The 131,504-nt window shown below is 46.9% G+C and overlaps 2 protein-coding genes across 5 annotated transcripts in view; both read right to left on the bottom strand.

The window, feature by feature from the left end:
* Positions 1-10,233: 10,233 nt before the first annotated feature.
* Positions 10,234-82,046, bottom strand: PDPR (pyruvate dehydrogenase phosphatase regulatory subunit). Of its 3 annotated transcripts, none has more exons than XM_068259955.1 (18): positions 81,996-82,046; positions 71,374-71,614; positions 68,921-69,054; positions 59,628-59,709; positions 59,385-59,548; positions 48,550-48,671; positions 40,567-40,684; positions 37,613-37,762; positions 33,538-33,730; positions 33,291-33,415; positions 30,915-31,070; positions 29,723-29,856; positions 21,284-21,432; positions 17,651-17,763; positions 17,458-17,552; positions 17,287-17,376; positions 13,481-13,663; positions 10,234-12,328 (listed from the first exon to the last, which is right to left on the bottom strand). In XM_068259955.1, the coding sequence occupies exons 2-18, from the start codon at positions 71,586-71,588 to the stop codon at positions 11,957-11,959; spliced, it is 2,595 nt and encodes an 864-aa protein (XP_068116056.1). In that variant the 5' UTR covers positions 71,589-71,614; positions 81,996-82,046; the 3' UTR covers positions 10,234-11,956. The 3 variants fall into 3 exon arrangements, with proteins under 3 accessions (XP_068116056.1, XP_068116057.1, XP_068116055.1); XM_068259956.1 differs by lacking the exon at positions 81,996-82,046 and adding an exon at positions 81,729-81,785; XM_068259954.1 differs by lacking the exon at positions 81,996-82,046 and adding an exon at positions 81,607-81,715.
* A 33,041-nt stretch (positions 82,047-115,087) lies between these two features.
* GLG1 (golgi glycoprotein 1) overlaps positions 115,088-131,504 on the bottom strand; it is a 154,513-nt gene continuing 138,096 nt past the window's right edge. For both annotated transcript variants that reach the window (XM_068260805.1, XM_068260806.1), the window contains 6 exons: positions 127,793-127,894; positions 127,103-127,210; positions 123,466-123,586; positions 120,573-120,679; positions 117,493-117,656; positions 115,088-115,531 (listed from right to left, as the gene is read on the bottom strand). In XM_068260805.1, the coding sequence (XP_068116906.1) occupies positions 115,507-115,531; positions 117,493-117,656; positions 120,573-120,679; positions 123,466-123,586; positions 127,103-127,210; positions 127,793-127,894 (627 nt within the window). In that variant the 3' untranslated portion in view covers positions 115,088-115,506. The remainder of the gene's footprint in view (positions 115,532-117,492; positions 117,657-120,572; positions 120,680-123,465; positions 123,587-127,102; positions 127,211-127,792; positions 127,895-131,504) is intronic.

The following is a 131,504-nucleotide window of genomic DNA, read 5'->3' as shown; positions in this document are numbered from 1 at the left end:
CAGTCTCAAGTCTTTTGCACTCTCCAAGAGGTTTTCTTCCAAGTTTGCCCTGTATTTGGCTCCATCCATCTTCCCATCAACTCTGACCAGCTTCCCTGTCCCTGCTGAAGAGATGCACCCCCGAGCATGATGCTGCCACCACCATATTTGACAGTGGGGATGGTGTGTTCAGAGTGATGTGCAGTGTTAGTTTTCCGCCACACATAGCGTTTTGCATTTTGCCCAAAAAGTTCAATTTTGGTCTCATCTGACCAGAGCACCTTCTTCCACATGGTTGCTGTGTCCCCCGCATTACTTCTTATGCTTTTCTGTTAACAATGGCTTTCTTCTTGCCACTCTTCCATAAAGGCCAACTTTGTACAGTGCATGACTAATAGTTGTCCTATGGACAGATTCCTCCACCTGAGCTGTAGATCTCTGCAGCTCGTCCAGAGTCACCATGGGCCTCTTGACTGCATTTCTGATCAGCGTTCTCCTTGTTCGGCCTGTGAGTTTAGGTGGACGGCCTTGTCTTGGTAGGTTTGCAGTTGTGCCATACTCCTTCCATTTCTGAATGATCGCTTGAACAGTGCTCTGTGGGATGTTCAAGGCTTTGGAAATCTTTTTGTAGCCTAAGCCTGCTTTAAATTTCTCAATAACTTGATCCCTGACCTGTCTGGTGTGTTCTTTGGACTTCATGGTGTTGTTGCTCCCAATATTCTCTTAGACAACCTCCGAGGCCTGCTCACAGAGCAGCTGTATTTATACTGACATTAGATTACACACAAGTGCACTCTTTTTAGTCATTAGCACTCATCAGGCAATGTCTATGGGCAACTGACTGCACTCAGACCAAAGGGGGCTAAATAATTACGCACACACCACTTTGCAGTTATTGATTTGTAAAAAATGTTTGGAATGATGTATGATTTTCGTTCCACTTCTCACGTGTACAACACTTTGTATTGGTCTTTTACGTGGCATTCCAATAAAATTGATTCATGTTTGTGGCAGTAATGTGACAAAATGTCGAAAACTTCAAGGGGGCCGAATACTTTTGCAAGCCACTGTATGGCTGTCTAAGCCTGATGCGGCGTAGGATTTACGCCACCTGCCATTTTCGCTCCCATTGCGATCGTGTGCAACTTGGAGAGGAGAATCAGCTTTCACATGACAGCTGACATCTCCCCTCAGTGATCACTATGATCGCCAGCGTATCGTAGTAATCACTATTACAGCAGCGGCGTTAGGAGGGGAAGAAGAGGATACACTCACCTTCCTGAAGTTCTCCCGTCGATCGTCAATTCCCTCCGATCTGGCCGGCATCCTTGCTCGCTATGACGTAAGTGTTGGGTCTCGGCTTGATGACATCATCAAATAGGGACCTGGAACTTAGTGGCAGTACGAGGGGGGATGCCGTCCAGAGTGGAGGGGGCTAGAGCTGCCCATTGCTAGAGACTGGGAGTTAAGTAAAGGCTGCTGGCAATACGTGGGACACCCCGAGACTAGCTAGCTATACTGGGGATCCGGCTGCCTGACCCCCCTAAACTTGCCCCAACCCCCCCCTGCATGTAAAATGGCATGGTCCTTAAGAGGGGTTCGGCAGCCGGTCCCCAAAGGGTTAAGAAAAGCCTTGGAAAACCTTGGAATACGTCCGTTACACAACTGAAAGCATCAGCCTGACAGCAATAGTTATACATTAACATGTTTATTATTGTCTATATACAGTAAAAACAATATAAAGTTTGCAGAGAGTAACATTTCACTATAGGTGGCAGTGCAGGAGCGGTGAGGCCCCGCCCACTCACGGCTGGAACCCCACCCTGCCCTACGCTGCATGGCGGAGAATGGAGTGTCCTGACATCGGGTATCGGGGAGACCCCGACATTTGTAGAGAGCGGCTAACATGCTTCCGGTGCCATCCTCATTCTAACTTTCTATAGAGATTAGTCTCCCAACTTATAAAATTCTGACAAGGAGACTTGTCAGGCTGAAATATAAAAATGGCAAAAATGGAGCAGTTAAAATAATGGAAAATAAATCAGGGAAGACAAAGTTATGCCAGTTTTCAGCCTAAGTAAGAGGTTTAGTGCTGACTAACTGGGCACTGCCCTTCAACTCTTTCCACTTACCACCAGCACCAGATATGTATGCCACCTAGTGTTACAGTATAAGAGTTAGGACCCCCTTGGAAATAGAAAATGCTGACATGGTGCTAGAGGGAGAGATGGCCACCTGATGGCAAAGATAAGGCTTGCGTATGGAAAAGGACAGTGCAGGAGAAGGGGAGAGAAAGTATGAGAAGTGTAGAGCAGTGCTTGGCACAATCGCTGCTCTCTGGAACTCTTTTTTCCAACTTTTGGCTTAAAGCAGACCTAAACTCTTGCACAGCAACATGGGATAAAAACAAAGCAATCATCATGTATGTTTACAGAGACCAGCTTAATTCTCCCTTATTTGCAAGTAATCAGCAAGTGTAAATCGGCTGTCAGCTGTGTGTGAACTACTGTGCCAAGGGTCTGTGCTAATTATGTAAACACAGGAGGTTAACCCTTTCTGTGCCCCCATGATACCAAGAAATAAACACTGCATGATCTATGTTGGAGTTGTATGTTATAAAGAAATGTTTTTCTTTGAAGGTTATTATGCTGTTACTTATCTTTTAAAGCAGAGAGGAATTTCTGAGTTTAGGTATGCTTTAAAGGTGAACCTGTCAGGTTTACTCCATGCTCGTAAATGGAATTTGCCTTTAAGGTGCAGATACCCCAAAGTGGCAGCAAATACCTGTGTTAGCCTCCAGACTCCTGCCCGTGTGCCTAAACAGCTCGGCAATCTCAGGCCCACACTCATTAGCCAAACATCTGGTAAGACAACGCTTCCTCTGGCAATAGTGGTATTCCCCTTGGCCTTAGGCTAATGTAAGATTGCGCTCAAGATCAGAGGCTTCCTGGACAGACAGAGGATATAGCAGATACCTGCCGCCACCTAGTGGTACATAAATCAGAACTACAGTTAAACAGAGCAAGTAAAAATGTCCACAGCGCTATATAAAGAATTAAGATCTTTATTAATATGAACTTAAAATGTTGCCTTGACCCTAGGCTAATAAAATAGCACCTTCCCCTTTAAACATTAATGACACGCAAATCTCCACTCACACAGTTCACACAATTTCACTGCAGTGAGCATTCATGCAAAAATGTAAAAATTGGGATCCCGGTAAAAGGTCAAAAAACAGGTTATTACCTCCAGTCCATGCACATTCTTCCTTAAAGTATGAATAACCTCACAATGTGAGTCTAGTCCGTGCAGTGAGAAGTTGATTGATTGCACATTTGCCAAAAATGCTTCCTTATTGATATTAGTGGTAGTTCAAGCTCATGCATGCAGTAGTTAGTATAAGTTGATATCGATATAGTATGTATACTACACCAGTCACTCCTTCCGCAAATGGATCCTCTCGTTGCTGCTTTCTCCCCCCTCCGATCCCACTGGCCTTGTGATGTATGGCGGGGAGATCAGCTGGTAGTGCTTGGATATAGATGGCAAATCCGTATGTACGCCGCTGCCGTCCTCTGCAGACGAACGGTCTTACAAGCGGTGATTTCGTTCCACGCTGGTCTGGGCAATCCCACAGTGACGTCACTGATTGCGTAGTTACGTTAGGACACTGACGTTTCGGGAGGTAATGCCTCCCTTCTTCAGAAGGCTCTCAGAGGACGGCAGCGGCGTACATACGGATTTGCCATCTATATCCAAGCACTACCAGCTGATCTCCCCGCAATACATCACAAGGCCAGTGGGATCGGAGGGGGGAGAAAGCAGCAACGAGAGGATCCATTTGCGGAAGGAGTGACTGGTGTAGTATACATACTATATCGATATCAACTTATACTAACTACTGCATGCATGAGCTTGAACTAGCACTAATATCAATAAGGAAGCATTTTTGGCAAATGTGCAATCAATCAACTTCTCACTGCACGGACTAGACTCACATTGTGAGGTTATTCATACTTTAAGGAAGAATGTGCATGGACTGGAGGTAATAACCTGTTTTTTGACCTTTTACCGGGATCCCAATTTTTACATTTTTGCATGAATGCTCACTGCAGTGAAATTGTGTGAACTGTGTGAGTGGAGATTTGCGTGTCATTAATGTTTAAAGGGGAAGGTGCTATTTTATTAGCCTAGGGTCAAGGCAACATTTTAAGTTCATATTAATAAAGATCTTAATTCTTTATATAGCGCTGTGGACATTTTACTTGTAGATTTTATATGAAGGTTTGGAGGATTGCCAAGTCCACTTAGCTGCTGACATTTCCATAGGCGCGGATATCTCTTTTTTATACAAAGTTAAACAGAGCAGCCCAGCCTATAGCCTAGTCATTGTTATCTCAGTTTTGAAAGATTATATTTATACAGAATCAGTTGGGATTGGGCCCTGTTTACTCTTACCACGGTGAGCCAGGTCGGGTACTCTACCCCGATGCATCTCGACGCAGTGGTCATTAACCTCCTTAGCAGTAACCCAGAGTCAGGCTCAGGCTGGAAATCCGCAGCTCAGAGCGGTAACCCCGAGCTGGATCCATAGGAGGTGAGTAATGTGCAGTTCTGCACCAGATCTAGCGGTATAATTTTTAAGGTCTAAAAGCTTGTGCAAAAATTGCACGTCTTTTAGACAAAATCTGGAAGCAATCATACCGCTAGGGAGGTTAAAGTCACTGAGACATGACACAATGTTTGCGGTGAACACGATGCTACGGAAGTACTCTGGGTACCACAGAAGTTAAACCGCGCGACTTTCGTGGTAATCATGGAAGGGCACTGGAAATTGCATGCTATTTTTTTTCTTTGGCCGCTCTGGGGCTATAACCTGCAGTGCGACTTTTCAGTTGCAGTGCAATTTGGAACAATGCACCTCAACAGTTTAAAAGACCCTCAATTTAATTTAACTTAAATATTGGTACATGCACTGATTGAGGTACCCATAGATATGACTGCTTGGTCAGCTGTAACAGCCGATACCAGCTCTGCTGCAAGGAAACCCTCCCAGACTAAGAACTTATTACACCGGGAGAGATGTTTTTGGCTGAGTATCATGAAATTGGCATGCAGCACGACAACACCGCCTGGTAGTGGGTTGAGAAAGAGTCACCACGGCATTGGCACAACTTCAACCAAAGCTTGCCAGCTGAAACTGGGAGAACGAGCTTTGTCTCGGCAGACGTTGCTCTGCAACACCTAAGAGCTGTTCAGCAGATGAGCCATCAGGTCTTGCAGGCCAGCTATGTGCAGAACCTAACTTTGGACATCTTCATGTAAGTCAGGCCTAAAGGGTGGTCCATGAATGTCCAGAACAACTCAGGACTTCAGCTAGGGGTCACTACTCCAGGCTATTAGGGCAGGTTCACACGGGCGGTAAACGTGAAGTTTTGCTATGTTTTCGCCAGCCGATGAAAGTGTTGTTTAAAAGGGATCTACTGCCATTCCATTCAAATGAATAGAAGCATTTTTAAATGATGGTGACAGTTCATTTAACCACTGCAGTAGATCACCGTGGTTTCGTCTTAGACGCTACATGTAGCGTGCAGCGCCGGCTGTGGTTCATAGTTCCGTGCACTGGTTAAACAACCCGCCGCCAGCTGTCCGGGACTTACTGCAAGTTATTATTAGTATTTAAATAGTAAGTTCACATATACTGTACTACCAACGCTGGCCTTTAAAAGGTTAGCCTCTGAGCATTGCTCCATTGCCAACGCTGCTATAGGCCGGGCTGGATTCTCTGCTCAACCTTCACTCTGCGTTCAAACGGGCAACTTCCATTTACAAACCTAAAAATCTAAACAGGATCACTTTGATAACGTTTCCTTTTGAACAGTATGGAGTGTCTTGGAAGTCGTTAATTATGAGCGAATAAAGTGTTTCCAACGTAAATATGGTGCAGTCAGAAGAGATGTTGCTCAGAGCAGTCCTGTAAATAAGATACAATATCTGGATAAATGTTTCCCGTACAGACAGGCCCCATAGTGTCAGCGAAGTGCTATTGTGGTGCCCTCTCCTGGTCCGGCATCCAGGAAGTAAAGTGCATCGTCTGCAGCCCCAGTTCCGGGCTCTGTATTGGGACATTTCCGGCCGTGTCGGGCCTCTTAGTAGAAAAACTTGTAATGAGATCATGGCGAGTACAGATGAGGAATAACAGCAGGGCCAACGCTGAACTATTCCCCAGGAGATCACCACTGAGCACCAAGAGAGAATTACTCCCGAAACACAGATTCCCCAGGTCTAGGTGGCCGGGATTTATTTCCTGTCAGATCTTTACAGCTCTTTAGGCCCCCAAATAGGAGAAGGTCACTCCCTCCTGGTATGGCTGTACTTCTGCTGCCATCTACAATAAGTGTTCCTATAGAGAATGCACTAGAGGGAGCTCTAGATAGTACTTTTAGCATGCAGCAATATCTATGACTTCTCACACAGATGAGAAAGCATTCCACTTTTGTTAAGAGGTATATTCAGTTTACTGCTGCTGCACTGCTCATTTTACAACTTAATTGTTATATAAAAAATGTCTTTCCATTCCTATCCGCAGTCTGCTAGGAGTTTCCAAAACTGGCAGAAAGCTCAAACTGTGTTCTTGCAATCATGGCAACAGTACGCTGTTTGGAATACTGTTACCATGGGACTATTCAGAAACTCCCACCCTACCACAGGAGTAATTACCGTGTGTAGAGCAGGACTATCTTTTAACACCTGATCTGATCCGCTGATTGGCAGCAAAACTTTGGAACTCAGAGCTCTCATGGTCTGTTAAGAAAACTGTAGGAGAGAATCTTGCACACAGCGATGGGCTTTCCAGTCCAGAAGAACTCGAATTTGGAATTCAAATGAATTCAGGTGTAACCACAGGCAGCGGGGAATTAACTTACCCAGAAGTCTTTGGGGACGTCTGCGTTCCATAGGCGCAATGAAAGCCGCTTTCCAAGCCTCACTACCGCGCTTCCTCTTTCAAGCCAGAAGGAGGAAGTGCGATAGTGAGTCATGGAACACCGCTTTCATGATATGTAATGGAACATAGATGTCCCCAAAGACTTCTGGGTAACTTAACTCCCCGATGCCTGAAGTATAATACTTTCTTTTAAAATTCCAAATTCGAGTCCTTCTGGACTGGAAAGCCCATGGCTGCTTGCACACACAGGGGGTCCTAGGCCAGGTCTCCCCTCAGAAGCGAGCAGAGTGTGGCGGCAGAAACCTCATACATTACCGGTCAGCAGTGTTAGCGACACGACGCTTCACTCCTCTCTTGAGCCGTGCAATGCTATAGTGACTCCCTGCGGCTCCCGTATCAGGTCATGTGACGTGCATCAGGTGCCACGAGGAGTTACTACGTACGGCGTAGCTGAAAGGAGGAGGCGCTTCCACTGCCACGCCCGCATCTAGGCCCGCCCAGCCTTCGGTCCCCTTCCCTCCATGAAGCCAGAGGTCACATGGGCAATTATTACATCCCTGAACTCAAGGAAGCCAAAATAAACTTTGCCATCAAGTCACACAATTAAAAGAAAGTGCAATTTTCCTATAAAGGAAACCTTTCATGACGGCTGTTTTCTCCTCACTGAAAACTTACGGGAAAGTCTCGCCTCAAAACAATCTCTGTCCCAGTTAAAGGCCCATCCAAAGGCAAAAACACAGAGCTAAGGTAGCAGTGACTAGTCCCATGCTGCCTTACAGTTCTAACCCTGCAAGTCTGGCCTGATCCTCACTGCACTGAGTTAGGAACATGGAATCCCTTCTATGTGAGGTGCCTGTTCTGAGGCCCTACCTCCCACAGAACATTAGGTGCACCATGCATCAAGTAACTATGGGAACAGAGACCAAAGCAGGTACTGTAGTAGTCCAAGGATACAGAGATGAAAGCTGATAGGTGAAGTTCAGGCCAGGCCTTTCCTGCCTAAAGTCTAACATATGCAGAGGCTCGGATGTGGATGGCAGTGCTGTCACTAGACTTATGAAGTGCAGTTATAAAAAATGTCCCTCTGAGCCCACCCATCCTTAAAGAGAACCCGAGGTGGCATTGCATTATGTTACTGGGGCACAGAGGCTGGTTGGGCACACTAACACCAGCCTCTGTTGCCCCATCGTGTGCCTCAAAGACCCCCCTGCTCGCCGCTATACTCCCCGCAGTGCTGGCGACACGCAGCGCGTCGCCAGCACAATGTTTACCCTAGCGCTGTCTGTCAGCGCCGCTCCCCCGCCTCCTCCGCATCGCCGCTACCCGCCCTCTTTCCTTCCCTCCAATCAGCGGGAGGGAAGGGACACGGGCGGGTAGCGGCGATGCGGAGGAGACGGCGGAGCGGCGCTGACAGACAGCGCTAGGGTAAACATTGTGCTGACGACACGCTACGTGTCGCCAGCACTGCGGGGGTATAGCGGCGAGCAGGGGGGTCTTTGAGGCACACGATGGGGCAACAGAGGCTGGTGTTAGTGTGCCCAACCAGCCTCTGTGCCCCACTAACATAATGCAATGCCACCTCGGGTTCTCTTTAAAGGGAACCTTAACTGGCGAGCAAAAAAAAATTCACTTACCTGGGGGCTTTCCCAAGCCTCCCGCAGCCGTCCGGTGCCCGCGCCGGTCCTTCGGTGCCCTCCGGTCTCCCTCCGCCGCTAAGTTTCGTTTTCGGACGACTGCCAGTCGTCCTCGGGCCACTTCCGCATTCCTCGTCGTAAACTGCAGTAAAGCGCGCCGCATGACGCGTTTGGCGTCATGCACATGACGCGTTCGGCGTCATGCGGACACGCTTTACTGCAGTTTACGACGAGGAGTGCGGAAGAGGCCCGAGGACGACTGGCAGTCGTCCGAAAACGAAACTTAGCGGCGGAGGGAGACCGGAGGGCACCGAAGGACCGGCGCGGGCACCGGACGGCTGCGGGAGGCTTGGGAAAGCCCCCAGGTAAGTGAATTTTTTTTTGCTCGCCAGTTAAGGTTCCCTTTAAGACTCCTCTGCAACCACTCTCCCTTGGTCCACACCTGAACACCAAGGGATCCAAACATCTGAGGCTTCCTTTGCATACTGCCACTGCTCCAGTCTGGCTGCTGGCTCTACTGTACAGTAGAAAGCAGACCTGCTCTCTATTGAAATGAACAGAGAGAATGTCTGCTTTCGACTCAACAGCTCCCTCTAGCAGTGGCAGATGCAAACAAATTAAAGTTTTAAGCTCTGTACGCACAATAGACTGCAGTTGTTCTAAAACGAGCGTTCCCCGATGGTTGGTAAAGACCAAACGAATCAGAGAACGCTTGAATTCAGTGACAGTGCAACGATGGTCAACCAATCGGACTTCAGTAGCAGAAGTGCTAAAAATTAGGCCCAAGATGTGAGTAACTAGCCAGCGCTGACTACTTTGAATGGAGCAGTAATTTTTTATGGTTCGATACCAATAACTTAAAGGTGATTATGGTCCAAACCGATCTGCCAGGACGGAGTGGTCTACAAGGACAATAAACGCAGTCTTTCACCGTCATTGCCACTTATTTTTAATGATTTTTAGATGACCCGTCGTTCCTTTTCATTTTGGGAAGAGGCAGAGGAATGTGTGTACAGAGTTTTAGCTTTTCGGATAACACAATACATGTATCAGTGTGGACAAGGGTGGAGTAGGTTCCCGGGGTCTAGGGTAGGTGGTAGGAGCGTACAGAAGGGCAAGTGAACATTATAAAGTGCAATTATCCTTTCTGTGTGGTGAGTTCTCTCAGTAGATCCCGATGGGGATAATGTATCTATTCCTCCCATGGCACAGCTGTGATGAGTTATAAGCTTGGCTTCACAGCCAGAGCTGGGTCAGGGTCCTCCAGCACCCAAGGCTGAGACACCAAAGTGCGCCCCTCCATCCCTCCCACCCCAGCCGTCACACACTGATTGCTATTACACTAAGAGGCCCCTCCTCCATCCCTCCCACCCCAGCCGTCACACACTGATTGCTATTACACTAAGAGGCCCCTCCTCCATCCCTCCCACCCCAGCCGTCACACACTGATTGCTATTACACTAAGAGGCCCCTCCTCCATCCCTCCCACCCCAGCCGTCACACACTGATTGGTATTACACTAAGAGGCCCCTCCCCATCCCTCCACCCCAGCCGTCACACACTGATTGCTATTACACTAAGAGGCCCCTCCCCATCCCTCCACCCCAGCCGTCACACACTGATTGCTATTACACTAAGAGGCCCCTCCCCATCCCTCCCACCCCAGCCGTCACACACTGATTGCTATCAGAGTAAGAGGCTCTCCAGGGCCCCCAACACCTTAATCTCTAGTCATCTGCCATGTATCCCCTTTTCTTATTTCTCTCTGCTTCAAACACAATAAGGGAATGATAGCTGAGTGAGTTGTACTCCCCCTCCTACACTGGAGCCTCTCTCACCTTTGCCTTGGCCCGCCCCTGTTCACAGCTGAGCCATTTGCACCAGCATAAGCTCTTCTTATAGGAATACTGTATTCTGTGTCCTCTATGGTCTGGCTTCTCAACTTTATACCAACATGCACTTCATTATCAAAGAACAAGGTTACCCAGTAACAAATGAGGAGAACGTTATCTCAATTCTCCTTGATGCACATACACTTGTTAGAAGTCCATAATTCTTTATGAACACTTCCTCATCCTCCCTTATACTTTTGATTATTTCTAATCTCAAAACTTATTATAGAATGAACAGGCTATAATAACTACATCCATAGTCAAGCTAAGTCCCCTCTGGGGAATGCATACCACTTATTGAGAACACAGGTTCTAGAGGAGACACATAGAATTCACACCGATGACAACTGTAGCTCAGCTGTAAAGCCAACGTTCTTAGCATGTCACAGACGGACCAAGGATGAGACCACTTGGAGTACCAAACAAGGATGAGACCACTTGGGGAACCAAACAAGGATGAGACCACTTGGGGAACCAAACAAGGATGAGACCACTTGGGGAACCAAACAAGGATGAGACCACTTGGGGAACCAAACAAGGATGAGACCACTTAGGGAACCAAACAAGGATGTGACCACTTGGGGAACCAAACAAGGATGAGACCACTTGGGGAACCAAACAAGGATGAGACCACTTGGGGAACCAAACAAGGATGAGACCACTTGGGGAACCAAACAAGGATGAGACCACTTGGGGAACCAAACAAGGATGAGACCACTTGGGGAACCAAACAAGGATGAGACCACTTGGGGAACCAAACAAGGATGAGACCACTTGGGGAACCAAACAAGGATGAGACCACTTGGGGAACCAAACAAGGATGTGACCACTTGAGGAACTAAAGAGCTGTGAGAACCTTTCAGGAGGGCTGAATTAGGATTCATTCAAAATCTATTTTGGCTGGAGTGATTTACTCCACAGGTTTCCCCTAGATAAAACTTTTGAAATCACCACTAAATGTGGATGGAAACCTCAGTGCAAAATATAGGAGGGATTCAGAGCAATTACCGAACGTCTCTGTAAATCTGCAGCAATAACTATTTCCTGACTTCAGCGATTGTTCCAATACACTTTGGCCAGGAGCGATATTAAACAGAATTCAAGCTGAAGAACTGTAGAACCCCTTTGCATTCTGTAGAAAAATAAAGTGAAAATATACGTCTAGGAGAGAGTTTTCTCCACGTGACATCTGCAGAGCTTCAGGGGAAATGATGAGTCTTTCTAGATGGTCCATAGGAGAGCGGCGGACATCTTGTGCTTTCCAGGATGGTAGATAGAGGTCACAATCTGGACATGAAGGTCTCTGATTCTGAACAAAACTTCAACCGATGTAATTTCAGTAAGGTGCGGGCTGGGCTCTGCTGGCCTCAGACCTTTCCTGGACTGATGAGGCTGCTCTGGATTCTACAAAGTGGAGGTTGCCAACAAAGATCTCCACAGCAATATGTAGTACTTCTGAATCTCTGTCCCCGTGTTGCCCATCTAGTGGTGAGACCAGTCCCGACTCAGTACCCCATTTCTAGATCCTCCTTCCTGCGTCTCTGAAAGAACAGGGAACTGAAGGGATAGAGCTTGGCTTTGGCCTGAAACCTTTGTCCAGCGATGTCTATTTCGTATTCTCCTCGGTTGATGAATTCAGGAGTGACGGGGTTCTGGCCGTTGATAAAACCCAAGCATACGTGTTTGCCCAGTGTATAGCTATAGGCACTGCTGGTGGTCTTGCCCACAAGCTCTCCGTTGCGGTAGATAGGCTCTCCCCACCAGGGCCACAAGTCCAGGTCTGTGTCGTGGTCCTCCAAGATAAACATGGTGAAGCGTTTGAAGATGCCTTCTTCTCGCTGCTGCAACAAGGCATCCCGGCCGATGAAATCATAGCCCTGCCAAGACATCAGAAAACGATTACAGAACCCAAACAAAACAAAGGACTCGCGTATGCGCAGTAGAACGGATCTATCGGGTTCGGCTATTTCTGCCTTAATCCGAACGGAGAGCCGCTAGTGCGCCCGTGCAGGATCGCATAAGATAAATATTTACCTCACCACAGTTTGGGGGGCTGCAGCAGGAGATTGCCGGGACACCGGAGGACAGGGGGAAGCCTCGTTAGGATGCCTCATTAGGATCCAGAGGCTTCCCCCTCACGAGGCAAGTATCACCCAGAAGGTTTTTTTTTCTAGTTACAGATCCTCTTTAAGTGCCATTCGGCTGCAGTTACATGCAGCTGAATTGTAGCGTTTGATAACACTGCAAGTGTCATGTTTGACATGCGGTGGCATCACTCAGTGGAAAAAAAAATTGTGGCAACCTCCATGCTCAGAAAAAACTCCATGGGAGGGGATTGCCTGTCTACTGCCCGTACCGAGCGCTAACTAGTGCCAGGTCGCCAGACGAGAGCAGTTCACAGGCGGTGAATTTACCGCCTTCAGCTACTCATGGAAAAGAGGCCTTAAAGACAACCTGTAACAAAGAAAACCTCCCCTGGGGGGTACTCAACCCAGGTGGGAGAAGCCTCCGGATCCTACTGAGGCTTCCCCCGCCCTCTTCGGTCCCACAGCGGCGGCGAAAATCCTCCCGGAGCGGCGGCGATTGCAATATTTACCTCTCCAGCGCAAGCGCAGTATCGGCTCTCCGCACGGAGATAGGCGAAAATTGCCGCTCTACTGCATGGGTCTCCTGTGCCTGCGCAGTAGAGCGGACTGGACGGAGATCGGCTATTTTCACCTATCTCCGTGCGGAGAGCCGCAACAGCGCCCCCGCTGGAGCCAAGAGAGGTATAGAAATCAGTGCTGATCAGGCTTGTCGAGGGAGGACTCCGGGAGAGCCAGCGCTGGACTGCCTGCAGCTACAGGAGTGGGGAAAGCCTCATTGGGACCCTAAGGCTTCCTGCTCCCAAGGTGAGTACCCCCCAGGGGAACTTTTTTTGTTACAGGTTATCTTTAAGTATAGTTACTGCTGGGGTATGGTGTGATATGATACATATCATGTGACCTGACTTTAGGAAAAAACAATGCATCATTCGGTTGGGCGCATACCTTGTCCAGCTTGACCCGGAACTCTCGCCCACATTCCAGTGGAGTAGTAAAGGCATCCAGATCCTGACCCCAGAAGGCAAAGAACTTCTCGATCCGCAGACTCCTCAGTGCGTAGTAGCCAGCATTCCGGATTCCATACTTCTGTCCTACGCTGATTATCTCATTATATACATGCAATGCGTACTGTACAGGAGAGACAATAGCTGAAGGATTAGTGATTACAGCCGCCTGTCTGGCGATAGGATTTAGCTGTGTTGCGTCTAGTTCTGCTGATGGTGCGACCACAAACACCAGGGCAATCCTACTGAATACTCTATAGATTTTTACCTGAAACAATCACATTAGGGGAGGAAAATCCACCCTGTTCAGTTACCCTTAAGGCCCATACACACCTCGGATTTTTGCGAACGACCCGTTGTTTGAACGTTTCGTCGTTCGCACGTCAAATCCGGCGTGTGTACAGACTATCGTTCGGGTAATAAGACTGGTTTTCTTATCACCCGAACGATAGTCTGTACACACGCTGGATTTGATGTGCGAACGACGGAACGTTCAAACGACGGGTCGTTCGCAAAAATCCGACGTGTGTATGGGTCTTTAGAAAACCTTCACCTGCTTATCAGCTTCTGCAGCTAATAGTAGCTGTAATTGTGTAAAGGTGGCCATACACTGGTTGATTTTTTTCCATCGATATCTGGGCAATTCCGATCATTTGATTGAAATTACTAGAAATCCTAGCAGCAAATGATTCCTGTTACATTTTCAGTTAAAATAAATCAAAATAGTCGGTCGTGCTGGATGGAAGGTTTTGCTCGATTGGCGGAGGGTCTATAGTGTGCGTCGCTAGCGGGATTAGATCTCACTACAACCGCCACAGTGGCAGAAGTTACTCCCACTTGTCCTCCAGGAGCGTCTTCTCTCCACCGCCGGGCTCTCCTTCCTGTCTCCTCTATCCCCGGGCCTGTGTCATGTCACAAACACTAGATGCCTCTAGTAGTCACGTAAGTGCCTGTAAGTATTGGTCCTCTAGAGCCTAGGTTCTCAACATGTAGTACACGTACCCCACATACCCTGATGGTTCCAGGGTGTACTCAGGCTTGATATACTTAAAGCGGACCAAAACCAAACATTTTTTTGATTCAAAATATTTAGTTGCACCACTCTGACACATACAAAGATAAATAAACACTCCTTCAAGCCTATGAGCATTTCAGTGCATGCTTTTCTCCCTTCTCTTTTCATAACTAGGGTTATACAGGTGGCAGCCATTAGCAACTCCTCCATTGCCGGACACCACCTACTCCACCAGTCTGCCGGATTCTGTCCCGGCAATATGAAAGGAAGGGAGGAGTTCCTCCAATAAATGTAAAATATTTTATATTTGTCATTATGCAGCTGAAAAAAGGCCGCTATTTATTATTATAATTTAGAAAATAGATTTTAATTCTGAAATCTTGTATTTTTAATTTGGGTCCAATTTAACCAAAAATAACAAATTCAAAGCTATTGAAACTACAACAAATTAGTGTTTTAGCTAATTAAAAGCAACAGTTAATGCTTGAAAATTGTTTAGAATATTTGTCAAGGTGTACTTGTGATAATGTTTACTATGCTAGGCAGACGCGTATCTACAAGGGTGCAGGCATGGCTAGTGCTATGGGCGCCAAGGCACCCATGGGCGCCATGCCTGCTAGTCCTGGTCCGCGGCAAAATTGCCTTCCTACATTCTCTATTTACTACAGCGGGCCGGGCAGCAGCTGTGTCACTGCAGCGGCCGCTATCCCTCAGACACACTCTCCGCCCTCCTCTCACCTCCTGCCTATCAGTGGGGTGGAGGGGCGGTGAAAGCACAGGAAGCGTCACACACAGGCAGAGTTATGGAGAGAATGTGTGGCTCACCCACTGCGCCCAGTAAGTAATCATCTCCCCGGCTAAGGGGCTCTTCTCCTCCTCCTCATGTCTCATAGCAGCTCTCTCCCCATGTGCTTCAGCCTCTGCAGTCTCGTGGTTCAGACTCAGAGCACACACAGAGGAAAGTTCGGAGCAGCTTTAGCAGGGGCTGGAGAGTAGCGACAGCCTTGCAATGCATATAGATGAATCGAGTAGAAGCAGAATCCCTGCCGTGCCCGGTCACCTCTCTTTGCAGCTGCTACCCTTCTCCCCATTACACTGCAGGAGAGAGCATTACACATCTCCATGATCGAGCTGTCCCTGGACGTCAGTGTTTTCCCAAACCTGCAGTGTGATGTGCAGGACAGGTTACAGGAGCTGTGAAAGGGTTACATTCCTTATATCTAAAGTTCATATAGTAATTGCTCCTACAACTTGCAATCCTCTCTTTTTTTTCTGCATAGTCTGTTTCTCACTCAGGAACATACACACTCACACTTCACACACGCTCTCTCTCCCTGTCTCTCTCTTTCCTCTGTCTGTTTCTCTTTCCTCTGTTTCTCTCTCTCTGTCTCCCTCTCTATTTCCCTCTTTCTCTTTCCTCTGTCTCTCTCTCTCGGTCTCCCTCTCTCTTTTTCCTCTGTCTGTCTCTCTCCCTCTTTCTCCCTCTCTCTGTCTCTCCCTCTGTCTCGCTCTCTCTCCCTGTCTCTCTCTCTCTCTCTCTCCCTGTCTCTCTCTCTCACTCTCTCTCTCTCTTTCCTCTGTCCCTCCGTCTGTCTCTGTCCCTCTGTCTGTCTCTGTCCCTCTGTCTGTCTCTGTCCCTCTGTCTGTCTCTGTCCCTCTGTCTGTCTCTGTCCCTCTGTCTGTCTCTCTCTCTCTCTGTCTCCCTCTCTCTCTGTCTCCCTCTCTCTCTTTCCTCTGTCTCTCTCCCTCTGTCTCTCTCTGTCTCCCTCTCTCTCTTTCCTCTGTCTGTCTGTCTCTCTCTTCCCCCCCCTCTCCCTCTCTCTTCTCCCTCTGTCTCTCTTTCCTCTGTCTATCTCTCTCTCTCTCCTCTGTCTGTCTGTCTCTCTCTCCTCTGTCTCCCTCTCTCTCTCTTTCCCTCTCTCTTTCCTCTCTCTCTCTCTCTTTCCTCTCTCTCTCCTTCCTCTCCTCTATCTCTCTCTCTCCCCTCTCTCTCTCTCTTTCCTCTCTCTCTCCCCCTCCTTCTCTCTCTCTCTCTCTTTTTCCCTTCATAGCTCACTCACACTATCCCTCACACACACTTTTTTTCTCTTTCCCATTTTTTCTCTCACACACTGTCCCTCAAAGACATTTGATCTCCTTCCCTGACACTCAGTTTCATTACTAAAATCCGCCCCTGGTAGCACTGCACACCCATAGCACCCAGCATAGAATCCTACCTAGTAGCTTTACAGGGGAAGAATGCTCTGATCAGAGGGGGGGGGGCGCAGTTTCAGTGTTTGCCATAGGCACCATATTACTCAGATACGCCTCTGATGCTAGGGGGTACTTGGTGAGTACGGGGGTTTTATAAGGGGTACAATAAAATGTTGAGAAACACTGATCTAGAGTCTAGTGTTTGTCATGTGACATAGACCCAGGGAGAAAAGAGACAGGAAGGAAAGCCCGACAGTGGAGAGAAGACACGCCCGGAGGACAGGTGATTTGCTAAACGCTCTGCACGGACCGTGGGGAAACTGGGAGACCCGGCAGGCAGTGCGCACAGATTTCATGCTAAAATCTATTGACAATCTGTGTATGCATGGAGGGATTCAATCAGATAGATCCCTTCCTGATCAGATAATGATTTGAGCGAGATCTATCTGATGGCCGCATTGACCAGTGTATGGCCACTTTTACAACGCTGGGTTGTAGTGATACTTCAGCTTCACCAGTGACAGGTCACCGCCACTCACCTCGATGGGAATGTAGAGCGTAAATCCCGGCTCCCCGGTGTGAGTCATACTCATGACGCGGATCCCGTTGGCGTAGCCCACGCTCATCTCCTGTATTGGATCAGACAGCAGGCAGTCAGGGCAAAGCCGCAGAGATTTCTATAGCAGAAGATTCATGCCTAACCTTCTCACCTTACAGAACATCGATGGGAAATGATCAGGCGTCATGGGAGCATAGGACAGCTCAGAGAGGACGTCCATGGCACGGGGACCAATCAGATTCAGAGCTGCAAAACAAGAGCCAATGAGAGAATCCCTGACCTCATTAACCCCCATGTCCCACCAGACTAGGCATAACAGAGATGACAGGTCCTCTCCTCCGTACCTGTGTACTTCCAGGTGACATCTTCTAGGACCAGATCGCTGTCACTGGGCATGTGCTGCTTCAGCCAGGACCAGCAATGTACCTGCTGATCTGTAGGCGAGATCATGAAGAAGCTGCAAGACAAGAAAACGCCTGGTCACATGACTGGAGTGAACTTCTTAGATAGCACTCCTCACTTGCTACTGTCGTGAAGGGTCTAGTCCAGTGGTTCTCAAACTAAGGCCCGCGGGCCGAATGCGGCCCCCTGATGCCTTTTTTACCGGCCCGACGAGGGTACAGGACGGCTGCCAGGGGCTGTAAGTAGCCCCAGGTAAGTGGATCTCTTTTTTTTTTTTTTTTTTTTAACAGCTTGGATGTTTCCTTTAATGAATTCAATGTGTAGTACGAATAATGAATAGAACATTTGTAGCAAAGAAAATGGTCTCATATTTTTATTTTCAGTTATACAGCTTTTATTTTTAGAACATTGCATCATTCTCTAAAATTTGCAATTTACACACTAAACTCAGTGTTGTAAATGATTTTACAGAGCAGAGCTAATGACCTTTTCAACTTTCCTCTGTTGTAAAACTTAAAGAGTAACTGTTAGCCCCAAAAATGAAATTTAAATCTCTATTGCAATGTTTTATTTACTTTGTAAGGGAGCCAAAAAGGCAATGCAGAAGTTAAAAAGCAATCTAATTTTTTTACTATGTAGCCTTTTCCCCAGGACGCAAAGCCGCATAACAGATACTGCTGTCTGCCCGACCCCCCTCCCCCACCCCAGGAGCCGATATATTCTCACCCCAAACAGCTGACACGGAGAGGGAGCGGAGTACATCTACACACTTCCAGCGCCGCCACCGCAGAGCAGCCGCCGCCGAGCATCTCTCTCCTGCTCGTGATTCTCTCACATGTGACTCGGCGGGGGCTGCTCTGCGGTGGCGGCGCTGGAAGTGTGTAGATGTACTCCGCTCCCTCTCCGTGTCAGCTGTTTGGGGTGAGAATATATCGGCACCTGGTCCTGGGGGGGGGGAGGGGGGTCGGGCAGACAGCAGTATCTGTTATGCGGCTTTGCGTCCTGGGGAAAAGGCTACATAGTAAAAAAATTAGATTGCTTTTTAACTTCTGCATTGCCTTTTTGGCTCCCTTACAAAGTAAATAAAACATTGCAATAGAGATTTAAATTTCATTTTTGGGGCTAACAGTTACTCTTTAAACAAACAAGAAACAGTGAGAGACAGTTGAGATAAAAGCTTCAGAAGACAGAGCTTTCTTCAATGCAGTGCTCAGTGAAGCTCTCTTGCATAGATAACAACTGAAGTTTCTTAACTCTTCTGTACTGGAAACAATATTAGACTCCTATCTTTGCTGCTAATGTTCTATTTCTTAGCGGTACTACACATACAGATTATATCATAAGTTCATTTTCACTTCAGATTCCCTTTAAACTCAAAAGCAACAAGATCAAAGGAAGGTTCTGCACACAGGCATATTAACGAACTGTGCAAGTTTATCGTCCCATCACACACAGCTTAGGACATCTGACCGTTACAACTGATAATCGTTTGGGGGCCAATCGGGTCCCCTTTGTCAAGGCATAGGGCAGACAAACATGTACGTTTCTCTGCCCTGTGCCTTGGCAAAGGGGACGCGATTGGTCCCGAAACGATCGTCTGTTGTACTGGCAGTGGAGAAGACACTCATTTAATGTTTAAACCAAAACACATATTTTGCCATTTCATGTCCCCTAAATTCAACATGGCAGCAGCAAGCTAGTTCACCTCAGTAAAGATGGCATCAACCCTGAACACAAACATGAGAAGTAGGGATTTCAATGTAAACAAATGACCTTGTCCATGAAAGACAGCTTTCTGGTAAACAGAGCCTGAGGCATTCTCTCTGCATACCGCAGTGCACAGCAGGCAGCTCATACAGCATATACACACTCCAGGCACAGAAACAGGAGGATGCAGTATCACCCAGTATAATCAGGCTCCACCCCGGTCTTTCACTACATGTAAATGTTTTCATTGGAGCCAGTCATTGCTGCCCAGAGGCTGCTCTATTCAGTTCCTATGGTATGCGGGTCTTATTACAGCTACTACTAACATACCTTTTAGAATGAAAAGTCTCAAAAGAACTGTGCTGTAGTTTTAGATAATCTGATTGACTTTGTGAATAAATGCCCCATGTGAACAGAAAGGTTCCCCATACATCGATCGAATTTGCGGGCCGATCGACCAACTTTTATCTGATCACACGGAAATGTGAGAATACGCATACATACTTTGGGGCGGTGTCTGATATAGGGCTAAAGAGGTCATACGCCATTTAGTATTTTTCATAATGCTCTATGTTGAGTTGAATGAAGAAAAATAAAGGCCTTTTTGACTGATGTTCCATCTTCTAATTAGTCGTTTATTCCCCCCCCCCCCCCCCCCCATCTTTCCTCAGATCGATCTGGGCTTGTCGAGACTGAGGAACAGGTAGGAGTGTAAATACAGCATGATTCCAGCCTTACGTCTATCTCTCTATCTCTTTGATTTTCAAACTGTAGTGAATGAGCCGCTGTGCATTCTGTGGCAGTTTTTATTTTTTTATCCCTGCAGCCCGAGAGATGACAAATACTTCAGAGTTTTCCTGTGTGAGTTTTAATTTTTGATCTGCAGCTCCACCTATCTCTGGCATCAATCACACAAACGTATTCAGTGCTTGCAGGGATGAAGGCAGCTGCAGATCATAAATTATAACTCGCGGAGGAAGCTTCGGGGGTCTTCTGCATCTCTCGGGCTGCAGGAATAGAAAGAAAACATTGCCCCAGAATGCACAGCGGCTTGTGCTCAGCATAGGGTTCATAAAGGGTTTGAGAATCAGAGTCAGAAGCAAGTCTAGAATCATGCTTTATTTACAGTGCAAAACAAAATATATTCACTTTATATTTTTTTTAAGGGCACTTGTTAATTTTACCATGATTTATTTGAGTTTCATCCCATGAACATGTTAGGACATACAGTAGATAATGGAGGTAATATACAAAGGGAGCGATTCCTAGTGGTTTGAGTCACCCCGAGCTGCTTGGTTACTCTGTTGCGGCCAGAACCCGAAGTTCGATCCCTTTGGTTTCTGGCCGGTCAAACCTAGAAGTGAGAAGTGGCAGTCTCACTGCGGCCGATGCCAGAAATGAATGAAGAGTTCCTGATTCCCGGCGGCAAAGTGAGAAATGAAGCCGACTCCTTGGCTCTGGCTCCTCCCCCTGCCCTCCTCCTTTTCAGCTCTGGCAGCCAGGGACAGGCGTGTCCCGCAGAGTTGTTCGTAGCGGCAGGGATTTGTGACATTCATTCCTGCAGAGCGGATGCTGGCAGAAGTGATGTCTGCAGCCTTCCCGGCTCTGCTTCCCTGCCGCTACGAACGACTCTGGGGGAATGCGTGTTTCCCCTGCCAGAGCGGAAATAGGAAGGAGGCAGTGGGAGGAGCCAGAGTCGAGGAGTCGGCTTCATTTCTCTCACATTGCCGCCGGGAATCCAGAAATCTTCATTCGTTTCGGATATCGGCTGCAGTGAGACGGCGACTTGTAGTTTTCAGCAGTCAGAACTCGAAGTGGCCAAACTTCGGGTTCTGGCCGCAATAACTATTAACACGGCAGTCACTTACCTGCGCTTATTCAGCCGTACCATACTGCAGTCGTTCTCGTAGCCGCCTCGCTCATTCAGCATCCCAGTGTGAACGATGTGCCCCACGGGAACATCCAGATCATTGGAGAAGAGATACTGCAGGATGTCCAGCGCCTGGTCCCCTGGAGACTGAGGGATATGTCACATCTTATTAACATACTCAGTGCAGACACTAAGCACTTCCTCCACTAGAGGGGGTCAGAGAGGACAGACACAACAAGTGGGGAGGAGATACTAGGGCCGGAATAATATTAGCAACAGGTTAAAGTGGGACTCCAGGCAAAACCTTTTTTATGGATAAACTGAACAGGAAAAAGTCAGAGCAAAGGCGGTGAGTACTTATGTACTTGTGCGTTCTATTTTTTTATTTTTAATAAATTTGCCAAAACCTCAAACTTTTTTTCACTTGTCACTAATTGTCCCTCAAAGGAGCTCACAATCTAATCCCTACCATTGCCATATGTCTATATTATGTAGTGTAAGTACTGTAGTCTAGGGTCAATTTTAGGGGGAGCCAATTAACTTATCCGTATGTTTTTGGAATTTGGGAGGAAAACGGAGTGCCCGGAGGAAACCCACGCAGACACGGAGAGAACATACAAACTCTTTGCAGATAGTGCCCTGGCTGGGATTCGAACCAGGGACCCAGCGCTGCAAGGCGAGAGAGCTAACCACTACGCCACCGTGCTGCCCGATTATGGGGTGTTATGTGTAGAATTCTGAGGTTCTGAGGAAAAAATGAATTTAATTCATTTTAGAATAAGGCTGTAACACAAAAAAGTGAGGTGCTGTGGAAACTTGCCAGATGCACTGACTGTCAGGATTTTATTGCCATGTATGACTCATTTGGAAAGAATACACATTTCCTGTCAGTGGTAACAAGAGACAAGAGATGTCAGGGACACAGACAGCAATGGTGAAAAGGGAAGGGGGGACTCTACCCCTTCCCCAGTTTATCCCCCCCCAAAAAAAGTTTTGGCTAGAAATCCACTCCAAAGAAATACCCTATGGGTGCTGTGAAAGGGAAAATCCGCACTTTATTAACTTCTTCCACAACTTCTTCCATAGTCACCAAAATACATGCGTAGGAAGTCATGTGGCCCCACCCCTAGTGATACATGTCTTGTGCCACCCTCTATCCATTTCCCAAACTTTCTGCAGGATTCTATGAAGTGATGTAAGCTCTCACTTTCTGCACACTGCTGACCACAAAACCTATAACATTCAGTGAAATGAACACACCCCTTTTCCCTTTCACAGCTCCCACATAAACTGAGAAATTACAAAGGATTCTGGGAAAAGTCCAGGGATTCTAGGAGAAGAGACACAGAGGCGAGAGTACAGAAGATACCAGAGATCGTACAGATTGATGTACGGGGGATCCTGGCAAAGTACCAGGAATTCTTGAACAGGAAGAACACAAGGATTATGGAAGAAGGACCAGTCAGCAATTTTGGAGAAGGAAAAAGTAAAGTAGATATCAGGAAAATAGAGGGTACTCTTGAAGGAGGACAGTAGGGGGTAGTAGAGGAATTCCTGTAGAAGGAAGTAGATGGGATTCTGGGAAAGGGATGCAAATAGGATTCCAGGAGGGAAGCAGAGGGGATTCTGGGAGAGGGAAGCTGAGGCGATACTGGGAAAGTAGTGAAGAGTGGTTTATGGGAGAAAGAAGCAGAGAGGATCATGGGAGACGGAAGCAGAAGGGATTCTGGGAGAAAGAAGCAGAGGGGATTCTGGGAAAAGGAAGCTGAGGCGATACTGGGAAAATAAAGTAGAGGGGTTTAGGGGAGAAGGAAGCAGAGGGGATTCTGGGAGAGGGAAGAAGAGGGGATTCTGGGAGAGGGAAGGAGGGGGGATTCTAGGAGAGGGAATAAGTGGGGATTCTTGGAAACCGGAAAATTGTATACTTACCTTCCGTAATTTTCCTTTCCTGGATCAAACGATGGCGGCATACCTATGGGTATAGGCTCCGCCCCCGAACCCTGATAGGACAGTTCACTTAATAAAAGCTCAGAACCCACCCCCTCCAGCCATTCTGGTGAAAATCAGTCCTCGAATGGACAAGAGGGAGGGAGTCGTATGCCGCCATCGTTTGATCCAGGAAAGGAAAATTACGGAAGGTAAGTATACAATTTTCCGGTTTCCTGGACCAAACATGGCGGCATACCTATGGGATATAACAAATCACACAAGAGGGAGGGAATTCTGCAAAAAAATACAAAATTTATTGATTTATACTGCAAGAACTGCTCTCCCAAAATCAACTGGAGTTAGAGAAGCAGGATCAACATGGTAATGATGCATGAAAGTATGAACAGAAGACCAACTGGCCGCTTTACATATAGACTCAACAGATACTTTTGAAAAACACGCCCAGGAGGCTGACATGCCCCTGGTCGAATGTGCTTGTACCTCATTAGGCACTGGTAACCCCTTCAACGAATAGCATTTTTTAATGATCTTAACCAACCAAGAAGAGATGGATCTAGCTGACACCTCTCTGCCTTTCCTAGGACCCTGATAGTTTATAAACAGGCGATCTGAATTCCTGAAAGATGCCGAGGCGTTTAAGAAGGCCCTGATAGACTGACTCACATCCAGGGGATGACATATTCCTTCAGCAAGGAAATTAGGCAACACTACCTCTTGATTTACATGAAAGGAGGAAGACACCTTGGGAATAAACTGCAGCACGGGCCTGATGACCACTCTGTCTGGGAAGAACTCTAATAAGTTGCTTGAACAGCCCAAGGCTTGCAGATCTGAGACTCTTTTCCCAGAAGCTATCGCTGTCAGGAAGACTGTCTTTAATGTTAGGTTTTCCAATGAAACATTCTCCAGTGGATGAAAAGGAGGTGATGATAGAACCTCCAGCACTAAAGAAAGGTCCCATTTGGGGAAGAACGGCTTTCTTGGAGGCCTCATCTTAAATACTGCCTAAATGAACTGTGTTATCAACGAATGTGTTGCCCATCGACTTCCTGTTAATGCAGATAGTGCTGACACTTGAACTTTTACTGCAGATACACTCAGCCCTTTCTCCACTCCAGATTGCAGAAAGTCCAATATATGGTGTACTTCTGGAGATAAGACACTAAATCCTCTTTCTGAGGCAAAAGCTGCAAATCTTTCCCAGATCCTATAATATGTCGAGTTGGTAGAAGCTTTTCTTGCCTTCAGGAGTGTGTCTACCACTCCGCTAGAGCAGCCTAAGTCTAAATACCTCTTCCTTTCAGCTTCCATGCAGTTAAATTCAACCTGTCTACTCCTGGATGAAGTAGATTCCCCTGTGACAAGAGGTTGTGAGACTTCGGTAGTGTTATCGGCTCTTCCACACTCATTGACACCGCTAGGGCAAACCATGGTCTCCTTGGCCAGTATGGTAGAATAGCGATGATCATGCACGATTCCTTGTAAAGCCTTTGGAGAAACCTGGAAATCAGGGGAAAGGGAGGAAATGCGTAACCCAGGGTGAAGTTCCAACTCTGGACCAGACAATCCACTCCTATTGCAGCTGCATGATGATGGCGTGAGAAGAACCTCTCCACTTTCCTGTTCTGGAATGATGCCCATAGGTCTATTTGAGGTCTGCCCCACCTCTTGGTTATTTGCAGGAACACGTCTTTGTCCAGGGACCATTCGTGGGGATCCATAAATCGCCTGCTTAGGCGGTCTGCTAAGGCATTCTTTTCCCCTGGAAGATAGGACGCTGTCAGGTTGGCTAAATTCTTCTGTGCCCATACCATCAGCTGCTCCGTTTCCCTCAACAGGGACAAACTCCTTGTTCCCCCTTGCCTCCTGATGTGTGCCACTGCCGTTACATTGTCTATTTTTAGTAATACCGACTTTCCGTAGATCAGGTGCCGAAAGGCTTTTAGGGCCAGGAAAGCCGCCCTGAGTTCCAGGAGATTCGATGGTACGCCTATTTGCCTTGAATCCCATTTGTTCTGACACTGGTATTCTCCGCAATGGGCTCCCCAACCGTCTAAGCTCGCATCGGTCGTGACAACTACCGGGACTTCCGGCTGAATCTGAAGGCTGTTCTTCAAATTTACTTCTTTGGTCCACCACAGGAGTGACCTCTTTACTTCTGATGGTAACCTGAACAATTGGAGCAGGGATGCCTTGCTCCAAACTTTTAGAAAGAAGAACTGGAAGACTCTCAGATGCCAGTGAGCCCACTTCACCATTGGGATTGTGGAGGATAGGGTTCCCAAAAGACTCAGGCATTCTCTCGCCGACAGGTGGGGTGCAGCCAATGCTTTGTAGACTTTCTGCTGGATCAGCAACCGTTTCTGGTCTGGTAGACATACTTGGTTCCTGAGGGTTAGGAACCTTGCCCCCAGGAACACCATGTCCTGAGAGGGTATAAGCTGACTTTTCCTGAAGTTGATTACCCAACCTAGGTGTTGTAGAAATTCCAGTAGTTGTTTCTGATGATGGAACAACACCTCCCTGTTTCGATGTAACAACAGGATATCGTCCAAATAATGGTATACTTGCAGGCCCTGGATCCTCATGTGTGCTATTGCTGGTAATAGAATCTTTGTGAAGGTCCTTGGAGCTGTTGACAGCCCAAAAGGAAGACATCTGAACTGGTAATGGTTTTCTTCTACACAAAACCTGAGGAACTTTTGATAGTCTTCTCTTATTGGAATGTGCAGGTAGGCATCGGAAAGGTCTATAGTGGACATCCAGTCGCCCACGGCTACCATTGGTATGATAGACTGGAGGGACTCCATCTTGAAGTGCCTGATCCTTATATAGTTGTTTAGAAACTTTAGGTCTAGGACTGGTCTCCATCCTCCTGTTGCCTTTGGTACCAGAAAAAGAGGCAAGTAAATTCCGCCGAAGCGTTCCTTGCTTGGGACAGGGATCACTGCCCGCTCCTTCACTATGGACTGAACATACTCTCTTAGAGAAGACGACTTGTTTTTCCCCCGAGGCATTCTTGTGGTCACAAACCTGTTCTGTGGAGGCTTTCTGCAGAATCTCCAGAAGTGCCCCCTCCTTAGAGTCCTTATTACCCAAGGATCTGTGATACTTCCCACCCAAGACCTCCAAAAGAGCTGAAGCCTGGCCCCCACTGGATGATCTTGAGTGGACGTCCCATCAAAATCGCTTCTGGGATTGCTGGGGATCGGAAGAGACCTTGGACTTGTTCCCTTTCAAGAAGGAAGACTGAGTACCCTTCCAGTTCCTTCCAAACTGCCTCCCTGGCTTATAAGACCTTGCTTGCTGGTATCTGTTAGAAAAGTTTCTTCTAGAAGACGGTTGTCTAGGCCTTTGTCTTTTATCCTGCGGGATTATTTATTTATTTTATTTATTTATTTATTGTATTTATAAAGCGCCAACATATTACCCGACTTTCCCCCTGTCACCTTGGAAATCGCCGAGTCCATCTGGGATCCAAAGAGATGAGTTCCATCAAACGGAATCTTGCACCAATTCGATTTTGACGCTGGATCAGCTGCCCATGGTTTCAACCATAAAGCTCTCTTAGTCGTTATATTCCACAGCATTGCTCTAGCAGATGATCTAATTACATCAATAGCAGCTTCTCCCATAAAGTCTGCAGATAACTTTAAACTCATCTAGGGCCTTTATTATCTCCTGTTTGTCTGTGCCGTTGTTCAGGGCCGTCTCAATGTTCTCTACCCATACTTTCGTGGCTTTTGCTAGAGATGTCAACGCCACCGCAGGCCTACAGGCTGCTCCTGCCGCCAGGAAGGCCTTCTTGATGTCTACGTCCATCTTTCTCTCCAGTGGATCTTTGAAGGCTATGGCGTTCTCTAATGGCAGAGTCACATGCTTTGCTAGGCGTGCAACAGATGCATCTACTATGGGAGCTGAATCGAATAATTTTAAATCTTCCTGCCCCAAAGGGTACAGCTTTGAAAACCTGTTGTTTAAGGAAGGTTTCTGCTCCACCTTGCTCCACTCGTTCAACACCACATCCTTTATGACCTTCATTAAAGGAAAAACTTGCGGTTTTTGATCCAAGTGTGGATAATATTTATCTGGCTCTGGCGAAGCGCCGTCTTCGTCCTGCCAGTCTATTGCCGATTTTATGGCTGTAAGAAATGCTGGAACAAGAGAGAAATCAAAGCCCATAGGAGGTGCATCTGCCTGGGGAGTTACATCGGCTGCCGAAACTTGAGCCGCTGCAGAAGAACTTGGAAGCTGAGAGGCCATATTCTGAAAGGTTTCCTGAACCGCCTGCTGGATAAAAGCTAGCACTTGCTGGTTATCAGACTCCTTTTCCCGGCCTAGTTCCAGAAAACATGCCTCACAGACCTTTTTATCTGGCAAAGCTGGTTTTGTACAAGACCAACATTCCGCTTGCCCAGGCCTTTGAAATGGAGTAACTCTGTCTGACTCAGGGGACATGGTCCATACCCTGCGAGGTCCTCTTGGGGACCTGTAACCATAACAGTCATTCTGGGGATCATGTCTATATGCATAATAAGACGGTGAACGTCTCCTCCTGTCCTGTCTGTGCACAGATCTGGACCTCCTGGACTGACGTCTGGGTGATCGTCTCCTTGACTCCCCATAACGCCTCCTGGGACTCCTGCTACGGGATCGACTTTTCCTATGGTCATCCCTTGAGGATCTCCTTCGAGATGCAGACTTGTCTCCTCTCTCGTATGAGTCTCTCCTCTTGGATGCTGACTTATCCCTTCTCTCCTGCGATCTTGGGCGAGTATTCGACCTAATAGAAGAGGACCGTTGCTCCTGAATCTGAGCACTTCCTCCTTCCCCCGGTCTGTGGAGACATAAGAGTGAAATATGTTCCCCTCAGAAAATATCCGATCCAATTGGACGGAAAAAAAACAGCACTCTTTTAAAAACCTGGGAAGCCCTGTGCAGGGGAAACCAATACACCCTAGGTGAGGAGAACAGAGAAAGCTGCTTTTAGCAACTTGTTACCTGTCTTCAACCACCTCCTCCTCTATCTCCACCACTTGCCCACTAGCTTCCATCTCTATTTAAGAGAAAATAAGCATAGGCCACATTAGTATGCACAAAAAGCATATACTAACATTTCAAACTTGCATTTGTTGTCATAGTTCCTCTCATACCTGGTCCCAGAAGAGGATTTTCTTGTTCAATGTCCAGCTGGCCCTGGTAATCCACGTCTCCTGCTGCTTTAGAGGTCTCCGGCTGCAAACGAGTGGTCCCAGCGCAGAGAACGCTACCCACACCGGCAATGGAGTCCATCAGCGCTCCTTAAGCTTCCGGGTGACGTCACGACGCCGAATGCGTCCTCCCCGGCCAATCAGCGCTGCCGCTCGTATTCTCGCGAGACGCGAGATCTCCTCTTCCTGATTCCTCTATGCGCGCCCGAGGTCCCAGTGTGATCGGAGGCAGCGGCGGAAAATGGCGGCAGCGGCGGCGTGACTCCTAGGATAGAGCCTCCAGATACATGTGGGGAGAGAGGGTGCTCCTCTGTCCTATTTAAGGACTCTTTGAGCAGTATTAGCGGGAGAGGCTGAACCCGCTAGACCCCTGCACAGGTACCATTTAAAGTTATACCTAAGGGAAAAGAACAAAAGAAAGAAAGAAAAAAGGAAAAAAAGAAAAAGAAATAGTGAACATGTCCGTTCGAGGACAGAAAAAAAGAATGGCTGGAGGGGGTGGGTTCTGAGCTTTTATTAAGTGAACTGTCCTATCAGGGTTCGGGGGCGGAGCCTATACCCATAGGTATGCCGCCATGTTTGGTCCAGGAAAGTAAAGTAGAGGGGTTAATGGGAGAAGGAAGCAGAGGGGATTCTGGGAGAAGGGAGCAGAGGGGATTCTGGGAGAAGGGAGCAGAGGGGATTCTGGGAGAAGGGAGCAGAGGGGATTCTGGGAAAAGTAAGAGAAATCTAGAATAAAGTACAAGGGATACTAGGAAACCTCAGTATTGAAGACTTTCAAAATAGGCAGTACAGTTGAGTCAGACAATATAATCTAAAGAATACATGACGGTGAAAGCTAAAAGGAGCAAAGCTGTTATTACAATTGACATTTTTGGTCAGGAAAAAATGCCATTCATTCATTCTGTGACTCTGTAATGCACACTGTAGCCTCTTCTAGTCTCATTTATGGAATCTGATGCGGTTCCATGAATAATTTATCTGATGGTGTTATAATTTAGTGAGTATTACAAAGTCACTGATGTTGGAAGGGAAGGGGTGGGGTGTGGGGGAAGGGAAGTGCAGGTTCTGCAGAGGATTCTGGGAGACAAGCCATTAGGGAACAGGAAGTATGGGTCATTTCAGGGAGAGGTTGTTCCTCACAGCTATAAAGCAAGACTTACAGGAATCTGGTGAGTGAGAGCGCACAGGAAGTAAGAAAAGACATGAATGAGAACACACAGAGACAACGTGAGCACAGAAGCGATTCGGACGGATGGAGGAGTGTCGAGACTCACGCTGATCTCAAATTTGGTGAAGGAGGACATGTCGATCACACACACCGCCTCTTTACAGCACTTCACCTCGGAGCCCACAATGTCGAACCAATCCGGCTTGTAGAACGTTTTACTCTGATCCAGAGCCAGCAGATCTGGGGAGAAAATACAGTTCCAGACCATTAGTGGAACATCTGTGTAGTCACTTAAAAAAATATACTCACCTTAGATGAGGGAAGCCTCTGGTTTCTCCCATCTCCATCTACCTCGCTATTCTGGAGCTGAGTCCCTCTGAACCTATTTGACGTGGCTTGTCACATAGGTTCGGGCAAATGCAACACATCCCATGCCTGTGCAGTAGTAGAATAAAAATGGAGAGGCGTGGCCAGGCCTGCCCAGGCACAGTGAGCCTGACGGCTGAAAACGAAACTAGCTGGCGCCCCAGGAGGATCCGATCTTGACTGCGAGGGCACAGGACGGCTGCAGGGGGCTGGTAGGAGCCCCAGGTGAGTAAAACTGATTTTTTAGGACAGGCTTAAGTATCCCTTTAAGATCTTCAAAGCCTGAGTAGCTTCCTGTGAGCAGGTTATGGTCCCCGCAGTTGCTCATTACTAATTAAACTACAAGCCTGGATGCTCACATAAAAGACACCACATTTTCTACTGTAATGCAAGAAAGATGGGAAATGCAATTTGGCAGCTACTGTGCTTCTTTGTTTGGGTGTTACGTTTATTCCTCACTGACCCGCCCACCAACTGCAACCAGAGGCAAGAGGAATAGAGCTGCATTGGAGTTTGGGAAGCACATCTGCCCCAAAAAACAAATACAGACGGTCCCTTACTTACAAACAAACCCAGTTACAACATTTCAGAGATACAAGTCATCGTTTCCCCACCTGCTGCCTGATTGTACACAGTGCTAATAGCTAGAGGGAGAGCGCAGACTCAGGTGAGGGAGGGTGGCCTGGCCCCCTTCCCACCGCTGTGCCTGCTGGCCCCCTTCCTGCCTGCTACCCCCTCCAGCTCGTCGGCCCCCCACCCAAGGGCCAGGCACTCCCCCCACACTTTTCCAGCCTGAGGAGCCAGCTTCATGGGCAGCCCGGGGCTGACGGGGCCTGGCTAGAGATGAAATACCTGTTTTCAGTGAAATGGCCCTTTAGTCTGTGTGTTTCCTATTCGTCTCTGTATCTCCTACAACATCGATTGTTCCTCACCTTTCCCGGGAGGTACAAAGTATTTCGCCCTTTCAAAGCCGTGTTTCTCCATCCACCGGGCTCCCTGGGCATCCAGCCTATCGTAGAGGGGGGAGGTACGCAGCTGCCGTCCGGTCTGGAAGTCCCAGCGCGGCACCTTCAGGTCATAGATGAGAGCTGCAAATGGCCAAACGAAAATTATCAGGTCAGAGAACAGTTCTCTTGCCTTAGAGGAAGAAATCGAGAGTGGGAAATCTCTAGCCACACCCCGAGATGATCTTTCCAAATTTATATAAAGGAACTATGTAATGTTTTCTCTTTTCTATTATAAAGCGGCTTCCCCCGTCCTCCATCCCTCCATTCAAGCACCAGGACCTCCCGAAGTGCGGCAAGGTAAATATTTACCTGCCGCAATCCTGCGCAGGCGCAGTAGCAGCTCTTCGTTCAGGCAAGGTGAAAATAGCCGAAGTCCTACTACGCCTGCACAGTAGAGCCGATACGATGGAGCTCGGATATTTCGGCCTGGCCCTAAGAGCCGCTAGGGCACCTGCGCAGGATCGCGGAGAGGTAAATCTATCACCGCTTGTCGGGGAGGTTTCAGGGGAGCCAGTGCTGGATTCCTCCAAGCTTCAGGAGGACAGGAAAGCCTCATTGGGACCCTGAAGCTTCCCTCTTATGAGGTAAGTATCCACCAGAGCGGTCTTTTTTGTTACAGATTCTCTTTAAAGAGGAACTCCAGTGAAAATAATGTAGTAAAAAAAGTGCTTCATTTTTACCATAATTATGTATAAATGATTTAGTCAGTGTTTGCTCATTGTAAAATCTTTCCTGTCCCCGATTTACATTCTGACATTTATTACATGGTGACATTGTTACAGTGGGCAGGTTATGTAGCTGCTGCTTGCTGTTTTGGCAGTTGGAAACACCTGTAAACAGCTAATTCCTGTCTGTGAACATTGTTACATTGTGGCAGTTTGCCCAGAGTACTGCGGTACTCAGAGCTTTTTGTGGGAGGGGTTTCAGCACAAAATCAGTCACACAGCGCCCCCTGATGGTCTGTTTGTGAAAAGCATCATATTTCTCATGTAAAATGGGGTATCAGCTACTAATTGGGATAAAGTTCAATTCTAGGTTGGAGTTTCTCTTTAAGCCCAATTCTAGAAAGGATTTTGACTTTTTTTGTAGCTGGGGAAGATTTAGATTTGCCATTTTTTTATGCCACAGTTTTTATTGCGGTCCCTCTTATCTTGTCCTCGGGACTACAGTATTTTCTCATGAAGCCACAGAGCTTCATTAGCGTCCCACGGTAAGCAAGCGATGGAGAATCTCTTTGAAGAGAAACAAAAATTTGCTTTCCTAAAACAGAAAGAATTTGCGATAATTCAGGCTGGAGTGAGCTCGAGATGTCTCCCAGAGCACCACTGCTGAATATATGCAAATTAACCATTGTACCCTTAGAAGCTAAACACACCTCCAGAACCGCTGGAATGCAATGATGTGTCAGCTTGTTAAATTGTACAGAGCCATAATAATCCAACATGCTGGTTAGTCTGTACCTCTTTGAAGAGGGCACAGATAGGCTAAAATTCCCCAAACATTTCTAACCGCCTTCTACACATTCCAAAAATTCAAATTTAATGTATCTTGCAATTGGGTTTTATAGTGGGATGAAACTCCATATTAAGTGAAAAATAAAAATAAATCTTCCAAAGAGAAATGACTGTTTTAGCTTAATTATCCTGTTGTTTTTAGTGTTCACTGTCAGATTTAGGAGAAACGGGATATGCAAAAAAAGGAAAAATATATTTATGCTGGTTTCCATCTTTACTGTTTCCCTGTGATGCCAAAAGTGACAAAACTTCTGACCATTTTGGTCTTTCCAACCCAGCTCAGTATTCCTATTCCCTCTTACTGCCCCTCCCACAGCAAACATCACCTAGTCAACAAGCAGTCCCCTTATCTTATCTGAAATAGGAAGCTTTCTGTTATTTGCATGTATGCTGATATAAGCTTGTTACTGTAGCTAAAAAAAAAAAAAAAAAACACTTCCCAAGTCCCGCTGGCACTGCACAGTTCCTGCAGTTAGGCAAAGCCAGGTAAAAAAGAAAAGACCTATTTTATAAAGAAAATGAGTTAACATATTTTTGGAGCACTTTTTTTTGTAAGTTACAACCCCCTTAAATATGTTCATAGAAGTAAATTACAGAAAGCAAAAAAGGGCTTAACCGCTTTCCACACTATGCAAGAAGGAAATAAATTTTATTTTTGGAGCTGGGAAAAAAAATGATTACATATGAATATAAAAACAAACTATACACATCAAACACACATTAGAAACACACACCATAAAAAAGCACGGAGAGGGGTTCAGAATGGGGGAGGGAGACGTGAACTTACGCATGACCTCCATGACCCTGTGCCGGAGGAAGGTCCTGCTGCTCTGTAAGGCCCCAAACCGCTTGATATCCATGGGCCACACATTATCCTGAGGGTACCCATGGACCATCCACTCTGCGAGGAACCTGGGGGAACAATAAACAGCGCACATCTGACCTGATGGAATGACACGGATGTGTGATATAAACCACGCCTCACACGGGACAGATAGTGAACACGTGACAGGAACACGGACAGACGCACTCACTTCCCTGCCCCGCCTCCGAGGGAGCAGCCCTGAGAGTTCATCCCGGCCAGCACAAAGTACCGGAGCAGAGTGGGGCTCTCCCCCATCACACAGCGCATGTCAGGGGTGAAGGACTCCGGACAGTTCACCAGACGCATGATCTCCAAGGCCTCTAAGCTCGGCATTCGGCGTAGCAACGCGGTGAGCAAAGGTTCTGCAATCAGACCAGATATGAATGAAAATCTGTGGAACAACATCTATTCACCTTCCTGGCATTTTCCTTATTCCCTAAACTTCTACTGATGCCTCCAGTGCTCTCAACGTCCTTGGAACATCCACCCCTCCTCCTTCCTGCCTGAGAGTGCTCCCAACATCCTTGGAACATCCACCCCCCCTCCTTCCTGCCTGAGAGTGCTCCCAATGTCCTTGGAACATCCACCCCTCCTCCTTTCTGCCCGAGTGTGCTCCCAATGTCCTTGGAACATCCACCCCTCCTCCTTTCTGCCCGAGTGTGCTCCCAATGTCCTTGGAACATCCACCCCTCCTCCTCTTTCCTGCCTGAGAGTGCTCCCAATGTCCTTGGAACATCCACCCCTCCTCTTTCCTGCCTGAGAGTGCTCCCAATGTCCTTGGAACATCCACTCCTCCTCCTTCCTGCCTGAGAGTGCTCCCAATGTCCTTGGAACATCACCCCTCCTCCTCCCTGCCCGAGTGTGCTCCCAATGTCCTTGGAACATCCATCTCTCCCCTCCTCCTTCCTGCCCGAGTGTGCTCCCAATGTCCTTGGAACATCCACCCCTCCTCCTTCCTGCCCGAGAATGCTCCTAATGTCCTTGGAACATCACCCCTCCTCCTCCCTGCCCGAGTGTGCTCCCAATGTCCTTGGAACATCCAACCCTACTCCTTTCTGCCCGAGAATGCTCCTAATGTCCTTGGAACATCCACCCCTCCTCCTCCCTGCCCGAGTGTGCTCCCAATGTCCTTGGAACATCCAACCCTCCTCCTTTCTGCCTGAGAGTGCTCCCAATGTCCTTGGAACATCACTCCTCCTGCCTCCTGCCCGAGTGTGCTCCCAATGTCCTTGGAACATCCACCCCTCCTCCTTCCTGCCTGAGTGTGCTCCCAATGTCCTTGGAACATCCACCCCTCCTCCTTCCTGAGTGTGCTCCCAAGGTCCTTGGAACAACCACCCCTCCTCCTGCCTGAGAGTGCTCCCAATGTCCTTGGAACATCCACCCCTCCTCCTTCCTGCCCGAGTGTGCTCCCAAGGTCCTTGGAACATCCACCCCTCCTCCTTCCTGCCCGAGAATGCTCCCAATGTCCTTGGAACATCCACCCCTCCTCCTTCCTGCCCGAGAATGCTCCCAATGTCCTTGGAACATCCACCCCTCCTCCTTTCTGCCCGAGAGTGCTCCCAATGTCCTTGGAACATCACTCCTCCTGCCTCCTGCCCGAGTGTTCTCCCAATGTCCTTGGAACATCCACCCCTCCTCCTTCCTGCCTGAGTGTGCTCCCAGTGTCCTTGGAACATCCACCCCTCCTCCTTCCTGAGTGTGCTCCCAAGGTCCTTGGAACAACCACCCCTCCTCCTGCCTGAGAGTGCTCCCAATGTCCTTGGAACATCCACCCCTCCTCCTTCCTGCCCGAGAATGCTCCCAATGTCCTTGGAACATCCACCCCTCCTCCTTCCTGCCTGAGTGCTCCCAATGTCCTTGTAACATCCACCCCTCCTCCTTCCTGCCCGAGTGTGCTCCCAATGTCCTTGGAACATCCACCCCTCCTCCTTCCTGCCCGAGTGTGCTCCCAATGTCCTTGGAACATCCACCCCTCCTCCTTCCTGCCCGAGAATGCTCCCAATGTCCTTGGAACATCCACCCCTCCTCCTTCCTGCCTGAGAGTGCTCCCAATGTCCTTGGAACATCCACCCCTCCTCCTTCCTGCCTGAGTGTGCTCCCAATGTCCTTGGAACATCCACCCCTCCTCCTTCCTGCATGAGAGTGCTCCCAACGTCCTTGGAACATCCACCCCTCCTCCTTCCTGCCCGAGTGTGCTCCCAATGTCCTTGGAACATCCACCCCTCCTCCTTCCTGCCCGAGTGTGCTCCCAATGTCCTTGGAACATCCACCCCTCCTTCTTCCTGCCTGTGAGTGCTCCCAACGTCCTTGGAACATCCACCCCTCCTCCTTCCTGCCCGAGTGTGATCCCAATGTCCTTGGAACATCCACCCCTCCTTCTTCTTGCCCGAGTGTGCTCCCAATGTCCTTGGAACATCCACCCCTCCTCCTTCCTGCATGAGAGTGCTCCCAACGTCCTTGGAACATCCATCCCTCCTCCTTCCTGCCCGAGTGTGCTCCCAATGTCCTTGGAACATCCACCCCTCCTCATTCCTGCCCCAGTGTGCTCCCAATGTCCTTGGAACATCCACCCCTCCTCCTTCCTGCCTGAGAGTGCTCCCAACGTCCTTGGAACATCCACCCCTCCTCCTTCCTGCCCGAGTGTGCTCCCAATGTCCTTGGAACATCCACCCCTCCTTCTTCCTGCCTGTGAGTGCTCCCAATGTCCTTGGAACATCCACCCCTCCTCCTTCCTGCATGAGAGTGCTCCCAACGTCCTTGGAACATCCATCCCTCCTCCTTCCTGCCTGAGTGTGCTCCCAATGTCCTTGGAACATCCACCCCTCCTCCTTCCTGCCTGAGAGTGCTCCCAACGTCCTTGGAACATCCACCCCTCCTCCTTCCTGCCCGAGTGTGCTCCCAATGTCCTTGGAACATCCACCCCTCCTCCTTCCTGCCCGAGTGTGCTCCCAATGTCCTTGGAACATCCAATGCTCTCTCCTGCCTGAGCAAGGAAGAAGGGTGGGGGAGGGGGGTTAAGGTTTAGGGGCTGGGGAGGGGGGTTAAGGGTTAGAGGTTGAGGAGGTGGCGGTTAAGGTTTAAGCAAACAGTGCTACTAATAAACTAGGTCCAAACCTCTCTGTCTCCTTAACCGCTAAACCTTCACCTCCCTTAATCTACCAATCAGCAGCCAGGAACGTCTCAGAGCGACGAGGAGAACATAGCTTTGCCGAGGCAGCTGCATTCCGGGGCCTCATACTCTAAGTATCGGGGGGGGGGGGGGGGATTCTATTTTTATTGCAGATGTCATTAGCCAACTTGTTTGGCTACGAGTTGATGTCATTTTTATTTAAAATAATGGCGGTGGATTGCGCAATTTGTTATCTAAGTGTGCTTTATGGGAAATACTGCTGGGTCCCCTAAAATATACTAGCGCCCCAACTTCTTCCTCGACTCCCAAGATCCACTTGTCCCTCCAGTCACATCTTCTACAAAAACAATTTCACATCATCCAGACTCTTCCCCTGACCCTAAATATCCACCTCTCCAGTCTTCCTCTATCCCTAAACATCTGCTAGTCCATCAGTCTCTTCCGCTATCCCTAAACATCTGCTAGTCCATCAGTCTCTTCCGCTATCCCTAAACATCTGCTAGTCCATCAGTCTCTTCCTCTATCCCTATACAGCTACTAGTCCATCAGTCTCTTCCTCTATCCCTATACAGCTACTAGTCCATCAGTCTCTTCCTCTATCCCTATACAGCTACTAGTCCATCAGTCTCTTCCTCTATCCCTATACAGCTACTAGTCCATCAGTCTCTTCCTCTATCCCTATACAGCTACTAGTCCATCAGTCTCTTCCTCTATCCCTATACAGCTACTAGTCCATCAGTCTCTTCCTCTATCCCTATACAGCTACTAGTCCATCAGTCTCTTCCTCTATCCCTATACAGCTACTAGTCCATCAGTCTCTTCCTCTATCCCTATACAGCTACTTGTCCATCAGTCTCTTCCTCTATCCCTATACAGCTACTTGTCCATCAGTCTCTTCCTCTATCCCTATACAGCTACTTGTCCATCAGTCTCTTCCTCTATCCCTATACAGCTACTTGTCCATCAGTCTCTTCCTCTATCCCTATACAGCTACTTGTCCATCAGTCTCTTCCACTATCCCTAAACATCTGCTTGTCCATCACCCCCACCCTCCATTCCTAGACATACACAAAGTTCTCCAGACATGGGACAATGCCTCAGTCAGCATTACCAAAGTGATCCCAATCCTCTTGCAGGTTTTGGATCTCCAGCTGATTCCGTCCCTCTGTAAAAATGGGTTTGGGGTTCTTCTCAAATCCTCCAGATAGGATTCCACCATGCCAATTGCGGATATAGATCCTCCCGTCGGGATCAATTACAGCTGAGGGCAGGAAGAACATTGTTACATAGTTACAAAGGCCCCAGTAAACTCTCTCAATAGCTATTGAAGGGTAGTGAAGCCAAATGTAGATGACAGACAAATTATGTGACAATCAACATGAAAGAGAAGGAAGAGATCCGTTCATCCCAGTAGAGAGGAGGGAGCTTAGAGACACTTAACACCTCCAGATGTGAAAGACTACACCAAAAGCTGAAAGGTAACCATTGAAAGGACAATTGAAGAGAGAATATGGAGGCTGCCATTTTTATTTCCTTTTGAGAAATACCAGTTGCCTGGCAGCCCTGCTGGTCTATTTGGCTGCAGTGGTGTCTGAATTAAACCAGAAACAAGCATGCAGCTAAACCTTGTCAGAACTGGCAATAATGTCAGAAACGCCTGATATGCTGAATGCTTGTTCAGGGGCCATGGCTGGAACTATTAGAGGCAGAGAAGCAGGCTAGCCCGCTTCTACTGATTTGTTGATCCAGTTGCTCAGATAAGGTGCAATTCCCAATACGTATACGTAGAAGGGAAGCTATCCCGGCGGTGTGTGAGAAATTAGGACACTTTCCTGAACACATTGCTTTTTTTATCAGCAATGCTTGGCAGCCATTCTACATGTAAATATTTTATCCGTGCACAGAGGACATTGCAAGGTACCTAGGCAGGACAGCTTAGGGGTGTAGCAATAGCCATAGCTGCTTCTATGGGGCCCTTCAGCAGATAGGGCACAGGTGGTTCTTGATGTATTCACTATTACCTTTCTTGGGTTCCTCCACCAACTGACTGTGTCTCAGGGCCCATGGACTATGTGCAGTGAAGATTGCACGAGAATGTAAATTGCCCAGTTAACTCCTATCCATAAGGTAGGGGCAGGTGGCATTGCTAAAGAGCACCTCCATCTGAGGGCCCCACACCACTGGGACAGCTGTTTGTAACTAGAGTCCAATAGGAAGCTCTTGGGGAGTGTGTGGGGGGTGCGTTGTTCAGGATCATATGTGGACTGTGGTGGTGTACAGTGGTGTCTCTATACAGAGTCCTCTTTTTGCATATTGTGAATTTTTCAATAATAATTAACCACTTGAGGACTGCAGTGTTAACCTCCCCCCTCCCCCCCCAGTGACCAGTCCGTTTTTAGTTAAATTGGCCACTGCAGCTTTAAAGGGGAACTGAAGAGAGAGGTATATGGAGGCTGTCATGTTTATTTCCTTTTAATCAATACCAGTTACCTGGCAGCCCTGCTGGTCTATTTCTCTGCAGTAGTATCTGATTAAAACCAGAAACAAGCATGCAGCTAGTCTTGTCAGATCTGACTTTAAAGTCTGAAACACCTGATCTGCTGCATGCTTGTTCAGGGGCCATGGCTAATAGTATTAGAGGCAGAGGATCAGCAGGGCTGCCAGGCAACTGGTATTGTCTAAAAGGAAATAAACATGACAGCCTCCATATACCTCTCTCTTCAGTTCCCCTTTAAGGCCAAGCTACAGGGCCGCACAACTCAGCACACAAGTGATTCCCCCCTTTTCTCCCCACCAACAGAGCTCTCTGTTGGTGGGGTCTGATCGCAGCGCTGTACAAAACAATTAGACGGCGGTTTTTGCTGCAATCGCCGCTCGGAGACTGAAGGTGGGGCGGAGCTCCGCCCCCCCGAGCAGGAGATGCGCGCGCAGCCAGTGTGCGATCTCCTGCTAGCCCCATAGACAGCCGATCACGCCAATGGGCATGGAGCGGTCCTGGGGCTGCCGCACTGCTCACGCCAATTAGCATGGAGCAGTCGGCAAGAGGTTAATTAAATCCCTGATTGTTTTTATAGGGAAAGCGTAGGAGTTATCGGTTTCTATTTATTCTCGGCATCTACAGAGAGTGCGAGTTCTCTTGGCATTTTCCTTGCTACCAGGGGCGTAACAATAGACCCTGCAAGGGATGCACCTGCAGGGGGGCCCAGAAGCAGCAGGGGGGCCCTGTGGGGGGGAAAGTTTATTTTCCCTGTCCTGATAGATTGACAACTAAGAACATGAGGTGGAAAAAAAAAATTAAACTTTCTACTCCCTGCACAATTGTTCTAATGACTGCATCTGCTCAGCCACTGATAAGGAATTATACAAAGTTTTGTAGACAAGATTTGTAGACAGTCCCTATTCAGTGTTCAGCAGGTTCTTGTGTTCAGCGCTGCTCTACCCCCAGCCTCTCTACCCCTTTCCAAGTGCTGTGTACTGTAGTGATGCTTGAGGAGTCTGGGCACTGAGAGAAAAACAAAAACTTTCTGCTCTCTGCACAACTGTTCTAATGACTGCATCTGCTCAGCCACTGATAAGGAATCATACAAAGTTTTTTAGATAAAGATTTGTAGACAGTCCCTGTTCAGTGTGCAGCAGGCTCGGAAATTTGACCACCATCACCTGTATCTAAGTATTTACACATTAAATGTTATATATTTTACATCTAAGTGCAGTTTTTGAGTTATTTTTATGTGCTCTGAAACCAAAATCCCACTACTGATACAGTGGCTTGGGGATAAATAGGTGTTTTGTTTAACTAGTTTCACAAGTTTCGTGAATAATCAAGAGACCTAATACTAGTATGCTGATTTGTTACCATAATATTAGAACACAGAGGAACAATCACAATACTGTATTCTAGTGTTGGTATAAAACCCGCGACTGGGGAGAGGTTAGACCTGTGACTATCGCCTCTGCATCTCAGGTCTAGATTAGAAGTCACGTGACTCCTGGAACACAGGAAGTGGTGAGCGCACAGACAAGGTGGCGGGAGCCAGGAGAGGGATGAGAGGGAACAGGACGTACTTGGCGTGGTCTCCTTCAGCGGTGAGCGCAGAGGTTGCGTCAGGAGGTAGAAATGTTCGCAGGCATGTAGAGGAATACTGACTGGTTCTTCATTAGACAGGCCCAGCTCATAAGCCCACTGAAACAGAAGGAGATCTCAGATTACACACCCAACCATCGCACATTAATCGCACCTTCCCTACCATAGCTCTGGTCTGTCGCCGGGCCACAAAAAGGGTTTCAGGTTATGGTGCCCACCATGGATCACTTCCATGGCTCATGTTGTAGTGTCCCCTCAAAAATTCAATATGGACAACGTGAGCCCCTCATAATGGCTGTTATCCACCAATCACTGCAGTATCAGTTTTAGGTGAGCATGCCCTCCTTTCACACTACAAACTGCAAACACACTCATCTGTCATGCTGCCCTTACCCTTTGAAACACCTTGCCACACCCAATCAAGACAGCTCCAACCCTGGAGGCGTTTAAATCAAAACTGAAAGCCCCCCTGTTTAGCCTGGCAGTTGTGATCGCATAACTTCCCCCCCTGTAACATACCACAAACCGCAACTTTGTACTGATCTGAGACAAGCCTATACACTTAAAGAGAACCAGAGATGAAGCACCCTCATGTATTTTACCTTATAAATCAGTGGGAACATGACAGTAAACCCCTCATCTGCTCTTTGTTTCATTGTTCTCTGTTTAATCTGCCATTAGTGGGAACAAAATGTTTCAAATTCCGCAGTAATGGAAAAGTCCTTTAATCTGCAAAGTGCATGCAAAATCCAAAAGGGCCTTTGACCACGTTTCCACTGCGTCTAATTTTCAGACACTGAATTTGTATGAAATCTGCAAGAGATGTGACAGCCCATTGAAAATCATTGGGCTGTTTCCACCTAATACGAAAAATCCAGTTCATGTCAGCAAAAAAAAAAAAGAAAATGTGGTGCCTACAGCGTTTTCCATATGATGTGCTACAGACAAATATAATGCTGCCCCCCCACGACATGTGCGTCCAGAATGCCACATTGCACCCTGACCGCAAGCCGCAAGTGAAAATGAGCCCTCCGTACTTTCTGTATCCAAAAAAGTGCTTTAAGGACCAGGGCTGTGGAGTCGGAGTTGGAGTCGAGGAGTCGGAGCAATTTTGGGCACCCGGAGTCGGAGTCGTGGTTTCAGAAACTGAGGAGTCGGAGTCGGAGTTGGAAGATTTTTGTACCGACTCCACAGCCCTGTTAAGGACAACTGAAGTGAGAGGGATATGGAGGCTGCCATATTTATTTCCTTTTAAATAATACCAGTTGCCTGGCAGCCCTGCTGTTGTTTCTGGCCTCAGTAGTGTCTGAATAACACACGTGAAACAAGCATGCAGCTTATTTAGTCACACTTCAGTCAGAAACATCTGATCTGCTGAATGCACCAAACTCCTCATCCATGCCCTCATAATTTCCTGCCTTGACTACTGCAATGCCCTGCTGTCTGGTCTCCCTATGACCCGAACAGCCCCACTGCAGTCCATCATGAATGCGACAGCCAGAATTATCCACTCCTCCCATCGCTCCACCACGGCAGATCCCCTCCTAGAATCTCTCCACTGGCTTCCTATCCAGTCCAGAATCAGATTCAAGATACTGTGTCTGACCTACAAATCTGTCCACAAAACCTGTCCAACCTACATTTCCGATCTTACTCAGAGGTACACACCTAGCCGCTCACTCCGCTCTTCCAATGAACTTCACCTGACCGCCCTCCGCATCACCAAGTCTCATGCACGCCTCCAGGACTTCTCAAGAGCTGCTCCAACACTATGGAACTCCCTACCTCCACCCATTAGGGCAGCCCCCTCCTTCAACATCTTCAAGAAAGCCCTCAAAACTCACCTTTTTACTCTGGCCTACTACCCCCTCACAAGTGCTCTAAAACCTACAGCTGAACTCTGATACCCTTACCATTCGTGTCCTTACCTCTCCCTCCTAGATTGTAAGCCTTTGGCAGGGTCCTCCTCCTTTTGTGTCCTACCTGATCTTGCACCTCCATTACTGTGAACCCATGCTATGCATCTGAGTGAACCTAACTTGCCTAATCTCCATGCTCCATCCAGTGACTGACTAAGCATTACCTTGTACTCATACTGTGCTGTGTGATCTCATGCTCCCCCTCCAGTGACTAAGCATTACCTTGTACTCATACTGTGCTGTGTGATCTCCATGCTCCCCTCCAGTGACTGACTAAGCATTACCTTGTACTCATACTGTGCTGTGTGATTCCCATGCTCCCCCTCCAGTGACTAAGCATTACCTTGTACTCATACTGTGCCGTGTGATCTCCCATGCTCCCCTCCAGTGACTAAGCATTACCTTGTACTCATACTGTGCTGTGTGATCTCCATGCTCCATCCAGTGACTAAGCATTACCCTTGTACTCATACTGTGCTGTGTGATCTCCATGCTCCCCTCCAGTGACTAAGCATTACCTTGTACTCATACTGTGCTGTGTGATCTCCATGGCTCCCCTCCAGTGACTAAGCATTACCTTGTACTCATACTGTGCTGTGTGATCTCCATGCTCCCATCCAGTGACTAAGCATTACATTGTACTCATACTGTGCTGTGTGATCTCCATGCTCCCATCCAGTGACTAAGCATTACCTTGTACTCATACTGTGCTGTGTGATCTCCATGCTCCCATCCAGTGACTGACTAAGTATTACCTTGTACTCATACTGTGCTGTGTGATCTGGTTTGCATGTATTCCTGTATTGTCATATTGCTGTATGTCACCCCTAAATATTGTCTGTAACCTAAATTAATGTTCAGCGCTGCGTAATATGTTGGCGCTTTATAAATACAATAAATAAATAAATAATGCTTGTTTTAGGGTCTATGGCTAAAAAGTATTAGAGGCAGAAGATCACCAGGGCTGCCAGGCAATATGGCATTGTTTAAAAGGCTATACATATGGCATTGTCGATATGCCTGCCATTTCAGATGTGCTTTATAAGAGGGTCCTGGCAATAATGCAGAACATTTGCATTATTGCTTTTAGCTCATTGTAAAGATCTCCAGTATGTACATTTCCCAATTTGAGGTTAGTCTGTGCTTGCAATCATTGTCTAGTGCAGGCATGGGCAAACTTGGCCCTCCAGCTGCTAAGTAACTACAAATCCCAAAATGCATTTGCCTTTATCAGTCATGACTGTGGCTGTCAAACTCCTGCAATGCATTGCACTGGCGAACTGAGGGGGCTATTCCGAGTGTCTAGAACCTCCCCCCTGCACTGAGCTGTGTATTCAGCCAGGGAAGCCCCGCATAATATAAACAGCCTCATTCTCCCTCCCTTCTTACTTCTGGTGCTTCCCGTCCAGCCTAATAGAATGAGAGAGGCAGCCCAGCTTCCCTCACAAGAAGATGCAGCCTGCAGTGAGAGAATGTTGATTATGGAGTCCTGGACTCTCCACAGCACAGAAGTTTCCGACATGATGAAATTAGAGTGCAGGCAAGCTGGTAAATATGCACAGCATGATGCAGAGCTTGCCTGGACTCAGGGTCCGTGGCAAACATCTGTCTGGTCTCTCCCCCATTGTTTATAATGACTGCATGTGTGGGTAAGGTGTTTAACAAGCTGAAAAGTTTTTGACAGTCCCTTGACTCCAGGAGGGCTTCTTTTCTGACTTGTGTGGGAGACTGACAGGGACAGAGAGTCCGATTACAGGCAAGTAGCCTGTGTGATGTGGGACTTCAATACAGATAAGTTCTCTGCTCCATCTCAGGCTATTCTCAATTTCTCCACTCCTCTCTCTGGGCTAGTGCAATGCCAAAATGACAATAGCAATCGCTAGCAATTTGTGAGGTGTGATTTTGTGAAGTGATTTTCAGAGCGATTTTTGAATGAATTGCTCAAAAACATGCTACATGCAGTATACCTGCGATTTTTAAAAAATCACAAACGCTGCTGTGGGAACACCCACATAGGGTAACATTAGCCAAGCGCTTTTCAAATCACTGTTGATTTGAAAAAACGCTCAGAAGCCCTCTTGTGTGTGCACCAGCCCTCCCTCATTCACCTTTGTTTCCCTCTTCCCCTAGAGCTGGCTGTGTCTTCTTGTCATACAGGAAAGCTAAATAAAAGTGCAATCCTGGTGAGGCAAAATATTATTTTTTTGTATTTATATAGCGCCGCCATCTTCCGCAGATGCATATATCCCCTGCATCATATGGGTATCGCTTGCGCTATGTGACACTATGTAGCATATTCCACTGAATTGTCCAAACTAAGTCTATCTCCCGCTCCTCTCTCGGGGAGTTGTTCCAGCGCTGTCCCCCGTTCACATTTGCTGCTACCAGAAGCCCTCAGAAACACTAGTGTCCTTGAGTACTTCCAAAGATAGGCAGCTCCGTGATACGCCAGCGCACTTTTGTGCATGGGCAGTATGGAGCCACCTGTATTCGGAAGCACTCGGGACATACGTGCTTCTGGACCTTTCAGGAACCCCCCCCCCCCTTAAAAATCCTGCGTTTGCCCCTGCATTGTGGGGCTTGTAGTTCCTCAACAGCTGGAGGGCCAAGTTTGCCCATGCCTGGTCTAGTACCTGCCATATGTGCTGATTCACTGCCTCTGCCATGTTCCTTCCCTTCCTTCCCATAATTTGTAAATGATCTGTCTGCATTGCTTATCGCTGTGCAGATCCAGATATAGAGCACAAGCCTGATGATGAATCATTTCTTAAAGGGAACCTGAAGTGAAAATAAACTTATGAGATAATGTATTGTATGTGTAGTACAGCTAAGGATAGAACATTCGTAGCACTGATACGAGACTCATATTGTTTCCAGTACAGGAAGAGTTAAAAAACGCCAGTTGTTATCTATGCAAAAGAGCTTCTCTGAGCTCTACGACTAAAGGGGCCCATACACTGGTCAAATTCAGCCATCAATTCAATCAAATCGATCGATCGGCTGATCAGTCGATTGGCTGCTGGCAGCAGACCGATGGCCCATAGAGTTGCATTGGATCTAATGGGCAGCACGGTGGCGTAGTGGTTAGCTCTCTCGCCTTGCAGCGCTGGGTCCCTGGTTCGAATCCCAGCTAGGGCACTATCTGCAAAGAGTTTGTATGTTCTCTCCGTGTCTGCGTGGGTTTCCTCTGGGCACTCCGGTTTCCTCCCACATTCCAAAAACATACGGATAAGTTAATTGGCTCCCCCCTAAAAAAAAATTGGCCCTAGACTACAGTACTTACACTACATAATATAGACATATGGCAATGGTAGGGATTAGACTGAGCTCCTTTGAGGGACAGTTAGTGACAAGACAATATATATATATACACTGTACAGCGCTGCGTAATATGTCGGCGCTATATAAATACTAAATAATAATAATAATGGTGCAATAATGCATTTAGATCGATTTCCAATAGATTTCCATTGTTCCTAGTGTGTGGCGCACACAGATAGATTTCTGTCAGATTTGACCTGAGAGGCATCTGACAGAAATCTTATGGTCGTATCTGCTGCAAATCTATCAGTGTATGGCCACCTTAATTTAGTCAGAGAGCAGTGCTATTTTCTGAAGCACATACACATCAAAGAAACAGTGAAAGACTACTGCAGATAAGATTTGACTGCAGAGAAGTTCAAAGGGTCATTAGCTCTGCTCTGTTTCATAGTTTAAAATGCACAGTGTAGTGTGTAAGCTGCAAATATGACAGAATGATGCAATGTTATAAAAACCTATATAACTGAAAATAAAAATATGACACTCTTATTTGCTAATAATGGTCTATTAATTATCAGTACTGCACATACAATTCATTGGGCTCAATTCTGGTAGTGTTTAGTAAATAATTACCTCATTGAATTGGGTTTACCTCATGAGGGAAATCAACTTTTGAATTCTGGTAGTTTTAAGTAAAGTTTTACCTCACGTAATTTCATGAGGTAATTCATGTGGTAATTTTCTACTACAAATGTGTGGTATTTAGTAGTGAAATACCTCACACTTGAATTCTGAAGAGAAATAAGGTGCGTGTTTGCATGTCGTTTACCTCACATAATTAGACCTACCTCTACCACATGATAGATGCAGTGCTGTGACAGAATTGTGATATGTGTCACATAACATGGAGCCTTTTCAGCTTGTTCTGTGTTCAGGGCCCCCACACTTTGCTGAAATAAGTAAAAGTGATCTGACCAACGACCCCCCCAGCTTCCATTTTGTTTTAAAAAAAGAAAAAGTGCTCCAAACCCTGTACAATCCTTCATCTGCCACGTTCCCTCCACCCCCCCCCCCCCCCCCCCCAACATTGCCATTCCCCGACCTCTGGCTGGAAAAAAAAAAACACAGTAAAAATGCTCCAACCCACAGCCTCTATTTAAAAAAAAAATTAAGTAAAACTGCGGCAAACACCGATTCCCCCCCCCCCCCCCTCCTCTGGTTAAAAGTGCTCCGAGCCCCCCCCCCCCAGCAGCCTCTAAAAGTAAAAGTGCTGTAACCCCCCCTCCAGACCCCCAGCCTCTAAAAGTAAAAGTACTCACACCCCCAGTCTCTAAAAGTGCTGACCTCTCCCCAGCCTCTAAAAGTGCTCCGACCCCTTCCCCCAGCCTCTAAAGCAGGGGTCTCAAACTCGCGGCCCGCGGGCCATTTGCGGCCCTCGATACAATATTTTGTGGCCCTCGCCGGCAAAAGCTTCCTTATAGTTCGCTTCAGTGCTCCCAAGTGATCCGCCGCATCCCCGACGTTAAACGAGGGCTGCAGAGCCCCCAAATCGCCCAGGAGGCAATCCGCCGGCATTTCTTGGAAGGGGCAGAGCTTTCAGCTTCAGCTCTGCCCCTCCTGACGTCAATCGCGCACGGATCGCCGCCTCTCCCCGCCCCTCTCTGTGAAGGAAGAGTGAGAGGGGCGGGCAGAGGCGGCGATGCGCCGCGATTGTGAAATTCCTTATGCGGCCCAGCCTCATCCTGACTTTGCCTCCTGCAGCCCCCAGGTAAATTGAGTTTGAGACCCCTGCTCTAAAGGAAAATGAGCTGGATTTTTTTTTTCTTATAATGGATGCCTATAAATTTACTTTTCATAGGTTGCTACATAATCAAATACACCTTCCCTCCTCAAAAAAAAAAAAAAAAAAAAATCTTCCAAAGACTATCCTAACTTATGGAAGACAATTAATTAAAGACTATTACTTATTTGCTGCAGGCTTACCACTGAAATACCTCATGTTTTACCTCACTCTATGCATTTACCTCATGTTTTACCTCATGTTTAACCTCATGTTTAACCTCATGTTTAACCTCATGTTTAACCTCATGTTTAACCTCATGTTTAACCTCATGTTTAACCTCATGTTTAACCTCATGTTTAACCTCATGTTTAACCTCATGTTTAACCTCATGTTTAACCTCATGTTTAACCTCATGTTTAACCTCATGTTTAACCTCATGTTCGGAAATGAAGAAAAATCAGAATTGATAAAAGAAGAGGAAAATACCTGATGAGGTATTTTACCTACAAGAAAAAATATTTACCTCACAGAGCTACCAGAATTGAGGCCAATGTATCATAAGTTTTGCTCTGCTGCGGTGTCACTTTAATGTAAACAATGGCAGTGACATGTCAGTATTTTTTTTAAAGAAATGAGTAATGTAAGCCTGTTGCATTATCCATCAGAACCTTGTTTTTTAAAGGGAACCTGAAGTGAGAGGAATACAGACGCTGCCATCTTTATTCCCTAATAAACAATGCCAGTTGCCGGACTTCTGTGGCGTAATACTACAAGTCACTGTCCCAGAATGAGCTGCAGATCAGATGCTGCGACTCCACTGGCTGCATGCTTCCCGCAGGGGTGTGACTCACAAAACAACTAAAAAGACAAGCCAGGCAACTGGCATTATTCATAAGGGAATTGCTCTAAATTCAGGTTCCACACTTTAAGCATAAGTAGGCTGATACTTTCATAGGCAAGGCTTTGTCTCCTGGTTGGCTGTTGGCACAGTTCCGCATTACCTGGCCTGCACAGTTGACAAAGTACTCGCATTCCACCTGGCCGCGATCCGTGTCCACTCCGCTGACGTGGCCTTTCTCCACCAGGACATGGTTGACTGTGGTGTGTTCATTGACCTGAGCGCCTGCAGGAGAGGAGGGGACAACACTGTCACCACGTTACTTCAAATAGCTCAAAATGCACTAACTTAACTTACACCGGACAAAGATCCATGTGACACCGAGTGCTGCTCTCACTTACTATAGTGTCTGAGAAAATCACTTACAGCCCACAGCAAACCATTCACCTCTCCTCCCTACCCTGTCTATAGCCCAAGACCTGACAATGTCTCCTTATGCCCAGCACTAACCTTAAAGGACCCCATCGTGGAAATCTTAACATTTAAAATACATGTAAAAACACATACAGATAAGGAGTACATTTCTTGCAGAGTAAAATGAGCCATACATTACTTTTCTCCTATGATAGTGTACTGGTTAAGGACACTGCCTTTGACATGGGAGATCAGGGTTTGAATCCTGGCTAGGGTCAGCACCTATTCAGTAAGGAGTCCTTGGGCAAGACTCCCTAACACTGCAGGGTGGCCTCCTGAGCGCGTCCCAGTGGCTGCAGCTCGGGCGCTTTGAGTCCAACAGGAGAAAAGCGCTATACAAATGTTTGGATTATTATTATGTCCCTTACAGTAAGTAGTAGAAATCTGACATTACCGACAGGTTTTGGACTAGCCCATCTCCTCATGTGGGGTTCTCAGGGTTTTCTTTATTTTCAAAATGCACTTAGTGAATGGCAGTCGCTCCATCCAACTGCCAAAAAAGTGTGCAGCGAGCAGGGAGGCTGGACAGCGTCATTGTATAAATCTTTTTCAAGGAATGTCTTTATTAGGAATAAAGGCCATGCTGAGAATCCCCCATGAAGAGATGGACTAACCCAAAGTTGCTTCTGTCAGACTTCTACTACCTACTGTAAGTGACAGCAACATAGGAGAAATGTCATTTATGGCACACTTTATTTTGTTCAGGAAGAAACCTGACTTCTTATTTGTATGAGTTTACATGCATCTTACATTTTAAGAGGTTTGTGGCAGTGGTCCTTTAAAGAAGTGTACTGAGAGGGTATATAAAGGCTTCCATATGTATTTCCTTTTAAAAAATACCAGTTGCCTGGCAGTCCTGCTGATCGCTTTGGCTGCAGTAGTGTCCGATTCACACACCTGAAACAAGCATGCAGCTAATCCTGTCACACTTCTGTCAGATAAGTAGAAGAGTACAGAGCAGCACACTTGTCCTTGTAGTCCTCCGGGTGCATGACCTCGGGTGTTAAGCCACACCCCAATGTAATCAAAGTAGTAGAGATGATCGATCAGCACACCAGCTTCTCAATGAGCATAGTTTATTCCCAAATCACATGTCAACACATGAGTTAACAATTGTTTCGGGGCCACTCAGGGTCCCCTTCTTCAGAACAGTGCAGACACTGCACTGTTCTTTTTTTTTTTAACTTCTTTTTATTGACATAAAAGAATAATACAATCCAACAAGACTGAAACATATCTGGAATCTCAGCTTAAGTTTACAATAACATGCATATCATATAAATCGCAGTCATATACAGTCATGATGGTATATTGCACAGGAGAGCATCCTATGTTGCCAGATAATTTAACAGGGTCACATATACAACCCAAGTGCCAACAGGGCACTTGTACAACATCCTACTTCTACATGGGGGTATGTCATGCAATCTCGCAGTACTTTTTAACTGGGTATTTGAGTCATCATTCTGGTGGAGAGTCCAGTGTTTCCTGGGAGTCGAGCCAAATATCCCATATTTTCCCAAATTTCGTGGGTGCACCTCTATGGGTGAAAAGGATCTTTTCATATTGAACTACTTCATTGACTAAATTTTTCCAGTGTTGAATCTGGGGACAGTCAGCAGCCAGCCATTTAAGTATTATAGTTTTCCGAGCTAGAAAGAGAGTCTCCCTCAGGAAAATTTGTTTGTACCGCTGGTTGTCTTCCTCCTCCATTACACCAAACAGGCACAATAAAGGAGCAAGAGGGACAGAAGTACCTACCATATTAGCAAGACATTGAGTTACCTGTATCCAGAAAGAGGACACTTTGGGACACTGCCAAATTAAGTGGAGGAAGTCTGCATCCGAGCTCCCACATTTAGGACAGTCTGCTGAGTCTCTAAGATTTTTAGATTTCAGCGTCACAGGTGTCCAATATGCTTGATGTACAATGTATAGTTGGATTAGTCGGTTATGAGCAGCTGGGGAAGCTAAACGAACTGAGAGAAAAATATCTTCCCAGTCTTCCTCCTGTATTTCTAAATGTTGAGTATCCCATTTGGCAGGTCCCTTCATGTCTAGACCTTCAAATTTAGCGTTCAATAAATGGGTATATAGATATGATGTTAAACCTTGGGCACCCTGTGTTTTTAAGACTCCAATCAAGGGAAAGTCAGATATGGGGAGGCTAGTTCTACCAAACTGGGCTCTAAGAGAATGTGAAAGCTGGAATGACCGAAGATAAGAGGATCTAGGGACCTGAAACCGATTTGTAATCTCTTCTGCTAAGAGAATCAGACCAGTATTGGTCGTTACCTGTGATACGTTTATTAAACCTTTATTGACCCAGAAGATTGGCTCAGGGATAGACAGCAGGTGTGGAAAGCTGGAGTTCTCCCATAAAGGGGTTTCAAGAGGGATGTCAGAGTATTTATAGATTCGCTTTCCACTGCGCCAAACTTGTAGTGCCAGCTTGTGTAGGGGCAAAAGAGAGGCATAGGAGTTCCCAGCGCCAGCTTCCAAAAAAGTAAATAAATTTTTACCACGAAGATTCTGGGCCAGTAGCAACTCACTCGTCCATTCAGTATGGCCGGGCATCCACGCTTGTATGTATCTTAACTGGCCGGCCAGATAGTATAGAAAGAAATCAGGGAGGGCTAAACCACCCTCATCTAATGGCCTAGTGAGTGTCTGTAGATTAATCCTAGCTCTCTTATTGCCCCACAGGAAGGAAGCAACCACGCTGTTTAGTTTAGAGAAGAATGACTTGGGGATGGGGACTGCCGAGTGCTGGACCACATATAGAATTTTAGGGAGAGAAATCATTTTTATTAAGTTCACCCTTCCCACTACTACCAAGGGGAGAGAGCTCCAAGCTTTGCACTTGGCTGTTAATTCAGATAAAAGAGGTGAAATATTGGCATTAAAGAACTCTGCTGGGTCTCTGGTTACTACTATTCCCAGGTACCTAAACTTCTGAACTATCTGTAGAGGGCACTCAACTGAGTCCAAACTGATAGCATCAGAGTCCAAGGGCATAATGCATGATTTTTCCCAATTTGTCTGCAGGCCTGAGAATTCCCCGAACTGGTTAATTAGTTGCATTGAATTTTTAAGTGAAGTATGCGTGTCTTCAAGAAATAAAATTACATCGTCCGCATATAAGCCAATAATATCAGTATGCGAATCGCAAGTAAGCCCTCGAATATTAGTAGCAGAACGAAATTTAATAGCTAAAGCTTCAATTGCGATGGCAAACAAAAAAGGTGATAGTGGGCAGCCTTGTCTAGTGCCGCGATGAAGAGCGAAAGATCGAGAAAAGAGACCATTTACTGATATTCTTGCCCTTGGACTCCGATACAATGCCCTCACCCAGCCCAGAAACCTAGGACCAAAACCAAATTTTTGCAGGCAGGTATCCAGAAAAAGCCACTCAATAGAATCAAAAGCTTTCATGGTGTCTAATGACACCAATGCTCTATCTCCGGTGACATTGTGCGATATCTGCGAGTGTATTAAAGTCCTCCTTATATTGATAGACGTCCCCTTACCAGGCATAAATCCTGTCTGGTCGGGGTGGATTATGTCAAGAATTACCTTAGCTAATCGGTTGGAGATGATTTTGGTAAAAATCTTATAATCGGTATTTAGCAGGGATATCGGTCTGTAAGAACCGCACTGCAATGGATTTTTCCCTTCTTTTAATAAAACAACTATTGTAGCATCATTCCAACTATCGGGGAGGCCGGATTGGGAATCTATACTCAGTAATACCGCAAGTAGATCTTGTATTATCAAATCTCTATATTTTTTATAAAAGTCTGCTGGAATTCCGTCAGGGCCGGAGGCCTTATTAGGTTGCAATGAGGATATAGCTATCTCCACTTCCTCGATTGTAATGGGGGCATCTAACATTTTTACCTGTTCAGGGGATAAAGTAGGGAAGGTACAATCTGAGAGGTATCGCACAATGTCATGTTCAGAGTATATCAGTTTTGAGGTGTATAGTGAGTCATAGAAAAGGACAAACTCCTCTAATATGTCAGAAGTGGCATTAACTAGAGAGCCATCTGGTTTACTTAATCCTGTAATCACTGCAGATCCTCTAGCCCCATGGGCCAGTTGGGCCAGTAGTCTTCCAGTGTAGTTTCCACACTCAAAAAAGGATTGTTTAGTAAAAAACAATTTCCTCTTGGATTTATGATTTAAGCAGATGTTCAGCTCCCTCTGTGCTAGAAGCCATTGTCTGCGGCTCTGGTCAGATGGCTGGGTAATATATAGGGCCTCAGCATCCGTGCAGGCCTCAGACAAGCGCTCCTCTTTTTCCCGAGAGCTCCTTTTAATAAATGATACTGTGGCGTGCAAGCATCCCCTCATATGGCATTTAAATGCCTCCCAGACACTGAGCAGGGCAGCCGAATCTTTATTACAAAGGAAATATGTAGTTATTTGCTCTATGGTTCTATCTGGGGAAGGGAAGAGAGTGAACCAAAAGCTGTTAAACTTCCAGGGGCTATTAACCTGCCTGGTATCCAAGCGGAAGTGTATCAGCAGTGGAGAGTGATCAGAGATTCCCCTATTTAAATGTACGGCAGATTCCAGCCTGGCAATGGCCAGGTCATTGACTAAGGCTAGATCAATTCTGGAGAGGGATTTCCTGGCAGGTGTATAGCAAGTGAAGGCAGCTGTCTCAGGGTTTAAGGTCCTCCATGCATCAAACCATCCTAGATTAAGGGCACATTCTGATAGGGAAGTTTGACCTAGCCCCTTTGCCCCTGCGGGGACAGGGAACCTGTCAATGGTCTCATCCATCACCAAATTGAAGTCCCCAACACATATTATGGGTGTGACCCTGTCATTTAAGATCCAGGGTATAATTGGTTTCAGAACTGAGAGGGCAGCTGGTGGGGACAAATAGACAGCTACGATCTTAATCGGGAGGGAATCTACCTCAGCTTGTACATAGATATATTTGCCATTTGGATCCTCTTTGAATGTTATCATGTGCCACCTTACCCTCTTATGAACCAAAATAGAGACCCCTCTGGAGTTGGAAGTGTAAACCGAGTGTGCGGCCCACCCTACCCAGTGTCTGCGAAGTCTAGAGGAGGTGCTTCCAGTCAAGTGCGTTTCCTGGAGAACACAAATGTCGGGATCATATTTTTTAAGGAAAGAAAATACAAGGTTACGTTTCATCACAGTCCCTAGTCCTCTAACATTCCATGATATACATTTTAAACTCCTAGCCATTATCCAGCTTCACAATAACATTCTCCACAGGATAGGCTCTGCTATACATTGAGACCACACGATCACACCCTCGTAACATAACCAGAATCCCTTCCCTACCCCTCACCCCTCCCCCCACCAGCCACAACGGGAATGTATTGAATAATAAACATTGATAGGTATCACATACATAGTATATACCATATAGTGAGATTAATATCGCAACCCAGGGAGCTGGGGAGATCAGGGCTAAGCATAAACAGAGAAAACAAAACATATTTTGTGCAGATTCGTGAGGATTACTCCTCTAAGGGGGGTGAATGCGGCATGAGTCCACCAACTCACTCCTGATATTTCAGATTAACAGCGAACTTTTAGAAATATGCAAAGCTGACTGTTTCTGGGCGACCTGGTGCCTATTATATCCATGTCCACAGGATACAAAGAAAATCCAGGTTGTTAAAGGAAAGTTCCAGAAGCGAAAAAAAAGAAAAAAACAGGGTAGTAGAGAGTCTCTTCATGGCAAACGACCTGCCCGAAAACTTTATGCCATCTCATCTAGCGCTACAGCATTGCTTTGCAAACTTTTAAACAGTTGTTACCTTGGTAGCGAAGTCCATGGCTTCTGAGGGTGTCTCAAAGAAAAGCGTCTTACCCTCATGTACGACTCTCAGGCGGGCAGGATAGGACATGGAATAGGGCACATGTTTGGCCCGCAGCTTTTTCTTTACCTCAATGAAGGTGGCTCTCCTCTTTTGTAGGGCCAGCGAAAAATCCGGAAAGACCTGTAGATTAACGTTCTCAAAGGGGAGTGCACCCTTCTGACGGGCCATTCTCAGGATCGCGTCCCGGTCTCTAAAGTTCAGAAGGCGAGCTATAAATGGACGGGCGGGCGCTCCAGGTTTTGGGGCCCGGCCCGGGATCCGATGTGCTCTTTCCACCACAAAAGCTGATGATAAGCCCTCCGACCCGAACGTGGATCTGACCCATCGCTCCATAAAGACCTCCGGAGCATCTCCCTCCGCACGCTCCGGCAGGCCCACTATACGAACGTTGTTGCGTCGGAGTCGATTCTCCATGTCGTCAATCTTCTCCTTAGTAGCCGTATCAGAGGTCTGTAGGTCTTTGATCTGTTTGGGGATCGGTGCTGTCAATTCCTCCAAGGCAGAAACTCTCTTTTCCACTTCGGAAGTGCGTTCTCGGAGCTTACCGAGGTCTTGACGCAGGAGGCCTACTTCCGCCTTCATCTCCTCTATCTTAGTGGTGAGGCACGTTTTCGATTCCGTAATGGCTGAGAGAAGATTCTCATAGATCATGGTTAGAGATAGTTCTCCGGTATCTTCAGATGCCGGAATCAGAATAGGCGGTTCGCTATCGCTATTAGATGCCTCTGCTTCTTCCTCTGCGGCCTGCATGGATTCCCCGTCGGCGCCATCTTGGGAGGAGGAAGTCCATTGGTATTGCGCTAATTTCTCAGCGGCTGCCTTCGCGGAGTTCACCTTTGTGGACATGGTTATGATCCCCAGGAGTTCAGCAGTACCCCGAGACCCAGATTCAGCAAGTAAGTTCGCTGTAAAGCAGGATATTAGCCTCGGATTTTAGGAGTGAGACGGAGCTCACTTAAATTGCGTCCTCCCGCATCGCGCGCTAACTCCGCCCCCGACACTGCACTGTTCTGAAGAAGGGGACCCTGAGTGGCCCCGAAACAATTGTTAACTCATGTGTTGACATGTGATTTGGGAATAAACTATGCTCATTGAGAAGCTGGTGTGCTGATCGATCATCTCTACACTTCTGTCAGAAACACCTGATCTGCTGCATGCTTGTTCAGGGGCTGTGGCTAAAAGTATTACAGGCAGAGGATCAGCAGGACTGCCAGGTAATGTGCATTTTTAAAAGGAAATAAATATGTCAGCATCCACATGCCCTTTACATTAAGTGTGCTTTAAAGGATACCAGAACTGACATGTGACATGATGAGATAGACATGGGTATGTACAGTGCCTAGCACACAAATAACTAGGCTGTGTTCCTCTTTTTCTTTCTCTGCCTGAAAGAGTTAAATATCAGGTATGTAAGTGGCTGACCCAGTCCTGACTCAGACAGGAAGTGACTACAGTGTGACCCTCACTGATAAGAAATTCCCCTTTTTATCTCTTTCCTGCTCTCAGAGGCCATTTTCTGCTAGGAAAAAGTGTTTTATAGTTGGAATTTCTTGTCACTGAGGGTCACACTGTAGTCACTTCCTGTCTGAGTCAGGACTGAATCAGCCACTTACATACCTGATATTTAACTCTTTCAGACAGAGAAAGAAAAAAAGGAACACAGCATAGTTATTAGTGTGCTAGGCACTGTACATACACATATCTATCTCATCATGTCACATGTCACTTCGGGTGTCCTTTAATGCTGGCCTCACAGATATAAATGTGTTAAACCATCAATGTTAAAATAACCTCAGAGAAATAGAATGATGCACTCTGCTCGATTTGATTAGTTGTACATTTTCCAGCTTTCCTATTCAGACATGCATTGTGCATTGCACATCTGTGCTTTCAACAATAAATATAATGAGAATACTGTACCCTGGCTGGCTCCTACGCTTACATTCCTTCACGTAATGACAGTGCAAATGATTGGACAGATAGTTGTCCTAACTCCTCCCTCTACCCCATCATCCCTAACTCCTCCCTCTATCCCATCCCAAACTCCTCCCTCTATCCCATCCCAAACTCCTCCCTCTATCCCATCCCAAACTCCTCCCTCTATGTTATCATCCCAAACTCCTCCCTCTATCCCACCATCCCTAACTCCTCCCTCTATCCAGTCATCCCAAACTCCTCCCTCTATCCAGTCATCCCAAACTCCTCCCTCTATCCAGTCATCCCAAACTCCTCCCTCTATCCAGTCATCCCAAACTCCTCCCTCTATCCAGTCATCCCAAACTCCTCCCTCTATCCAGTCATCCCAAACTCCTCCCTCTATCCAGTCATCCCAAACTCCTCCCTCTATCCAGTCATCCCAAACTCCTCCCTCTATCCAGTCATCCCAAACTCCTCCCTCTATCCAGTCATCCCAAACTCCTCCCTCTATCCAGTCATCCCAAACTCCTCCCTATATCCCCTCATCCCAAACTCATCCCTCTATCCCCTCATCCCAAACTCCTCCCTCTATCCCCTCATCCCAAACTCCTCCCTCTATCCCCTCATCCTAAACTCCTCCCTCTATCCCCTCATCCCAAACTCCTCCCTCTATCCCCTCATCCTAAACTCCTCCCTCTATCCCCTCATCCCAAACTCCTCCCTCTATCCCCTCATCCCAAACTCCTCCCTCTATCCCCTCATCCCAAACTCCTCCCTCTATCCCCTCATCCCAAACTCCTCCTGTGACGAACATTACGGAAAGTCGTGCGCAAGCGCCAACGATTTTCGTATGGTCGTGCACAATTACTGTCAGTTTTGTGTAAATGTACAATAGATGTCCTTTTTCCTCTCTTCTTACTGAGGGCAACAGTAACCTTCCCCCACATCCTGTGTCAGGAAAGAATGTCACAAGTGGCCAGCTCCCCTGGGCAGAAGCCATTTGGCCACTCAGCTCATCTCCCCCAAGCCAGCTCAGACTGGCTGAGATAAAAATTCCCTCCAAGCTCATAGCCTCAAACAGAGGGAACGTTAATTTATTAATAATTCAAAATAGGTTTGGCACAGCAAGACAAAAATTACATTTCCTGATACCTAGAAATCAGTTCTATCCTACACAGGATTTGCAATTTTCTAGCTGTCAGGGATACGTAGGAAAACCACTTTATCCGGCCTGCATAGAGCGAATGCGACAGACTAGGCATGTATAGCCTCGTTTAATACAGGGTCGCAGGCCTCTTATGAATATAGTCTCAGATTTGCGATGCGCCAATCTGGGGCGGAGTCACACCGATTATTAATAAATTGGTACATTTCTTGCTCTGAGTCTGAGGGTGGCAACCTTGCCCCCAGGAGATAACCCTGCCTTAAACACACCTACTTTCCAGTTAGTGACAGCCCCAAACTCAGGTCCTATAAAAGTGGGGCGAGACCATACCTGCCCAGTTCTCCAAATTTCATCGACCAGGGAAGTCCAAGCATGCGTTCCACGGAGAACCGCCGCATGCTGTGATTCAAGGACTTTTAACCTGAATGTCTACTTTTAAAACTGGACTCTTTTTTTCTTCATTCTTTAAATCGACTGCTCAGCATAACTAAGTAAGAATTTTCTGATTTTATTCCTTTTTATTTTAAGATCTATGTATATATGTTAATAGGTGTATATAACTGTATGGAATGCATTTTTGTTATTAAACGTTTTAAAAATCGTTTAGCGGTTATGACCTGTTGCTGAACATACACAATTGTACCTATTCTCCTGAAATCGCTACCCTGTGTTTAATAGAAGTATACACTTATAACCCGTATGTGAGAACCTGGCCCAGATATAACGATCTGACCCAGATTCTTGCATGCTGCTAAGGGGTAATAGAGCGTTCTCGAAGTCCTAGTAAAACTACAGTAGCGGGCTGTGTAACTCGCTTGGTGGCAGATCTTTGAATTGTATGTGTGTGGTGAATTCGTTAGTGGCAGAACGCTCCCTTCGCGAGTCAGTTCATCAAATTGCGAACGCGGGTTACCCTTCGTGATGAACAAATGACCGTGTGAGAGGATTTCTGACGCTGATCGATTTACCCCATCCGCAGACCGGCCTTGCGGTCTGTGACACCTCCCTCTATCCCTACCGCATGAGGTAGCCTGAGAGGGGGAACAGCCAGTCTTTCTCTGTGTGTGAACATCCCCAGACCAATCCCCCTTGAGGAAGGTGTGGGAAGGGTTAAAGCATACGGCGACATGTGACATGATGAGAGAAACATGTATGTACAAAACATTAATAACCAGGCTGTTTTACTTGCTTTATTTTGCTGCCTGAAAGAGTTAATTTCTCGGCATGGAAGTGACAGCTTTTGTTTTTGTCGGTACCTTGTCAGGAATATGGTAAGCATCGCTGATAAGCAAATTACAGCCATAAACGTTTTCCTGGCTGAATACAACTTCTGGCCCACGTCTGCCCACTAGGGATGGTAACAGATGTGCAAATTGTTCCGAGCTGATGCAAATTTTTATGCAAATGTATGCAGCTTGAAAATGGACCAATCAATTTAAACCTGGGTTTAAATTGATTGGTCTATTTTCAAACGGCATACATTTGCATAAAAATTTGCATCAGCTCAGAACAATTTGCATATCTGTGATCATCCCTACTGGCCCCTCCAGTCTCCTTATCTTAGCGCACCTTGACTCTGAGCAGCAGTCACCATGGCGAGCGTCACATCTGCAGTGGAGACCACAGCATCCTCCGGCACGTACATCGCTCCGACCAGATCGTGAATATTAATTAGGGGGTGGAGCTCCCCCACTTGCTTTGGTGTAATTATCTCACACGGTATTCCTTTCATTCTATTCAAAAACCAGAACAAAGAAAGTTACTCTATTTAGCAGGTTTGTAGACAGAGAGCGTTGCTGAACCAGTTCTCACCTTAGTCGGGATACTATACGTCGCAGTGATATGAGGCGGTCCTGCGTCTGAGCCAGCAGTATGGAGCCGGTCCTGGTGTAGCCTGCAGGAAGCAGAGGAAAGACTTAGAAATACTTCTCTCTTCAAACTCAACAACTTACTGCCTGATCAGCTCTGATCTGATGTAAACTAGTGATGGTCAAGTAGATGCATATAACTTTGAGTTGATGCAAATTTATGCAGTTTGAAAATGAACCAATCAAATCCTGCTGAGGTAAAATTCTATTGGTTAGTTTTCCAGCTGCATAAATTTGCATAACATTTGCACCAACTCAAAGTGATTTGCATCTATTTGACCATCACTGATGTAAACCCTCTTCTACTGCTGCCATAATGTGAGAACCTGGAGACTTAGGACCCTTTCACACCGAGGGGGTGCGGTATTTTTACCGCACCCCACCGCCAGGCAATGAAAGTCTATGGAGACTTTCATACTGCCACGGTACGGCACGACGCAATAGAAGTTAAGTTTTCACTGCATACCCAACGCAGGTCAATAACTATGTTACCGCTGCGGTGCAGTGTCGAGTTTCCGCGATCTGCGCCGGTCCGGAAGTCATGTTAGTCTATGGCGACGTGTACATTTTTAAAAAACCACTGATGCGACGTTGCGGCAATACGCTTCCAACCAATTTATCAATACGCTTCCCACCACTTTCGCGTACCCGAAGCAGGAAGTGACGGCAAGCGTGCGTCACTTCCTGCTTGGCCTGTGGCCAGTTGCGCGATGATCCCTGAAGGCCTGTTTTTGACGGTACGATGCGGTGCTTTGGGCGCGACGCACCCCATCACTGACGCTGGTTTCCAGTCTGAAACCGGCCTGACAGAGATTATTGCTTGTAACTACAGACTGACAGAGACTGCTGACTTGTTACAAGAAACTGCTGAGGACTGCTGCCACATTTCATGAGACTTATGACATCAGTTTTTCACACACTTTCACAGGCTTCCTTAGTGTCACCCATTGCCATTATGAATGGTCAATAAACTGCTAATAATTCTGTGTTTTATCAATTGTATGCCAATTGATGCAGGTTGGAAACATGCCCAATGGAGATGCGGCATAAAATTTGCATCAACTCAAAAATATTAGTAATTCATTGACCATCCCTAGTTGTGATACTGACTGCATTCATAAAGACAGCGCACAGGAACTGACAACAATGCATGCAGCACCGTGTTATTACCTCATTCAACACCCCCCCCCCCCCCAAAAAAAAAACTTAACGTAAACCCAAGGCAACCCCAAGGTGTATAAAAACTAAATACTTACCTAAGAAGAGGGGACCCTCTGGATCCTGCAGAGGCTGAGCACGTCCTCCTGGAGACTCTGCGGCTGCCTAGGACCTGCCTGGAGGCAGCAACTGAGCTCCTTTTCATGCACAAACGGCTCCAGCTGACTCGCGCAGGCACAGTACGGCCAAACTCGTGCATGAACAGGGATATAGTCGCAATTAAAGATCCAGGGCTGTGTTGTCGGTACAAAAATACTCCGACACCAAGGACCCAAATAATTTGCTCCAATTCCAACAGAAGAGCAGACACGCACGCCGGAGGTCGCAAGTCTTTGAGCAGCAGGCAGGTGAAGTGGGACTATATCCTCATCCGTCTTCTGCCAGCGTATGGATACCTCTAGGGAGTGGGCACAATGGACCGCTAGACTACCCACCAGGCAGCCAGGGAGGGTGCACAGGAGGACCACTAAACTACCAGGGAAAGGTATAGGGACATGCGGGGGACAACTAGATAACCAAGGAAAGGTAAAGACACTCAGGGGGGCCCCTAGACAATGGGTGGCTGAGGGGTCCAGAAGGGGGTGGGCAACAAAAATGTTGCTATCGGGCCCAGTAAGTTCTAGCTACGCTAGGTAAGTATCTATTTTTTCATTATTTTTGCTTCCTGTACACCTTAAGTGGGAGGTTCCAAAGTTAACCCCTTGATGCATTGTTACGCTCCTCTGAAGAAGTGAGGCTGAACCTCACGAAACATGTTAGAACTTGTGCACTTTGTTTAATCAAAATAAACAGCTGAAATTTATTCTGTGAAGCGACTGTTCTTCCATATAAAAACTTTCGCTACTATGCAGTCACCGGCAATCCAATGGTTTATTGCTACAAAGCGTGCTGCGCTAATAAGCCTTTTATGCGGATATCGGTCATATGACATTTTTAGCCACCACACAGGTGTATGGATCGTGTAAAGCCCACTATTGTGACATTTACACACAGGGGGCGCCATTTTCTTCCCCAACCCTTTTTTGGTTGATGCAGGAAGGTCACACGCTGCAGTGTTCTCTCCAGAATTATTTTTCAGCCGGGTGGCATGAAAAAGTAGCCGGGAGGGGCAATATGAGAGAATGCAGGGCCGGTGCTTCTGTGTGACAACTCTGCTTACAGCATAGGAGGAGGTGAGCCGATGACAGCCGGGTGACCAACAAAACTAGCCGGGTGGAGCACCCGGGCTAAAAGAGCCTGGGGAGAACACTGCGCTGTATGGGGCATGTCACTGAGCCATAATGTGCAAGCCACACACAACATATGGGCCATATGCAATTTACTTTTTCTACTGAGTTTTCTCCTAGATGCAGGGCTGTGGAGTTGGAGTCGAGGAGTCGGAGCAATTTTGGGTACCTGGTAGGCCTGAAAGATAAATCGAATTCGTAATCACCAAGCTCACAATTTTGAAATCGTCAAAGTGGCAATTTCTGTGATATTATTTCCACACGGGCGAAGTTTGATGGTGGGAGTTTGAAGAAGCGGCTTCAAACTTCCCCAAGCTTCAGCGCGTGTAGCCCGCAGCATCGGCAGTGTTGGACATACCTTCTGACAGGAGTCGCACGCTTTCCATCCTATCTCGCTGTCTGCCAGCTCTTGTGCATGGCATACTTCCTGGTTCCTGTCACATGACATACAGGAAGTATGTTATGCATCAGAGCCTGCAGGAGGTGAAGTAGATAGACGGGCATCGCTGGACTTGTGCTGGAAGGTATGCCCAGCACAGCTGCAGCTTGGGGGACAGAGAGGGGAACAAAGTTGGATTTGAAGTAAAAATTTGGATTTTCTTGGCGGTCGTGATATATAGGAAGCAATGATCGGTTAGTTGATGGTGTAGTGAACTATTTTTCGTCCGATCAGAATTTCTGATCGCTCGAACGATTTTTCGCTAGAAATTGGACAGTTAGTGGCCACCTTGAGGAGGAGTCAGAGCCATTTTAGGTACCCGGAGTCGGAGTCAAATGGTTTCATAAACTGAGGAGTTGGATGATTTTTGTACCGACTCCACAGCCCTGGTTTTCAAACCTGTCAATAACACACCTTTTAAACCACCAGCAATCAAAAACAAAACAAAAAAAAACCCAAAACCACAAAATAGTTTTGATGGTACATTTTCACCTACTTGCTGGTACTTTTTCCATTGCAAAGTGCTGAAAAGTTATTCTAAAGAAGAAACATTATCTCCTGGGAGAAAACCTGCATATGACCCACGGTTTTCTATCTTGCTAAATACTAAGCCTACATATACAAGAACAAACAGAGGAAACAAAGAAAAAAAAAATATATATATATATCTATCTATCTATCAAATCTATAGAGCCCAGCCTCATAGTTGTGTAACAGACTTTCCTGCAGCAGCGCTTTCACTTCCCCAGCAGAGACACTTCCGCCTGTTCCATGCAGAGTACATGAGGGTAGATGGGCAGCTGCACAAACACTTGGCAGAGAGACAAGACACAGAACATTGCGCTTTTCTCCTGGTGGACTCGAAGCGCCACAGCTGCAGCCACTAGGACGTGCTCTATAGGCAGTAGCAGTGTTAGGGTGTCTTGCCGAAGGTCTCCTACTGAATAGGTGCTGGCTTCCTGAACAGGAAGAGCTGAGATTCTAACCCTGGTTTCCTGTGTCAGAGGCTTAAAGGATACCCGAAGTGACACGTGACATGATGAGATAGACACGTGTATGTACAGTGCCAAGCACACAAATAGCTAGGCTGTGTTCCTTTTTTTCTTTCTCTGCCTGAGTTAAATATCAGGTATGTAAGTGGCTGACTCAGTCCTGACTCGGACAGGAAGTGACTACAGTGTGACCCTCACCAATAAGAAATTCCAACTATAAAACACTTCCCTAGCAGAAAATGGCTTCTGAGGGCAAGACAGAGATAAAAAGGGGAATTTCTTATCAGTGAGGGTCACACTGTAGTCACTTCCTGTCTGAGTCAGGACTGAGTCAGCCAATGGCATACCTGATATTTAACTCTTTCAGGGAGAGAAAGAAAAAAAAGGAACACAGCACAGTTATTTGTGTGCTAGGCACTGCACATACACATGTATCTCATCATGTCACATGTCAGTTCTGGTATCCTTTAACTAGTACACCATCCAGCCACAGCCAGACAATGGGGTCAGTGACCCCTCCAGCATGACACAACAGTGGCTGCTGGAGGCTACCTGTCTGGGCTACCATCAACATGGCGGCTTCTTTGTATGGAATGTGGGATCCTCGTGTCTACCAGCAGTACGTCATTTCCTGGGAGACACCCTCAAGTTTCAAAGAAACACGAATTTCTGACATGTCCGATCCCCCCCCCCCCCCCCCTCCAATCGTTTCCCCGCTCGATTCTGCACTGAGGACAATGGAAAAAGATAAGAAAAACGAGCAGAAGATAAGAGAATGGACTGCAGAATCGAGTGGGGAATTGATCGATCGGCAAGAACGAGCAGTTTCTGCCCAGTATTAGAGGCAGATGATCCGCAGGACAGCCAGGCAATGTGCATTGTTTAAATGGAAATACAAATGACAGCCTCCATATACCTCTCACTACAGGTGTCCTTTAACCGATATGGGACTAAAGGCTCTGGGGTCCTTAAACTAGAGCCTTTTCTTAAAAAATTTGCATTTCCTGTCTTTAAAGGGGTTCTCCAGGGGGTTTGAAAATAAAGACAGACACTTACCTGGGGCTTCTATCAGCCCCCTGGAGCTGTAATGTCCCACGCCGTCCCCCTTCCGATCCTCCTTTCCCCGCTGCCGGCCCCGGTGTAGCGCGGCGTCCCATCCAACTGTGGCTGCGCGCCCGTGCTCGTTCCCGCACGTCATTGGAAGCTTACTGCGCAGGCGCCGTACAAGAAAACTTCATACTGCTACACTTGTACAATACTTGTGGGGGAGCTGGCAGGCACTTGGGATAGGCTGCAATAAACTGGCAGGGATATGTAGACACCCAGTAAACCATGTGCTCAAGACATAAGCAAAATAGATGCAAACAGACTGGGAGACAAGGAAAGACTGGCACTATGGTTTATTCGTGCAGCAAATGGCAAAAAAAGTGATGTGGTATACATTCAAAAATGCAACATGTGCAGCTGGGTAAGCATCAAGCAAATAAACATCACAATGCGTAACGCTGTACCTGGGTGTGAGGGAGGTTGCTGGTGTGGGCGCCAAAAAGGTGCACGGTCCTTACGACCGTTTCGCAAGGCGGCTGCCAAGCTTCATCTGAGGTGTGCAGTACTTCATACTTCATATACTTCATTCTGCGCCTGCGCAGTAAGCTTCGGATGACACGAGCGGGGGGCGCACATTATTTGGTGCCGGAGGATCGGAGGAGGACGGCGCGGGACATGGCAGCTACAAGAGGCTGATAGAAGCCCAGGGTAAGTGTCAGATTTTATTTTCAAATCCCCCTGGACAACCCCTTTAAACAGCAGAAATCTGTGCTGGCGGGGTTGTGCTTTTGAGTCCCGTGTTATATATACATACCTGGGGCTTTCTCCAGCCTCCTCAGGCCTGATTGTTCCCACGGCGTCCTCATCTTTCCCTCCGTGCGCCCGCAACTGGCCCCGGAAAATCCTCCAGTCGGGGCCAGTCAGCATAGGTGCAGTCCGGCCAGGCGCACTCCAGGAGCGTACTGCGAAGGTGCAGAGCGCTCCCAGCAACATGAACGCAGCGGGAGCGCTTTCATGGGCAGTTTGCGTAGTTGGCACTGGGCCGGAGGACTTTCCAGGGAGAGCAGAGGATGCCGTGAGAGAGATCAGGCCGGAGGGGGCTGGTGGAAGCCCCAGGTATGTATAATTTATGTAGAATCCCTCATCTCAGGTTCCCTTTAAGCTATGTATGCAATTCTTCACCTAAAACTATCCTTCACCATCATGAAAGCGTAGAGTACAGATGTCCTCTGATGTCATCAGCTCCTCTTCACTCATTGGCCAAAGCAGAAAATCCTTTGCCAATGCTACCAGCCCCCCCAAACAGAACAGCACATGCTGCTGAGCAGAGAGCACCACCGTGTGTCTGTACAACGCCTGGTCCCAAAGTAATCAGGAATAGATCACTGGTCAATGAGAGGCAAATAATGGTGACATCCTTACTGCTGGCAGATGTCACTGGAAGGAGATGCTGTTTTTTTTTTTTTGCAGTTGAAAACAGCTGTTATTTCCCACAATGCAACAAGGCTCCCACAGTGTGATGTTAGGACCTTGGCGCTGACATCACACTGTGGGAGGGCTTTCACCACAGTATCAGCCATACAGAGCCCCGTGATGATCCATTTGTGAAAAGGAATAGATTTCTCATGGGAAAGGGGGTATCAGCTACTGATTGGGATGAAGTTCAATTCTTGGTTACGGTTTCTCTTTAAAGGACAACTAAAGAGAGATGTATATGGAGGCTGCCATGTTTATTTCCTTTTAAGCAATACCAGTTGCCTGGCTGCTCTGCTGATCCTCTGTCTCTAATTCTACTAGCCATAGTCCCAGAACAAGCATGCAGCAGATCAGGCGTTTCTGACATTATTGTCAGATCTGACAAGATTAGCTGCATGCTTGTTTCTGGTGTGTGATTCAGACACTACTGTAGCCAAACAGACCAGCAGGGCTGCCAGGCAACTGGTATTGTTTAAAAGGAAATAAACATGGCAGCCTCCATAGTCTTCTCACTTCAGTCGTCCTTTAATAAATAGCAGATCGATCAAGAAATTATTGATTCTTACTGATTCAACTTTCATTCATATTGATTCAACTGTAATTGATTAAAGTTGTTTGATCAACCATAGCCCTGCGGGTCATCATCTTCACTACTGGCAGAGATGGAAAAAACAGACAGCGCCAACTGCCATTATCTATAAACACGCCCACTGGTAATGTGATGGGCTAAAAGGTTTATTTTCTTTATATATGCTGTTAATGTCAGAGCGGTATGTTAATCCAAGTTTCATAGATTTGCACCTAATAGATATAAGGTGACACTAGTGTTTAATAAGGCCAATGTAATACAGATGAACAGAGTTACCCTTTAACATTAGACTCAGATTCTCTTATTGCTGAAATGCTGTAGTCAAGAGCTAGTACTGTGTGTGAATTCTTATCTTTCAGGAATGTGTAACAGATATGATGCGCCTGGCACTGCAAACCTCCCATCGCAGGATGTTTCCATTCCCACAAACTGAAATCTTAGAAGTATCCTTGAGAGAATGGACTACGGGCAGGAGACAACACCAGGTGCTATGCTATGGGAAATCTCCTCCCTTCTGTGCAATGAAGAAAAAACCCTCCGAGGCATGCATTCGTTATTGGACAAGTAAAATCACATCATGCCTACGTACTTTGGGGTATAAGGGCCAATGCACGGCGGAAGTGAAGCCAGAAACCTTAACTGCCTGAATCTTTTTACTAGGCTCACTTGGTTTCTCGCATGTATACATGTTATATTTTTGAATAAAGCCATATCTTGTTTTTCTTTTCATCTCCTGACGTATTTTTTGAAATCTTGGTGTAATGGTAAGAAAGTGACTTCCACAATATTCACAGAGGGAGATACTGCTTGCTTGACAACTGGAAACAGCTGTTATTTCCCACAATGCAACTAGGTTCACAGACAGCTGTCATGACCTTGGCCCTGACATCACACTGTGGGAGGGGCTTCACCATAATGGGCAGGACTCAAAAAGCTTTTTCACCAGTTTCCCTCTGTATTCACCTGATCTATGTTACATTTTAAAAGGGAACCTGAAGTGAGTAAAATTATTTAAAATAAACACATGACGTAGCTGTAAATTAATTTTACATACTTACCTCACCGTCAGTTCCTCTCAGAAGCTCTCCATTTTCTTCTTACAGCAATCCCTTCCAGTTCTGACAATATTTTGAATTTCGATCGCGAAAATAGAGAAAACTAAAAGGCGTAGGGCGACGATTTAGGGGTCGTCAGAAAGAGGAGAAAGAGAGCTTTAAAATGATATCCATCTTTCCATAGTTACATTGTATTACACAGGGCAACTTTTTCCTAAAGTCAGCAGCTCCATTCAGCAGAAAAAGTCGCCCTGTGTAATACAATGTAACTATGGAAAGATGGATATCATTTTAAAGCTCTCTTTCTCCTCTTTCTGGCGGCACCTAAATCGTCGCTCTACGCCTTTTAGTTTTCTCTATTTTCGCGATTGAAATCACAGCCGCGGCAATTTCAATCGTGAAAATAGCGAAAACTAAAAGGCGTAGGGCGGCGGTTTATATATCATTGGAAGGAGGAGAAAGAGAGCTTTAAAATGATATGCATCTTCCCATAGTTTCTGCACTGCTCGGAGTCCCTTTAAAGTAAGAAAAGTAATGTTGAAATGAAGTTAACCAGGAACAACTTAATTTGCGAGATTATTTTGCTTGTAAATGTGCTAAAAGGTTATTTTTATCAATTAGGTGATACATAAGTCATTTATTAGAAGTTTTGTGAATAGAGCCCAATATCAGCCACACAGATGTCCCCGATAATCAATCTGAGAACAGGTAGAGACTTCTCGTGGGGTATCGGCTACAGGTTGGGATGAAGGTCAGTCCTCTAATTCCCATTTTTTTTAAACCGCCTTGTCACCCCCAGGATGTACTGTGTAAGCGGTTTTACTGTATCCATCCTCCCTATATTCTGATACGACTCAGACAAGGGCTGAAAACCTCTTTTATACAACAGACATGTTTTAAAAAGCTCAGTCCAGGTTTGTTGTATGACTTATGTTTTCCAACCTTAGTGAATGAACTCCACATTGAGTTGTGGTTGCTGGGCGGAGCTATGGCAGGAAGCCTGGAAGAGGAAGTGCCTCCGGCGGTCACGTGACACAAGTTTGCCACAGAATTACAAAGTCAGATGTTGCCAGATTGATTTTTAGACAGGATACATAAATCAGTGGATAAACTGCTGTATAAATAGGGGGGGGGGGGGGGGATACAGAGTTTGTAGCGGAGTTTGGAAGAGCTCACGGATTTAAGTCCGCCTCACCTGTTGGCACTCCTGTCTCGGCCTCCAGCAGCTGGTAGAGTTTGTTGGAGTAATCGGCCATTTCGGTCTCTATAGAAATGTGTTTGACCGTGCTGACGGCCCCGGCACAGAACCGCGTGGACCCGGCGCCCAGCCTGGAAGAGAGAAGGAGCGATGGAGTCACTGCTGGTTATCAGCACACATACAATCAGTACACCACAGCCCAGGAAATGTACTGTCAACTTTTACAAAATGTCATAATGATCCTCAATATTGTAATAACCATCACCTAAAGGCGTACTTATTAGGGTTACTTGGGAGCTGCCATTCAGTTATTGGATTTTAGGGTCAGGCATCATGAAGAGGTTAAAGAGGTCCTGTAGTGACATAGTAGAATGCAGCAAATCAGGAGACCCACTTTTAGGGATTGGTCACATGTAGGGCGTTCCCGCCTTTTTTTAAGCACTGGCGTTTTTCAAAATCGCCCTAAAAGCGTTCACATCTGAGTGGTTCAATTCCGATCCGCTCACCAAAGCGCTGCCTGTACCATTTTTGGGGTGATTTGCCTCAATTGAAGGTATAAGGAAATCGCAAAACGCTTGAAAAAGTACTTTGTATAGCAATTTCCCCAGCGCTTTTAAGAATAAATACATTGTATTTAATTATTTCCTGGTCAAAGAGTTCACTTCCTGACTTGCGTCAGGAAGTGAAAAAAAAAACAAAAACAAATCGATCTGCAAAAGCGCTTAGAAAAAACATAGCACGCTGGTAAGCGCTTATAAAAAAAAAATCACTCACAAAATCGCAAACGCTGTGAACAAATCCTAAGGGCTCAGACACACTGTAAGCGCTTTTCTGAGCACTTTTTGGCCTCCAGAGCTTTCTGAGAGCTTTTTAAAAAAACTCTCCCATTGACTTACATTAAAATTGCACCATTTTACCGCAATCACGATTTTGCCGAGATTTTAATGTAAGTCAATGTTTTTAAAACAAATCTCTCAGAAAGCTCTGGAGGCCAAAAAAGCGCTCAGAAAAGCGCTTATAGTGTGTCTGGGCCCGTACAGTAATGGTCCTGGTCTCAGCATCGGAAACACCTCCTGTATCTTTCTATTGCTGCATATTAGTATTTAGCACTGCCCTCCCAGTGATGCTTAGCTTAGGCTGTTTAGCTATGTGGAATTATCCTCCTAGAGCATTGTTTTCAAATTCTCCGAAAAAAAAAACATTCCACAGAGATCCCCTGGCAAGACTAAAATGTCACAAGTGATACGTTTCAGAGTGTAAATCAGGGAGAGGAAAGATTTTACAATGGGCAAACACTGGCTAAAAAAATGCCAAAATTAATATTGTACAAAAAAATAAGCAATGTTCCCGTTGGAGCTTGAGTGTGTCGTCCTAGTGAGCATGCTCAAACCATCAACAAGCAGCTTTTCCCAGCGCTGGAATAGCCTGATGGAGGACAACAGGGGAAGCCTCACCAAAATCCAGAGGATCCCCCCCCCCCCCCCTCCTGAGACGGGTACCTCATAGGCGCACTATTTTCCCTTCATGTACACTTTAAAGGACAACTGAAGTGAGAGGTACATGGAGGCTGCCATATTTCTTTCCTGTTAAACAATACCAGTTGCCTGGCAGTCCTGCTGATCTCTTTGGGTGCAGTAGTGTCTGAATAACACCAGAAACAAGCATGCAGCTAATCTTGTCAGATCTGACAACAATGTCAGAAACATCTGATCTGCTGCATGCTTGTTCAGGGGCTATGGCTAAAAGCATTAGAGGCAGAGGACCAGCAGGATAGCCGGGCAACTGGTATTATTTAAAAGGAAATAAATATGGCAGCTTACCTCTCATTACAGTTGTCCTTTAAGTTTTCTCCTACGTGATATTTTTACGGATATGAATAAAATGTGTCTTTAAGCCTCCAGCAAGCCAGAAAATACTGAGAATAATTGTGGCAGTACTTCTTCACCTATGTTTTCCAATTACTGAAAAGTTATTTTACAAAGACGAAAAATGATCTCCAAGGAGAAAATGAGGAGGAAAAATATGAGTTGAATCAGGGTCAGGCCTGTAACCCACTAGAGCGGGTTTTTTTTTAGCGTTTAGGGAGTGCTTTAAATTGCTAGTGATCTCCCAAACGCTCTGCTAATGTAAATGGATGGGACAAATTCCACTAAAGTGATAGGTCAAATTGCAATCGCAGGACAAGCAGCATTTTGGGAGTGTTTCCAGGAGCAGGGAAATCGCTTGCAAAGCACTACCACAAATCGCTAGCGATATCGCTTTCTAGTGGGTTCCAGGCCTCACAGTACTCCAGAAAAATGTCTCAGACATTGGAAGACATACGGGTGCCCACTCTCTGATACTTTGAAGTTACAGAGGAACTGTCTGAGGGGAGGGGTCATCTCAGCAGCCAATGAGAGGAGAGGGAAAGGTTGTGCACAGTCTTCCAGCAGAGAGGGCTATCTGCTTACCTGCCCTGCTCCAGCAGCAGGATGTCCCGCCAGCCCAGTTTAGTCAGGTGATAGGCCACGGAAGCTCCCATGATGCCACCTCCACAGATAACCACTTGGGCGCGAGGTGGCAGAGGCTGGGCCACCATGGAGGACGCTCGCTGCTGGGGGCACCTGCACCGCCAGCCTCGCCATCGTATGTGGCCTCGGAAGTCAGCCAGCAGGCGGGCGTGCATGGTGAAGGTCGATGCCAGCGAGGAGTCTGCAGGGAGAGGAAGACAAGATGAATCCACAACACTGGCTGCTGCCCGTCTGCGATCCCCCCCCCCCCCCCCTCCTTCCCCTGAGAAAGGAATCCTGAAGACAGGACACAGCTCTGTTACTATATGTGTCCCAACACACAGCTAACCAACCTTGAGGGGACATTATGTGCAGCATCTGACACCACTGTGACACAGCCACCCTGATTTACTAACACTGGAGAGCCAGGAAGAGCCTGTGTAATCCACACACCAACAAAATTCGTAAATCTAGAGGCCTCAGCTTCAATGTCACAGATGAGGCTCCATAAACAGTCCAATCTATGCAGCACCAATCTGGACTCAATCAATGATATCAGAGGAATTCTTCAAGTGGGTGGGCATAAGCTTAAGCTCACACATTAACCCATTCCAAAGAGAGCAGCTTAGCCATAGTCACAAGCAGGGCTGTGGAGTCGGTCCAAAAATCCACCGACTCCGACTCCTCAGTTTAGGATTCCACCGACTCCGACTCATCTAATTTGCATATTACAATTTTGTTGATTAAAAGTATGTAACATGAAATTCGTCTCTTAACTGCCAACGCTTAGGAATGTTACAAGACAACTGAAGTAAGAAGGATATGTAGACTACTATATTTATTCCCTTTAGACTAAAACTAGTCCTTGGTAAGAGTACTTGTAAAAGGTACAAACCGGAGCAAAGAACATCTATCAGGCCCTAGGCAATGTAAGTGTGGGTACATGTAAGAATGATGTGCAGGTACTCTGCAGGGGAATGAGGAGATTGTAAACAGACAACACCTCTGTGTTCAATGTGCACAGCATTCTCCGTGGATTCCCTGCAGCTCTGTGGGGAGTGCATATGTAGAGTATAGTACTACTGTGTAACAAAGTAAACCTGAGACAGATTAAATTAAAGTTTTATACATACCTGGGGCTTCCTCCAGCCGCCTTCAGGATAATCAGTCCCTCGTTGTACTCCTCCACCACCTGGATCTTCTGCTATGAGTCCAGGTACTTGAGCCAGTCGGGCGTAGTGTGCATGCGCACACTCCGCCGCCAGGAGCATACTACACCTGTGCAGCACTATTGCGCAGGTGCAGAATGTTCCTGGCTGTGGGAGCGGCATGCGGCCGGACAGTGCTGACTGGCTGAATTACCAGGACTCATAGCAGAAGATCCGGGTGGTGGAGGACAGCGAGGGACTGATTAGCCTGAAGGGGGCTGGAGGAAGCCCCAGGTATGTATAAAACTTTACTTTTCATCCGTCTCAGTTACCCTTTAATTTGTAGTCACCAAACCAAATTTTAACAACATATCAAATTATTTGATTTCATCAGCAAAGGGAGTGCATACATTTGCATAAATCAGCATCAGTGCAGAATTATTTCCATCTCATTGACCATCTCTATTAGTGACACAGCTACACATCAGTCTTTATTCTTACAGCATAGATGTTATTTAGTATATATAAGAGATTCCTGTGTACACATCATATATACTGTACAGTCACAATCAGATATGTATATCTGACCTTAAAAATACGGGGACTGCATTATAGAAGCAGCACAAGTAACTAATTTTGATTGGTTTATTTCATTTTTGTGGACTAAGCACAGCTACTACTGTATATATACTGTATATATATATTATTTTTAATGACTATTATCTGAGAAATAGAACATTTTATCATATTTTCTATTTTAATTACAGTTACAAATTCATTAGGAGTTGGAGTCGGTGCATTTTTTCCCGACTCCGACTCCGACTCCAGGCACCCAAAATTGCCCGACTCCGACTCCACAGCCCTGGTCACAAGAGAGTCTCTCTATTCTGGAAGGCTTTTTTTCAATTGGCACTTTTATTGGCCTGAGGAAGCGACTCAGACCAGCGAAACGTGGTGCCTGTGCAAAATAAAAACTCTTTGTTTACACAAAAGTTTTCGTCACTGAGGTAGGCTACCTCAACCTTTTTCTAGTTTATTCTGTTTTTAATGGTTTTATAGTACATACACCTCTTCCCCCATATATTGTGCATTTTAGACTAAAGTCCTTGTTCAGGCCGTTAGGTGATTGCGTGCCCAGACGGTTGTGTGTTATATATTGGTGATGTTTGTACCAGTTTTTTTTTACAAAAATGCATAGAAAAAGGCATGAAAACCGCATACCATTGCGTTTCCATTGACTTTCATTATGTGCGCATTTGATGCGTTTTTGCGTACTATGCAACAAAACCAGAGTTACTGAAAAGGCATATGCATTTTTGATATATTTTTTTTTTCCTGCAGCCCATAGACTTCCATTAGCGGCAACAACGCAGCGTTTTCCGCAACGCTAGCGTTTCTGCTAAGTGTGCACCTAGCCTAAAAATCATACTGCTAGATAGACCTGTGTTAGGCCTCGTTCACATTACAAATGCGGACGGGCACGCACGTGAAACGCAACGCGTACGAACGCACGCCATCCGCGTTTGTATGCGTTGCGTGGCTGATCCCATCACTAAAAAGTGAATGGGACAGCCACGCGTTTTTGCAAAAAATGCGTGCAGCATGCGTTCCCGGACCACATGCAGTGTGAACATCAGACATTGCACTCTATGCAATGTCTGATGTCGTGCGTGTCGGCCACCTGCACGCGTTTCCAAAACGCGGCTGGAAACGCGTGCAGTGTGAACGGGGCCTTACCAGTTGCCTGACTCTCCTGCTGATCCTGTGTCTCTAATACTTTCAGCCACAGCCCCTGAACAAGCATGCAGATCAGGTGCTCTGACTGAAGTCAGACCGGATTAGCTGCATGCTTGTTTCAGGGTTGTGATTCAGCCACTACTGCAGCCAAAGAGATCAGCAGGGCTGCCAGGCAACTGGTATTGTTTAAAAAAAAAACATCCACATGCCTCTCAGTTAAGGTTCCCTTTAACATTGAGTCTGAATTGCCTCCGAAATGCTGCAGCACCTGCGTTTCTTTGGGGGGGGGGGGGGGGGGGGGAAATCACATCATTCTGGTGTGATCCATCCCATTAAAAAACATTAGCCAAGCTCTAGCGTTTTAAAAAGCGCTTAGAAGCGCTCTTGGTGTGCACCCGCCCCCAGCCGTATTCCTCTCTGTGTGCCCTGTTAGCAATTGTTATCACAGCATAGCAGAGTCCTTACTTCACTTCCTGCCCTCTGGGATCCACTTCCCCAAACAAGAAGTGATTGCATCTATTCCCAGCTGGAGCAAAGACAGCAATTCAAACCTGCAGAAATAAGAACCCTTTCTCACTATCCTAATTGTAAAAATAAAAATTCAGTCTGAAGTCCTCAACTTAAAAACATAATACAGAATGTGATGGAGAGGTGCCAATCCTGCACCTCGGCCTCACAGTGATGACATATAAACAGACAAGTAGGTATTGTCCTAGGCCTTCATCAAGCAGAGATATTATGTGACACACACAGCGATAACATAAGCCAAAGTACAGACAGTTCACCGCTACTTCCATCTACCTCTTAAGGTGCCCATTCACGGTACAATTTAAAAGCGTTCAATTTTCCCATTTATTCGACCAAAACGATCGAATCGAATGAACGTTTAAAATACATTTTTTTCCGATCAAGAAAAACGAATATTATCCCTTTTTTGTTTTAAATTAAAATCTGATCGGACATGTTGGAAAAATCTTTAAATTCAATCTAATGGAATAATCCAAAATTATCTAATAAAAAAAAAAAATTGCACCATGTATGGGCACCATTGTATCCACAGTGATAACAATGGGGAATACCGTACAATCTTGTTATAGTAAACTCTGACAAAGTAAAACTCCTGGTATACAAACACAGAACATTTAGATTGCTATAATAGCGCTTTTCTCCTGGGGACTCAAAGCGCCAGAGCTGCAGCCACTAGGACGTGCTCTATAGGCAGTAGCAGTGTTAGGGAGTCTTGCCCAAGGTCTCCTACTGAATAGGTGCTGGCTTACTGAACAGGCAGAGCAGAGATTCGAACCCAGGTCTCCTGTGTCAGATGCAGAGCCCTTAACCATTACTCCATTCAGCCACTGAGTGTCCATGTCCTGGCCAAGCACCATCATAAGTACATGCGAGTAGCTCCTGGTATAGTAAACATGGACATAATACAACTTCTGTTATAGTAAACTAGTTTTTTTGCCCCAATACAGAAGCATCCTTAAAGGACAACTGCAGTGAGAGGGATACAAAGGCTGACATATTCATTTCATTTTAAAAAATACAGATTGTCTGGTTGTCCTGATGATCTATTTGTCTGCAGTAGTGTCTGAATGACACCAGAAACAAGCATGCAGCTTATCTTGTCACATCGGACAATAATGCCAGTAACACCTGATCTGCTGCATGCTTGTTCAGGGTCTGTGGCTAAAAGTATTAGAGGCAGAGGATCAGCAGGACAGCCAAGCAACTGGTATTGTTAAAAGGAAATAAAATGGCAGCCTCCATATACCTCTTGCTACAGTTGTCCTTTAAAGGTAGGGTAAGGGTCCTTTCCCACAGGCAGCTGAGAAGCGGTGAAGTCACCGCCTGTCAGCTGCTCTCCTGCACCTGCCGGGCGCTTTTTAGCACCCAGTACCTAATACAGAAAAATGATCAAAATGATAATACAGGGTTATATAAATATAGAGGCAAGTGATGCACAACCACCTCTAGCACACAAAATAATAATAATAATAATAATATAATGTAGAGGGAACAGGGGTACACATCCAACCCAGCCCTGACATACAGCATTTAAAGAGACACTGAAGCGAAAAAAAAATTATGATATTATGATTTGTATGTGTAGTACAGCTAAGAAATAAAACATTAAGATCAGATACATCAGTCTAATTGTTTCCAGTGCAGGAAGAGTTGAGAAACTCCAGTTGTTATCTCTATGCGAAAAAGCTATTAAGCTAGTGGTGGAGAGGACTGTTATCTGACTTTTATTATCTCAACTGTTCCTGGACTGTTTACTTTTCCTCTGCTAGAGGAGAGGTCATTACTTCACAGACTGCTCTGAAAGAATCATTTTGAATGCTGAGTGTTGTGTAATCTGCACATATTATAGAATAATGCAATGTTAGAAAAAACACTATATACCTGAAAATAAAAGTATGAGAATATTTTCTTTGCTGCTAATCTTCTAGTAATTATTCATAGTACACAACCAATTCATTATATCATTTTTTTTTTCGCTTCAGTGTCTCTTTAATCAATACAGACACTCTCCTACTTACTCACTTGAGTTACAACGCTTCAGAGATACAGAGCGGTTTCCATGCACAGAATACACAATACTGTTATTATAACACATTTTTGTTGTGAAATGTTACAGTATTGTATAAACTGTTATAAGTAGTTTAAGACTTTTAAAAGAACATGAAAAAAACAACAACATATGTCCAAATACAGAGTCGAAAGCAAATCATTAATCTAGGTTTCAATAAATTTAACATGGGTCTCAACTTACAAACATTTTCACTGAACCTGTTTGTAAGTAGGAGACCGCCTGTGTATATAAAAAACACAACAAATGTGATACACAATAACAAAATGATGCAACACTGTAAATTATGAAATGGGGGGGGGGGGGGGGGCAGTACTGAACACACAAGTGTCTTCATGGTAGAATATATTACACAGTATAATAATTGTGATATAGCGTAATACTGTATAATACGTAGACAGGACAGTGCTGGATCCCCAGATCCCACATATACAAAGGCTGCATGGGAAAGGATAAATTATAGAGAATGTACATAGGGTATATGTCCTGGGTCCCCAACCCCTGGTCCGCAGCCCACTGCCAGTCCGTGGGCCGTTTGCAGCTGGTCCGCGGGTCTGGCCTCTCCCTCCTCCCGCCGCTGTGTTGCCTTAGCTGGCAGTCGCTTCCTCTTTTACATTGCCTGGTCAGTCCCCTCCTTCAGGCCCCGTCTTCTTTTACAGCAGTGCGTCTACCGGCTGCTGTGAAGAGGCAGGAAGCAGGGCAGCGGTTCCCCTGGTAACGTCGATATCCATCGCCGCTACAGGAAGCTGCTCTCCTGCTTCCTGCCTATTCACTGCAGCCGGGAGACGCACTGCTGTAAAAGAAGATGGGGCCTGAAGGAGGGGGCTGACCAGGCAATGTAAAAGAGGAAGCGACGCCAGCTAAGGTAACACAGCGGTGGCCACAGGCAACTATACTCCCTATACTGGGGCAACTATAGCTATAGCAACTAGCTATACTGGGGCAACTATACTCTCTATACTGGGGCATCTATACTCCCACTGGGGTAACTATACTACCTATGCTCTGGCAACTATATTCCCACTGGGGCAACTATACTCAGTCTACTGGGGCAGCTACACCTAGATACCCTACCTGTACCTGGCTACCTACATACCAATGGACTCCAAATCATTTTGCCGCCACACCTGACCCTCTTCCCCTCCCCCACGGAAACCACCATGACACCGCCGCACATCCCCGGTCCTTAGGGAAAAGTTTGGTCTGGATAGCGGTCTCCAGGCCGAAAAAAGGTTGGGGAATCCTGGTATATGTGAGACAAAGCAGTAGCCCAGCTCTGACACATACAATGACACCCTGGAAGAGAATATAGTAATAATGATAATGTATAATAAAGAGAATGTAATATAAAATACAGCATAATAGAATGTAAAGGGGGCAGTACCAGCCTGCACCCAGCTGTGACACATACAAAGGCTGTATGGTAAAAGACTTAATATACAGTATAGAGACTCTACTATATAATACAGAATAATACGGCATAAGGGGGGCAGTGCTGCACCTCAGCTTTGACATATACAGAGAAAATATACAGTATAGACCCTGGGTTCTCAGCAAGGGGTACTTCTGATAGGCCCAGTGGCCATTCAGGCTTGATATAGTTAATAAAGTATATTAAAAAAACAAACATTAAATGCTTGAAAATTTGAAATCCTACAAAACAACACCAATATAGTATTTAAGCTAATTAAAATCAATTACGAATTCTTAGAAATTTAGAAACAATGACAGTGTTTGTGTTGAGTGGTACTTGAGATAATCTCACAAAACCAGGGGTACTTATTGAGCACAAGCTTTGAAGATAAGAACATGCCAATAGAATCTTAAAAGGACAACTGAAGAAGTGAAAGGTATATGGAGGCTGCCATATTTATTTCCTTTTATTCAATACCAGTTACCTGGCTGTCCTGCAAATCTCTTTGACTGCAGTAGTATCCGAATCACACACCTGAAACAAGCATGCAGCAGACTTTAGTCAGAGCACCTGATCTGCTGCATGCTTGTTCAGAGTCTACGGCTAACAGTGTTAGAGGTTCAGCAGGGCTGCCAGGCTACTGGTATTGTTTAAAGAGAACCCAAGATGTGTTTGTCAAATCTTAACAGCACACAGAGGCATGTTCTGTGTACAATGACCTGCCTCTGTGTTCTTCTATTGTGACTCCAGCCCCCCCCCCCCCCCGGTCTCTGCTGTCCCCCCCCCTTAAAAAAAAGCACCAGGCTAGCGACAATCTGCATCTCGCTAGCCTGCTATTTACCTGTGCTTGTCGCTCATCGCATGTAAGTACTTCCTGGGTCGTGGCTTAGCTTCTGATTGGTGGAAGCTTACAGAGGCGGGGAGGGAAGGGACACAGGCAGGAGAGTTGTGCAATACAGGAGGCGGGGGAGCAGCAATTAGCGACAGCCGCAGGTAAATAGCAGGCTAGCGACAAGCAGATTGTTGCTAGCCTGGTGCTTTTTTTTAAAGGAGTCATCAGGCAATATACATAAAATAAGTGGTACTTACCGGGGGCTTTCTCCAGCCCCAAGCTCCCAGCATGTCCCTCGCTGCAGCTCTCCCTTCAGCCGTTCGCCACAGCTCCGTCCCGGTCCCCTGCGATGACGTCAGGGCGACCCCCAGGTCGGCCTGTACTGTGCGTGCGCGAGCGGCGCTGTCAATCACCGCCACGTGAGCCGGAGCGAACTGCGCAGAACTACTACCACCTGCGCAGTCCACTCCGACCCACGTGCCGGTGATTGACAGCGCTGCTTGCGCAGGCGCAGTACAGGCTGACCTGGAGGTCACCCTGACGACATCGCCGGGGACCAGGACGGAGCTGCGGCGAGGGACATGCTGGGAGCTTGGGGCTGGAGGAAGTCCCCAGTAAGTAGCACTTATTTTATGTATATTGCCTGATGACTCCTTTAAGAGGGGACAGCAGAGGCTGGGGGAGAGGGGGGTATTACTGGAGGCACAATAGAAGAACACAGAGGCAGGTCATTGTACACAGAGCATGCCTCTGTGTCCAATTGAGATTTGATAAACAATTCTCGGCTTCTCATTAAAGAGAATCTGTACTCTAAAATTTTTACAGCAAAAAGCATACCATTCTATTCCTTATTTTCTCCTGGGCCCCTCTGTGCTGCTTCTGCCACTCTCTGCTGCAATCCTGGCTTGTAATTAACAGTTTTAGGCAGTGTTTACAAACTACCCAGCTTGTGATAGGCTCACATAAGCAGAGTGTGTGAGTCATACAGAGTGTGCAGGGGGCCCGGAGAGGGTGTGTATAGCTTCTATCCAATCACAAGCAGCACAGCACATTCCAGCCTGACTGCCTCAGCCCGACAGAGGAGAGAAGATTAGATCATATAACAGAGATAATACAGCCACTGTGCAATTAGGAGAGGCTGCAGTAAGCCAGCACTAATTCAGTAGGAGACCTTTGGCAAGTCTCCCTTACACTGCTACTGCCAATAGAGCGCGCCCTAGTGGCTGCTGCTCTGCTCTGGCGCTTTGAGTCCGCAAGGAGAAAAGCGCAATATAAATGTTATTTGTCTTGTCTAAGAGCACATTAGAACAGGCAAAGGAACTTCTAGGATTTAACCTGCTGAGCGGTCTGGACGAGCTCAGCTCGTCCAGTACCGCCGGAGCCTGCCGCTCAGGCCCTGCTGGGCCGATTTGGCTCAAATAAAAAGCAGCACACGCAGCCGGCACTTTGCCAGCCGCGTGTGCTGCCTGATCGCCGCCGCGCCGCGAGCAGCGGCGAAAGAGGGTCCCCCCAGCCGCCTGAGCCCAGCGTAGCCGGAACAAAAAGTTCCGGCCAGCGCTAAGGGCTGGATCGGAGGCGGCTGACGTCAGGACGTCGGCTGACGTCCATGACGTCACTCCGCTCGTCTCTATGGCGACGATGTAAGCAAAACAAGGAAGGCTGCTCATTGCGGCCTTCCTTGTTTATTCTAGGCGCCGGAGGCGATCGGAAGAACGCCTCCGGAGCGCCCTCTAGTGGGCTTTCATGCAGCCAACTTTCAGTTGGCTGCATGAAATAGTTTTTATTTTATTTAAAAAAAAACCTCCCGCAGCCTCCCTGGCGATCTTAATAGAACGCCAGGCAGGTTAAGAACTAAGGCTGAAAATTTTGTTACAGAGTCTCTTTAAAGAAGAACTGTAGTGAGAGGTATATGGAGGCTGCCATATTGATTTCCTTTTAAGCAATACAAGTCCAGACGCAGCGCTGCGTAATATGTTAGCGCTTTATAAATACAATAAACTTGTATTATTATTATTTATTGTATTTATAAATACAATAAATAATAATAATAATACCAGTTGCCTGGCAGCCCTGCTGATCTATTTGGCTGCAGTAGTGGCTGAATCACACCAGAAACAAGCATGCTGCTAATCTTCTCAGATCTGACAATAATGTCAGAAACACCTGATCTGCTGCATGCTTGTTCAGGGGCTATGGCTGAAAGTATTAGAGACAGAAGATCAGCAGGATAGCCAGGTAACTGGTATTGCTTAAATGGAAATAAATATGGCAGCCTCCATATACCTCTCATTACAGGTGTCCTATAAGAAACAATGGTATAGAGAATGCACTATAATACAGAATAATATGGGAGGGGGAGGGGCAGCTCTGACACATACATATAATACACAGCATGCTACACACTGCTGAGGGGCCCCAGTCACATGACATACCCGCAGCCTCCCCACCCGCCGCCACAGACACTCACACTCAGCCCCGGAACAGAGGGCGACAGTCGCTGTAACCCCTGACCTCTCCGCTCACGTCTCTCCTCACACAGCGCGGAGTCCTCTCTACTGACGTCACACACACAGACCTCAATCCCACTACCTGCGCGCGCGCTCCCGAGAATGTGCCTCCACAGCGCGCCTGCGCAATGCTGCCCCACTGTGCGCCCCCGAGAATGTGCCTCCACAGCGCGCCTGCGCAATGCTGCCCCTCTGCGCGTCTCCGCGCTCCCGTGCGGAAGGACCGTCACATGGTACAGCACCAGACACGCCCCCTCTAGTTTACCAGCTAGGCACACAGCTCCCACGACATACATATAACCTGGAGAAGGAGGCGGCGGCAGAAAACAAGAGAGGAGGGGGAATGTACCAGTGTCACGTGACTGCCTCTCTATCCAGAGTTTGGGAAGCGCGCTAAGGCATCACTGCGCAGGCGCACTGAGTACAGCATGAGCATACCCACGGGGACGAGCAAGCGTGTGCTTGAACGCGCCGGTCCCCCTCAGCTGACCAATCAGCGCCCTCGTGCCAGACCCGCCCCACGGCTGTGTTTAGCTGCAGCACGTGGTCCGTGCGCCGCAGCGTCCAATCAGCTGGGAGCTGCTGCGGCCAGGCTGCGCGCTATTGGTTGGCGTCGTCACATGCGTGAGGCCACTCCCGAGTTATGTTACCATGACAACAAAACTAGCATTCGCTGTCACGAAGGACCCAACATCAAAGTGGGAGGATCCAATAAACGTCACACAACAGAGGTGCAAACCTGGGAACACGCCCTTTTCTATAGCGGGATGGGGCGGAGCTGCCGCAGTCGCGTAGCAACCGTATAAACAGGACTGAGGGGCGTGAAGGAGGAATAATAACAATGCAGGGTGTCAGGAACATGGATTCTGATTGACCACTCTGAACTCAGATAGTAAATTAGATGAAAATAATTTTGAGTTGTCGCAGCCTTATGGAAATATTGTATGCAAATTTATTCAGCTTGAAAATGAACTAATAATATCCTGCTGAGGTAAATATTGATTGGTCCATTTTCAAGGTGCATAACCCTGCATTAACTCAAAATGATTGACATCTCATTGATTGATCAGGGCCAGGCAGAGGCAAGAGAGGCTCCTGCTCAGGGCGCAGAGTAGGAGGGGGCACAGGGCGGGGCAGAGGCGAGAGAGGCTCCAGCCTCAGGGCGCAGTGTAGGAGGGGGCGCGGGGCAGAGGCGAGAGAGGCTCCGGCCTCAGGGCAGAGGAGAGAGGCTCCAGCCTCAGGGCGCAGTGTAGGAGGGGGCACAGGGCGGGGCAGAGGAGAGAGAGGCTCCAGCCTCAGGGTGCAGTGTAGGAGAGGGCAGGGCGCAGTGTAGGAGGGGGCGTGGGGCAGAGGTGAGAGAGGCTCCGGCCTCAAGGCAGAGGCGAGAAAGGCTTCAGCCTCAGGGCGCAGTGTAGGAGGGGGGCGCACAACTTACTCAGCTATCATTCCCATATTGTGTTTGAAGCAGATAAAATAAGAGGCAATACATGGCAGTGACTGCAAGCCAGATAACTACAGGATCTTTTCAAAAAATTAGCATATTGTGATAAAGTTCATTATTTTCTGTAATGTACTGATAAACATTAGACTTTCATATATTTTAGATTCATTACACACAACTGAAGTAGTTCAAAGCCTTTTATTGTTTTAATACTGATGATTTGGGCATACAGCTCATAAAAACCCCAAATTCCTATCTCAAAAAATTAGCATATCATGAAAAGGTTCTCTAAACGAGCTATTAACTTAATCATCTGAATCAATGAATTAACTCTAAACACCTGCAAAAAATTCCTGAGGCTTTTAAAAACTCCCAGCCTGGTTCATTACTCAAAACCGCAATCATGGGTAAGACTGCCGACCTGACTGCTGTCCAGAAGGCCATCATTGACACCCTCAAGCAAGAGGGTAAGACACAGAAAGAAATTTCTGAACCAATAGGCGTTTCCCAGAGTGCTGTATCAAGGCACCTCAGTGGGAAGACTGTGGGAAGGATAACGTGTGGCAGAAAACACTGCACAACGAGAAGAGGTGACCGGACCCTGAGGAAGATTGCAGAGATGGACCGATTCCAGACCTTGGGGGACCTGTGGAAGCAGTGGACTGAGTCTGGAGTAGAAACATCCAGAGACACAGTGTATAGGCATGTACAGGAAATGGGCTACAGGTGCCGCATTCCCCAGATAAAGCCACTTTTGAACCAGAAACAGCTGCAGAAGCGCCTGACCTGTACTTGACACTGGACTTCAGGCATTTTGGCATTTCCCTCTCCCCAGTCTTCCTCCAGACTCTGGCACCTTGATTTCCGAATGACGTGCAAATGTTGCTTTCATCTGAAAACATTATTTTGGACCACTGAGCATCAGTCCAGTGCTGCTTCTCTGTAGCCCAGGTCAGGCGCTTCTGCCGCTGTTTCTGGTTCAAGAGTGGCTTGACCTGGGAAATGTGGCACCTGTAGCCCATTTCCGGCACACACCTGTACACGGTGGCTCTGGATGTTTCTACTCCACACTCAGTCCACTGCTTCCACAGGTGCCCCAAGGTCTGGAATCTGTCCTTCTCCACAATCTTCCTCAGGGTCCGGTCACCTCTTCTCGTTGTGCAGCGTTTTCTGCTACACCTTTTCCTTCCCACAGACTTCCCACTGAGGTGCCTTGATACAGCACTCTGGGAACAGCCTATTCGTTCAGAAATGTCTTTCTGTGTCTTACCCTCTTGCTTGAGAGTGTCAATGATGGCCTTCTGGACAGCAGTCAGGTCGGCAGTCTTACCCATGATTGCGGTTTTGAGTAATGAACCAGGCTGGGAGTTTTTAAAAGCCTCAGGAATTTTTTGCAGGTGTTTAGAGTTAATTCATTGATTCAGATGATTAGGTTAATAGCTCGTTTAGAGAACCTTTTCATGATATGCTAATTTTTTGAGATAGGAATTTGGGGTTTTTATGAGCTGTATGCCCAAATCATCAATATTAAAACAATAAAAGGCTTGAACGACTTCAGTTGTGTGTATTTGAATCTAAAATATATGAAAGTCTGATGTTTATCAGTACATTACAGAAAATAACGAACTTTATCACAATATGCTAATTTTTTGAAAAGATCCTGTAGAGATTAAGGTGTTGGGGGCCCTGGGACACCTCTTAGTCTAATATCACCCAGTGTGTGACGGCTGGGGTGGGAGGGATGGGGAGAGGCCTCTTAGTGTAATAGCAATCAGTGTGTGACGGCTGGGGTGGGAGGGATGGAGGAGGGGCCTCTTAGTGTAATAGCAATCAGTGTGTGATGGCTGGGGTGGGAGGGATGGGGAGGGGCCTCTTAGTGTAATAGCAATCAGTGTGTGACGGCTGGGGTGGGAGGGATGGGGAGAGGCCTCTTAGTGTAATAGCAATCAGTGTGTGATGGCTGGGGTGGGAGGGATGGGGAGAGGCCTCTTATTCTAATAGCAATCAGTGTGTGACGGCTGGGGTGGGAGGGATGGAGGAGGGGCCTCTTAGTGTAATAGCAATCAGTGTGTGATGGCTGGGGTGGGAGGGATGGGGAGGGGCCTCTTAGTGTAATAGCAATCAGTGTGTGACGGCTGGGGTGGGAGGGATGGGGAGAGGCCTCTTAGTGTAATAGCAATCAGTGTGTGACGGCTGGGGTGGGAGGGATGGAGGGGCGCACTTTGGTGTCTCAGCCTTGGGTGCTGGAGGACCTTGTCCCGGCTCTCTGATTGTCCCTCCCTATTCTGAACTACTGCTCGGTTTTTTGTTTTTTCTCATTTTCCGACTTGAGATTTTGGCAATTCAAAAAGAGCCCAAGCCTACCAGAACGATTCCTGCGGCAATTTCAGAGCGCCAGAACCCTATGAGACCCAACCGTGATTTCCACAATGACTTGCCAAGTGCCAACCTCCCTCCAAACCATCACTGTGAAGGCAGGCATGGGCTTTCCAGTTGTTAAATATTCAACCTGTCACATGACAACCTGTAATAATAAAAAAAATAAAAATGGCTGCAGCACCATGGCTCTGTATGCCCCTGCAGAGTTTAAATATGCACCCTGATTAAGTCACAATTTTGTCATGTAAACTTGCGTTGCGATTTGTTAACATTAGTGCATCATGACGCACAATGCACGGCAACTCTGCGTTGGCACATCGCCATTGTTATCCCGCATCACAACACAGCAGGTGTGGGCTGCAAACAGAGAAAAAGTATCGCTATAGCAAGTCACATGGCATTAGTGCGTCCGTTTCAATGCAATTTAACGCTGCTTGACGCATTTGGTGTATAAGGGGCCCTAAAGTAAACCCGAGGCAAACCTTAGCCAAAAAGACCAGATACCCACATAAGTAGAAGAAAGCCTCTGGATCCTCCCACGTCCTCCTGACCCCTCCCCGCTGCAACCACCTGGGACCATCCTGAAGAACACGTTATCATGCTGCACCCGCGTGAGTACAGCCGCACCTGCACAGTAGCACTGAGCCGCTTGTCTACAAGAGGCTTCAATCTACCTAGGTATGTTTTTTGTTGCCGGTTTTGCCTTTAGTACACTAACATTATACAGTAGTATTTTTTTGTATTTATTTTGGTGGTGGGGGGAGCTTTCCTCAGTAGTTAGAAGCCTCTAGATCAGAGGTCAGAAACCTTTTTAGCTGAGAGAGCAATAAATGCCACATATTTTAAAATGTAATTCCGTGAGAGCCATACAATATGTTTCAAACTGGGACAGTAGGGCTCACGCCCCTGTTGCCATGGCGATGTGTATACAGTTGATCCGCCGGCCAGCGGAAGTGTCAGGCACGTCTTCAGCTTCTCTTGAGTTTCAGCAACATCAGCAATTTCCCCGAGAGCCAGACAGGAGAAATACTGACTAACAGCTTGTACAATTAGCTAGCTGACTTGGGGGTTGATTCACTTTGTAGGATGAGATCCCTACACTGTGGCCCAATAGGCTGCCTGTCAAGTGCCAAATCAAAGTGCAGGGATCTCTTCCTACAAAGTCACTGGACCTGACATGGTCCAGGGAGGGACAATTGGAGTGGCCGTTAGTTTTGAGGTAGCACAAGTTAGTAGTGCATGCTACAGCAGAAGCATGCCTACTTTGAAAATTTTACTTGCGCTGCTTGAGCGGTGTAGCTTAGAGAATCAACCCTACTGATTTGTCTGTGAGCCAGATGTAGCCATCAGAAGAGCCACATCTGGCTCCTGAGCCATAGGTTCCCTACCTCTGCTCTAGATGATCCAGAGATCCTCTTCAAGCTTGTAAACGCTGGTAGTACAGCCTTGAGAAGCATCTGTGAAATCTTGAAGAATTGGTATAGGGACCCTCTGCTGGAACGGCAGGCTGAAGAAGAATCGGGAAACCTTACCGAATGCTTTAAGCGGAATTGGAAGAGACACTCCTATCGAAAGGTTGATTTGGCCATACATCAAATAATGTACGGCTAGCTTTACTCATGCTAATAGTAAACTAGCCACCGTGTGCGCAGATCTCTGAACAATGGAACTGTTCCCACCATTTCTACATTTGTGAAAGGGGGAGTCGGCTACTGATTGGGATGAAGTTTAATCCTGGGTTAAAGGAATACTATCGATTCACATATTTTTTCAATTAACACAGGAATTGTTTGGGAAGTGCTGCTAAGTACTGGTGTATACATTTTAGTAGCAACTTCTTTGTTTACTGTTAGCAAAATACATTCAAACTTTACTGACGCCAAAACTGACGGTTGACTGAGCCATGAGGAGAGGGGAAATTCCCCTCACACTTGATCAGGTAACTCTATGTGTAGCTCTGTGTGTGACAGAGAGAGAGCTCCCAACAGCTGCAGCTCCTGTGTCCTGTGTTTCTGACTGAAGTGTCTGAAGAGAGCAGAGGAAATGTAACTAATTGTCACAGCTTTTTATACTGTTTTTGCTTTCAGAGTTTGATATTTGCTTTCTGTAGTCTGATATGCAACTCTGGCTGTGCATTGAAGCAGACACCCTTTCTGCAATTGATTTGTCCCAATATAGCTAAATCCTACCCTCAATTAATTACAGCTTTTGCCTCTGATATTGAACATGAAAAGTAGGAAAAGGTTTACACAGCTACTTAGACATTATTTGTGCATTGTCACTTTAGGACACTTGGGTATCGATAGTATTCCTTTAAAGGTCCCCTTTACAGGCTTCCTGAATAACCGCAGTGACGTTACCTGATAAACTTGACATCCATTCGGTCCCCGAGCGCAGCTAGAGAGTGCTCGTTAGGAACAAACTATGTAGGGTGGAGGAGAAGTATATCAGCTGTGTGAGAGGCTGATAATACTCCCCTACACAGCGTTAGTTCATCCCACGTCACCTACACAAGTGTGGGGTTGGAATCAGGATATAAGGTAAGTTTTTCATCTTTATGTGCAACAGTAGAAAAACCACCACCTTGTCATGGATTCGCTGGTGCCACCTGCACAATCACACTAAATCGAGCATACAATGCATGATTCGGAGTATCCATATAAGTCTTAGCTTTTTTTTTTTTTAAACAATGTTTCTTTCAGCCCAGGCCTCTGCTCTGGGGAAATGGTTGTTTCTTTATTCTTCCCTAGAGAGAGGACAATCAACCCAAAAGCTGATCCACCTCGCATTCCTTGTTCCTATTTCATAGAGACACTAATAGCCAAGTTAGAAAAGCAGACCGGTCATCAAACCATTAAAGCCAAAGACATTCGCCAGGCCTGTCCTTTTGAAGCCCAGAGCCAGTGAACCCTAATTCCACATAATGCCATAATTTGGAAATATTCTGGCACAGATTGGGTGCAGTCGTTCGTTGTTCACAGTGCGTAATGCGACAAGGTCAATACACCTTTTGAGAGGTTAATGGTTCGAATAGCTGGTTCACGGCCTGAGATACCAATTCTCTAGACAGGGAAGGTGATTAACCACCATATCTACAGGTTCAGCGCATGATGACAGAGTCTAAAATGCTGGTATTTATATCACATGTCTGATATCCACAGAGTTATGGAATAATTTGAGAAAATGCCAAACTCTCAGTAAGGCAAGGGGCCAAACTCAGTTTCCATTTGCGTTTTTATTTATATTGGATTTTTTGCCATCTCTAGAGAAAGGATGTGGAATTAACCGTTTTTTTTCTCCAGGATTTGCCAGTTAGATTTGCGTATTTGCATGCTAAAATGCAAATTGGTGGCAATAACCCAATCTCTAAATGAGATCGCAGATTGTATCGATTGTACATACAATTGTAATTGTATGGTTTGTGGACTCACCAACCAATACAAAAGGTTACTTTACCTGCAGTGCCAAATGCCTTCAGGATTCCCTCAGGGTCTGAGGCTGAACAGAATTGGAGGGTGACGCCACAAACTTATTACTATGGTATATACTTTACTATAAGTCGAGAAATTTAGGTCTGATCTGCTGAAGTAAAACATAGGGAGCGACTTCTACTCACACAAGACCTACATTTCTGACTTTTAGCTTTGTAAAATGTAGGTCCTATTTGCAGTTTCACTCTTCTACTAGCGGCCAGCATCTCCCCTGTGCAGATAGTATTGTCCCTTCCTCTCAGTTATCTGGCCTGCATGATCACTGCTCCGCTATCTCCCCACCATCCCTGGACTGTTCTGCTCCCCCTGCCTCTCACAATGCCCATTTCACCTCCCGCTGCAATGCACAGATCAACTCTCACTGACTGCAGTGCACGATCACAGCTCCACTACCACACACCCGTGGAGCAATTAATAACCCCGTAGGATCTCCAAACAGCTTTCCCACACTGTGCTATAAACCAGGGGTAGGGAACCTATGGCTCGGGAACCAGATGTGGCGCTTTTGATGGCTGCATCTGGCTCACATAAATCAGTAGGGGTTGAGTCACTAAGCTACACTGCTCAAGCAACGCAGCTTAGTGTGGCAGCGCAAGCAACATTTTCAAAGTAGGCACGTTACCGCTATAGAATGCACCACTTACTCACGCTACCCCAAAACAAACAACTGTTCCAATTGTCCCACTTTGGCCATTGTCAGGTCCAGTGACTTTGTAGGACGAGATCCCTGCACTTTGATTGGCCCAACAGGATGCCTGTCACTTGACAGGCAGCCAATTGGGCCAAAGTGCGGGGATCTCGTCCTACAACGTGAATCAACCCCCAAGTCAGCTAGCTAATTGTACAAGCGGTTAGTCGGTATTTCTCCTGTCTGGCTCTCGGGGAAATTGCTGATGTTGCTGAAACCCAAGGGAAGCTGAAGAAGTGTGACACTTCCACTGCCCGGTGGATCAACTGTATACAATTCACCATGGCAACAGGGACGTGAGCCCTCTGCTGTGCATGCACACTGTCCCAATTTGAAACCTATTGTATGGCTCTCACGGAATTACATTTTAAACTATGCGGCGTTTATGGCTCTCAGCCAAAAAGGTTCCTGACCCCTGTTATAAACATTAGAGCAGCATAGTGTGGGGAAGATGCTTGGAGATCATGAGGGAGTTGATTGCTATAGGTATCATGCCTCATACAGCATTAACAGCAGCACAGTGTGGGGAAAATACTTGGAGACCACTAGAGACGGTATCTTGCCTCATAGAGCTGCACTTCGGAGCCACAAGGTTACAGCTTTAGAGGGTCAAATACTGAGGTCCACTTATACACAAAGTTGACTTACAGCAATTTGTGACGGTCCCCCACCAGGCACTAGATCCAAAAACTGTACCCATAGTGACGAGCCCAAATGCGTCCACATAATATGTAATTTACATGGCACAGCGGTGGTGGTTGCAGCCATCGGTAATCCAACACATCTAAAGGGGCAGACATCAAAAGCATTCCTGGCTGCAGCCTTTTGCCCTATGTCAGACATTAGACCTATGCTGATAGGGCTTCATTCATAAAATTTTTGCGGTAAAAAAAAATCTTGAAGGGAAAATACCGTATCGGTATTTTAGACTTTTGTGTGCCAATTCATAAAAAAAGTTTACACTTGCGATAATAGGTCGGGGAATTCCAACACTAAACTGGCGGTGATGCTGAGTTGTTACATTTTCCCTGTGCAGAGACAGTTACTATAAAGGAGGCAGCCCCCACTTCCCTTTAGATTTGCATTTTTTAAAAACTGCCTCTCCTTGCCCTGAATCTTCTCTGTATCTGTCTATTAGTCTTTCTAAACAATCTAATTAATTGCTGCAGCTTAGAACTTCAAGAAATGTTACACATGCAGGCTTTCTGATGTGAAATTTATCTTAAAACAAGTACCCAAGGGGTTAAAAAACACAGCCTGGGTATTCTCGGATGCATTTTTTTGTTCTGCTCTCACTGCAGCTGCCTGGGAGGTCTGTCCACATTAGCTTGCCTGTTATCCACTGGCTTATCTCCTTTTCTAAACAGTCGGTATTCTCTGTTCCCATTCCGCCTGCTCTAATCTTTATAAATTGACATGTAATGATGTGTTGAGATAATCACAGCATAAGGCGGTAATTTCCCGCACTGCTCAGGAATTGTAGCTTTTCATGCGGAAACAGCTTTTATGAATGGACACTTTGCTTAAAGAGAGCCCGAGGTGGGTTTGAAGAGTATTATCTGCATACAGAGGCTGGATCTGCCTATACAGCCCAGCCTCTGTTGCTATCCCAAACCCCCCTTAGGTCCCCCTGCACTCTGCAATCCCTCATAAATCACAGCCACGCTGCTGACAAACAGCTTGTCAGAGCTGGCTGTGTTTATCTCTATAGTGTCAGTCTGCTGCTCTCCCCACCTCCTGCAGAACTCCAGTCCCCACCTGCATCCCTTCCTTCCCTGCTGATTGGAGGGAAGGGATGGGGGCAGGGACCGGAGCTATGCAGGAGAGCAGCTGAAACTGATACTACAGATATAAACACAGCCTCACAGCACGGCTGTGATTTATGAGGGATTGCAGAGTGCAGGGGGACCTTAGTGGGTTTTGGGATAGCAACAGAGGCTGGGCTGTATAGGCAGATCCAGCCTCTGTATGCAGATAACATTCTTTAAACACACCTCCGTTTCTCTTTAATGGTAGGGAAAGTCAGCTGTTTTGAGCATTACCGCATGCAGGAATGCTTTGTGAATAGAGGCCAATGTGTAGTATGTACTGGTAATGTATAATTGGAAGAGTAATAATATTAATTTAATACTCACAAACCAGGGTTACCAATTAGGCATCCACTATCAAAGCAGGTTCGGGAGAGTGTCCTGACCCCACTCAGGATCAAAAAGTCGCTCTCTGTAGTAGTAGTAGAAGGAAGGGTACAACCCTCCAGCAAGGGTGGACTTGATATAGATAATAGGATAACAGAGGCGCCAACAGGATAAAAAAAAAACACTAAAAGAACTTAAAAACCCATCTTGGTAATAGAGGAGGTAGTGGTGGACTTGCCTCCTCCAAGCAGAACATACGACTGGATTTTCAGTCAAAATAATTTTATTGGATACTCCAAATAAAGTGCAACTCGTTTCGCGGGGTACAAACTAGCTTCATCAGGCAATGATAGGAGAAAATAGCATCTGCCAGTATCATCAATGCTGAGCGCCTCTGTTAGACCTATGCTGGACAAGGCCAATGTCAGGTAGTTTCCTCAGTAGTTAGAAGCCTGTAGATCAGAGGTTAGGAACCTTTTTAGCTGAGAGAGCTATAAATACCACATATTTTAAAATTAATTCCGTGAGAGCCATACAATGTTTCAAACTGGGACCGTAGGGCCAGTGGTGCTCAGCAGAGCTCGAATATTCGAGTAGCTCGAATATTCGAGCTCTTTTTCAGCTATCCGAGCTCGGTATTCGAGCTCCGAATAGCTGTAGCTATTCGAATGGGCTATCCGAGTACACTCGAATAGCCCATTCACTATTCGAGCTATTCGAGCAAACGGCGCTATTCGAGCTCGGTACCGAGCTCGAATAGCGTCATAGCCCAGATTGATGTCCTTAGAGCCAATCAGAGGGCTCCCAGGCCCTCTGACGGCAGCCAATCACAGAGGGGGACCCTGGCCAGCCCCTACCCTATAAATAGCGGCCGCCATGTTCCGTTTCTCCATGCTTGCCTGAGACTTGTACAGAGAGAGAGTTGCTCCTTTGTGCTTTGGCTTAGCAAGTGCTCTATTGTGATCATTTACCTAGCGTTTTTGCTCACCTACACCTGCCATATACACCTATATTGTTGTTAGTTAGATAGACATTGTATTTTAGTTAGTAGCTTGTGTGTTACATTAGAGACAGGCAGCTGCTGCAAGCTTACAGGTTTAGGCCTCAGGGGGGCCTTGCCTCTGTGGGCAGCTGTCCTCTGTTTATTTCTCTCATCTATACCAGTATTTCTGCTGTCCTTTACTAATAGTATTGTAGTTATACTGTACTAGGAGTAGGACACTCACTGACTGTCACTGTTTATAGGCTACTAGCTAGCTCCTGCGTGTGTGCACTCACTCACTGTCTGTGTGTACACACACTCTATTTCCTTCTGATTACTGATAGATTATTGTTAGTTAGTTGTACTTACTGTTACTACTTACTCTTACTGTACTAGGAGTCTAGGACACTCAGTCAGACAGTCACTGTGTTCATAGGCTACTAGCTCCTGCGTGCGGTCACTCACTGTCTGAGTGTACACACACCACCCACACTCCATTTCCTTCTGATCGCTGATTGATTATTGTAATTAGTTAGTTCTACTTACTGTTACTACTTACTCTTACTGTACTAGGAGTCTAGGACACTCAGTCACTGTGTTCATAGGCTACTATCTCCTGCGTGCGGTCACTCACTGTCTGAGTGTACACACACCACCCACACTCCATTTCCTTCTGATCGCTAATTGATTATTGTAATTAGTTAGTTCTACTTACTGTTACTACTTACTCTTACTGTACTAGGAGTCTAGGACACTCAGTCACTGTGTTCATAGGCTACTAGCTCCTGCGTGCGGTCATTTACTGTCTGAGTGTACACACACCACCCACACTCCATTTCCTTCTGATCGCTGATTGATTATTGTAATTAGTTAGTTCTACTTACTGTTACTACTTACTCTTACTGTACTAGGAGTCTAGGACACTCAGTCACTGTGTTCATAGGCTACTAGCTCCTGCGTGCGGTCACTCACTGTCTGAGTGTATACACACCACCCACACTCCATTTCCTTCTGATCGCTGATTGATTATTAGTTAGTTCTACTTACTGTTACTACTTACTCTTACTGTACTAGGAGTCTAGGACACTCAGTCACTGTGTTCATAGGCTACTAGCTCCTGCGTGCGGTCACTCACTGTCTGAGTGTACACACACCACCCACACTCCATTTCCTTCTGATCGCTGATTGATTATTGTAATTAGTTAGTTCTACTTACTGTTACTACTTACTCTTACTGTACTAGGAGTCTAGGACACTCAGTCACTGTGTTCATAGGCTACTAGCTCCTGCGTGCGGTCACTCACTGTCTGAGTGTACACACACCACCCACACTCCATTTCCTTCTGATCGCTGATTGATTATTAGTTAGTTCTACTTACTGTTACTACTTACTCTTACTGTACTAGGAGTCTAGGACACTCAGTCACTGTGTTCATAGGCTACTAGCTCCTGCGTGCGGTCACTCACTGTCTGAGTGTACACACACCACCCACACTCCATTTCCTTCTGATCGCTGATTGATTATTGTAATTAGTTAGTTCTACTTACTGTTACTACTTACTCTTACTGTACTAGGAGTCTAGGACACTCAGTCACTGTGTTCATAGGCTACTAGCTCCTGCGTGCGGTCACTCACTGTCTGAGTGTACACACACCACCCACACTCCATTTCCTTCTGATCGCTGATTGATTATTAGTTAGTTCTACTTACTGTTACTACTTACTCTTACTGTACTAGGAGTCTAGGACACTCAGTCACTGTGTTCATAGGCTACTAGCTCCTGCGTGCGGTCACTCACTGTCTGAGTGTACACACACCACCCACACTCCATTTCCTTCTGATCGCTAATTGATTATTGTAATTAGTTAGTTCTACTTACTGTTACTACTTACTCTTACTGTACTAGGAGTCTAGGACACTCAGTCACTGTGTTCATAGGCTACTAGCTCCTGCGTGCGGTCACTCACTGTCTGAGTGTACACACACCACCCACACTCCATTACCTTCTGATCGCTGATTGATTATTGTAATTAGTTAGTTCTACTTACTGTTACTACTTACTCTTACTGTACTAGGAGTCTAGGACACTCAGTCACTGTGTTCATAGGCTACTAGCTCCTGCGTGCGGTCACTCACTGTCTGAGTGTACACACACCACCCACACTCCATTACCTTCTGATCGCTGATTGATTATTAGTTAGTTCTACTTACTGTTACTACTTACTCTTACTGTACTAGGAGTCTAGGACACTCAGTCACTGTGTTCATAGGCTACTAGCTCCTGCGTGCGGTCACTCACTGTCTGAGTGTACACACACTAAATTTACTTGTGATTACTACTGATTATTGTAACTGCTAGTTGTACTTCCTGACTGTTACTACTTACTTACTGTACTAGGGGACACTCACTCAGTCACCTCACCAACCAACCCACTCCATTAAAGTACCCCACTTTTCACCCGCCCTTTTACAAAACTTTTGTCTATACGCCCAAAACATTGAAGATGTCTGGAAGTGGCAGCCAGCGCGGTTTGGGCAAGGGGAAGGGCAGCAAGGGAATCAGGAGGAGAGGGAGCAGCATTGTGGCAAGCCGCGGCCGCGGGCGCGCCACCATGCACAGTTCCGCAGCAGCAGCGTCAGTGGCTAACATTCCTCCCATAGCCACTGGCCGTGGACGCCTTGGGCGCCGCCCAGCAGGAGCATCTGCAACTCACGCTGCAGAGACACAGCAGCAGCAGCGTGTAGCACCTGCTCCCATTTTCCTCCAGCCGGGTCGGAAACGTCCCATTGAGGAAAAGGATGCAGACACTGTGGTGCAACTCATGACGGAGGATGAGCAGCCCGCCATCAGCTCTGCATCCGAGGCCTCCACCCTCACCACCACCACCACCCCTGTTCGCAGCAGCCGCCCAGCAGGGTCTGGGGAGGAGGCCAGTTCACCGTCACTCGCCGACCTGTCATTCAGCAGTCTTTTGACCCCAGGCATCATGAGTAAATTGTCTGCTGTTGTTGGCGATCTTGAGGAGGAGATGCTGATGGGCACTTTGGGGGATGAGGGATTGGACAGCAAGACTGTGGCGACAGTCAAGCAGCCCATCCATGCATCAGGAGAGGAGTTTGGGGGGTCCTCATCCCAGCAGGACATGTTTCAGGAGGGGGAGGATGATGATGACCCGGTGACAGACAGAGACTGGGTGCCACCACCTCCAGGGGATGTCGTCCTCAGCAGCTCTGAGGAGGAGGAGGAGGATGCGCTTGTGGGCCTTGCAAGGAGGCGCATCATTGCAAGCATTGGCAGCGTCCCACAGCCTGCTGGTGTCTCAGGCTCAGCAGCAGCAGCAGCAGCATCAGCCAGTACCACCCCCAGCCGCACCCAAGCCCCCCCCCCAACCACCACAGGGAGACAGGCAGCAGCGCTTCCATGCCGTAGGGGGAAGTTTCTGTCACCAATCTGGCGGTTTTTCACCATGCCCACTGTGTACAGCAAGTACGCCACTTGCAACCACTGTCAGCGGAAGTTGAGCAGAGGTGCAGACCCCTTAAAGTTCAGCACCAGCTCGCTCATCAACCACCTTGCGGCTAAACATTTCCACCAGCATGAGGAGTTCCAGAGGCTGAAGGCATCTGCTGCTGGCAGTGGCACCACACCCATCACTGCACAGCCTTCAGCAGCAGCAGCAGCAACAGCAGCCACCCGCCCTCCTGCTCCTCCAGCAGCACCAGCAGGAGTGCGGAAACGCACTGCTCCTCCCCCCTCTGCAACTCCTGCCGCCGACACTGAGGCCTGTTCTGGCAGCCAGTCCTCAGTGGCCTCCTCCGCTGTGTCTGCTGATTCCCGTGTCAGCAAAAGGCCACGCCAGAGCCTTTTGAGCGAGTCCTTCCAGGGGGTGGTTAGGGCTCTGCCTCCCAGCAGCCGTCGCGTGCGGCAGCTGAACGGCTTGCTGGCACGGGCCATGTGCTCCCAACTCCTGCCGTACACGCTCGTGCAGGAGGGGAGCGACATTCGTGCGCTGCTTGCTTGCGCAGCCCCAGACTGGCAGCTCCCCAGCAGACACTTCTTTGCCCGCAAGGCCATTCCTGCACTGCACCGCTTTGTGATGGCCAATGTGGAGCGAGGGCTGGAGCACGCGGTTGGTGAAAGGGTCCACGTCACCATGGACTCCTGGAGCAGCCGCTTCGGGACAGGCCGCTACCTGTCCTTCACTGTCCACTGGGTCAGCTTGGTGGAAGGGGGTGAGGATGGGAGAGCAGCAGCGGGCACAGCAGCAGCAGTAACACAGTGGGTGGTGCCACCCCGCAGGCTCAGGGGAACTGCAGCAGGTTCCTCCGATCCTCTGCCATCCTCCGGCACACCTGGCCAAACCCCCCGCCTCAGCAGCAGCGTGAAGGCCCGCCACTGCCAAGCGCTGCTGCACTTGGTCAGCCTTGGGAAGACCAAGCTGACGGCAACCCATGTGTTGGCCAAACTCCAGGAGCAGGAGAGGATTTGGCTGACCCCCAGAGGCCTCAGAGTCGGAGAGGTGGTGGCCGACAATGGGGCCAATCTGGTTGCCGCAATAGACAGGGGAAACCTGACCCACATCCCCTGTCTTGCCCACGTGCTGAACCTGGTGGTGCAGAAGTTCCTGCGCACCTACCAGGGGATGGGCGAACTGCTGGAAACGGCAAGGAATGTTGTGCGTCACTTCCGGCGCTCGGCTGCAGCCTGTGCGAGCCTGGAAGACGTGCAAAAGGAGCTGGATCTGCCACGCCATCGGCTGATCCTTGACGTTCCGACTCGCTGGAACTCCACCCTGGCGATGTTGGAGCGTCTGGTTGAACAGAGGCGCGCTGTCAAACAGTACCTTGCCCTGGCCACTGTTTCCGCAGCTCTGAGAAGGGACAAGACCAGCAACTTCCCGTCCATCGTCCCCGATGATGACTGGAGGCACATGCAGCAGGTGTGCTTAGTGCTGGCTCCCTTCCTGCAGGCCACAAACATGGTGAGCAGGGACCATGCTATGGTCTGCGAGTGGGTGCCCCTGGTTTCTCTGCTGAACAGGGCCCTCGATGCTTTGCTGGAACAGGGAGCGGCAGCCTTGGACCAGCAGGAGCGGCAACCAGCTGCGCAGTCCACCTCTGAGGGGGAGGAGGAGGAGGACTTGGTGGAGGTCCCTGACCTGGCTGCTGATGAGGGGGATCAGCACAGCGCAGCTGAGTTGGTGCGGGGGTGGAGAGAGGATGAGGCGGCAGAGGAGGAGGATGAGGATAGCACTGACGTCGATGTGCCAGCAGACGTGGCCCGCCTCTTCCCAATGGCAGCGCACATGCTGACGTGCCTGCGCAGGGACCCCAGGGTGATCCAGATGAAGCAGAGGGAGGACATCTGGATCAGCATGATGTTGGACCCACGCCTCAAGGGGAAGTTGAGCCAGTTCCTGCCGCCTGCAGGAGGAGACCCAGCGCAACAAATAAGGAGCTTGCAGCAGGCCCTTGTTGAGCGCTTGGAGGAAGCCTTCCCCCAGCCTTCCACCCCCACTGTCCAGCAGCCAGCACAGAGGCAGCAGCAGGTGCCTGCATCCAGCAGCAGCAAGCGCCCCACAGACCTGCTGTCTCTCAGCCACGAGCTCTACAGGACTGTAGAGGCTCCGGCAGCAGTGACTAGAGAGGAGATGCATGCAGCAGCATCCTCCTCCGGTCACAGCCAGCGCCTGACCCGCATGGTGGCTGACTACATGGGGTCGTACAGCGGGCTTGACAGCGATGCCCCTGTTGATCCCATGGAGTATTGGGTCAAGCGCATGGAGATCTGGAGCGAGCTGGCGCAGTACGCCCTGGAAGTGCTGTCCTGCCCCCCTTCCAGCGTGCTGTCCGAGCGCTGCTTCAGTGCAGCTGGTGGCGTGGTCACCGAGAAACGCTCACGTCTGTCTCACAAGTCTGTGGACAGACTGACGTTTCTCAAGATGAACCAGGCGTGGGTGGAAGGCGAGTTCCTGGCCCCTGTTGTCGGCGAGAGGGGGACATGAACTGGCTGCCGGAACCATCGTTAATGTGCCTTACCACCCTTTACCACCTCCTGGCTCCTGCTCACTAAGCCAGCCTGGTTCACTTTGACTATTACGTCGCCTGCAGCCACACATTTTACACCTACAGTGGGCTGCTGTGTACTGCCCTTCTGCTGTCTGTCTGTGTTTCCCACTGCCAGGGTACACAGAATTACCTTCTTCTGCTGCCACTCTGCCACCAGCTATTACGTCAAACAATAGCTATATTGGTTGCAAAACCAAAAACCAAAAAACCATAAAAAAAAAAAAAGGTTTAATTTTTCTGAGGTGCCCGGGTTGAAAACTGTGTTGTCCCAGTTGTGTATTGGACACAATGTGGGCTGCACGACCGCTGTCTGGGACCTCCTGTTGTGTTTATTTACAGCCCTGGTATCACCGCTAGGTACCAGGGCTATTATGTCACGCTGCCTACCTGCTGCCACACTCACACTGCTCCTCCATACCTCCTCCTGCTGCTGCTGCTGCTGTCTGTCTGTGTTTCCCACTGCCAGGGTACACAGATGATTTACCTTCTGCTGCCACTCTGCCACCAGCTATTACGTCAAACAATAGCTGCTCGCCTACTCCTCCATTCCTCCTCCTGCTGCTGCTTCCTGTCTGTGTTTCCCACTGCCAGGGTACACAGATGATTTACCTTCTGCTGCCACTCTGCCACCAGCTATTACGTCAAACAATAGCTGCTCGCCTACTCCTCCATTCCTCCTCCTGCTGCTGCTGTCTGTCTGTGTTTCCCACTGCCAGGGTACACAGAATTACCTTCTTCTGCTGCCACTCTGCCACCAGCTATTACGTCAAACAATAGCTATATTGGTTGCAAAACCAAAAACCAAAAAACCATAAAAAAAAAAAAAGGTTTAATTTTTCTGAGGTGCCCGGGTTGAAAACTGTGTTGTCCCAGTTGTGTATTGGACACAATGTGGGCTGCACGACCGCTGTCTGGGACCTCCTGTTGTGTTTATTTACAGCCCTGGTATCACCGCTAGGTACCAGGGCTATTATGTCACGCTGCCTACCTGCTGCCACACTCACACTGCTCCTCCATACCTCCTCCTGCTGCTGTCTGTCTGTGTTTCCCACTGCCAGGGTACTCAGATGATTTACCTTCTGCTGCCACTCTGCCACCAGCTATTACGTCAAACAATAGCTGCTCGCCTACTCCTCCATTCCTCCTCCTGCTGCTGCTGTCTGTCTGTGTTTCCCACTGCCAGGGTACACAGATGATTTACCTTCTGCTGCCACTCTGCCACCAGCTATTACGTCAAACAATAGCTATATTGGTTGCAAAACCAAAACCAAACAAACCATTAAAAAAAAAAAAAAAGGTTTAATTTTTCTGAGGTGCCCGGGTTGAAAACTGTGTTGTCCCAGTTGTGTATTGGACACAATGTGGGCTGCACGACCGCTGTCTGGGACCTCCTGTTGTGTTTATTTACAGCCCTGGTATCACCGCTAGGTACCAGGGCTATTATGTCACGCTGCCTACCTGCTGCCACACTCACACTGCTCCTCCATACCTCCTCCTGCTGCTGCTGCTGCTGTCTGTCTGTGTTTCCCACTGCCAGGGTACACAGATGATTTACCTTCTGCTGCCACTCTGCCACCAGCTATTACGTCAAACAATAGCTGCTCGCCTACTCCTCCATTCCTCCTCCTGCTGCTGCTGTCTGTCTGTGTTTCCCACTGCCAGGGTACACAGATGATTTACCTTCTGCTGCCACTCTGCCACCAGCTATTACGTCAAACAATAGCTATATTGGTTGCAAAACCAAAACCAAACAAACCATTAAAAAAAAAAAAAAAAGGTTTAATTTTTCTGAGGTGCCCGGGTTGAAAACTGTGTTGTCCCAGTTGTGTATTGGACACAATGTGGGCTGCACGACCGCTGTCTGGGACCTCCTGTTGTGTTTATTTACAGCCCTGGTATCACCGCTAGGTACCAGGGCTATTATGTCACGGCGAGCTGCCTGCCTCATTGACTGCCTGCTGCCACACACTCATCCTCCTCCTCCTGCTGCTGAATTTACCTCCTGCTGTCTTTGTGTTTCCACTGCCAGGGAGCACATACAATGGCGCTTCCAACATGCGTGCGCCCACCAGCTATTTGTTACGCTCAAAAATAGCTGCATTTCTTTAAAAAAAAAATTGAAAAGAGAAATACGTGAAGAAGAAGAAGACGATATTGAAAAGGAAGGAGAAGATGAAGATGAAGATGAAGATGAAGATGAAGATGAAGATGAAGATGAAGATGAAGATGAAGATGAAGATGAAGATGAAGATGAAGATGAAGATGAAGATGAAGATGAAGATGAAGATGAAGATGAAGATGAAGATGAAGATGAAGATGAAGATGAAGATGAAGATGAAGATGAAGATGAAGATGAAGATGAAGATGAAGATGAAGATGAAGATGAAGATGAAGATGAAGATGAAGATGAAGATGAAGATGAAGATGAAGAAGATGAAGATGAAGATGATGAAGATGAAGATGAAGATGAAGATGAAGATGAAGATGAAGATGAAGATGAAGATGAAGATGAAGATGAAGAAGAAGAAGAAGAAGAAGATGAAGATGAAGATGAAGATGAAGATGAAGATGAAGAAGAAGAAGAAGAAGAAGAAGACAATATAGAAGAAGAAGAAGAAGATATAGAAGAAGAAGATCGAGAAGAAGAAGAAGAAAGATAAAGAAGAAGAAGAACAAGTATATACAGTAACACTACTGAACAAAATTAAGGACACAACTTCTCTTTCCACATTTTTTTTTAAAGGAACATCCCCACATAATCACTTGCTGTTGTTACTTGGAAAAAAAGAGGTTTCTTGCATCATTCACCCTCAAAACAAGTGTTGGAAGCTATTTAAGGCCAATTCGAATAGTCAGCTCGAATAGTTAGCTCGAATACCGACTCGAATAGTGAGCTCGAAGTCCGAGGTCGAATCGAATAGTAAAAATTATTCGACTCGAATATTCGACTGACCTCGAATAATTTACTATTCGAATTCGACCAAACTCGAATTTTAAAAAGGGGTATTTGAGCATCACTACGTAGGGCTCACGTCCCTGTTGCCATGGTGATGTGTATACAGTGGATCCGCCGGGCAGTGTCAGACACGTCTTCAGCTTCTCTTGGGTTTCAGCAACTTCCCCCAAGAGTCAGAAAGGAGAAATACCGACTAACAGCTTGTACAATTAGCTAGCTGACTTGGGGGTTGATTCACTTTGTAGGATGAGATCCCTACACTGTGGCCCAATAGGCTGCCTGTCAAGTGCCAAATCAAAGTGCAAGGACCTCTTCCTACAAAGTCACTGGACCTGACATGGTCCAGGGAGGGACAATTGGAGTGGCCGTTAGTTTTGAGGTAGCACAAGTTAGTTAGTAGTGCATGCTACAGCAGAAGCATGCCTACTTTGAAAATTTTACTTGCGCTGCTTGAGCGGTGTAGCTTAGAGAATCAACCCTACGGATTTGTCTGTGAGCCAGATGCAGGCATCAGAAGAGCCACATCTGGCTCCTGAGCCATAGGTTCCCTATCCCCTGCTCTAGATGATCCAGAGATCCTCTTCAAGCTTGTAAACGCTGGTAGTACAGCCTTGAGAAAACCCCAGCTGCTTACCTGTAGCCGTGTTTCGGCGAGTCCTCCAGGATGGCTGCTGCTGAGACATTGCTTGTCCCTCCCCGAACGGAAACACCTGTAAGAGTAATCAATTTAAAAGAACCCGCCCTTATATAAGGACTCCTCCTCCCTCACCAACTCAGTTATTAAGAGTATATCACCTTTAACATAAATCAAACTTAGCAACTATATTACAATAGGGATGGGAACTCAGGAGCCATCCTGGAGGACTCGCCGAAACACGGCTACAGGTAAGCAGCTGGGGTTTTCTCCCATCGTCCTCCAGGATGGCTGCTGCTGAGACCAGCGAGAAATTTTCATTAGGGAGGGATGATGGCTTGTAAAACTCTGAACCTGGCTTAACAGTAGTTCAACTCTGTAGCGTTTCACAAAAGTTGTGTGTGACGACCAGGTAGCTGCTTTACATATCTGTTCCAGGCTTGCTCACGACCTCTCTGCCCAAGAGGCTGCCAAGGATAGAGTAGAATGTGTTGCGATTCTAGTATGGAATATTTCCTGCGATTCCCTGTAAGCCCAACCTATTAGCTCCTTAACCCGTCTAGCTATGGCGCTTCTTGATGCCTGCAATCCCTTTGAGGCTCCCATATATGATACAAATAAATGGCTAGATCTTCTCCACCGAGCTGTCCTTTCTAAATAAACTATGATAGCTCTTCTCACATTAATCTGTTTCACTGCTCCTCTAGCATCCTGCGGCTTGGGAGAAGAAGACGGTAAAACAATCTCCTGTGAACGATGAAAGAAGATGAAGAGATCTTTGGAAGATAGGCTAGGTCAGGTCTGAACACAATTCTGAATGAATAACCATATCAAAAGGACGTTAATGGATAGTGCCTGAATATCCCCAATTCTTCTAGCTGACGTTATTGCTACTTTTAATGTTAGATTCTTTAAAGGGGTCTGAGCAATAGGTTCAAATTTATCAGAAGTCAAGAAATTTAGAATTAAAGATAAATCCCAAGGGGGAACTAATTTCCCTGGCATTGGTCGGAAATTCGCTACTGAAAATAAGAGTTAACAAAACCCTTCTTAGACAATTGTGTATGAAGAAAACCCAATAAGGCCGATATGTGGACTCTTAGGGCGCTTACCTTCAGCCCCATATCAATTTCACTCTGTAAAAATTCCCAAAATAATCTTAAGGTCATCCGTCTGTATATTATTCCTTTCCTTTCAGGAAGAATATGCGTTCCGAATTTTGCATATTTCCTCGTTGTGGAAATCTTTCTGCAGTTAACTAAAGTAGATGCCACCTCTTTAGAAAACCAGTCTTAACCAGGATTCTTTCCTCAATGCCCAGGCTATCAACTTTTACCTCTGGAGAGTAGGGTGAACATTTGACCCCTGAACTAACAGGTCTTGTCTTTCCCAGATGCCATGGGCCTTTCAGGACTAGAGACAACAGGTAAGGAACCATGCCCTTCTCAGCCACCAGGGACCTATGAATATCACTGTTGCCCTTCAACCTCCATCTTTCTCAGCACCTTGGGAGTGAAGTTGAATGGTGGAAATGTGTAGAGGAGACCGCTCAGCCAGTCCACTGATAACTCATCCAATCTGTTCCCTGACACCGATGGGTGGAGAGAGCAGAAATCCTCCACCTTCGTATCAAAAAGGTAAACAGATCTGAACCCAACGCAAAGGCAAAACAGATCTGCAACACATGAAAAACATTTCAGACAAACGCCAAAGCAAAACAGATCTGAGACCAACGCCAAAGCAAAACAGGTCTGAGACCAACGCCAAAGCGAAACCGATCTGAGACCAACGCCAAAGCGAAACCGATCTGAGACCAACGCCTAAGCGAAACCGATCTGAGACCAACGCCTAAGCGAAACCGATCTGAGACCAACGCCTAAGCGAAACCGATCTGAGACCAACGCCTAAGCGAAACCGATCTGAGACCAACGCATAAGCGAAACCGATCTGAGACCAACGCATAAGCGAAACCGATCTGAGACCAACGCATAAGCGAAACCGATCTGAGACCAACGCATAAGCGAAACCGATCTGAGACCAACGCATAAGCGAAACCGATCTGAGACCAACGCATAAGCGAAACCGATCTGAGACCAACGCATAAGCGAAACCGATCTGAGACCAACGCCTAAGCGAAACCGATCTGAGACCAACGCCTAAGCGAAACCGATCTGAGACCAACGCATAAGCGAAACCGATCTGAGACCAACGCATAAGCGAAACCGATCTGAGACCAACGCATAAGCGAAACCGATCTGAGACCAACGCATAAGCGAAACCGATCTGAGACCAACGCATAAGCGAAACCGATCTGAGACCAACGCATAAGCGAAACCGATCTGAGACCAACGCATAAGCGAAACCGATCTGAGACCAACGCATAAGCGAAACCGATCTGAGACCAACGCATAAGCGAAACCGATCTGAGACCAACGCATAAGCGAAACCGATCTGAGACCAACGCATAAGCGAAACCGATCTGAGACCAACGCATAAGCGAAACCGATCTGAGACCAACGCATAAGCGAAACCGATCTGAGACCAACGCATAAGCGAAACCGATCTGAGACCAACGCATAAGCGAAACCGATCTGAGACCAACGCATAAGCGAAACCGATCTGAGACCAACGCATAAGCGAAACCGATCTGAGACCAACGCATAAGCGAAACCGATCTGAGACCAACGCATAAGCGAAACCGATCTGAGACCAACGCATAAGCGAAACTGATCTGAGACCAACGCATAAGCGAAACCGATCTGAGACCAACGCATAAGCGAAACCGATCTGAGACCAACGCATAAGCGAAACCGATCTGAGACCAACGCATAAGCGAAACCGACCTGAGACCAACGCATAAGCGAAACCGATCTGAGACCAACGCATAAGCGAAACCGATCTGAGACCAACGCATAAGCGAAACCGATCTGAGACCAACGCATAAGCGAAACCGATCTGAGACCAACGCATAAGCGAAACCGATCTGAGACCAACGCATAAGCGATACTGAACAGAGACCAACGCATAAACGAAACCGATCTGAGACCAACGCATAAGCGAAACCGATCTGAGACCAACGCATAAGCGAAACCGATCTGAGACCAACGCATAAGCGAAACCGATCTGAGACCAACGCATAAGCGAAACTGATCTGAGACCAACGCATAAGCGAAACCGATCTGAGACCAACGCATAAGCGAAACCGATCTGAGACCAACGCATAAGCGAGACCGATCTGAGACCAACGCATAAGCGAAACCGATCTGAGACCAACGCATAAGCGAAACCGATCTGAGACCAACGCATAAACGAAACCGATCTGAGACCAACGCATAAGCGAGACCGATCTGAGACCAACGCATAAGCGAAACCGATCTGAGACCAACGCATAAGCGAAACAGATCTGAGACCAATACAGATGCTAAACAGGTCTAGAACCAAAGCAAAATGCAAAATAGATCTGAAACAAATTCAAAGCTAAACAGATCTGACACCAATGCAAAAGCAAAACAGATCTGAACTAACGCAAATGCAAAACAGATTGGATACCAATGCAAAAGCAAAACATATTTGAACCAATGCAAATGCAAAACAGATCTGACACCAATGCAAAAGCCAAACAGATCTGACACCAATGCAAAAGCCAAACAGATCTGACACCAATGCAAAAGCCGAACAGATCTGACACCAATGCAAATGCAAAACAGATCTGACACCAATGCAAATGCAAAACAGATCTGTGCCAATGCAAAACAGATCTGAACCAATGCAAATGCAAACCCAATCTGAACCAATGGAAATGCAAAGCAGATCTGACACCAATGCAAAAGCAAAAGAGATCTGAACCAATGAAATGCAACACAGATCTGAACCAATGCCAATGCAGAACAGATCTGACACCAATGCAAATGCAAAAATAGATCTGACACCAATGCAAATGCACAACAGATCTGAACCAATGCAAGTGCAAAACAGATCTGAACCAATGCAAGTGCAAAACAGATCTGAACCAATGCAAGCAGATCTGAACCAATGCCAATGCAAAACAGATCTGAACCAATGCCAATGCAAAACAGATCTGAACCAATGCAAATGCAAAACAGATCTGAACCAATGCTAATGCAAAACAGATCTGAACTAATGCAAAACAGATCTGAACCAATGCAAATGCAAAACAGATCTGAACCAATGCCAATGCAAAACAGATCTGAACTAATGCAAAACAGATCTGACACCAATGTAAATGCAAACCAGATCTGACACCAATGTAAATGTAAACCAGATCTGACACCAATGCAAATGCAAAACAGATCTGACCAATGCAAACATATCTGAACCAATGGAAATGAAAACAGATCTGACACAAATGCAAAAGCGAAACAGTTCTGAACAAATGCAAAACAGATCTGAACCAATGCCAATGCAAAACAGATCTGACACAAATGCAAATGCAAAACAGTTCTGAACCAATGCAAAACAGATCTGAACCAATGCCATTGCAAAACAGATCTGAACCAATGCAAATGCAAAACAGATCTGAAAGAAAAAAGAACTCCTTGAAACTACCAGAGTTTCACTTCCTGAAAAGTTCTATTTCTCATTTACATAGATTGTCAATCACCATCGCTCCAGTTCAGGCTTGACCAATCTTATTATAACCCTGGGGAAACATACTGCCGCAATGGCAACAATTCCCCTTCACTCATGCTTTGCACCCACTGTTACATTGCATGGACACAGAGGATAAGGGAAAATATAAACCATACAAGGGAAACCACTAACAATCAATCATGTAAGTGCATATTCCTGCAAACAATCCTCAGTCTCTACAGCTAGTATAGGTTTACTGCAAACCTAACAATCAAAAATGGGAAACCAATAACTCCCTGAAACTGCTCAGGGATTCCTTATTACCCTGAAAGTTTCCATTAGCTGTTTATGTAAATTGTCAACCACTAGTTACCACAGATTTCGTGCAGGCTTGACAATTCTTTGTTATATTGCTGGGGAAGCCCAATGTTGCAGTAGCAACATTTCTAAGATATTAGCTTCTCCAACCCTATCCGATACCCCCTCTGCTTTGCATGCACTTAGCTTGCTAGGTTATAGAGGGAAAGGGAAAAGGTAAAACACAGGGGAAATCACACTGCAATCTCGCCATAGGAGTGTATATTCCTGCAAAAAATGCACCATCAGTGCACTCACCTTTGCTGCTGGAACAGGCTGGGATGCCTATTGTCTGTGATCCCATCTTCCAGCATAGTGGAGAACGTGAGGAGCAGTTCCATTTCTTATCATGTAATCTAATGTTACACTTTTGGCATCTCTATCTCTCAGGCTGTTGCTGTGCAAGTTTTGCAAAACCGTGAAAGAAGAGTCACTGCTCAGAAAACATTTTGCTAGAGGTATTTATAGATAGCAATCGTTTTCTCATATATGTACCTGTGCCAATTCCTCCGAGAGAGAGTCTCGGTCGGGCATCAGAGGCTGCTGTTGCGGAGGACTGCTTCTGCTCCATGGCAGCGTCGCTGGCGTCCCACGTGTAGAGAGCACGGAATTCGCGCTTCTCTTGGCTTCAGAAGACACCGCCCCACTTCCTGTCTTCATTGGCCAAACAGCGGCTAGCAGAAGTGACACCTGCGGGACCAGGAGATCCTATGTCATAACTTCTGACATCTCTAGCTGCTCTGTAACACATGGACGCAGCAAGAAGGGCGGTAATGGCAGTGATCCTTTTGGACAACCTGCAGCCAGGTAACATTCCGCCCCCACCGCACACAGGTTAAAACTGGGGCATCCTACTCACAGTTTCCACCGCCATCCAGGAAAAAACCCCTGCCTGACAACATAGGCGCCCCAGGCCAACCTATGCCTTAAAACAAGAAAGGTCTACAGGTGTATCCTCAGGTGATGGGAAACAAACGAAAAAACTGAGTTGGTGAGGGAGGAGGAGTCCTTATATAAGGGCGGGTTCTTTTAAATTGATTACTCTTACAGGTGTTTCCGTTCGGGGAGGGACAAGCAATGTCTCAGCAGCAGCCATCCTGGAGGACGATGGGAGAAGCATCTGTGAAATCTTGAAGAATTGGTATAGGGACCCTCTGCTGGAACGGCAGGCTGAAGAAGAATCGGGAAACCTTACCGAATGCTTTAAGCGGAATTGGAAGAGACACTCCTATCAAAAGGTTGATTTGGCCATACATCAAATAATGTATGGCTAGCTTTACTCATGCTAATAGTAAACTAGCCACCGTGTGCGCAGATCTCTGAACAATGGAACTGTTCCCACCATTTCTACATTTGTGAAAGGGGGAGTCGGCTACTGATTGGGATGAAGTTTAATCCTGGGTTAAAGGAATACTATCGATTCACATATTTTTTCAATTAACACAGGAATTGTTTGGGAAGTGCTGCTAAGTACTGGTGTATACATTTTAGTAGCAACTTCTTTGTTTACTGTTAGCAAAATACATTCAAACTTTACTGACGCCAAAACTGACGGTTGAGTGAGCCATGAGGAGAGGGGAAATTCCCCTCACACTTGATCAGGTAACTCTATGTGTAGCTCTGTGTGTGACAGAGAGAGAGCTCCCAACAGCTGCAGCTCCTGTGTTTCTGACTGAAGTGTCTGAAGAGAGCAGAGGAAATGTAACTAATTGTCACAGCTTTTTATACTGTTTTTGCTTTCAGAGTTTGATATTTGCTTTCTGTAGTCTGATATGCAACTCTGGCTGTGCATTGAAGCAGACACCCCTTCTGCAATTGATTTGTCCCAATATAGCTAAATCCTACCCTCAATAAATTACAGCTTTTGCCTCTGATATTTAACATGAAAAGTAGGAAAATGTTTACACAGCTACTTAGACATTATTTGCGCATTGTGATTTTAGGACACTTGGGTATCGATAGTATTCCTTTAAAGGTCCCCTTTACAGGCTTCCTGAATAACCGCAGTGACGTTACCTGATAAACTTGACATCCATTCGGTCCCCGAGCGCAGCTAGAGAGTGCTCGTTAGGAACAAACTATGTAGGGTGGAGGAGAAGTATATCAGCTGTGTGAGAGGCTGATAATACTCCCCTACACAGCGTTAGTTCATCCCACGTCACCTACACAAGTGTGGGGTTGGAATCAGGATATAAAGTAAGTTTTTCATCTTTATGTGCAACAGTAGAAAAACCACCACCTTGTCATGGATTCGCTGGTGCCACCTGCACAATCACACTAAATCGAGCATACAAAGCATGATTCGGAGTATCCATTTAAGTCTTAGCTTTTTTTTTTTTAAACAATGTTTCTTTCAGCCCAGGCCTCTGCTCTGGGGAAATGGTTGTTTCTTTATTCTTCCCTAGAGAGAGAACAATCAACCCAAAAGCTGATCCACCTCGCATTCCTTGTTCCTATTTCATAGGGACACTAATAGCCAAGTTAGAAAAGCAGACCGGTCATCAAACCATAAATGCCAGAGTCATTCGCCAGGCCTGTCCTTTGGAAGCCCAGAGCCAGTGAACCCTAATTCCACATAATGCCATAATTTGGAGAATATTCTGGCACAGATTGGGTGCAGTCGTTCGTTGTTCACAGTGCGTAATGCGACAAGGTCAATACACCTTTTGAGAGGTTAATGGTTCGAATAGCTGGTTCACGGCCTGAGATACCAATTCTCTAGACAGGGAAGGTGATTAACCACCATATCTACAGGTTCAGCGCATGATGACAGAGTCTAAAATGCTGGTATTTATATCACATGTCTGATATCCACAGAGTTATGGAATAATTTGAGAAAATGCCAAACTCAGTAAGGCAAGGGGCCAAACTCAGTTTCCATTTGCGTTTTCATTTATATTGGATTTTTTGCCATCTCTAGAGAAAGGATGTGGAATTAACCGTTTTTTTTCTACAGGATTTGCTAGTTAGATTTGCGTATTTGCATGCTAAAATGCAAATTGGTGGCAATATCTCAATCTCTAAATGAGATCGCAGATTGTATCGATTGTACATACAATTGTAATTGTATGGTTTGTGGACTCACCAACCAATACAAAAGGTTACTTTACCTGCAGTGCCAAATGCCTTCAGGATTCCCTCAGGGTCTGAGGCTGAACAGAATTGGAGGGTGACGCCACAAACTTATTACTACCGTATATACTTTACTATAAGTCGAGAAATTTAGGTCTGATCTGCTCAAGTAAAACATAGGGGGCGACTTCTAGTCACACAAGACCTACATTTCTGACACTTAGCTTGTTAAATGTAGGTCCTATTTGCAGTTTCACTCTTCTACTAGCGGCCAGCATCTCCCCTGTGCAGATATTATTGTCCCTTCCTCTCAGTTATCTGGCCTGCATGATCACTGCTCCACTATCTCCCCACCATCCCTGGACTGTTCTGCTCCCCCTGCCTCTCACAATGCCCATTTCACCTCCCGCTGCAATGCACAGATCAACTCTCACTGACTGCAGTGCACGATCACAGCTCCACTACCACACACCCGTGGAGCAATTAATAACCCCGTAGGATCTCCAAACAGCTTTCCCACACTGTGCTATAAACCAGGGGTAGGGAACCTATGGCTCGGGAACCAGATGTGGCGCTTTTGATGGCTGCATCTGGCTCACATAAATCAGTAGGGGTTGAGTCACTAAGCTACACCGCTCAAGCAACGCAGCTTAGTGTGGCAGCGCAAGCAACATTTTCAAAGTAGGCACGTTACCGCTATAGAATGCACCACTTACTCATGCTACCCCAAAACAAACAACTGTTCCAATTGTCCTACTTTGGCCATTGTCAGGTCCAGTGACTTTGTAGGACGAGATCCCTGCACTTTGATTGGCCCAACAGGATGCCTGTCACTTGACAGGCAGCCAATTGGGCCAAAGTGCGGGGATCTCGGCGTACACCGTGAATCAACCCCCAAGTCAGCTAGCTAATTGTACAAGCGGTACGTCGGTATTTCTCCTGTCTGGCTCTCAGGGAAATTGCTGATGTTGCTGAAACCCAAGGGAAGCTGAAGAAGTGTGACACTTCCACTGCCCGGTGGATCAACTGTATACAATTCACCATGGTAACAGGGACGTGAGCCCTCTGCTGTGCATGCACACTGTCCCAGTTTGAAACCTATTGTATGGCTCTCACGGAATTACATTTTAAACTATGTGGCGTTTATGGCTCTCAGCCAAAAAGGTTCCTGACCCCTGTTATAAACATTAGAGCAGCATAGTGTGGGGAAGATGCTTGGAGATCATGAGGGAGTTGATTGCTATAGGTATCATGCCTCATACAGCATTAACAGCAGCACAGTGTGGGGAAAATACTTGGAGACCACTAGAGACGGTATCTTGCCTCAGAGCTGCACTTGGGAGCCACAAGGTTACAGCTTTAGAGGGTCAAATACTGAGGTCCACTTATACACAAAGTTGACTTACAGCAATTTGTGACGGTCCCCCACCAGGCACTAGATCCAAAAACTGTACCCCTAGTGACGAGCCCAAATGCGTCCACATAATATGTAATTTACATGGCACAGCGGTGGTGGTTGCAGCCATCGGTAATCCAACACATCTAAAGGGGCAGACATCAAAAGCATTCCTGGCTGCAGCCTTTTGCCCTATGTCAGACATTAGACCTATGCTGATAGGGCTCTATTCATAAAATTTTTGTGGTAAAAAAATCTTGAAGGGAAAATACCGCATCGGTATTTTAGACTTTTGTGTGCCAATTCATAAAAAAAAAAGTTTACACGCGATAATAGGTCGGGGAATTCCAACACTAAACTGGCGGTGCTGCTGAGTTGTTACATTTTCTCTGTGCAGAGACAAAGTTACTATAAAGGAGGCAGCCCCAGCATCCCTTTAGATTTGCATTTTTTAAAAACTTCCTCTCCTTGCCCTGAATCTTCTCTGAATCTGTCTATTAGTCTTTCTAAACAATCTAATTAATTGACACAGCTTAGAAGAACTTCAAGAAATGTTACACATGCAGGCTTTCTGATGTGAAATTTATCTGAAAACAAGTACCCAAGGGGTTAAAAAACACAGCCTTGGTATTCTGGGATGCATTTTTTGTTCTGCTCTCACTGCAGCTGCCTGGGAGGTCTGTCCACATTAGCTTGCCTGTTATCCACTGGCTTATCTCCTTTTCTAAACAGTCGGTATTCTCTGTTCCCATTCCGCCTGCTCCAATCTTTATGAATTGACATGTAGTGATGTGTTGAGATAATCACAGCATAAGGCGGTAATTTCCCGCAATGCTCAGGAATTGTAGCTTTTCATGCGGAAACAGCTTTTATGAATGGACACTTTGCTTAATGGTAGGGAAAGTCAGCTGTTTTGAGCATTACCGCATGCAGGAATGCTTTGTGAATAGAGGCCAATGTGTAGTATGTACTGGTAATGTATAATTGGAAGAGTAATAATATTAATTTAATACTCACAAACCAGGGTTACCAATTAGGCAACCACTATCAAAGCAGGTTCGGGAGAGTGTCCTGACTCCACTCAGGATCAAAAAGTCGCTCTCTGTAGTAGTAGAAGGAAGGGTACAACCCTCCAGCAAGGGTGGACTTGATATAGATAATAGGATAACAGCGGCGCCAACAGGATAAAAAAAAAAAAACACTAAAAGAACTTAAAAATCCATCTTGGTAATAGAGGAGGAAGTGGTGGATTCACCTCCTCCAAGCAGAATACACAACTGTGGATTTTCAGTTAAAATAATTTTATTGGATTCTCCAAATAAAGTGCAACGCGTTTCGCGGGGTACAAACTCGCTTCATCAGGCAATAACGGATAGGAGAAAATAGCATCTGCCAGTATCATCAATGCTGAGCGCCTCTGTTAGACCTATGCTGGACAAGGCCAATGTCAGGTAGTCCTACAGGATTAGAAAGGGATGAAGCTTGTTTCTGCCTCCCTGAACATGTTCAAATCCCATAAATCTGCTTGATCTACTACATGTTCTTATAGTTCCTCCTATGTCACATGGCACAGGATTTGCCCATTCAGCAGCTGACTCTAGAAGGAAGAGGAAGCAAGCTTCACCGCAATAGCAAACACATCTCACCCATGAAGCCGGCATCCTCCCCACCGACTTTGTTTCTCTACAAGCTTTATATTCACTTATTATCCTTACTGCTGATAAAATTTGCCTTGCTAAAAGGACACCCGAGGTGACATGTGACATGATGAGATAGGCATGGGTATGTACAGTGCCAAGGACACAAATAACTAGGCTGTGTTCCTTGTATTTGTTTCTCTGCAGAGCTAAACATCAGGAATGTAAGTGTCTGAGTCAGGACTGGGTCAGACTACAGTGTGACCCTCACTGATAAGAAATTACAACTATAAAACAGTTTCCTAGCAGAAAATGGCTTCTGAGAGCAGGAAAGAGATAAAAAGGGTCAACAGTTCATAGATTTTAGCTCTGGCATACTTCAATTAAAGTGAACATCCGGACTAAAAATCGACTCAGCAGCACTGAAAAGGCATTGTGTTTCTTTAACTGTTTCACAGCATCAGAACTTTGTTTCTCTTATACAAGCCTCATTTTTAGCTGCACAGCAGAAAACTGCCCGGGCTTTTTTCCCCTGATGCTGTGCAAAGCATGATGGGATTTCTGATTTTTTTTTTTTTACATTTTGAATCTGATTTGAAGCCTAGCGCACAGCTGGGAGGGGTGATCAGGACATAGGATAGTTGGAACTGTGTCTCCTGCTCGTCACCTCCTTTCAACCAAAAAGATGGCTGCCCCCATGACAAAGATGGCAGCCCCCATGAATCACAAACATTTGCCTGTTCTTTTAAAACAGGGTGGGTAAGAGATTATATTACCTATCTATTCTAATTAACATAACTAATGTAACTTGATGACAGTATGTTTGTTTAGGCTGAAGTTCCCCTTTAATGTAATTCCTGCCAGGGTGTAGATTTCAATCATCCTCACTGCACGGTCTCGTCGCTCTTGCAGTTTCCGCCGCCGCTCGGGTTGCTCACTCTGCTGTCATGCTGACAGCAGAGATTCCGCATATCGGTCAGGAGCAGATTTAATTGGCTCTTGACACCCCCCCCCCGCCCGATTGCGGATAGCCAATCACTGTACAAAAAAGGGCAAGGACGGCTCTGGTCTTAAAGTGGATCCGAGATAAACTTTTACTCATTGCATAATTGTGTTCCTTTCATATAGTTTATAGGGCATTCCTCAAGCCAAATAGTTTTTTGTTGTTTTAATACTCTAATTCCCTATAAACTAAACAAGCCTCGCCCACACCTTCTCCAGAGTGCCTTGGCACTCTCAGACTCATGTAGCAAGGGCTTATGGGAGCTCAGTGTGGGCAGGAGGTGGTTACTAGCCAGATATTTCAGAGGCAGAGGAGAGGGGAGTGAAGTTTTCACAGGCTGAGGGCTGGAGATGCAGCGCAGCTTGCCTGTGTGTGACAAACTGAACATGGCAGCTCTCATTGTATAACAGGAAGAAAATCATAAACAGTTGAAGCGGTTTGCAGCTAGATTTGCTGTGTAAACTATCTAAACTTTAGATAAGATATATAGACAAGTAACTTGTTCTAGTTACTTTTTCATCTTGGATCCACTTTAACAGCTGTGGCACGATGGAGAAAATTCCATTTGTCTCAGAATTCCGAAACGGCAATAAACCAGATCTACACCGACTTAGGTAGCATTTTTATTTTTTATTAAATCTTCCCATTTCTCTGTACAGAAAAAAAATGCACATTATTCCGGTAACATTTCATTATGACACAGCATGGACAGAAATGATCTATACACAGAGCAAAACAATGTACAAAAGAAAAAGAAGGTTGTACTGGGTATGTACGGATAGGACGATTAGGGAAACATGGAAGTCTACAACGGTGGTTGTTCGCTGTGTGTGATCGGGGCTCTGCTCCAGTGTATAATGCACGACCATACCGGGGCCGGCACAGCGGCTGGATGTCGGGGGGAAGGGAGGGAGAGCAAGGAGTGTGGTCAGCGGTTGCCGTCCGGTCTGTAGACTGCAGTTAGTGGAGAGGGGTGGGGGAGGAGAGGGGGGAGGCTGGAGTTTCTGCTTATTTTTTTCTGCTGCGCTTTCATAATCGGGAATATTCCTTGAATCTGATAAAAAAAAAAACAAAAGATACAAATAAACAAACAAAAACAACATTCGGTGAAAAGATTCACACCGTCAGGTTTCACGGTTGGTTTGATGCACCGGATGATTGCAAGTTCTTCAGCCAAAGAATTAACCACCACACAAAGCAACAATTTTTTAAAGTCCACACCCGATCAGCCTGCATGATTTATATGGGAGGGGGGAAAAAAACAAAACAATCACATAACCAACAATTCACACGAGCCAGAGAGAATTAAGATCTCCATGATACCATGATTAAACCGAAGAATAAAAAGATATTTTCTGATCAAAGTCAAGTCATCCACGCCATCAGTCGCTGACGGGGGCCGCCGTCTGCTTTTACACTAATGCAAAGGTTAAAAAAAAAAAAACTGTGGACAGGGCCACCGATAGCAGCACGTCTGTAATGCCAGGAAGGTTTCTATGTTGGTGGAAATGGAATGTCTTGGTAAGAATTCCTGATATTTTTATAAGGGAGCTTCAAGACCCCCTAAAAGGAATCTAGACTATGGTGGAAGACGAGGGGAGGGAGGTTGGGGGTGTTTACACGCTGAAGGGTTTAATTTTGGAAAAGGAGAGCCCATTTCTCTGTAATGAATGAGAGCATAACAGCCTAATGCTCAGGTTTCTGATCTCAGCATTGTGGGGTCCTACATGTGCTCTCCTCTGGCCAATATTCACATCATTAACTCAACAAGACGTGTGTTGGCTTCGTGTTTTGGGAGGTGGAGCCAGAGCATATGTAACAACGAGAGCCCAGGGATTCTCTTACTGTTGTGCTTCCTGTGGGTGGGGCACAAACAGCGCCAGTAAGACACTTACTGGGGCGCAGGAAATATTGCTCAGCATCCAGTCGTAACCGTTGGCTGCTGGGTACAGTAGTGCAAAATGGAGATCGCGAGCGAGAACCACCCTTGGCCACATGTTTCCTCTCAGCAGCAAAGGGGATACTTGTGGCCCATCCATCCACCTGGAAAACCGCAGTGTGGGGGGACCCCAGGAGGCTCTCAGCTGTTGGGCGTCATGAATGATCAGTCTCTGAACCAATCAGAAAGCTGAACTACAGGCTCAAGCAAAATAGATAAATAGACATTTCACAATGGGTGAGCAGAGGCATAAACACAATTTAAAGACAAAGTTAAGCAAAGTGGATGCTTTAAGGGCACAACCCGGGTCAGGAGAAACCGCCGGAGATTCGGGTTATCGGACTCCTCTTGCTATCGCAGCGGCGGCCTTTTCCATTAATACTTTCTGTGGAACCGGAAGCTGAGGGTTGCGCCATTAAAACCGCTCCACGGCGGCTGGAAAGCAATAGAAACGTTTGCGCCTCTGGGCGTCCCGGGAGAGGAAGGGCAGAGTTTGTGTTCAGAGTTTTGGCAGGACAGGAGCCCAGCGGTTTGCACAAATCCCTCTGCAGACATCCGGGCTCAGACAGCATCGCAAAAGTGCTCAATCTCCCAATCCCTTCCACATCTCGCCGTGGGTTATGCAAAAGTGGCTGAGGCACAGCTTCCAACTCAAGGAGGCATACCACTAAAATAACCCCTATCCCACCCCTTCTTCCATCCCCCCCATTTACCCTCCCCCTCCACCCCACCCTCCGCCAAAAAATAAAATAAAATCAAGTCCACATAAAGCAACACGGCACAGGAGAGAAGGGAGCTGTGCAGCAAGAGAAGGGAGCTGTGCAGCAAGAGAAGGCCTGAAGTCTCTGGAGAGGAACAGAAGGAGCAGATGAAGCAGAGGATCATGGGAGGCCATTTCATCCGGTGCTCCCTCCAGGTTCCACAGCGCTGGAAGGAGCGAAGGAGGAGGAGTAAGATGGGATTTGGGCTGCGTGGGAGCGCTGCAGACGTGGTGGCAGGCCTGCCCTCCCTCCCCAGAACTCCCTGCTTCTCAGAGCTCTTGCTGAAGGGTTGTACAAGGGGCTCCGCTGCTCTACCTGTCCTTCATCTCTCGTGTCACTCTCTTGGTGATGCGGCCGCATAGGAGGCCTCCGAAGAAAAGAACGCACACGCCGACCATGATGACGGACAAGATGTAATTCTTGGACGGGGAGCTCATCACTTGCATCGCCAGGTCTGAAAATCCATCAGCCGGAGCCACCTGGGGGGAAAGATAACTGGTTACTTATTTTATTTATTTATTTAAGTATTTATATGGTGCCGACATATTACACAACACTGTACAGAGTATATATTGTTTTGTTACTAAGTGTCCCTTAGACGGGCTCACAATCTAGTCCCTATCATAGTCACATGTATGCGTGTAGTTTCATTTATTGCATGTATCGTAGTCTAGGTCCAATTTAGGCAGATGCCAATTAACTTATCTGTATGTTTTTTGATGTGGGAGGAAACCAGAATGTCTGGAGGAAACCCACACAGACATGGGGAGAACATACAGGGCCGGATTTATCAAAGCATTACCGACAGTTTTTTTTATCCTTAAACAGTTCTAACCAGCAGGGGATAATAAGATCCTTAAATCCTACTTAATAGTGACCGTTTTGTGTGAATTTCTAGAACTGCACTACAGTTAAGAAAAGTGCTAATCCATTCCTAAACTGCTGCAGATTAAGAAGTGCTTAATAGCAGTTCTACAGATTGTGCAGCAGTGCAGGCTAGGCATGATTTGTGAAGGGCTCCTCCCCCTGCTGCCAGGTGTCCTGTGAAGCTATTCTCTGCTTAACCCTTCCAGTGCTGGGTATTGATGAAATACAGCAGATGTATGGTTACCTCAGCAACAGAAATTTCCCTCACACACTGCACTGAGAGACCTTTCTAAATCCTCCAATTCCACAACAGTTTTAGAAGGAATCTGCACTATCTAGTTATTTCTTAAAATGTCCGAGACAGTTCTGCACGGATTTCTAAAAACCTACCAATATTTTGTCTCAGACACTCTTGATAAATGTCGCCCACAAACTCCTTGCAGATGTTTACCTGGCTGGGATTTGAACTGAGGACCCAGCGCTGCAAGACGAGAGTGCTAACCACTACGCCAGTGGTGCCCAACTCCAGCCCTCGAGGGCCATATCCATGCCAGAGTTTAGGATGGACAGAGAAATAGCAAAAGTGTTCTGCTTGGGGATCCACACCTTTCCTAATTCAGTCCCATGAATAAAATTGAGCTGTGCCAAAAATGTGTGAGGATCTTGGCCCTTGAGGACTGGAGTTGGGCATGCCTGCACTACGCCATCGCGCTGCACTGCTTCTCACTGAAGACGTTGACATTCTGAGACTCATCTGTGAGGTTAGTCATGGAGTGAGAGATTCTCGTACCAAAACCAGTCTATGGGGCCCCATCCACTACCCGGCTTTACCACATATTACAGCACTCTGCATAGCATAGCGTTCCATTAGCGCTTCCTGGTCAAACCAGGAAGCGCTGAGCTCTATTTGGCCACCTAAACCGGAAGTAGGTGGATTTTCTTGGCGTGGACACGCCGAACGCCTTCCTTAGAGGCCATTTAAGCCTGCAAGTATCAGAGCCTGCTTTCCAGCCTCCGCAGAAGCACAATTTCGCACAAAACGGCTGTCAGGCGATCAGTGCCCGGCTCCCACACCTCTCAGCACTGGTATGTCCACTTATATTGCCTAGCTGTATTGCACGCATGTTTATGGACTATGCCTCACTCTTGGAAATAAATGCATATTGCAGTGCCGATCCTTCCTCCTTTTTTGACTTTTGTGCAAGAGTTCAGGTCCACTTTAAAACACTCAGACACAAGGAAAACATAACAGAAATTAACCTTGTATGTATTTAGAGAGTTTAGCCCAGAGGTGCCCACACTTTCGCCTTGTGAGCTACTTTAAAACATTAGCAAGTTAAAATTATCTACCCATGTACAATTTTAGGAGCACAATTGCATATACAGAATGGAGAATGTAGTGGAGTCGGGATCTACTATGTAGGCCTTCACGATCTACTGGTAGATCGCGATCTACCTAATGGGCACCTCTGGTTTAGCCTGTCTAATTCCCCATCATCTGTGTGTAATCACTAGTTGTAATTTGATCCTTTCCCTGTGTCACATGACTGCCTATGGCAGATAAGCTCATTTGAAAGCACAGGCTGTAAACAATATGTCTCCTTCCATGAATCAGGAAGTAGAAACTGTGCAGATTGTTTTTTAGGATTTGTATCAGCTGTAACAGACATTTAAAAAAAAAAATTATGCTTTTTGATTTTTTTTTTTACTGTCTTTTGGATACGTCCTTAAATACATTTGTTAAACGATACCTTAGGATAATTTGTACGGGACTTGAACTTTTACATTTAGAAGCGCCCCCTTTCTTCTCTGCACAGTTAAAGGAGCACTATCCTGAAACATTGAAACATTTTAAATGTGCACACATACTGTACTTATAAGTACATTTCTCACCAAAGTAAAACGCAATGCAAATCCCCCTTTTCCTATGTTCCTGTCACATATAGTAGGCAGTACAGATCTGACAGGCTTTGGACTAGTCCATCTCCTCATGGGGGATTCTCAGTATCCCCTATATTATTTACAAAAGCATTCACTGGAAAGGATCTATACAAAGAGGCTGTCCACACCCCCAATTTCTTTGCACGCTATTTTGGCAGTTGGACTGAGCAACTGCGGTTTAGTAAGTACTTTTGAAAATAAAGAAAACCCAGAAAATCCCCCATGAAGTGATGGGTTAGTCCAAAACATGCCAGATTTTCACTTGCTACTATAAGTGAGAGAGAGGTAGGAAGAGTCATTTATAGTTCATTGCACTGTAAAACAAATGTACGTTTTATTGATACGTAGTTTAGATTTTACTATATTTTGCGATAGTTGTCCTTTGATAGATGTTGTTTGGGGTGCAGGTAAATCATCCAGACTTGATTTTGGAATTTCAGTTGAAGTGCATTTTACTGGCCTAATTCGAAGCAGCATTTAGACCCACAAGCCCCTCCCCCCTGCATAAACAAGAGCGCAGGAAGTGAGGTCATAACTCCCTTCCTGCACGGGCATGACTTGCTCAGCAGCGTGCAATAAAGCTTTACCTTGGCTGCATAGCTCCACATGTCTAGCCGGTCCTGCAGCCTCTTCTTACACTCCGGCTGCAACCGCACCATCTTGTCTTGTAGCGCTTCAATCAGGCAGGACATCTCTGCGGCAAAGAGAACACAGAAACAGGAAGCCGGATTACTACCCTTCAGCAAGATGTGGACTTTACAGGTAAGTCAACGCCTGACCAGTATTTTCATTCTACCGGTAATTATAGCTTAAAGGATACCCGAGGTGACATGTGACACGATTAGATAGACATGTGTATGTATAGTGCCTAGCACACAAATAACTATGCTGTGTTCCTTTTTTTCTTTCTCTGCCTGCAAAAGTTAAACATCAGGTATGCAAGTGACAGTTTCTGTCTAGGTCATGCTGAGTCAGACTATAGTATAACCCTCACTGATAAGTAATTGCAGCCATAAAACACTTTCCTGTCAGTAAATGGCTTCTGAGAGCAGGAAAGAGATAAAAAGGGTCAATTTATAGATTTGAGCTCTGGCATATTTCAGTGAAGGTGTCATTAAGCAGAGACAATGAAAAACTTAAAAACTAGATTTAAATATAAAATAAAACTGGGGGATATCTAAAAAAGTAATTTTTAGGAGAAGCAGGATAGATACAATCGTTTATTTCATTAGGTTCATTTTCACCTGGGATGTCCTTTAACCACTTAATGACAAGCTGACTTATAAAAACGTCCTGCTAGAGCCTCATCATGGCTCCAGGACGTTTGTATAAGTCAGAGGGTGGTGCTGCCGCTGCGCGCGCTCCCGCCCTAGGGGCATAATTAAAATCTTGTGATAACCAGGACAAATGTGCAGATAAAATGTGTGGGTTTTATGTACAGTAGCAGTTTTATATCAAAACTTTAGGGGATGGAATTGGAGAAATTGTGTACTTCCATTTTTTCCTTGTTTTTACCTTTAAAATGCATAGAAAATAAAGTAATTACTGAAAACAAATATCAACCCCAAAAAGCCCAATTGGTGGTGAAAAGAAAAAGATATAGATTTCATTGTGATTAGTAGTGATTAAACTATTGGCAAATGAAAGGGATGAGCACTGAAAGGTGAAAATCTCTCTTGTCCGTAGCCTTGGGGTGAAGTGGTTAAAGCAGCACTGGGCAAACTATGGCTCGCTGGATCTCCAACCCATTGACAGGTGGACAGATTCCTCTCCCTCCCTGCAGTGTTGCGATTCCTGGGTGGCGTCTCCATGGCAACAGAACGTCATGTGACGTGGCACATTCCGACGTCTTTTCACGAGGCAGATTCCTGTGAGATTTCGTGCTGAAATTGATCGGGAATCAGCCTGCGGTATGTGGGCAGCCAACAGATCTCTCTCTAATCAAGATTGATCAGAGAAAGATTTATTACTTTGTCGAATCTGCCATCATCGCTAGATGTATGGGCACCATTAAAGTGAACCCTCAGACTAAAAATCTACTCAGCAGAACGGAAAAGGCTTGGTGTTTAACAGCTTCACAGCATCAGAACGTTTTTTACCCAAGCCTCATTTTTAGCTGCACAGAAGTTAAGGCTCCGCCCAATCAAAGAAATCTGCCCGGGCATTTTTCACCTGATGCTGTGCAGAGCATGATGGGATTTCTGATGATGATGTTCTCGTTGCCTAGCTACTGGGAGGGGTGATCAGGACACAGGACAGTTGTAACTGTGTCATGCTCTCTGTCACCTCCTTTCAACCAAAAAGATGGCTGCCCCATGACAAAGAAGGCTGCCCCATGAAATCACAAACATTTGCCTGTTCTTTTAACCTGCTGAGCGGTCTGGACGAGCTCAGCTCGTCCAGTACCACCGGAGCCTGCCGCTCAGGCCCTGCTGGGCCGATTTGGCTCAAATAAAAAGCAGCACACGCAGCCGGCACTTTGCCAGCCGCGTGTGCTGCCTGATCGCCGCTGCAGTGCGGCGATCCGCCGCATGCAGCAGCGAAAGAGGGTCCCCCCAGCCGCCTGAGCCCAGCGTAGCCGGAACAAAAAGTTCCGGCCAGCGCTAAGGGCTGGATCGGAGGCGGCTGACGTCCATGACGTCACTCCGCTCGTCGCCATGGCGACGAGGTAAGCGAAACACGGAAGGCCGCTCACTGCGGCCTTCCGTGTTACTTCTGGCCGCCGGGGTCGATCGGAAGAACGCCTCCGGAGCGCCCTCTAGTGGGCTTTCATGCAGCCAACTCAGGAAATAGTTTTTTTTTTTATTAAAAAAAAACCCTCCCGCAGCCTCCCTGGCGATCTTAATAGAACGCCAGGCAGGTTAAAACAGGGTGGGTAAGAGATTATATTACCTATCTATTTTAATTAACATAACTAATGTAACTTAATGACAGTATGTTTGTTTAGGCTGGAGTTCCTCTTTAATGACAGTATGTTTGTTTAGGATGGAGTTACTCTAAGTTTTTGAGTTACATTAAGGGCTGGTTCAGACGGACGTTTGGAGGCGTCGCGTTCGTTGGCGTCGCGGCGGCAATGCGGTTGGGCTTTCAGCAGCGTTCGCATTGCGTTCGGATGCGGTCGCGTTTTTTCTTCCCCTAGGGGAACATTATTCGTAGCGGTTAACCGCCCCTGGAAGCAACATGTCACTTCCAGGGGCTCCTTGAACGCCAATGAAAATCAGGACCCAAACGCCGCGTTCGTGTAAACGCGCATAAAAGCTTGGTACAAACGCTCCCATTCACTTGAATGCGAGCGTTTTAACGCCAAGCCCCGAGCTCTGGCAGTAAACGCTGCACAAACGTCCGTCTGAACCAGCCCTAAACCTCTCCTCTCACTGCTATTCAGTCTGTATAAATTGACAATGAAGGAGTTTGCAGCTCGCTGGACCACAGCAGCACCCCAGGGAGAAGAGATGAGCAGCAGTTTGGGCTGATACTTACGGCGTCCTTTCCCCGGAGGAATGGCGGCACAGTGATGTTTTATGTCCAGCGCGCAGGCTGTGTGCAGCACGGGGTCCACAAATATGTCAGCTTTGCTCTCTTTCAGCATGTTCAGTACCTCCTGCAGAGGGAAAAAGGAGTCAGTTACCGGGTGGGAGTCATTTACCGGGCGCACATTGTAGGGCCTGACCCAAATCTTACAGCCAATCGGAAAACTCAAATAGGACATACACGTATTGTCAGCATGAATAAATAAATGGTTACGGATGCTCTATACCCAGCTGGCCAACTCGCCTAGTGGAAGAAACTCTCATTACAGCAATTCTTCATCACATTGTTAAAAAAATATAAAAAAAAACAGAGAGCCTGTAATGTAAATCTCTCTATTAACCACTTGATGACCACAGTGGTAAACCCTCCCTAAAGACCAGGCTAATTATTGCTAAAATAGGCCACTGCAGCTTAAAGGCCAAGCTGCAGGGCCACACAACACAGCACACGAGTACTTCCCTCTCCCCCCCCCCCCCCCCCAGAGCTCTCCGTTGGTGGGGTCTGATCACCCCCCAGTTTGTTTTTAATTAATATTTATGTTCGTTTTTTAAAATATTTTTTACAATTTTTTTTTTTTTTTTAAAGAAAACCCCTCCCTCTCCCCAGCCAGCCAATCATGCGATCGGCTGTCATAGGCTTCAGCTTATGAGAGCCGATCGCTCTTGTCCCCAGTACAGCGCTGCTGCTGATCGCAGCGCTGTACTACATGTAAAGACAGCAATTGGCGCTCGGAGATTGAAGGTGGGGCGGAGCTCCGCCCCCCGAGCAGGAGATGCGCACGATCTCCTGCAAAGTGCAGCCCCAGAACTCGACGCCAATTGGCGTTAGGCGGTCCCGGGGCTGCCGTCATGGTCACACCCATTGGCGTGAGGCGGTCTTAAAGTAGTTAAAGAATCTGAAGCCTAAAAAAATAGCTGTTTTTGCCTTGCAGTCGTCTTCAGCAACAATGCCATTGCTGAAACGCCACATTCCCGCGGCACAACGAGGTCTTAACCACCCCGAAATCCCCAGGGGAAGATGTGGGCTCCTTCCGGGTAGGGGCAAAGCTTTGCGCAGAAGCTCTGCCTCTACTCGCGTCAATCTACTCGGATCTCCGCCTCCTCCCGCCCCTCTCAGGTTTCTTTCACAGAGGGGTATGGAGAGGCGGCAATCAGTGCAGATCGACTGTACTGGAGGCAGAGCTACAGCCCAAAGCTCTACCTCCCTTGGGCAACAAAATATACGGCTTGGAAAGTCGTGAATTTTTGCCCAAGTGTTTTTGGGGGTTAAAAACCTTGTTGTGCCATGGAGATGCGACTTTTCAGCACTGGCATTACTGCTGAAGAGGATTTAAATGTAAAAACAACAATTTTTTTATGCTTCAGACTCTTTAATGCTACCAGATATGTGGGTGACAGTGGTAATAACTCAGCGACTTGCCCATAAATCAGAGGTCTGAAACGCTATCCTGTACATCGGCAAAAGCCGCAACTGCGTTTTCTAAAGTAACTGAAGGTGTGGCCACTACCACCTGTCGCCTCAGCCCACCCCCAGCTCAGCAGCTGTGGCCTAACAGGCTGCTCTACTGAGCTGGGGGCGGGCTGGTCACAGCTTCGGAAGATTTTGAATAAAAATGAAAGTGGCAGTCTTGCTGATGGAGAGGGGTGGTGTTTAAGACCTCTAATGATTTATCGGTGAGTTATTGCCACTGGTGCTCACCAATCCTGGCAGCTCTAACAGCTTGCAGAGACTGCCAAAACTCAACAAGAGGCTGGGGGTGTGACAGAGCAACTCCCGAAACTCCACAAGGGGCAGGGGGTGTGACAGAGCATGCAGACGCAGAGACTGCCGAAACTCCACCAGAGGCCGGGGTGTGACAGCACATGCAGACGCAGAGACTGCCGAAACTCCACCAGAGGCCGGGGTGTGACAGAGCATGCAGACGCAGAGACTGCCGAAACTCCACCAGAGGCCGGGGTGTGACAGAGCATGCAGACGCAGAGACTGCCGAAACTCCACAAGAGGCCAGGGGTGTGACAGAGCATGCAGACGCAGACACCGCCGAAACTCCACAAGAGGCCAGGGGGTGTGAGAGCATTCAGACGCAGAGACTGACGAAACTCCACAAGAGGCCCACAAGAGGCCAGGGGTGTGAGAGCATGCAGACGCAGAGACTGCTGAAACTCCACAAGAGGCAAGGGGTGTGTCAGAGCATGCAGACGCAGACACTGCCGAAACTCCACAAGAGGCCAGGGGGTGTAAGAGCATGCAGATGCAGAGACTGCCCAAACTCCACAAGAGGCCCACAAGAGGCCAGGGGTGTGACAGAGCATGCAGACGCAGAGACTGCCCAAACTCCACAAGAGGCCGGGGGTGTGTCAGAGCATGCAGACGCAGAGACTGCCCAAACTCCACAAGAGGCCCACAAGAGGCCAGGGGTGTGACAGACGCAGAGACTGCTGAAACTCCACAAGAGGCAAGGGGTGTGTCAGAGCATGCAGACGCAGACACTGCCGAAACTCCACAAGAGGCCAGGGGGTGTAAGAGCATGCAGATGCAGAGACTGCCCAAACTCCACAAGAGGCCCACAAGAGGCCAGGGGTGTGACAGAGCATGCAGACGCAGAGACTGCCCAAACTCCACAAGAGGCCGGGGGTGTGTCAGAGCATGCAGACGCAGACACTGCCGAAACTCCACAAGAGGCCGGGGGTGTGACAGAGCATGCAGATGCAGAGACTTCCGAAACTCCACAAGAGGCCGGGGGTGTGACAGACGCAGAGACTGCCGAAACTCCACAAGAGGCCGGGGGTGTGACAGAGCATGCAGACGCAGAGACTGCCCAAACTCCACAAGAGGCCGGGGGTGTGACAGAGCATGCAGACGCAGAGACTGCCGAAACTCCACAAGAGGCCAGGGGGTGTGACAGACGCAGAGACTTCCGAAACTCCACAAGAGGCCGGGGGTGTGACAGAGCATGCAGACGCAGAGACTGCCCAAACTCCACAAGAGGCCGGGGGTGTGACAGAGCATGCAGACGCAGAGACTGCCGAAAATCCACACGAGGCCGGGGGTGTGACAGACGCAGAGACTTCCGAAACTCCACAAGAGGCCGGGGGTGTGACAGATGCAGAGACTTCCGAAACTCCACAAGAGGCCGGGGGTGTGACAGACGCAGAGACTTCCGAAACTCCACAAGAGGCCGGGGGTGTGACAGATGCAGAGACTGCCGAAACTCCACAAGAGGCCGGGGGTGTGACAGACGCAGACACACAGAATGCCTCTTTTTAGAAGGAATCATTTCCATCGAGTTACTGCTTCCTATCCGGCAATATGGCATATACATTTATGCAGGGGCCTCAATGTATTATTTGGCTGTTCCCATATTGGCGCCCCTCCATACTGTCTTATAATCTTAACATTTTCATTTTCTTTGCCAAAACCAAAGGCCTGAAGTTATGTGATTTACAAAAGGTTTATCAAAGATTTGTGTGCGGTTTTCTTTTTAAATCTGTCTCATGCAGCAGCGGAGGGAAAAAAGAAAAGGGAATCTGGTTAAATTAGACTTCTCTAAAATGCAGGATTAGAGATTTCTTAGATTGCTGCTCACCTTTTTACAGCCGGGAGATTTGATCTTCAGAAGGCTCATCTTCAGACATTCCTCCACCTGCCCAGTGGGTTCCTGTGCTGCTGCCTCCTCTCCACAGAGGGTATTAATCTGTCAGTGGCAAAAGGGTTATTCTAAGGAGACCTTACAAGTCCATAAAGCCCATCATTTGTGTCATCTCATTACAAATGATCTCAGTTATACAGACTCAGCCACTAACTGCAGTCTCACATTTAACCTGGTCCCAAAATTTAGTAAGCAGGCAAACAAAGATAAGAGCTGTACAGGGGTACACAGGAGAGGGCTAAGCGGGCCGGCAGGGGCGCGGGCGCAGGGGGGCCGGCAGGGGCGCTGGCGCAGAGGGGTCGGGAAAAGAGGGGTCGGGAAAAGAGGGGTCGGGAAAAGAGGGGTCGGGAAAAGAGGGGTCGGGAAAAGAGGGGTCGGGAAAAGAGGGGTCGGGAAAAGAGGGGTCGGGAAAAGAGGGGTCGGGAAAAGAGGGGTCGGGAGGCACGCGGGAGCAGGGAGGTCGGCAGGCACAGATACAGCCATTGAACAAGCATGCAGAGACCACAGCAGGGTAACAGGAGCACAGGACACTGATTATCAGAAACACAGACTAAAATTCAAATAGCTCAATAAGTGCCCCATATTATCACTGCACTATATCTGCAGATCGGTGAAGCTCTATATTACCTCCTCAGAGCACTGAATCTGCAGCTGGGGATCGAGCCGGTAATCGAGGGCAGTTTCCTGAATTATGACGCGGATCTGATCCTCGCAGTCTGGGGAGAGGCGCTGTCGAAAAAAAGAAAAGCACCCCAAGAAATGTAAAATACTGTACATCAAACATGCAGAACAACCTCGCCTGTGAACATCTGAAAAAGTGGAACAAGGACCTGTTCACACTGACAGTGGAAAAGCATTGCGACTCCGTGCAATACAAGTGACCGCACATCTCTGACACTCCTCAATGCATATTGATGCATTCTCTACAGCGTTCAGCTTCGCGGCTAGTGTGACCGGGCGGAGTGTGTAAAATGCTATACAGCAATATGCTCTATAAACCACTAGATCAATCTGTATAGGAGTTTTCTATGGCTGTGATCACACATAAAACATGTACATTTTCGGTCCAGTCAGATTTGTATCAGTTTTCTATTGGTAAACACTGCAGGGGAATACGTAGCATTTACCGCAAAGGCATGCAAAATCGCATGGCAAATGTATCCTGCATTTACACTGTCAAACAGAACGCAACTGCAAGACACGCTCACAGGACCACAAATGCTGACTTGCTGCATTTTCTGCAACGCAAACCTTTGAGCACAAACTCGAATCGTAAGAAATGCTAGCCTATAGGAATGGAGAATGTGATGGTCAGGGTTGGCCGGGGCGATGAGAAAAGTGCCGGAAATACCGGCAGACGAGTAAGCGCTTGGTTGATGACACAAATGCAGGAGATGGTAACGACAGGTGTGAACGCATTCGGCGCATACTGAGCGGATGCGCTTACTGCACCGTTTCTGCATCTGCTGTGTTTGCAATGTAGTGTGAACCGGGCCTCAGGTGAAACTGATAGAAAACTGACAGGATTGGACTAGAAATCTACAGATTTATAAGTGAACCAAGCCTAAGGCCCGGTTCACATTGCCTTTTCGAGCCAAAAGGATCTGGTAAGCGGATCTGGTCTCTGCTTCACCGGATCCGGATGGCTCTATCCGTGGCCCGGTTCACATAGTGAAAACGGATCTGATGAATGATTGATCGGATCCGTTTTCATTCAGCAAGTACATACCTAGTCTTCTGCAGCAGCCGGCGGTACAGGCTTCCTCTTCTTCCGCTGTGACTACACAGCGCGTCATGTGACTAGTCACATGACACAGGTAGTCACATGACGCGGAAGACGACGGAAGCCTCTACCGCCGGCTGCTGCAGAAGATTAGGCATGTATAAACCCTCCCTAGCCCACCCGCCCGGCTGCTGCATCCTCCCCTCACCCTCCAGTCGCTAGATTCGCGTCGGCCCATGCCCCCATCCTCCGTGGAAAGGTCAGTTTCTTCACTAGTGTGAAGAAACATTCCGTTTCCCATTGCCCCCAATGCTGCTGCATTTTTGTCCGGATCCTAAGCAGAACGGTCCTGAAAAGTAGGGACTGCAGCAATTTTTAGGTCCGTGGACTGTATCCGTACCAACGTATCCGTACCAACGGACGCATGTGAATGGATCCATAGGTTAACATTGGATCCTTTTACATCCGTTCCATTTGTACAGTATACGTTCCGGTCCCGATCCGGAAAAACCGCTAATGTGAACCGGGCCTAAGGCCTGGAACCGGGCCTAAGGCCTGGAACCCACCAGGCACTCTATCCTAAGCACTGCATTAGCAAGAGCTTTTTCAAAGGAGGTGTAGTCAGTGATGTGCTCAGCATACACTGTACAATGTTGTGTATAATGTGTCAATGCAATAACTGCATAATAATAGACGTTTCTGGGCTTGGCAGGAGGGGGAAGATTCCCAGTCATCCAATCCACCCAGCTCCATCTACTGCAAACATCTAACTTCATTTCATTAAACTGGAAGCGAGAGGAACATGGAGACAGCTACTGTTAGATCTAAAGCCAGTTTCCAGGTTGCCATGGCGATTTCATTAACCTTCAGTACAGTACTGTGCTAGTGTTTTGGGCCAGTGGTGGAAAAAAATGCCGTAAAGTAAGAATGCTTCCACAGATATAAAGTGTTGGCGTTCCAACTCGGGAGACCTGAATCCTCCCGAACACTTCAGCCGCCGAAGCAGTGGTCAGGGTCACGGGGAGGTCACTTGCCGCTCACTCCGCGTTTCGCCTGACTCCGGGGCTTCCTCCCTCACGGATTTCCGAATTCAATTTACCGAATTGTAACCCCAACACTAGACTATGGCCTCAATTCACTAAGATCATGCTGGAGATAATAAGGCAAGAGAAAACTTACCTCCACATAAGAGAGTGTTATTTTATCTCTTCATTCCTTAAGTTACCTCCTCTGTAGTTATTTTACCTCCTCTGTAGTTATTTTACCTCCTCTGTAGTTATTTTACCTCCTCTGTAGTTATTTTACCTCCTCTGTAGTTATTTTACCTCCTCTGTAGTTATTTTACCTCCTCTGTAGTTATTTTACCTCCTCTGTAGTTATTTTACCTCCTCTGTAGTTATTTTACCTCCTCTGTAGTTATTTTACCTCCTCTGTAGTTATTTTCACATGCAGTTAATAAACAGCCTGTCTTTAACTCTGGAGTTATTTTAAGGATTGAAGAGTTAACTTAACCTCCTTAGCGGTAACCCCGTGTGTGACACGGGGTAAGCCGCCGGAGGGTGCCGCTCAGGCCCTGCTGGGCCGATTTTCATAATTTTTTTTTGCTGGACGCAGCTAGCACTTTGCTAGCTGCGCCAGCACCCCGATCGCCGCCGCCGCGCGCCCGATCGCCGCTATCCGGTGCGGCGCGCGCCCCCCCCCCCCCTGACCCCTGCGCTGCCTGGCCAATCAGTGCCAGGCAGCGCCAAGGGGTGGATCGGTTCTCCCAATGACGTCCCGACGTCGCTGACGTCATCCCGCCCCGTCGCCATCTCGTTTCCTGATCGCCTATCGCCGGAGGCGATCGGCGGGGCTGGGGGGATGCCGCTGAGCAGCGGCTATCATGTAGCGAGCCCTGGGCTCGCTACATGATTTAAAAAAAAAAATAAATAAAAAAAAACTGCTGCGCTGCCCCCTGGCGGTATTTTTCATACCGCCAAGGGGGTTAAAGACAGAAGAGTTAACTTTAGGTTTGCCTGAGGTAAAATGTTTCCTGAATACTACATGCCTTATCACCATGGTAACAACTCTAGAAAAGTTATTAAAGACAGGAGATAAGCTTAGTGAATTGAGGCCTATAAGTTATTATTATTCTCATTAGTTTACATAATGCAAGGAGCCCTAACAATCAAAACATAGATCAATTTCTGGTGTGACCATCCTTTGTCTCCTAGACTGCATTATTTGTATAGGTACACCGGCACAAAGTCAGGGATTTCTGTAAGATTATAGTCATACCATTAACCAATTGTACCAAACTGGCAGTAATGATCATTTTCATACGTAGCTTGAAAAGCAATCATATAATTGGAAAAGTAATATTATTAATTTAATACTCACAAACCAGGGTTACCAATTAGGCAACCTCTGTCAAAGCAGGTGGGGAGATTGTCCTGACCCCACTCAGGATTAAAAAGCCGCTCTCTGTAGTAGAAGGAAGGAAGGGTACAACCCTCCGCCAAGGGTGGACGCGATGTAGACAATAGGATAACAGAGGCGCCTACAGGATAAAAAAACCACTAAGGCCCCGTTCACACTTGCGGTTCGAGTCTGCAAGTGTCAAGGGGTCACAAAGAG

The sequence above is a fragment of the Hyperolius riggenbachi genome, chromosome 11, assembly GCF_040937935.1.
Source record: "Hyperolius riggenbachi isolate aHypRig1 chromosome 11, aHypRig1.pri, whole genome shotgun sequence".
Lineage (NCBI taxonomy): Eukaryota > Metazoa > Chordata > Amphibia > Anura > Hyperoliidae > Hyperolius > Hyperolius riggenbachi.
The sequence above is the reverse complement of the archived record's forward strand: the minus strand, read 5'-3'. Positions and strand labels throughout refer to the sequence as shown.

What these genes read in the sequence shown, in the direction of transcription:
- PDPR (XM_068259955.1), bottom strand. Translation starts at nt 71,588, where the DNA reads ATGCACGCCCGCCTGCTGGCTGACTTCCGAGGCCACATACGATGGCGA. An exon ending in GACTGCTGCTCAGAGTCAAG is followed by an intron (nt 48,672 to 59,384) that starts GTGCGCTAAGAT and finishes CCTCTCCTGCAG; the next exon opens with GCGCTCAGGTCAATGAACAC. An exon ending in AGAGGATTGGGATCACTTTG is followed by an intron (nt 33,731 to 37,612) that starts GTAATGCTGACT and finishes GTCTGATTGCAG; the next exon opens with AACCTTTGCTCACCGCGTTG.